Source organism: Sander vitreus, chromosome 3 (genome assembly GCF_031162955.1).
Source record: "Sander vitreus isolate 19-12246 chromosome 3, sanVit1, whole genome shotgun sequence".
Taxonomy (NCBI): Eukaryota; Metazoa; Chordata; class Actinopteri; order Perciformes; family Percidae; genus Sander; species Sander vitreus.
The window spans coordinates 18828356-18950251 of NC_135857.1; the positions used below are offsets into that span (position 1 = coordinate 18828356).

At 40.2% G+C, this 121896-nt stretch overlaps 3 protein-coding genes across 4 annotated transcripts; all 3 read right to left on the minus strand.

Moving 5' to 3' along the window:
• Positions 1-19000: 19000 nt before the first annotated feature.
• On the minus strand, positions 19001-27339 carry rab38a (RAB38a, member RAS oncogene family). The gene is made up of 3 exons (XM_078244012.1): positions 27022-27339; positions 23555-23835; positions 19001-20029 (listed from the first exon to the last, which is right to left on the minus strand). Exons 1-3 carry the CDS (start codon positions 27221-27223, stop codon positions 19874-19876), a joined length of 639 nt encoding a protein of 212 aa, XP_078100138.1. The 5' UTR covers positions 27224-27339; the 3' UTR covers positions 19001-19873.
• Positions 27340-27907: 568 nt separating this feature from the next.
• Positions 27908-39119, minus strand: ctsc (cathepsin C). 2 transcript variants are annotated; one of them, XM_078246353.1, is made up of 9 exons: positions 39087-39119; positions 38447-38606; positions 37374-37519; positions 36528-36682; positions 33161-33316; positions 32175-32293; positions 30753-30884; positions 30104-30336; positions 27908-28778 (listed from the first exon to the last, which is right to left on the minus strand). In XM_078246353.1, the coding sequence occupies exons 1-9, from the start codon at positions 39102-39104 to the stop codon at positions 28512-28514; spliced, it is 1386 nt and encodes a 461-aa protein (XP_078102479.1). In that variant the 5' UTR covers positions 39105-39119; the 3' UTR covers positions 27908-28511. The 2 variants fall into 2 exon arrangements, with proteins under 2 accessions (XP_078102479.1, XP_078102480.1); XM_078246354.1 differs by lacking the exon at positions 39087-39119 and adding an exon at positions 38694-39026.
• Positions 39120-55794: 16675 nt separating this feature from the next.
• Positions 55795-120170, minus strand: grm5b (glutamate receptor, metabotropic 5b). Its single transcript, XM_078244025.1, has 17 exons — positions 120018-120170; positions 119213-119647; positions 118904-119018; positions 110638-110712; positions 109986-110160; positions 74395-74630; positions 73349-73470; positions 72517-72641; positions 72225-72393; positions 70394-70520; positions 66239-66356; positions 65825-66011; positions 63922-64080; positions 63472-63597; positions 61875-62057; positions 60877-61043; positions 55795-56881 (listed from the first exon to the last, which is right to left on the minus strand). The coding sequence occupies exons 1-17, from the start codon at positions 120168-120170 to the stop codon at positions 55795-55797; spliced, it is 3759 nt and encodes a 1252-aa protein (XP_078100151.1).
• Between the last annotated feature and the right edge of the window lie 1726 nt (positions 120171-121896).

Consider the following 121896-nt stretch of genomic DNA (forward strand, 5'->3'; position numbering starts at 1 on the left):
TGCTGATGTCATTCTCCTGTCTCCCCTCCATATTACTGGAGACACATAAGCACTTATGATCCACTTGTGATAGCTGCACATTAAGTTATCCTTCTCTGCCTTTAAAATGCATTTACGTGTGGGCTTCTTGACCAATTAAATGCAACTAGCTTCATAAGGGGGGACATATTTTAGTATTTCTAAGGCCCTGCCTTTCACTCACTTTTAATAGACCTGCATGACTCACAAACCTTCACAGACACAAAATGGCAACTGATGCAACTGGGGTAGTGTCTGTTGTATTTACACTATATCTGATAGTCCAGGGGTCCGTTTCAGGAAGGAGGTTTAACAAACTCTGAGTCTAACCCTGATCTCTGAGTTGATTTACCCTGAGATGGGAAACTGAGTTTTCGGTTCCAGAACAGCTGATTTGAGTTGGTTCAATCAACTCAGAGTAGGTTGACTAAGAGTTAAGCGCGTGCACCACCACTATAAAAAGGCAGCATGAATGGAGCCATGATACTACGATTCACCATGGTAACAACCACAAACAAACTGGTCGGCAGAAATACTCATGCGCACATACAGCGAGTTTGAACATGTATTTCGTTAAAAAAAAGCAACATAGCGGCTGAGAGAATTGGTGTGGGAGAACATTGCTGTTCGAGTCAATGCATAAGCATTGACAGTGTATTAATTTCATATTTAATCACAGGTAACCTATAATATTACTGGTGAAAACTGGAATGGTATTACACCTATAATTTCATTTAGGTGCAATCCTGCGGGTGAAAAAATAAGCTACTACTAATCCCATTCTGAGCCTGCAGCACCATGATCATTAACAGAAATATAATTTATAATCATTTAATTCTTTTTAATGGCTATCACTGGTTTGTGTCCAGGGAACACTACAAAAACGTTTAAAAAACGTTTCAGAGCGAGTCTCACTCTTCTGACAGCTCTGTATACAGTGGCTTTACTAATATTCTCCGCATCACCAATGTTGTAAAGAAAACTACCGTTTGCAAAAAACGTAATACGACACAAAGAATCTGCTGGTAAAAGCATGTCCACGATGGTGGATGTTAGTGAAATGAGGACGAATAAGGTATATGATCGACTGTGAAAAAAATACCTCTCAAATCGGTTATGTGGAAATGAAAATACATCTAATCGGGACTCAATATCATCTCCCGACGTAAACTCTGTGAAGTAATACAACTTTTTCATCAACGGGATAGTCGACAAAAGGACATGCAATGTTTGACAAAAAAAACGTTTTATAATCTGCCATAAACCAATACGTTTTTTATTCATGCAGATAACAAACCCGACCAGGTTAGGTTCACAGACTCAGTTACCATAGTAACTGACTCTGAGGTTAAGTTACCTCTCTTTCTGAAACGGGCTGGAGTTACCCCCCCCCCTCTCAGGTTTGATTAACCTCCCTTTCTGAAACAGACAACCCAGAGTTTCCCTCATCTCAGGGTTAACAAACTCAGAGTTTTCACTAAACCTGCTTTCTGAAACAGACCCCAGGTCTATACAATTTGTTTAGCAACTTTCAGAAATACAGCATCACAGTGTCTGCTACCAGAAATGCATAGATGATGAAATCATTTAGCATCAGACATTTTCATTTTGTTTATTGAATAGTACATTTCTTCTGTCCTTTAAGGCTGCCCCATCTTTCCTTTTTTATTTCAATGATGTGTATATATGGGTATTGATTTGTATGTGCTTTTGTTTCCACTGTCAAAGCACTTTGTAAACTATTGTTTTTAAAAGGTGCTATACAAATAAAGTTATTATTTTTATGCTTAAATGCTCATTACTTCTAAAATTGAGCCTGGGTCCTGGCGGGCAGCCTCCCTGCTGTCTGGACTGAGTCACCACCAGAGGGTGATCAGTGGGCAGCGCTGCACATTTTTTACAATGATCCATGCTGATGTCTAAAACATATGCCTTCAGGTCTCGTTTAACAACTACAGAGTTAATCAGCAGCCCAAGGACTTCTGGCACTAATTGCACTTATAAACCACCATGTGTCAGAACAATAGATGTGTTCTGGACTGGCTGCTACCTCTGGCTCCCCCCCCCCCTACCCCCAGAGAAATGATGCACCAAATTCCCTCAGCCACTTCATATTGTCAGGTTCAACATTACGTTGTGCTTTTTTACGTAAGGCTGCACTGCCCTGTTCACTGTAGAAACTGCCCTCATCCTTCACCTCACAAATGTTAAGCAAATATTATCTCTTCTCTCTGTGCAAGAATAGTTCTGGATGAAACTGGGGGATTTAGGGAGTCTTTGTAGGATCCTGCAGAGCAAGCAGGTAGTGTGAACATTAGTTCATCACTAGTATGTTCTCCACATGAGGATTTACAATGATTAAAATCACACAGCCGAGTCTGAGAGAAATTATTGTAACAGGAGAAGTATATAGACACAGACATGCAGTTGAATAGAAAACCACACGCACACACACAAGTGCACTCATACATTTGAAGGGATAATCTTGAGGAATACACAATGACTCATACATGCATGATCACCCATACACACAGAGGTGGGTGATCAGTCTTATTTTACAGCAACGTATTGGGAGCAGTCTGCAAATATCAATGGGAAATTTAAATGTCAGACAAAGCTTCAATGTCAGTATAACTGAAATGTCAAGAAAATCTACATTTACTCTCGCTCCCCAGGTCGGTCCACAGAGATACACACAAAGACACACACTGCTAGACCTATTAACAGAAACACCATGCCAGTGCTTCTCTACATTTCCATTTATTTTCACTTCTCGTCTCTCTTCACATTTCTCTTGTTTCCTACTTTATAGTAAGGACAAAGACAGCGATGTCAGTCGATCAGTCATCTATCTCTCCAACACTTCAGTGCATGACAAGGTATCTCATTATTCTGACTTCTGTTTTGTCAAATAATTGTTTGGTCTGTAAAATGTCAGAAAATAGAGAAAAATGCCTGTCATAATTCCCTTGAAGCCAAGTTGAACCCAAATATATTCAGATGACATGATATAAAACCGAGTAAAGCAGCAAATCCTCACATTCCAGAAATGAAACCATAGACTACTTAGCATGTTTGCTTGAAAAAGGATTTTACAATTAGTCAATTAATTCAATCAATCAATTATCAAAACCAGTTGCCATTCAATTGTCTGTCCATCAATAATCCATTAGTTTCGGCTCTAAACTCAGAATTTTGGCCACATTTTCATTAAATTCGAAATTCATAGACCCCAGAAGATGATTTCTAATTTTTTTGGTAACTTTTGGTTACATTTGGCATCACTATCAGTCCAAAGTTTTAGGGAAATTTAAAGAGCATACTTGGAAGATCAACATTATACTTTGTGAGTTTTGCTCTAGTTGAACACTCAAGTCCAATTGTCAAGCTTGGACGCATGATCATTTATAATCTAACAGGCAGATTGAAATGGAATTTGCCTGAGTACATTCATGATCCTAAATTATTTAATTTCAATGGTAACAAGGCCACCCTTCACACTTTCCGACATAATACTGGCAATGGTTTTAAATGTTCAAATTGGCAGTATAATGTTCATAAGTCTAAGTATTGTATTGCTGGGTGTAATGCAGCCTAGGGGTTTCCATTTGTCTTCCACTTCTCTATATACTCTTCCATCCTCAGCTTTAGCTTCCTCGTTCATTTTGCACCTTACCCAATCTCTTCTTATAGGCCGCTCTCCTCTCCTTTAGCATCACCTCCCATTACCCACAACCTCTCATTCCACATTTGTAATCCCCACATGTACTCATCTCCTCTCCCTTTCACCTTACCCTTATTCCCCGTCATCCTCTCCATCCCCTCCTCCTATTGAGTGCTGCTAAGGCCGTAATCTGTCTTCCAGTGTTCACCGCTGACTGGGTCAGCTGTGATTGAAAGATAGTTGTGTATCTGTGACTGAGAGATAGTTGTGTATGTGCATGCGTGCGTACATGTGTGTGTGCGTGCGTGCATGCATGCATGCTTGGTGCATGCGTGTGTGAGAGATTGAGTGTGAGAGAGATGGAAAAGCATCTGAACATAGGAAAGACATCTCTGGCCCTCATTTAAATTAAGCTAAGATGTTCTCTTCTCTTCTTGTTATGCTCCATGTTTCTGTCAAACAGGCACACACTCACAGTCAAACACACATGCTCTCTCTCGTTTCAATAACCATACAAGGGTTGTATGCATTATGCATGAATGTGGATGAGGGTAAGAAATGGACAGGTTTTTTGTGTGTGTGTGTGTGTGTGTGTGTGTGTGTGTGTGTGTGTGTGTGTGTGTGTGTGTGTGTGTGTGTGTGTGTGTGTGTGTGTGTGTGTGTGTGTGTGTGAATGTGTGCTGAGCAGTGCAGTGTGACCTATTGGTTGCAGACTCCCAGTCTAAATCCCCTTATAGACAGGTATGTGGCTTAGATCAGTTCCTGAGATATTTAATAGATGCGTGCTCAAGCACAACTGTGGTTCACTCTTCATGTCTATGTGCACATATAGATCTGTGTCTGGATGATAAATCTGTGTCTGTGTTTGTTGCACTGAACAACAACTTTACAGCAGGAGAGCTCATTTAAGTCAAGCAGACAAAGGTATTCTAAGCATATTAAACAAATGTTTATACCACCAAAGTAGAGCCCAACCGATAAGGGATTTTTAAGGCCGATATTGATACAAATATTCAGTGATTTAAAAATCCGATATTCCGATATATTGGCCGATATATATAAAAAAACATCCAGAAACACGTAACAAAACATAAACACATTTCCCTAACATATATATAATTCCCCAACAAATAAAATGTATAAAAATACAAACTTAACCCTTGTGTTGTCTTCCCTTCAACCTTTCCAACGTTTTTGACACCTTTTTTCACAATTTGTTTTTGCTTTTTCCAACGTTTTTTCTTCTACACATTTTCAGCGCTTATTTCTACGTTTATTTTCTGATATAAAACAAAAATTTAAAACGGGTCAGTGTGACCCAAAGTCAACACAAGGGTTAAGATATGAAACTTAAAGGGTTAAACACAAGTGTTGCCAACAGGGACATTGTAGAGTGCCCTCTGCCCCCCACAGATTTCCGATCATGGTCAGAAAACACGGGAGACACTTTGTTTCTACCACTATGCCTCTAGCGCCGGTACACCCATGCCTTGCTTTTCTCCTGAAGAGACTGACGCAGACACCAACGCCCAAGTATAAACGTCAGTCCACTTACGTAGGCTACGGTGAAAGCTCTGCATAGAGCCTCCACAGAAGCATAAATCCTGCTTAACGCCAACTGTCATGCTCTAGATGTTATGAAGAGATGAATGAGCGTTTGCTTACTTGCCAAACTTTTTGGGGGGGATTTACGCAATAATTTATGGCTGCCACACTATTCAAGCCATTGCCAAATGAGTTGATACAAATTCAATTAAGACTACCAGCTACACAAAATGCTCTCTGTATTTCTTAGTACGGCTATGTTTAGAAACTGGTGTCTTTCCCGCACAGAAAATTGAGTGAAGATAATTACCTCTTCTTGTTTTTTTAATCCTCCATGTCCTCCTTGATTGCTAGCAACTGTGTGGAGGGGGGCGGCGCAATCACGGAAGGCTTGTGTCATGTGGATGCACTAACAGTTTTATTGTCATTACTTAGAATTCCTCATGGGGAAGACAGAAACTACACACTATATCTTTAATTATTAGGTTACAGGTTATATTTAGTTAATGTTACACTGGGTTTGAGAGTCTAGGGGATGTGATGACTTACAGTAGTTTATATGCTGAATTCCTTATACAGTCTATGCAGTGTTCTGAGCAGCCTGGATGACACGCAGCAGGTGATACAACACTCAATATAACCATGAGAGACTTGAGACTTGACTTGGACTCAATCTCAGAGACTTGTGAGTATCTCTGCTCAAACCTTAAGACAGCACCATACAGGCGCTCATATCCAGTTAGCAAGTTTAATTCATACAGCCTACATGCATGATACAACAGACTACTAATACAATTAAGTTTCTCAGGAGAGTCTCACTAAAAGTAACCAGAAACGAGGACAACCCATGCAATTTCACAAAAATGGCCAACAATGAATAAAAAAGGCTGTGCATATTGGAATGATAAAGTATGTAATGTGTAGGTGAATGGCCAAAGTGGGGATGACCCCGCTTATCAGCAGTTCAGGAGAGTGATGGCAGTGGGAAAGAAGCTGTTCTTGTGTCTGGTTGTTTTTGTGTGCAGGGATCTGTAGCGCCTGCCAGAGGGGAGGAGGCAGGAGGATGGCAGCAGTGTAGAAGATGGCCAATAGCCCTTGTGGTAGGCCATGCTTCCGCAGTTGCCGTAAGAAGTACATCCTCTGCTGAGGCTTTTTAAGGATGTTAGACTCCCACTTCAGGTCCTGGGAAATGATGGAGCCCAGAAACTTGAATGAGTCCACCTTTGACACTGGGCTGTTAGGATATTGTGAGGGGGGGGCACTGTGGGGTCCTCCACGTCTGCTGCAGTCAGTGCGGGGAAGTTTTTCTGGTAGGCCGCTAGAGTAGAAGTCAAAATGAAGCAAAGTTACAAGTCAAATTAAAACCTCTTATCAGCCAAGCTAAGCATAATAATGATGTGAACAATAAAATAACACCTGCCTGTTATAACTCTGCAGATTGTCAGGTCCTGGAAGTCCTTCTTTGTCTTTCTGCCCTGCAGGCTATACGTTTTTAGAATGTCATTGGTTGCCACTCGTCGTAGCATGCAACGGATGGCAGTCCCTCCGGGCGAACCTCCAAGGGTTGTCAGGAAAAGTTGCTGTAAAACATAGAAATACAAATTACACATGTAGAACAAAGTGGAGAGCTTGTACAATATAATTTTGTAAGATAAGTCAGTTCAGTTATAATGATATTTGAATTTATGCAATTATATAGTGTTATCTTAGGGCAGGGTAGGGCCACTTAATTACCATTTTGTTCCTCCTCTCCTGTTGACCGAGACTCCTGTCTAACTCCTGCAGCTCAGTGACTGTCGAGCAGGGCGACAGCAACACGTCATCGACTGGAGCAGAGGGAGGTGACTGGGAGCTCCTTAAGAGCATGAGCAGCTCATCCATCTTTTCCTCAAATGTGTCCATCCGCTGTGCCATGCGGGTAATGGATGTCCTCATGGCTATGGAATAATGAATGGTTTTAGTTGTTATACATAATATACTTTCATATGTGAACAACTTAAGTGAGTCTTCTTGCCTCTCTGTGTGATGAGTCACCTCCCTCTGTGTGATGAGTTCTGCTGTTTACAACAACAAAAAAGTTAAGTTACTCTCAAGTTACTTGTCATGAAATTGTATTTAATTGGAAATGGAAAAATCAAAGCCACTGTACCTTCAACCGGGTCCCAAGATGAAGTGACAGGCAGAGCTTGCGTTACAATAGACCCATCCAGCTCTGGGCGACCGGCTGGTTTCCTGTGTGGTGTTGACTCATCTAAAAAGAAAGTAGATATGAATATTGGTCAGTTCATTTATGGTAGGTTTCTTGCACATGCCATTGCAAAAGATGAACCTATGCTGTTACATTAGACAATCGCTAAAAAAAAATAAAAAAAACACTTACATGCAGGTGGTGGAGGCAGTGATGTCTGCTGACCTGAAAAAGGGCAGGAAGAGACAAACACATCAGAACAGTCATGTGATATGCACCAGGTTGAATTTCAGTAGTTCCATGGTAGGAAATATGACTCTGGTTTCTTAAATGCATGCATACATGTTAACTTACGGACAGGGCTTCCAGACACACACTCCGTCCTGAAATGCTTTCTTGCTTGTGGAATGGATTCATCTGAAATAAAAGACCATACAATTTGTACTGATTGCAAAAAGAATATTGAAGTGTAAATAATAATAATACATAGTCTGTACTTAAGGTCTTACCATGATTATCTAAATAAACGCTGGATGTATTTAGACAACCAAGGAGGTGTAATCATTATGTCGTGCTAGGTTAGCCTGCAGTTTTGTGAATAGAGCTTCTCTTAATACATCCATGGCTTTATCTCTCATCCACGTTACAGGCTTTACAGCATACAGCCCTCGGATGTATCCTAAGATAAGTGTTAAACCCTAAGTCCGACTGAGTTCAGCTCGACTCACTGTATAATGCTGTATAATAACCATGAGGGAACGTTCCCTAAACGTTAGTTTTTGGTCTGGTTCGAACTAACCTTTAGGGAACCAGAAACTAACGTTTCCCAACGTTCCCTAAACGTTCTGTGTTAGTGGGGGAGGCTGCATCCTGTAACGTTAGTGCACAAACAAAAAACTGTTGTTGACGCTCGCTTTTGGAGAGTCTACTCACCTGTTGCACCGAGAAGTCATCCACAATCTGTCATCGTTCATTCTCAAAGCACTGCGTTATGTAGGCTACTGCAACCGATCCACTCAGCCTCTCGATCTTGCGCTCGTTCATTTTACATTTGATATATTACTGTAAAATACATATGTATACATATGTATTTTACAGTCACGCTGTGACAGGGTTCCTGAAAAACAGCAGAAAGACCGTAACCGTGCGCATCTGACTGTAGAAGCCACTATCATTAGCATAGCCACACCCAGCATGCACCTGGTTGATTGTTTGTGTGTTTGATTTGGGTCACTAGGGTTAGCGTCTTTTATGCAATCTTTTTAACCTACAGTATAAGACAAGTTGTAATACTGTTCTGACCACAATCCATAACGGTCATCCTTAATTATATTGCAAATGCACTATTTATTTGGTACTGTTCAGAAACTGCCAACAAAACCACAACCTATTATGTTTTAGTCTTCCCTCCATCCCTCCTGCAGTTATAGTTGAGGCGCTTTTTTGTCGAAAGTGTCTTTCAAAACTCTCAGAATAAATTAAAAACAAAACAGACAGACCAAAGAAAGAATATCAACAAACAACATGACTGTAAAAGACATAAATGTACTGTAATTTGTGTCAAATATTAGCTTCAATCACTGGTGTTAAGTTCATATCTATTTAGTTGCTAGTTAGAACATTAAGCAGAAGATTTCATGATCACTTTTCAGAAACCATTCTCTTTATTCTGTTAGGCTGAGTATTTGCAAGATGTGATGTTATTTTCTTCAAAATAAGCCTTGCAGCTTTAATTCTAAGGGACCCTGAAACTTGACATTTTTGTTTTAGATTAATGAAAAAAAGCTCTGCTGTCAAGTTTGTTCTAACGGTGCTGAGAAAAATGTATTTTATGTCATCTACATTTAGGTAGTTAACCACAGGAGTGATAGCAAAAACCAATAGTCAAAGTTGGCCCAGTAATCAAAGTAAACTGTTTTTAGAAGTGACTGTCATAACATTGATTGTTACTTTAGTATTGATGATCTTAATGCTTTTAGGAATGGTAAAGAGATGCTGGCCTACAGCACAATGACCAATGCCGAGGATCAGTATAATATTGAAGTGTATTCTGTGTTGATATTCAGTCATTTATGCCCATTCCCATATTTTAGGCCACTTGCAGATCCAGAGGAATCATTATATTAGATAATAACTTTTTAACTTTTTACTTTGTAATGTCAGCAGTGGGCATATTCAGCTTCTCATGACAGCAAATCTATTTCACCTCAATAAGCATATGTGTGTAAGTGGGAGTTGGTCTTTAAAGGACAGTTGCAGAAGCAGACAGTGTGCCCATGAAACCGTGCAGCTGGAGTGTCTGCCAGCACCTGGCACTCCATCAAAGACAACAAGACTTGTACGGAAAGAGAAAAAGACATGAAAGCGAGACAGGGGGATGGAGACGAGAGAGGGCTTATCTTATGAGGCATATGGCCTGAATGAGGAGTCAGATGTTTCTGTGTGGATGGGAGAGTGAGCGCACACGCTCTGTGTTGCATCTGCTATTGCAACCCCCTACCCCCCATGGGATGAACAGACAGATGTGTGGAGAAGCCGCACTGGCATGCTGCGACTCTCAGAGCTCACCCAACCTCTCTTTAATGACAGAGTCTATCAGCACTATCTCAGCACTTCTCTTTCACAATTCCTTCAGAGTTTCTCATACTCTGCATCTCATCTCTCACCTCAAACTGATTTTTTTCAGTTGCTCATTTTCTTACTTTTCCTAATGTATGTTAGTGAATACTTATGTGGCCATTACTCATGTACTATGTAGAGTATGTAATCTGTGTTTGTACAAAGTATGTTTTTGTAAGTTTCTATTTGTTTCTGTCGGTAACTGATCAGTTCTCTCAGTGCTAGCCTATTCTCTAAATTTGTCCCATGATCCCTGATTGAATTACTGCATATTTATCAGAGAGTGCTCAATGTAAGATTTTGCAGTTTCCCAAGGTACCTAAACAAACATCAGTGAGATACACAGTGATGCTAAAAATATTTAGTAATGTCAATACAACAGATAAAATACAATAATTTACTTCCATGAGTGCTTCCCCGAGAAGCCACTTTAAGACAAATGTCCAACTTTTTTTAAGGCCATTATCTGTAAAATTTCATGTGGATATAGCATAATTCCAATTACTATGACTGGGTTTGTTTGTAGACATTTTAGGAAAACGCTCATTTGGTTTCTTCCCAAGAGTTAGATGAGAAGAGCAATAACACTTCCATGTTGATGTGTTAAGTATGGAGCCGGTTAGCTCAGCATAAAGGCTGGAAGCAGTAGTATTCTATTTTGTAATAAACCAGTTTATTCAGCTGCTCAGCACTTCTTTACAGTGCAGGTTTCTTTTTCTTCAGATAATTTTTTGGGCATCATAGACTTTAATTTGTACAGGACAGCTGAAGACATGAAGGGGGAGAGAGGGGCAACGACATGTGACAGGTGGAGTCGAACTCGCGGCTGCTGCGTTGAGGAGTACACCTCTATATGTGAGCACACGCTTTACAAGGTGAGCTACCCAGGAGCCCACAGTGCAGGTTTCTTGATGAGCCTAGGTTTTGGTACAGATCAGTACCAAGCAAAGCAGTGTATGTCCATAATATTATAATTCTTTCCAAACTGTTGAGGAAAATAATGAGTGGGGTAAATGAAAAAAACTCTGAGGTGCTTCTTTGACAGGTTTTCATACATCACGTAAGGAATGCAGCATTTCTTTTCTTTTCTTTTATCATCTTTACCGAAAGTACTTTCTATTCAGGAATGTCACAGCCTCAATAGAAGTCAGAAGTCATTATACATTATTTTCTTTTCACAAGTTCTACATTTATCTCTACTATCTCTTTAAGTCTTTCACTTCTGTCTTTTCTCTCATTCCTTTCTGTAAATGTGCAAAGGTGAGTACAGTGTCAGGTCTCAGCTGGTCTCATGTTATTGTCCTGTTATTCCTTCTACCAGGGGTAGAGGCTGTTGCTAATACAGCTATAAATCATGTTACATGTTGCATGTCTGTGTGTGTGTGTGTGTGTGTGTGTGTGTGTGTGTGTGTGTGTGTGTGTGTGTGTGTGTGAGAGAGAGAGAGAGAGAGAGAGAGAGAGAGAGAGACTTGATTAAGAAGCAGAGAGTAAAGGCCAGGGCACAGAGGGATGGTAAAGGTGAGACAAACATTGTCTTGCCTTCAAAAGATTTCGGGATGTAATTGGCGACTGCATAATAACACAATTTACAGTTTAGATACTCAGAAATAAGAATTAAGTGAAACTTGGTGTCCTATTGTCTAGAAAAAAGGAAGGTTTTGGTTAATTTTATAATGTTATGATTATGATGTTTGTCTGATGCAGGTCAACTTCCTTGACATTGCATGTGATGTGTGGCATTGATAATAATTCCCTAATCTGTGTTACTATAGCCAGAAGGGTTACACACTGTTTTTTTTGTCTTGGGCAGAAAAACACATCACATGCATCCACAATCAGACGCCTCTCTGCATTGTTAGTTTGCGAGCTGATATTTTTACTATCAGCATGATGATGATTTATTCAGCTTTGGTACAAACTCTAGCATTGTTGATATACTAGAAATGCCCAAGGGTCACAATCCTGACAGAGTTAGTTGGCCTCTGTGTGTTGATGCTAAAGTGGTAAAGCTGCAAATTAATGGGCCGTGTGTGTACCATGTAAGGCAGAGAGAGGGAGAGGGAGGGAGGTATGGTGAATTACAGCTCCCTATGTAGGGATATCCCACCAGTGAGTCTATGCATGTCATTAGAGCGAAAATCCAAACACATAAAAATAAACACCCTGGCAGCCCTGCTGCAATTTATTACCTTTATTTACTGTATATCTGTTACAGTCATGGAGGAGAGGAGGATTGAGAGAGGGTAGGAGGAGGACTGGGAATTGGAGAATGCAGGGAAATTAGGCAAGGGGCAGAGAGAGAGGGATCTAGAGAAATAGCAGGGGAGAGAGGTAGAAAAGAGAGGAGATGGAGGGAGAAAGAGGAAAGAGGACCGCTTAAAGAAAACAGAACATGGGAACAAGAGAAATAGCTAAAGAAAGACAGAGACAGATGAGAGAAAAGAGAGGTCTGTAGGATTCTGGGACAGCTGAGATCTTGCTGAACAAGACGACATCCTCTGTTGCCATGACAACTGCCTCCATGTGAGCAATCATTCGGTCCCATGCTCGCTCGCCCACACAGAGATGAGGCACACACACAAACACACAAACACACACACACACACACACACACACACACACACACACACTCTTTAACATGTCCTCAAACTCCCACGCTTCCTGGTAACTTACCTCTCATCCGCCCACCTCTCTCCTCTCCATCCTCCCACTCTCCAGCAATCCATCCATCTATGCAGTCTACCTCCCAATACATCAACATCCATGCTGCCACCCTTTTCTATTTTCAAAAAGTAATTTCTTTACATTAGTGATTTCTTTGAATTATTTTTTGCATTCTTTATTTATCTCCTGTTTCACTTGTTAACATGGATGTCTATGTGTTTTGTGTAGCCAGATTAGGTGGGAGTGTGTTTGTTGGTATGCAGTGTTTGTTCAATGCAGCACATGCACTGCAAAATAGCGCTGTAAGGCACCTCAGAGCAGACCACAGCTGTGGAACTGAATCCACAGACACTCACAGTGACTCCAGAGTACAAATCCATGCACGGTTTTGGGATGTGTGTAAATAAACAAAAACACTCATGAACACACACACACACACACACACACACACACACACACACACACACACACACACAGAAAATCAGGATAGAACACATTCAGCACAAGGTCACATTAACATGAATAGTCTGTACACATGCTGTTCTGCACACATCCACTGGAGGAGAGACAGTTGGCACAGAGGGGAAGGGCATTGCTGACCAATATTCAACCTAGCCTTTTCCCTGCCAAGAGAGCCAGAAAACATGCTGCCGCTACACACACACACACACACACACACACACACACACACACACACACACACACACACACACACACACACACACACACACACACACACACACACAGTGGCCTTGGCCAAAAGAATCCCAGGGACAAACAAGATGTAGCAGCAATCAACTTCCTGAGCGAAGAGACACTTGTTATGAAATGGAAACCATTAAATCCATACTGACATAAATTATGCTGACATTTCCTACCTCCTTTTGTCACAATAGAAAGAGGGTTAACTGGACACATTGGGTGTAATTGTATGGTAATGTGACACAAATTGATTCTGCAGAGGGCATTGTGGCATCATGCACATTAGAGCATAGAACCAGTACATGGAAAAACAGCAATTAATGGGACAATAGGGTATAAGATGTGATGTAGTGAAAATCAACAGCCCCATTTGTGACATTTTGCACCAAAGTGTGTCACAATCACTCTCCAAGGTGCTGATCACACAGGGATGCAGAGCTGTTGATGTACTGACAGCAGTCTGGGCAGTTAATTTACTGAATCAAACTGACACGTAAAATGTGTAACATAAAGTAAAATATCCTTCAGGAAGACATGAAGACACAATATACTTATTTTTACACACCAATAGTGCCTGTTGAAATGCAATCAACATGTGCACTGTATTTAAATACTTTATATATAATTTATTTTAATATAAATCATACTATTATTTAGCATTTCTGAAATGAATACAAAATAGTATACCCCAAGGCACAAGATACATCATACACTAGTCATCACTCCACTAGATGCACATTTGGATGGGAAACTAATGGAATGCTCTCACACATGCTTCTTGTTTTCCACATGATTGAAAGCTGGGCCTCTCTCAGCATGCACTAGAGAAACACCCCGAAAAGGTCAACAATCTACAAGGGTGACACAGACTTATACACATATCTGTAGGCAGTCGAGAGTCCCCATTCTACCTGACTTTGATGTCCATGGAGCTTTGGAGGAAACTGGAGTAGCTTGCTATAAGGGGAAACCTTGTGGAAAACAATGCAAACTCAGCACAGTATGTGAGCTTTTCTTGCTGTGAGTTGACAGTGCTTATCACTGAGCCACTGTGTCACGTCACACACAGTCTGTTCAAATAAAAGTCGGTCACTGAGGATCTTTGTGGCAGTGTGGATAATAGACCAAATTTGCGTAAATTGCATACTAAGCTGTCTGTGATGAGTCAATAAAACTAATATTTGTTGTTTGTGTACATTCCAGCATGCCTCTCTAACTGTGTGAACCTGAACATATGCTGTTTTGCTGTATGCTGTTTTATGCATGTAATGTGACTTAATAGGAGTCAGTTTACTGAAAATCATGACCATTTTAAAGTTTGTTGATGAATAAAAGTCAAACTCTAACATAGTTTGAAAGGATGCTATACACAGACAATTCACTGAATTTGTCAGGTATTTTCAGTCTTTTACTGTAACAATAGATTATGGCATTCATCTCCTTTTCCTTTCGTAATGTGTACTGTTAAAACATAAGGAGGCCGTTCTTGAAGCCAAGGAATGGAGTTAAGATCTAAGAGGTGTCTTTTCTCTGAAAGGATCAGAAATGTGTTCATCCAGTGACTTTAAGATGGGTTTTTTTTGTCTGACAGTAATGTTAATTAGGTGGAACTAAGGCTACTCTGCTTGTCATCAACAATAATAGCGTTGCAAAAAAACGAAAGCAGCTAAATCCTGGTGTGACGATAACAAAGTAGTTGAACTTCATCACGTTTAAAAAGGACCTGGCTACACTTTTAGAAGAGAAACCGCCTGTGTTGTCCATCTCTACCTTTGTGCATAAACATCTGAAAGAAATGACTTCTTTGGTTCTTTGTTTACGTAGTCTGGCTTACAGTCTATGGCTTAGACAGGGACACACCTGTAACCTATTTAGTTCTCCCAGCACAGTTTGTTGGTGTGATTTAGACAAAAAGCTTCCGGTGGGCAGTTCTTTGCTGTCTGAACCTTTCCACTCAGTCAGGTGCTGGTCAGGGTACATTATTGTGTATTTTAGCCCAGCTGGCAGTACATTACATCGTAAATAGCCTTTGCTTCTGTATTTTAAGTCCATCAGGGGGTAGACACAAAACAGAAATGATAATTACCTGAAATAGCTCCAGTTGTTATATGTGCACAGTCCTTAACTGGCCCTTTCTTTTTGTGTCGGTGAGTTCAAGGGAAGAAGAACAGCAATATGTCTCAGGATGCTGAGGCAGATAAATGATGGGGGAAGACTGTTACATTGCTATAGACACAGAATTGGAATCACTCTTGGTATCCTCTGTTTTATCTTTGTGCTTCCACAACCATCCTCTCCAAATGCTTGCCTCATTTCATAGTTTGTCTAATTTTAGCATTACCTTTAGATGAATCAGATACTGGTATTACCTGACACAAAAGACTAACAAATAAAGTAAATATCTACTAATTTGCATTGACATTTGAATGACCTTATTAAAACAAACACTCCTTTTATACAACAAGTGTGTAATTGGCATCAAAAATCAAAGGTTGGTAGTGGTGGAAAAAGGTCTAAAAATTATCAAGTCCTACATAACTGTGTCCCTGCTGCAAATGTAAACAAATCCTCAAGTGTAATCAATAGTACATTTGCATGTGCGTGGTGTGTGTGTGTGTGTGTGTGTGGGACCTGGGTTAGGTTCTGAAGTGGATTATCTCTCCGTCCGTGGAGTCAACTAGGTCTTTGATATTCCACATAGCACTCCATTTAAAACGTAACAAAACTTCTGCTGCTGTGGGGTACCACACACACGTAGACGCACATACAGACAAACCCTCACACTATTCGATCAAAGTTGGAGGCGCAGCCGCTATTTTCATTCATCCAAAGTCTCCCCTGGCTCTTGCTATCGATCCCATTTTACCGGGTGTTTCATTCACAGCCAGATTACGCCTGCCACAGCCTCCACTTCCAACACCTCTCTCAGTGTTTATTGATCATATAGTAGCAATTCAACTGAACTCAGTGCCTGTATTTTTACTGTGGCTGTTTTATTGCCACACTCATTACATTTTATTATTTATGCTTAGGCATCAATGCTGCAAACATAAATGCTATTTAATCTTCAAAGGGTCCTTTTTCATTTAAGAACAAGTAGCTGAATTCACAATGGATGCTCGTGCACTTTTTGGACCTCCGGAGGATTTCTTCTTGCACAGAAATCCTTGCAAACTCCAGCTAAAGGTTATTGCAAACATTAATACAATTTACAACACAATAATAATAACAGTACTGACAGGTAAAGTTGTGTGCATTATGTAAAATGTCCACTTGTGAGTGTGTAAGTTAGTGTGTGAGAAAGAGGGAGACAGAAAGCCTTTTAAGTCATCCTGAAATCACGTGCACCTTATTTTCTCCTTATCCTGTATGAGTGAGAAGTCTTGTGATTAAAGTCCCTTGTTATGGTCCCTCTCTCTCTCTCTCTCTCTCTCTCTCTCTCTCTCTCTCTCTCTCTCTCTCTCTCCTTTTTTCTTCTTTCCCTCTAACATGGGAAAGGAATCTAGAAGAACTAAAAAGACAGGGCCTGTAAGTAAAGAGAAACAACTCTATCAGTCTCTCAGCAGCCTGTTGCCTTAGAGACCAGCAGTCTTCTGAACATCTGTGTGTGTGTGTGTGTGTGTGTGTGTGTGTGTGTGTGTGTGTGTGTGTGTGTGTGTGTGTGTGTGTGTGTGTGTGTGTGTGTACAGAGAAGGGGGTTCGGTTTGCTTCTGACACACACCAGAGGAAAATGCCCACATAACGCTGCTCCCTCTGCCCTGTGTTTTTCTCTCACAAATTGTTACATCAATGCTGACAATCAGATCCAATTAATACAAATTAGAGAGTGCCACCTTCTTTCTCCAGTGGGTGCCCTCACCTCTGAACCAATAACAGATTGTGTCTTTGTGTCACTGGGATGAAAAGAAACCAGTGTTAAGCTTTGGCACAAAATGTTATCTTCTGAGGCCATTAATTAGACAGAGTGTCAGGAGAAAGGAGAGGTCTGATGGAGGCAAAAGGCTGAAAAAGGTTGGATAACTGGACAGAATTGTTTTGGTACAAAATCAAGCCACATCGTACTTAAATCTGTGACTGGATTTAAAAAGCATATATGAAATAATCTAATTTATATGGCCCTGATCTTGGGTCGTCTTTATGTGATTGCTTTTTTACATATTAAATTGGTGTTAGTCAATGAAACTAGCTAATTAACAACCGAAAATAGTCTGGCAGTGTAGTCAACCCCCGGTTTACTTATTCTTTGCTTAGCAGCCAAAAGTCGCAAATCAACAAATAAGAACTACTGGAATCTGGACTTTTTCTTTGTAAAAGCGGATTTTCAGCATATTAGCGTTTATTAGAGTGACCGGTAACACATACTGCGAGAAAAACATAATCCTCTTCTAAGAGGAATGGAGGAATGTTTCTCTTCAAGTCTTAAATGCCTTTAAAAAGAGAGCCATTGGAAATAAATTATGTGGTTTAGTGCCAGAAGAAGATATCTGAATTGCATTACATTTGAATTTGCTGTGCTTTGATTAAATCTGTTAATTTGAAACAATATGTTGCTGTCCGATTTTTAGTAGCCACCTTCCAAAACTAATGTACTATTTATCATGTAGATCATGTGCATATCATGTACATAGATCCAGAAATAATGATGTAGCTTTGAGCACAAATCATGTTGTACATTTACTGATTATAACAGTGAATTATTCGGAGAATGGTGCATTAATTAACTACATATTCAAAAGACATCTGACCTGATTGGTTGTGAATCTGCCGGTCGCAAAACGTTTCCTTTTGTGTGTGTTTTTTTAATGTGGATCATAACAAGGCTGAGCATTTTCTTCTTCTTCTTCTTTATAACAGCTAAAAGCTTTTTAGTGATTTAGCTAGAAAAATAATAGTGGGATGTCGATCAAGCGTGTTTTGGTAACAACCCTAAAACAAAATAACTGCCTAGAGATATGAACGCTTTAAAATTGATTTTCATTGGACCAGGGACCCATCTAAATAATATTGTTCTCCGCTGGAGCCCCACCGAAATTTCTGTGTATAGGACACAATATCTGGATTAACTGTCTATGGGGACACAGACATGGTGGAGAGTGAAATCTGCTTTCTTAAAACATATGAAATAATAATGAAATGAATCTACCTTTAAACATAAACACAAAATCCACTGTACATGTATGTTAGGAAAAGTATGTTTTGTGGTATGTCAGTTTAGCTTATACTGCAAAAGAGTGACACTGATGCGGCCCCTCATAGTGAAATGTTGTCCACTTACCCAGGTGTTTTCATTGCTGCCTGATTAGACCTGTCCTGTTAATTTGTTGCACCTGTGAGGGCAGGACTATTTACACCTATACCATTGTTGTTGGTCTAAAGAGCCAGAGTGATTGAAAACACCTGGGTGTGAAGATTATAGCATTAAATCACATCCAGACATAAATCAGTAAAGCTATGGTTTATTCATATGAACATGTTGAGAACTGGATACATCTTTGGTTCTATAATCTGTCTCATTATACTGTATATAATATGTACATGTTATATATATATATATATATATATATATATATATATATATATATATATATAATATTGTCATAGTATTTTGAATATGTTGCCATGGAAATGAGTGGAATTCCACCTCAGTGATGAAAAGTAAGGCCATACATACCTTAAGTGCACTTAAAAATAAAATATGTAGTGAATATTTCTATTGAAGGCATTGAATAAAATAATTTATATTAGAAAAGGCACTTTAATTACATCAATATAATCTGATATACATTATTGGAGTCGCCAGATGTACATGACGGAAGTCAAGAAAAGACAATGACAAAGTAAAATAAATGAAACCAGATTTAAATAAACCATATATCTAATAATGTAGCTGTAGTGTTATCACGACTGAGATTGAATTGCTTTGGTTATCTGGAGGAAAACTATATATAAATGTGCTTTTAATACTGCTTATTAGCCCAGAATGGCATGTGAAAAACTAAAAAGAAATTGAATGAGGAGAAAGAAACAAGCAGAGGCCAAAAAAAGAGTGGGCAAGAGAAGGAAGGAAAAAAAAAAAACACCTGATGTCGTTATTAAATAGAGATCACCTCCATGGACCTTTATACAGAAATACTGTGATTTGCTGCAATCTTTCTGTTCATGTGTTCATTAACTGTGTCTCCATGGTAACTGAAGTGGCAGTGTCAAGGCTTGAAGTCGCCCAGAGGGTGACCTTGTCTTTGACAAGCACACACTGCTGCATCCATCTCTCTTTCTGTCTCCATTTCTTGAGCCAGCTGCCTGTCTGTCATCCACTCACCCTACCCCAGCTACCAGACATGAAAAGAGTTGGCACCTGTACATGCTTCCTAAAGAAAAACAGCCAAAGTTGTTCTCCCTCTGTCTCCTGCTCACAGACAAACTTGACTTTGCGTGTAATGAGATACAAAAGAATATCCAACTGTCAGGGGCTATTACTGGGATCTAAAGCAGGAGGAGCATGTCCCACCTTTGTCCTTCTCTAACTGGGGGGTGATGGTGTCTGGGACTTCTGATTGGAGCATGTCATTCTCACTGGCAATGATGTGTTTAACCAAACAGTTAGCTGCTTCATCGATGTTGATGTTTTCCTGAAAAGAGAAGGAAAAATAGATGGAAAAAAATTGAAAAGATAGAAAGGTGGAGAAGAGAAGAGAGGAGGAGGCAAGAGAAATTGATTAATGCGAGCATTTTGATGAAAGGGAACAAAACAAGTGCAGCAAGAAAAACCTGTGAGAGCAGGTGAGTGAACCAAATGGGCCGTTACTAAACTGAGTGGATGGATGACACACCAGCCAGCAGCCATGATGTGAACACAAATTGAAAAGGGAGTTTTACATACATGTCTTCCCAGCTGCTGCCAGTGGTCTCTGCATGTTGAGGAAGTGACAAATAACAATAGAACCTCATCCCTCCTTTACACACAAACACAATGTGATGAGTGATATAAGTATAGTCAAATGTGTGAAATCTCTGAATTGATGATTTGAATAATAGCATTGGAGTGTAAGAAATACAGAAATTAACCAAAAATAGTTAGATATGTCTAACTATTTTTTTATGTCTACATGTACAATATTAGAAATTATTCTCAAACTGAATATTGGTGCCTTACATGCTCTTGCAGATAATAAAATGAATGTCTCTGTAATAGTGGTTAGACTCTCACAATAGCAAAAAGGCTAGAGTCATAAAAATACTATACAGACTCTCACATAATAGGAATATACATATTCAAACCCAAATTAAATGTTATGATTAATTATTCAAAATGTTATTAATTTTTCAAGGATCTGCATCTAATGAAATCAAACAAAATTCATCAAAAATAATTCATTAGGTACTGAATAATGTGAAAGTGTGTTTTCTGTGCTGAGTAGCTTTAATTTGATGTCAACAGGAAAGAATAAAAGCTATGTCAACAAAATACAGTTACGTAATGTTTTAAATAAACAGTGCTAACAACAAAATGATTTTTGTCTGACAGAAATAAATGCCTGAAGTGCTCATTCTATTTTATTCTATTCACATTGTAAAGTTGAATCATGTTCAACTTTACACAGTATTTTTGCACCAGGGCATTTGTGAATTATTCTGTGTTTATTGATTATGTCATTATGAAAGGTTGTTTTGAGTGAATTTTACCTTAATTGGAAACAGACAGGAAGCAGTGAGATTGATTTACAAACCTATTCTACCCAACAAAATAAAACACAAATGCCAAATGTCCATTGTCGACAGCACCCACAGATTAGACAGCACCCATAAGATTTAGAGCGACTTGGACCAGAGCTTAAGGCTGAGTAAACTAGAGAAATGGCTCACATGAGGAGAGGGCCAGCAGCGAGTATTGATAAGATACACACACATGCACAGAAATTCTTAATATGTGATGCAGTAGCCGTAGAAATACTGAATATTCATAAGATCTTACAGTGTGCTCAGTAGAATGTGACATGCTGCCGTTTGCAGCATGTCACAGACAGTCGTGATCTATCATACTTACTGTTAGATCTGGAACAAACGATTCTTCCAAAGCAAAATAAAACACAACAAAACACCTTCTCTACACTCTGCCAGCTTCACTCTCTTCCCGTGCATTCTTGTGCATGCAGAACGTGTGCAGCATTGTTTAAGATAAACGTTTGAAATAATTCTTCTGACATGTTATTTCGCAGTGAGTATGTCAGATATATTACACTCTATACACTCATTCAGCACAAAAGGAAAATGTATACTTTCTTGTGCAAATGACACTTGAGACATCAAGATGCATATGGCTTAATATTTTGCTATTTGTATTTACGGTTACAAATAGACTCTTGGCAGCTTGTTTTTTTGTTTTTTTTTAAACAAACACAAAACAAAGAGCGGTATGGGCTTCAGACTCAAACAGTAAACATTTTCACATACCAGCTCACATTGTGTGACCATCTACAATTTTTCAAAAATGCCACATTACTGGTGGTGGTGCTTTTAAGGAAACCCTCTCAATTCCTTTACTGGTTTACTTCCTAGATTTCGACAGCTTAAATCCTCAAATAAGTAGGGGGGGCGCCAAGGAAAAAAGGTTGGGAACTACTGGTGTAGATCCATGACATTTTTAAAGGACGTTTTACTTATTTGAGTGTCAATACAATGAATAGTAAAATGAATAATCATTTTCTGTTAATAAAATAACTAAACATTTAGAGGAATGTGCTGCCTTGGTGAGGGCACTCTTTCTAATACTAACTTAACTAAATACTTAATACTTGCTATTATCAGTTTGTTGCAGTTTTGCAGCTCCAATAGCTATAGTGTAAAGTAACAAATAAAAAAATAGAGAGCAAGTTTCACGGCAATTATTTTTACTGTATATGGATAACAGTTTGTCTGTGTGTGTGTGTGTGTGTGTGTGTGTGTGTGTGTGTGTGTGTGTGTGAGTGTGTGTGTGTGTGTGTGTGTGTGTGTAGTGTGTGTGTGTGTGTGTGTGTGTGTGTGTGTGTGTGCGCACGTCCCAGTTTATTTTCCTCTCTCACCATCAAGCTGTGAGATTCCTGATCCACATTAGCTGCTATCAGGGCTTGTGTTGGTGTCTCAGTGGGTTGTGTGTAGGTGGGTGAATCCTGCGCTCATCTCTCAGTCAGGATTTACTCACCACATTCTTTCATTTCTGTCTGCCTCAATAAGTCTTGAATTATAGTGTATTCTAGTTTACTCAAGTTTAAATGTTTCATATTTGTCTTTCATATTTTATCATTCGTTGTGTTTATCTGTGTACTTTGTTGCTCAATTAAATACTGTGTCCAATTCAGACTGTATAGGTTACATGTGGTTAAGACTTAAACTGGCAACATGCATTTATTTTTATGCATACATTTTTTTTTTTTTTTTATAAAGTTCTGTTTATTGGTATTTAACAGACGTTACACAACAAAAACAGATAATTATAGTGTTTTTACCTTTAGATAAAGCCATAAAGGTTAGCTGTTTCTCCATGTTTCCAGTCTTTATGCTAAGCTAAGCTAACCATATCCTGGCTCATGCTTCATATTTTAAAAAAAGAGACATGAGAGTGGTATCAATCTTCTCATCTAACTCTCAACGAGGAAGCGAATGAGCCTATTTCCAAAAAATGTCAAACTATTCCTTTAATCTGTGTCGGTCAGTAGAAAATAGTGGACTGATACATTCCTGCACATCCAGTCTGGATGACAGAGAAGCTGATGCAAGTGCAGCTGACCTAATATAACAAAGTGGGAATGTCTGCTGTGAGACTCAGCTCTGCTCATTGACTGAAGCAAATACTGAGTAGACAGTAGAGAGTCTGTTAAACTCAGCACTTTTAAAGGATTTCTGTGCCTCTGTAGTGGCGTCTCCATCGGGTAATCAGGTGCTGGGTCTGATACAGTCGAGCTGGTAGGGAGTCAGATGCTTCTCAAGGACATTTGAACAGGAAGGACACGCCTGCTTGAACCTCAGAGTTCCTGTTGAAATGCTACTTTTTATATCCACAGCACCACATTGCTAGCTATGTCACTGATTTGTATTTATGTGTGTGTGTGTGTGTGTGTGTGTGTGTGTGTGTGTGTGTGTGTGTGTGTGTGTGTGTGTGTGTGTGTAATCTTTCTCACCTTAGCAGATGTCTCGTACCATCCCACAAAGCCGTTGTCCTGGCAGAACTGCTCCATCTTTATTCCATTATTGGTCAGTACGTCCCGGCCCTGGTCACATTTATTAGCCAAAAGCACAGTGGCTACATGTTTCCCATTGGCAAGTGACAGTTTGGAATCCAAGTCCTCCTTCCATTTGGTGACGGCCTCAAAGGAGGCGGGCCTTGTGACGTCAAACACAATGAAGGCACCCATGGCCTCGCGGTAGTACACACGGGTCATGTTGCCAAACCTCTCCTGACCTAGAAGACACAGATGGACAAGGATGCAGATACACATAAGAAATTCATCTTTTTATTTTGTACCCATTTATAGGGAGATCAGCTACATGCTGGCACCGAAAAAGCGATGCTGTACCACCTCAGCAGCAAACCCACACAGAGGATTTTATCACACTTCTGTCTCATATATACATGTGGTGCATGCAAGTATTCCCAACATACCTCGCCCACTCTCTCAAACACACACACACACACACACACACACACACACACACACACACACACACACACATACACTGATATGCATGTTTTACTGTTACTTACTGTGTGTGTGTGTGTGTGTGTGTGTGTGTGTGTGTGTGTGTGTGTGTGTGTGTGTGTGTGTGGGTGGGTGTGAACTGTAAAAATTGAGGGTAAAATTAATTTGATAAGCTCCGTAGGAATGTTGTATCCACACTATTTTTTCCCATCCATAATGTCTGCCAGAGCACCATCAGCACCAGCCTAACAGTTCAGTTTGCGGGCAAAACCTCAACTGATCCTCCTACAAACAGTTTGCATTGGAGCATTTGCTTTTCACCTGCCATCCTGCACAGGTGGATCAGAGCACCGGGTGAGCTGCACAACAGCTGGGATGAGGTCTCAATCAAGGACATATCAGAAGGGCAGAACATTGTGTTATATTAATACATATCATAGTATAGTATTATCGTATACCAAGTGAAAAATGAAGTTTCCAGCTTTCTGTGTAAGCCAATTCAAACATGTTTTCTGGGCAATGACCAAATAAAAATACAAAAAAAAATGGTTTCAAACTTAAGTATTTCTCTATAACATTAAATATGAATGACTAAATAGGCAAACATTTATGTTAAAGTTCAGACAACCTTGTTATGAGTAACAGTTGTGTGTTCATGTCGGACCCCGGTGCTTTTAGTAAGAAGCTGATTTAAAAAGTAGGTAGTCAGGTAAGGAGTGTCAATGGCTTCATTTACAGGGATTACATGATGTAATTCAGGGGAGATGAAGTAGAGCAGAAGCACACATCTGGAGTTCTACTTGTGCCACAGACCTTCACAGCTCAACATGTATATCTGTGTGATTTCCAAAGGCTGAACAGTAGGAAAGCCCCTCTAATAAGCCCTAAACCAGCCTCACTCACATCTTTATGGTATATGCCCGTGCAGCTAGCCACGTCACCCTGTCAGCCCTGGCCATGAAAGAAATGTCAGTCAAAATAGAACGGTTGAAGTTATAATTTGTCTTGGGAAATGCACAGAAACAGCAAGTGATTTATTACATCTGTGGCATGAGAAAACTTCTATCATCAAACCCCCAAACAAACCCACAGCAGTGCTGGCTAAAGTAAAATGCCAGATGCAAATTAATTATTTTTTAAAACCAGTGTGTTTATTTGACATAATCTTGAACTGTCCCTTCTATGATCCAAACTAAATGGAGAACCCATAATGGCCAGGCTATGCAGAACTAAGATTAACAATGCAGGCTTTCCCACCTCAAGGCTTATAACTTTAGAGCACATACAGTACAGACATATAGCAGTTTCTCTGAAGGAGACACTCATCTATAGTTCACAATAAAAGCTTTCTGTATACAAGAGCCTGGGCCTCAAATCTCCCTCACATGAGTTTAAGACACATGACTGCTTGCGCTTTCTGGAAAGGGCGCACAGGAGGGGAGAGAGCAGCAGGTCAGAGGATTCTTCTAAACCTCAGCCGACACTCATGTGAGATGAGACTGCTGTAGCCTTTAGGTTTGTTATCTTACCCAACAGCATCCCACTCAAAAGCCTTTATTATTACTCTGTACAATATCATTTAAATACTGTATTATGTCAAATAAATTATGTTCAAATACTAATTTCTCCTTTTTTACAGAAGATATTCTCTATTTTATTATCCAATAGACTTCTCCGCTCTCCAGGTGTAAGTGGACGAGTCATATGAACCCCAATAAATGCACACAACATAGTACAAAATGAACTACAGAGTATCAGAGGAATGTCACGCAGTTCAGCATATCGCAGAGAAGAGGTGAGTGGCCAGTGGTGGCAAGACAGAATTACTGTTATATATTGAATAAATGCATCTATGTATGAATGAATGAATTCATTCTTAGCCTTTAAAAAATCATAAAGACAACTTATGCCACCACTATTCTGCCCCACATAATGAAGCAGCTTTAACGACATTTGGTTTATGAAAGGTCACAAATATTTTGTTGATTTAATATCAACAGAATATACAGTATGTAATATGTCCAATATGTGATTTTGGTTTCAGTGAAAGTTTCTCTGTTTCATGACTTCTCTGAATTGAGTGTGTGTTCCTTGTGATTGTAAATAAAGAGAAACATGTAATTGCAGATATGCATTGCCAAGTGATTTGAAATGAGTAATGCCAACAGGTCAGCTGGTACAAGTGAGGAATTTTAACCCTTAATATCAACCTGCTACCAAAATGGTTTAATAACAAATGTGATGAAGTGCTCTCATGCTCATTAATCACTGACCTAAACTATCTGTATATCAAAAATACACAGTTCTCCACATTTGACTTGAAACAACTATATTTTCCGTTTGAGCAGCCAACCTTTAATTTATTATTTGGAAAGTTTTGTATCTAACCTAAAATGGAAAAAAAGTAGGTTTTTATAACGACCACACTGTGATTGTGAAGCAGATTGATTCAATCATGTGACGTTTGAAAAAGAAAAAATGATATAATAAGCATAATTTCCTCCAGGGCTAAAAATAGCTTGGCACTACCGTTAATGAATTTCCAAATGAAGCCTACAGCTAATTCTACTTATGAGACAGTTTTAATAGACCAGGTGCATTTATTTGTCTACCAAAGTATGTTGCCAACAGACAAAAACTATTATCTAAAGAATATTAACCAATAAACTAATATCCGTCTATTTTTGACCAGTGTGTCCTATCATATTGGCTACATCTTTAGAAATCCATACATTCTAATTGTTTCAAAGATACTAAGCAGTTATCCTTATTGGCGGTGGCTCACTTCAGAACATGTGAAAAGTTTGAGTCAAAGGAAATTAAATTAAATAAAAGGAAATGGGAATATCAAACTTATCAAAATTTCCATAACACCCCATATTTGTTTCCCCTCCTGTAAATCTGCTTTAATTCATGTGAGCCGTGCGTAAAAGCTGGACTGTGTGTACCTGCAATGTCCCACAGCTGTAGGCGCACCGTTTCCTGGTCCCAGTTGAGGACTTTGAGTGCGAAGTCCACCCCAATGGTGGCTCGGTAGTTGGGGCTGAAGTTGTGATGGACATACCGCTTGATGATGCTGGTCTTGCCGACCCCGAGGTCCCCTATCACAAGAATCTTATAGAGATGCTCCTTATTGTGGTTGTTCTGCATGGCGACCGAGGAGGGCGAGAGCTGAGCATGAATCCACCGTAATGGAGAGGACCGGGGGATGAAAGGGGAAAGCAGACCACAGGACAGCGCGGAGAGAACTGTAGAGAGTTGGGAATGAGAGAAAGGGGAGGTACACTGGCCCACAGAGGGAAGTAGAGTACAGTCGTCTGGACCTTGTGACTCACGCAGGCGAGCTGCCTGGGAGTGCCACCACGCATTTAAACATCCAAGCGGAGAGAATAAACTAATATTAAGTCAGCAGTGGAAGAATGATTTAGATCACGTGCTTAAGTAAAACATTAGCATGAAATGTAAATACTTCAGTACAATTGCTTAACTACAGTACTCAAGTGCATGTACTTAGTTACTTTCATCACTGTAAGCCATAAAATTAAACTAAGATTTACCCACATAAGGAGCTTGTATGAGAGCCAGTATATCAACCGTTTTGTTTCATCATTCCTTCACCCCCTTATACAGTAAGTTATTGTTTCGCCCTCCTGTTTGCTGGAACCTTGTCATGCATTTTTGTTTATCTGAGTCTTTGCTTTAGATAAAACTGTTGATCCGCCCCAAAGATTAAAAAAAAGAAAAATATTCCAGTAAGATTTAATTCAAATTGTGTTTCATCTTCTAACACACACACACACACACACACACACACACACACACACAAAGAAAACAGACATTTAAAAATGCTTTTAATCTGTCCAATTTAAGAAAAACAGTACAAATCAGAATAAAAGGCACAACGATCAGTAACATCCCTTTATCGATTGATTAAGAATTCCCTTTAAAATGATCTACAGGGAACACAGACAAATTGCCCCACAGAGAAACATGGCAGTCATGGTTTCAATTTGATGCAAGTACAGAAGATATTACAATTATCCACTGTTGCTTCCCTGAGACAAAGAATCAAACAAACACTGACTCCTCCTCATGTGTGTACTGATGCATTTTGAGTCCAAGTTATGTCGGCAGTTACAGCTTGAATTAAAATAGTTTATACGCAGCTAATCAGTGATTGTTTTAATCAGGAAACATTTTTTTAAAACAACGTGGTAGGCTAACATGCTAAATTCATGGCATCATAAGAGCAGAGTAACTGTTTCCCTCAAATTAAAAATCTGCTGAAGTGGTAAGTGTCAATACTTTTAGAAACAAACCATAAAACCAAAGTATTTATGCTTTTCACTAATGTAAGATTATAGTTGCCTACATTTACTACAACAACAGTGCCCGGCTGTTAAAACCACTCATTCCTTTCATCCTGAGTTTACAGCTTCTACAGTTTGGGAATGGGGTTAGCTGCAACTGCAATGCTCTCAATGGCACACTCGTCACTGCCCCGGCGAATTCGGAAGTAGCCATCCTCGCCCCAGCTGGTGCTCCAGCTGTTCTTGACAATCCAGTACTTCTGTCCGGTCATGTGGCAGCGGCCATACCCGACCAACAGCACGGCATGGTTGGTCAGCTCGAAGGGATTGAAGGGGTCTGCAAGGCCTGTGTGGTGGTAGATGCCTTCCTTATAGTGCATGAAGTCAGGGTAGACCTTGGGAAGGAGAGAGATGATTTACTTTACATTTTACACTTTGTACCAAATCCAAGCTATACCTATGAATCAGGAGGCTGTGCTGTGTTGTAAAGGAGAAATTACCAAATACACTTCATTCAGAAAAAAAGGTTACATTTACGAACAAATAAATGAGTCAATTAACGGGAAACACTTTCTCTGTCTGGTAGCATTTTGTGGTTTGAGGTTAACAGGAAAGGTCAATCCTGTACTTCCAGATAATTAGCAAATAGCTTATGTTAAGAGTTGGTGGCATAATACTATATATGGTGAATTAAATTAGATTAGAGTGACAAAACTGCTCCATTTGCAATATGCACAAAAAAGCAAAGTATGAAGGTTTTGCAATACAAAAGAGAAGCAGCCGGATGATATCTTGCAGGGTTTCCCTCAGTGTTTTATAGCAGAAATGGGCCACCTTCCTTGATGCAAAGACCATGTCCATTAACATCGGAAAAATGAATACACTTTTGAAATAAAACTTTGACCATTAAGCCCACAAGTGGTTGAAATTCACTAACCGTAGAAACAGTAGAAGACATGAATATGAAAATGTCTTCTTTAGTGTTAATTCAAAAACACTATGTGAACATGTGAAAGCTTTATATAGGTCTGTTATAGCCTGAATAATGATTGAGTCTTAGATTTATCCTTAAAGCTATAGTGCGTAGTTCCACCCATGAGGAATTCTAAGTAATGACAACAACACTGTCGGCGCGTACACATGATACAAGCCTTCTGTGATCGGCGCACCACCCCCACCCCTCCTCCACACATTTGCTAGTAGCCAAGGAGGACACGGAGAATTAAAAAAACATGATGGACTCTTCAGAAGAGGTAATTATCTTCACTCGAATTTCTGCGCGCGAAAGTCGCCGGACGCCACAATCTTCTGAACATAGCCCTACTGAGAAATACAGAGAGAGTTGTGTGGAGCCGATAGTCTTAATTAGCTTTGTAGCAATTTGGCAATGGCTTGCTTGTAACAGATGTTCATTAATATCAATAAGTTGTGCACTAAAGCTTTAAGATGCTTTTAGAAAACAAGATCTCAAGCAGTAGAAATCTTCCCTAAAATCTCAACTTGTGAAGAGGATTTATTTTGAAATTGGATAAAGTGGCTTCTAGTTTAACTGGACGTCTGCAAGACACAGTGGCTGAATTTGGGCTAAAATAAGCAATTTCTGACAACACAGGTTAAGCTCAACTTAACTGCATTGACAGATCAAAACCCCCAATTGTTTAGTGAACACATACTGTATGCATTGGAATAGCAGTTAGGAAACTGTGAGCATCTGGTTTACCTCAAAGGCGACCCCCATGGGTCCATTCTTGACCAGTTCCAACATCATTGCCATCTCACTGCAGCCCCCATAAAATCCACCAACGTAGTTGTATTCTGCGGTGTAAATGCGGCCACAGTTTTGAGGAACGCCACACGGAGAGTCCTTTGCAATATATGGAAAGCATGACTCATCCACAACGCCGAAATCCTGCACATACTTCCCAATCAGGTATGGGAACCCACCATCGCAACCTTAAAGAGGAGAGATGAAGGTTAAATCTGGTTTGTTCAATAGGTCATTATCAAGAAATATTTTAAGAGGTTTACTCGACTTTTTAACTTGGTGAAATCCCTCTTGTGGTCCAAGATGGGACCACAAGTCTTTTTCCAAGACTCTTCAAAAATAATTAGTGGATATTCACTAATCATTGCAGTTATAGTAACTCAATATACTTTATAAAAAAACCACTCAAGTGTTACTTGTTTTGATAAAGGACGGTGTCCCAGGGTTTTCTACATACAGCAGTACTACACTTTTTCATCATTATCATGTATCGCAATATGACTATTCAACTAAGAACATTCTAACTGCTGCTCGATTCATATTTGCAGTACTTTACTATTTTAATGGAAAATGAAACAAGATTTTAGATGGAGAGTTATTTTACCTTGAGAATATTCAGAACAGGAGACCACTTGTTGCGGGCTGAGGATGGGAGTCTCAGTGTTGTTGGTGAGGATTCGAACACGAGCTTCCAGCATTCCCATGGAGGCAAAAGAGTAGCAGCTTCCGCATGATGCTGAAATGGAACGTCAAAGATTTACATTCACACTGCTATGCAATACAACAGCACTGCAATAAATCATGACTTTGTAAAGCTTGTGATGTTCAGTTTTTCTTGATTGTACAAGTCAACTGGTGTTGTACTAGATAGCATTATATTAAGAGGTACTTCTAGTAATTTTGTCCTAATCTATGTAAATAAAGTAGACAAAACATTGGAAGCACCTTTCAATATAATGAAATATATTGCTGCAACGGCAATAATGTCAACATTTGACATTGTCAACCAAAACTGTCCAAAGATACTGTAGGTACACCTGCACATGCAATCTGCTACAACACCCCTGAAATAAACGAACACCAGGTTCAGGCTTAATAAAATGCTCTGCAGAAACAACTTAGGTCAGAAAATAGAGGCTGTTGGGATTTGCAGGGTGCTTTAATTGTAGTAATGATTCAAGTCAGAGGGACAGTGAGAACAGTTTTCATTTAGGTCTAAGTTTCTTAAGACTAATAAGGTGTACAACTATTTAAATTAAAGGTCGGTGCAAGTGGGAAAACGTTGCTGTCCTAATATTTTATATGTTTCTGAGATGAGAGATGAAATGTTTGTCATGTTGGACCCACAGGACACAAACATTAAAGCTCTCTCACAGGACTTCTGATGAAGCTTTAATCTGCTACAATGCCAGTTACACCTGCATCTTCCCTTAAAAGTCACTGTTGGATTGCATGTGATGTTAAGAAGCAAGCAGACCAATTCATACTCAATCATACCAATTTTTGTGAACTGAAATATAACCTACCAAATCCACCTGACTCGAAACACTGAAGCAAAAATAAGCTCAGCAGCACTGCAAAGTGGCTTAGAGGGCTTCTATTGAAACTCTCCAGCCCTCTCCAGATCCTTAAACCCAGTCCTACAGAGGCCCTCTCAGTCACTCAAACTACTCACCACGAATAATCCCTCCACCCTCACACTAAGCTGTGCAGAAACACAAGAGAAGAGCAGAAAGCAGACCCAGGTGTGCCAAGAGGAAAGTCAAGTAGGTGACAGGCTGCTGTTCAGTGTCTGCCCTTACCGACAGCTGCTCAAGTGTAAAAGTACAGCTTTGTCTGCCTACTGCAAGTCTTCCGATTGATATTGCTTACATTTCTAATATGTGCACACAGATACAGTATAGTACAGTTATCTCTCCATCTTCTCTTTGGTATATGTCTTGAATGAACTACCTTTGCATGTCGGCACACAACAGTAAAAAATACTGAGCTTCAAGGTTTCTGCAGGACAGCAATTGAATTTCACCTTGGTTTCGCACAGGGCTGACGAAGTTAACACCGTCAACGTTCCTCCAGTCCCAGTGCTCAGGTAGAGCTGCCGCCATCTTGGCTAAATCAGCTTTCACAGGCATAGAACGAACACGCCTAGCGTAAAAATAAAGAATCACATGTGAATCACAAGGGAATTTTGTGTTAGATATTTTGCATTGACAAACTGTTTTACAGAAAAACCTATTACTATAGAAATGAAATGCATGGGGTGCCCAGATAGCTCAGTTGGTAGAGCGAGCGCCCATATATCGAGGTTTACTCCTCGACGCAGCGGGCCCGGGGTTTGACTCCGACTTGCGGCCCTTTGCTGCATGTCATTCCCCCTCTCTCTCCCCCCTTTCATGTCTTCATCTGTCCTGTCAAAAATAAAGGCTGAAAATGCCTAAAAGAAAGAAATGAAATGCATGTAGCTCCACCTTAAGTAAGGACAAATCCTTTAGCCAAAGTAATAATTGAAGGTTTTAACCGATGAGTTCAGTTCAAGCAGATGCTAGTTGTGTTGTTTTTACTTCTATTGTTGGTAAAGTACGTGTTTATTTTGCACGGACTGCTAGGTAGTGCAAAAGATAGCTAACTGAATTTGGAGCCTGTCACACGCATTCCAATGAAAGTAAAACAAGAGGCCATGTTATACCATGTAGTATTGAAAAACAATAAAATCCTTATGGGGAAGAGAAGCAACCATCTTGCCATTAGGAGTCATCTGTTTAGGTGTTGTGTGTGATGGAGTACTGGTACTGTGTATAAAAGCAGTTTCATACACCTCCTAACCAAATGAATAGGACAAAGCCCGGCAGGATTCATGGAGAAAAAAAACGTAGTAGTAATAATAGTAATTTTGAGCATACTAGTTATTAATTTAGGAACCCATATTACTAATTTGAGTGCATGTGTTTTTTTTCCTCCACGACACCTGTCAGACATTGTAGTATAGTATGGGAAGTGCAAGTAAATACTCACACAGGGATACGGGAGGCGGGCCCCCCTGCTCGGTAGTGCAGCTCCTTCAGAGTGTACATCTCATGCTCTGGGTAGGGCGCAGCCTTCCACGATTTCTGAACAGAGTTAATGGAATCAATGAAGTCCAGGTTGTGTTTGTAGGGCTTCTGGAGCAGCCTAGAGGGTGAATAAGGAAACGTGTGGTTGTGATTGTTTTTTTAAAGGGGCTCGTCTGCCACACAAACAGAAGAACAAAGACATTGGAAGCAATTGTTGTTCAGTTGAATCATAGTATGTCACCAATGTTAGTTGGTTAACGTGTACAGCTTCGACAAAATAACCACACCTGACAGTAATAAAATTATACTGTAGCAATGCAAAGAAACTCGTAGGTTTAACTTGGATAATAAAGGTATTATATGCATATATATATTTCCAGGTTTTGATACAGATGTCAAATACAGCTTTGAAAGCTAAATTGTTGCCTTGAGTGCTGAAGACTATTCCAATAAGAAACTGCACCTAACAGTTCATGAGGGTATTACAACTCCCAACACAAATGTCCATCCAGACTAAGACAAGGCAGACCTACAGAGACAACACCATCCACTACAGAATCGTGTGCAGAAAAGATCCTACTCCAGTTAATAAAAGTCCAGCCAAGAGACAACAAGTGTAAATGGGTGCAAATATTCACATTTCGTGCTGAAAGAATGTGTTATCTACAGATTAATAATACACAGTTTAAATGTTTCAGTTGCAAGTGTGAGCTTCCTGTATGTGGGGAAAATACGGCATGATATAGTGAAGGTGCGGTTTCCTGAGTTAGGGGCTTTCATACACACTGACCAAGCATCAGTAATAGCACTCTCGACATGCATCCCCAAATGGCTTAAAAGTTGTGTGGAAAAGGGCTCTTTTTCCCCAGTAGAAAGTTGAGCAAAAAAAATGCACTAAATGTTTGTATGGACTTTCATGTAGAAAGAAACAAGTACGGTTAACTTCCAAAGCTTTGCCTTCACAGACAGACCTCAAATTCCACTGATCATCTTTATCAGTGGAGGGACAAACATACTGTAAACATTAAGACACTCTTGCATACTAGGCCTGCACGATATTGGAAAAAACTTACATTGCGATATTTCTTTTCCCTGCGATATATATTGTGATATGAGGATATAAATAGCCCTATTTAGAAATACTAAATCATTCTCTACTGGGGTGATTTTGTAGGGGAGTGCATCTACAAAGAAAATAAAAATGTTTTTGTCTTATGTTAACCAGTCTTTGTTGAACAAAAACCAAAGCAAGTAAGCGCTGTGATTACTCTTCTGAAGTGATTTTGGAGAGGGAAATTAGTTAGAAATACACTGGTTGACTGACATGACACCACTGGATTCATATAATATAAATCCAGGCTAAAATTAATGATATTAATAATGCATGCATGTTGCTTCCTCTAAATTTCAGGTTGTGGTTGACTAGCGGGACCTGCTTTGGTTGTTTTATAAATTGATTAAAATTGATCATGATTGTTGGTCTGCTGTGCATGCAGAGCCTGCATGTCACACTCTTGCAACAAACTGTGTATCCAAGAGCACTTAAATCAGTGTAAGTTACGCAGAAACAGACTGCTGTAGATTAGTGTTACATTTCCAACGTCGCAGCTCTGAACCATAACGTTAGTTGGGACAGAAGCCTTGTTTCTTTAGGCTAACTATGTTAGCTTTAGCCTGGCTGGTAGCAGCTTTCTGCGGTGAAAAATGGCCGGGATATGTCGTGATTACGTTGCATTAATCAGGTGATTTAGTTTGTCTTTGCAGCGAACATAAAACACTGATTATTGTAGCTTCACTACATGGAAAAGCATGTGCATCACTGTCAGCGGCAGCTGCCGCTTACGGTACTTTTCTACACACGGGAGAGCCTCACTTCCCATAACAACCCACCCACCCTTCGGACTAACGTTACGTCACATGACCACCTGTGGGAAGGGTCGGCCGGTAACAATCATGGAAAAGGAGAACGGTGAAAGTTAACTTTTTTTATCAAGCAGCAAAAAAGTTGTAGCGTCAACATCGCAACGTCCTGCGATGTGACTATCGCGCATGCGCACATCGCGATGTAGACGATGAAACAAAATATCGTGCAGCCCTATTGTATACCCTAAAAAAAAAAGACGGGATAATGTGGATACACCTCAATATGCAAATACAGTGGAGCAAAAAAGTATTTAGTCAGCCACCAATTGTGCAAGTTCTCCCACTTAAAAAGATGAGAGAGGCCTGTAATTTGTGTGATCACAGATCACAGTTTGTGAAAACCTTGTGAAGATTTACAGAAAACGTTTGACCTCTGTCATTGCCAACAAAGGGTATATAACAAAGTATTGAGATGAACTTTTGTTATTGACCAAATACTTATTTTCCACCATAATTTGCAAATAAATTCATTAAAAATCCTACAATGTGATTTTTCTGGATTTTTTTTTCTCATTATGTCTCTCATAGTTGAAGTGTATCTATGATGAAAATTACAGGCCTCTCATCTTTTTAAGTGGGAGAACTTGCACAATTGGTGGCTGACTAAATACTTTTTTGCCCCACTGTACTTAGAATAGAATCAATGCTGAAGAGCAAGCTGGGGCAAAGATGAACCCAAAAAACAGACATTTTGACTGTGAATATACAAACCTTTTATATTTTTATGATGTATTTGTGTTTATATAATATATAATTTAATAATTTAAATAATATAATATATACAATATGATAAATTAGCAGTTTTGGTGGGGACCCCAGACAACACAGTGGATCATACACGTGATTAAATCACTTAAAATCACTCAAATTAATCACTCTGGTTCCAAGAGAAACAATATTTTGTTCAGATATATTTTTATGGTTTCAAATTACAATAAACTTGAAACTTCTGAAAACCTGTAACTTCACAATAACCTTGTTTAAATTTAACTGGAACCAAAGAGACCAGGAAGCAGCTTTATGTTGCCAGAAACGTAGTCATCGTACATTTCTTAATCAAGTAATTCATTTCTGTACTGCCTCCTCAGCAACGATGAATGTGTGCGTCAACATTAGATTTATCAGGTGTGAATTCAGATTCCAGGCCCATTTGCAAGGCTTACGGAAGGTGAGTGAGGCTAACTCAGTTCACATCAGGGGAGGAACAAGGGAAGAAATTAAAGTGTAGATTAAAGCCAAGATGTGGAACTGCACAGTACACTGAAAGCAAGGACCATCAACACAGCCTTTGCTGAGAGTCTGTGTGCAAACAGATTTTCCCATGTACCACTGATGTCTAACTTGTTAGCTAGCGTTTCTCTACTTTGCATTTTGTGGGATGTAACAAGCTATCATAATGTACATACCTGCTGCTGAAAACTGGTTTGTAATCTATTTTGGGTGGTACTGAGTTCACTCTCTTCCCCACAAAACAGGCCCAGTTGTGTCCCAGAACATCATGGACCCACCCTGGCAGGGTCTGGTCACAGTAGCTGGTCACCTTAGGGCCATCTTCAGTGTACTGGAAGTGTAGTCAGACAATCAGATTAGGGCAAACCCTCAGGATTTAAAAAAGCAACTGAATTAAGATCACATTAAACCATATAAGGTAAGCTATTTTCAGTACATTATTCAAAAGGAATTACATTAAAACAACAAAATCTCCCCAATCTTCTCACATCGCTACATTAAACTAAATCAAGTCTAGAAAATGGGGAAGTTGAACTAGACATGAATAAATCATAACCTGGTTTTGAAGACAGACAGGCTATGACATTTCCCTAAACTCAGTGTCATGTGAGTGACTAGAAATATCACATGACTAAAACATTAACCTTCAATATAGCCACTTTTAAATGTGCATATTTCCAACTAATTTCAGCCTGCCCTAGGGGTACTGTAGGTACGCATATTTTTTAAATACCATCATATCAGACGAGGGGAGAGGAAATTGAGTGATAGTGAAACTAAACATGTAATGTCAGGGAGTGCTGAATGATGAGATGAACTTTGACAACATAAAGTGAACAGTGCATAAAACAAGCTGAGTTATTATGTTAACAATGGGATAATAACTAGCTTCATGCAAGCATTTTCAATAGATCACAGTGAAAACTTGACCCAGGAAATTAGTGTTTTTTGCAGAATTACAATGACAAGATACTGAAATTATTACTCAAATAAATGAATTGTGCATAATATGCATATTTTACCTTGAAGAAGGCAAACCATTTGTACCCATTAATGACCACTTCAAAGCCCTGGTTGTAGATGAGAGTAAAGAAGCCGATGTGCCCCAGCTCATCTGTGGCTACAGACAGTTTCTCCAGGGTCACCGTCACTGTGCTCTGGCCTGTAGCTGAGGAGGAACATCACAACATTCAATGTAGGCTACAAGAGTTTAACTGCAGGATATGATTCAACTTTTAGATTAATTTCCAATCATTAGTCCTCAACAACAAATATTAACCCAGTGTTCCTACAATATTGAGCATGATTCTATTGCAATCTGATATAATGTTAATATAACGTTCTTGGCTGGCTTTATGCGGGAGTAGTGAGAGCTACTGAAAGTCCAATTCCTCCTTGTATGCTCAAACATATTTGGCTACCAAAATTGATAAAAATTTTTGTTCATACATGAAATAAAGGGTTGACATTATTTATATCCATTTTATTTGTAAGGGGCATGTACAGATATTATTCATAGGCTATTCATTTACATTAACATTATGTCCCAGCCCGTTGGCAAGTCACAATTAAAATGCACACACAGAAAAGACACCATGAGCAGCAGGACATAACACACAATGTCAGCAACAAGAGAATTAATAACTTTCTATGATGCCCATGTCTATAATGCATTAGAAACATACTTAGACACGTGTTATAATCTACTTATACCACCGTATAATCAGTTAAATTAAAAGCAGCCATAAATATTAATAAAGTTTTATAACAATAATCACATTAAAGCATTTTATAATGAGTTAGGTCAGGTATTATAATACTTCATACTTGCTGGTCACTCACTGACATTTGTTTTTGTAAGGATAATATGTGTATTATGTTATTCAAACCAGACTAACGTTACTCAAAGAGGAAGGGATCACGGAATCACCTGCTTTAGTTAACGTCTGTACTGAAAACCTAAATTCAACGGGCCCTAACATGTCACGTGATTTCCAAATTGCGGAACTAGCTACTCAAGAGTAACGTTATCTCCTTCTATCACTTCTGACCAGTCCCATAATGTGAGCAGTTTATAGTGTGGTGGGGGTTTTACCTTCAGTGGAGCAGTTAATGGTATTGTCGTGTCCTCCTTTGGACACCTGAAACACCCATGTCCCCAGTAGCTCCTCATATGTGCAGTTGGCCGGTGTGTCACCCCACGACCCGTCAACCCAAAGCAGCAACAGACACACGAGCACACCGCTCAGCCTCATCTTCAGAGCAGACACAGTTAGTTTACCTTCTACACATACACACACGCACGCACACACACACACACACACACACACTGACAAACACACCTTAATACGCAGCCAGATCTGCGTCTTCTGAGAAAAACAGAAAAGTTTGACCCTCTTTGACCCTTTAACTAGCTACACTGTTACCCGGGCGGTCATATGCCTGCTTTTTATGCAACTGAAACTTTTTACAAAGATTCACATTTCAGCTTCTATAGTCAAGATAAGTCACTGAAGCCCAACAGCACATGTGCGAATAGCTAGTTAGCAGTAACAGCCGGCTAGCTAATGTTATCGGCAGTTAAAGCAGATCTACCTAATTTTTCAGCTCATAAGTATTCATTTAATGACATATATACGAGCTCTCAGCACGCTATACGTAGTTTATCGTGACTTTAACAGTATTCCACTTCTAGTCCGTCCTACAGAGATTTCAGCGAACAAGGAACCACACACCAGTACTTCTCTTGCCATCGACCGTCCTTTGTCTGTCCTTTTTCGTTTTCTCTTTTTGGTTTCATTTTCCTTGGTCATATGACCCGACAGCTGGGGAGTGGACATGCGCAGTAGACGCGAGAAAAGTGAAGCGGGGGCCGCGCCACCCATGGGGCCACAGGGAGCATGCATGGCGGGCAGAGCCATAGAGATAGTAGTAATAATAATAATAATAATAATAATAATAATAATAATAATAATAATAATAATAATAAAATAATAGTCTTTCTCTATCACTCTGATGGCGGGTAGTCGAAAATTCTGAAAAAAAAAAGTAGGTGTTGCTTGGGTAACCTAATGGTAATAATCACATCCATGGTAATCTGTGAGTGATTGACAAAAAACATGTTCATTGACTTTTTTATTTCAGATAATTATAGCTTTAATGATATTTCTAGTTGAATATCAGCAACAATAGAAATAAAATGTAGGCTATTTGTAAGTATCTTGAAGTGACACAATGACTTTTTTTTTTCTTGAAATAAATAGAGATATTTAGCCTATTTTTGACATTTCTAGGCTATTTATTTTATGCTTAAGGTTAGCCTACATTCTGTGTTTTTCGAATTGGTTTTACTTTTGAAGTTTTTTGGTCATACAGCATACTGTAGGCATGTTTCACAACACTCATTTGTCATAGAAAAAGCACAGCCAGGTATAATTTATAGCTATAACATTAACGTGCATGCTATATACATTACGTGCATTCCGTTTAGGTGTGCCAGTTCCAATGCCCACTGACACAGCTTATTTGAGTCCAAAGTGGGACAATTTATGGACTAGCATCCTTCAAAAATCCCCACAATTGAACAAAGAAATTTAGTTTCTGTTATGGTTTTGGTGTTTTGTCTTGTAGTATTGTAGTCTGTTTTTTTGTCATGTCTTGTCTCCTCCTCCAGTGACTCACCCACCTGCCTGCCTACTTCCCGGTCTGCTAACACTGTGGCTACTGGATTTATGTCAGTCACCCAGCCAGCTCCCTTGCCTATTATTCCTAGTGCTGTTGACGTGCAGCCTTCCAGAACCGCTGCTGACGTGCAGCCGTCCAGAGTCTTAGCTGACGTCACAGACGGCCTCCAGAGGGATATCGCCATCGCTGCCGGCCTCCAGAAGGATTCTGCCATCGCCGCTGCCCTCCAGAGGGGTTTCGCCTTCACAGACGGCCTCCAGAGGGATATCGCCTTCGCCGCTGGCCTCCAGAAGGATTCTGCCTTCGCCGCCGCCCTCCAGAGGGGTTTCGCCTTCGCAGACGGCCTCTAGAGAGGCCCCGCCCTCGACCTCCTGCTTGGCCGCCAGAGGGTCTCTACCTTCATCGACGACCGCCTGAGAGTCCTCGACGTCCTGTTTGGCCGCCTGAGGATCTTCGCCATCCTGCTCGACCTCTTCTCATTGGCTGGGGGGCATGTGCGAATCGCAGGTAGTGGGAGGGAGATGGTCAGATTCCACACCTCCTCACATAAATTGCCTGGAGCTGTCCACGGTGCTGAAAGTGTTGAAACACTTTTCTCGGGTAGTGACGGGCAGACATGTAGTAATAAGAACAGACAACATGACAACGGCGGCCCCTGGTGAAGCATTTTTTGAAGGGGGTCAGACGACTCACACCTCAATGGGATTTAACCCTGGTGCTCAGGGCTCTGGGGGGGGTCCTCCTTTCGAGCCTCTGGCACAAATCTCTCTCAGGATGCTGTCACTGAAATCAGCGCTCCTCCTTGCCTTGACGTCGGCTAAGAGGGTGAGTGACTTATGCGCGCTGTCGGTCTCACAGTCCTGCCTTTCTATTAGATGGGACGGGAGCGCGGCAACTTTACAGCCAAATCCATCATTTACGCCAAAAGTTTTAACAAACTCCTTTCAGTCGAGGATTTTTTCCCTTGAGGGTTTCTTCCCTCCACCTCATAACAACAACGCGGAGGAAGTGTCCCAGTATGTTTTATGCACGGCAGACATCAGACGAACACAGCAGTTGTTCGTTCACTACAGAGAACACTCACAAGGTACAGGCTCTTTCGAAACAGCGGCTGTCTCACTGGGTGTGTGAAGCTATCACCCAAGCCTATAGCGCGGAGGGAGCAGAGCCCCCTCAGGGCACCCTGGCACACTCCACGAGAGCGCTGACATCTGCGCAGCGGCGTCCTGGGCATCTCCGTACCTGTTCATCCATTTTTATCTGCGTGATGTGCCAGAGTACTCCATGATTCACTTATCCGCTCATCTTATCCGCACTTGACGGCAGATGATGCGCTGTTATATCTGGTTTGTTGCTTTCTCCATCCTCCAGCACTTGAGTGGCTGTGAGGAATGCATTTTTGCAGTTATTAATTGTGATGTTCATTTTTTTATTATTGTGAAGCACCTTCAAAATCCACGACATGGGCCTTACAATCAGTAACAGGCCAATCATGTAGGTAGGTTTTTAACTAAATAAATATGTTTTTTGATACATTAAAACCTGTTCAGTGTGAGTAGGAAGAGGAACTAGTTCATGTTCTGCTTGTGGAATTTGGTGTCGCAGGTGGCACTGACTACATCAGCTTCGCCCTTCGCGAGGGACAAACCCAATAACAACAGCTCTTAGAGGGCTATGCCTTTACTCATAGAATCTGGAGTTACAATACGTAACTATCGGTCTATGTACAATACTTTTTGTTTAAAATCCCACAATGTAATGCATCCCATATAATCAATACAAAAATGAACATATAGTTCAGGCAGAGCGGTAAGATCACACTACTATTGGCTGATTGGCATTGGCTGTTTGCAGTATGCTTCAATGATTGGCTCATTTACAGCTGTGTGGCTAGAAACATCCAGCCATAATTATGCAGGTGTACAGCCTGGATGTTATAACTTCACTTATTACTGTTGCTCTGATGATCATGCTCATGCCAACAGCATTAGCTGCCACAGCTCCCTCCACCACCCCAATATGACATGGTACTTTATACTGTTAATTTAACTAGGGTTTACATGTCATGTCATGTCAAGAATGTGTTTATTGAGGGGGATTAGCGCTCTGAACATAATCCTCCGATTGTTTGAGTGCTCCCTCAAACAGCAGAGCTTTTTTCAACAAATCTAACTGGAGGCCTTTTACTGTTTGCTGTAAATGGTCAATTTCTTGATGTAAGCGTGCCTGACTGAAATGACATGTTTTGTGTGACATCACACCTATCAGTGATGAGGCAAAACTAACTGACCTCCAAATTAACCTTGTTATGACTGCAAGTGCATTGGGGATTTGAGGTGTTTGAACATGCTGAGCCCCAAAAGTGACCTTTTCCATTAATTTGTGTAAATAGGACAATAATGTCTTGTCAATTTGTTTTTCTTTCTTTGACTTCTGCTGTTTAGTTCTTGTTTGCCACTTTACTATCTTGTTTATAATGTTGTGGTATTTGAATAATACCTGTGGAAGAATTGTTTTCACTTGTTTCCTGAGGAAGGTTGGAGAGTCAATTTGCTTGTGTGTGTGTGTGTGTGTGTGTGTGTGTGTGTGTGTGTGTGTGTGTGCACGCGTCTGTCATTGCATCCTGATCCTGATGTAGTTAAACTGGTAAAAGAGCTTTATTTTTGCCAGCGGGCACTTAAGGAAAGTGCTGGAGGCTTTGATCACCATAGTAACCATGACATAGACTGACTCATCTCCTTGACAGACCATAATAAGCACTCATCTGGAGAAGGGACTGAAGAGGTATTAGTCATGCAGTCTTATTAGAGCCATTACACTGTTTGTGTGAAAGTGTGTCTGGTCTGGTGTGCATTAATGTGGGCCCATGTGCATGTTATTGTGTTTATGTGACTGTGTGTGCCTATGCAAATATGCAAAATAGAGGAGCAGGGAGCGGAGAGATGATGTTATGAATGTTACCAGCCTGAACCCACTGAGCTCCCTTTAAGAGTGACTCATTGAAACTCGTGTTTCAATCTTGATATTGTTCTCGCTTCCACTGGCAGGAAATTAAAACTCAAGTGACTTTCAGTTCTGCTATATTGGCACCCACAGATTTGTTCCCTGCTTGCATGGCCTTCTCTCTCTATCTCCATCACACGTTCTCTTCTTCAGTCATGCCTTTTTGGTTTCTATCCTCTCTACTCGTCACTATGGCTGTTGCTCTCCATACTACAGTCTTGTGTTTAATTTGTTGTGCATGTCTTGCACACACACACACACACACACACACACACACACACACACACACACACACACCAAAAACACAAAGATAATACATTTACAAAAGGCAGCAAAACACATTTGAGAAGCTTGAACCACAGAATATTCAATATGTTTGCTTGAAAAATGACTTAATCGACTAATCAAATACGTGTGTGTGTGTGTGTGTGTGTGTGTGTGTGTGTGTGTGTGTGTGTGTGTGTGTGTGTGAGCAGAAGCATGCCTATTTCCCTTCTTTGTATTCTTTGCACAGTTCCTCCTTCCCTACCACATGAAAAACATTCCCTTCCTTGAAACTAAGAGGCATTGGAGCTTGTATTTGGAGCTTGTAGCTGTATTTTTGTAGAGGTTAAGACTAGACTACATCTATGCAAATTGAAACTCTGAATAAATTACTGAAATTAATTAAGTAATGAGTTCAAAGCTGTAAAATACCTGATGATCATCTGTGACTAAACTGCCTTTAATTTATATATTAACATGCTGTTTGAAAGCCATTAGACTCCTATGTTGCTTATGTTAAGACTTTAGCTGTTTAAGTTCCACTTGATGGGAGAGAACATCTCTTACCAGTACTAACATTATTGCCTTTTCTGTGATTTGTTGCCCACATTGATCAGCTGGGAAAAGGATGCAAGAGCACCATTTCATTAAGTTGGAGGTGTGGGTGGAGCCACTCCATCACAGAGTGGGGTTGGCTACTCCGGCCCTGTGGTGTTAATGTTACATCCTTCACATTTAAATTAAGTCCTCTGGAGTGGCTTCACGGTCAGTTACCTCAGCCATACGCAAACACCTACACACAACAGAGCCATGCACTGTGGATTGAAATGTTTTCACTTTCCTCGTACATATGTACATGCCCACACATATATGCTATGTATATACACGCAGCAAATATATATGTCCATACGCAAGCACAGTCTAACTATCACTGTTAACCACATGCTGCCTTGACACCCCTTGCCCACACACTTTATATATAGGGCCCACCTGACTATGCTGAACCCACAACATGCCATTTACATGGGACCAAACAACACTGATTACAGTAACTGTATGTTGAGGGACGCTGTAAGAGGATTACTCATTGTATCAGTTTTTATTCTATTCTCTTTTTTTTTTTTTTATGCCACTGAAAATGTCATACTGCAAATGTAGGAAGTCAAAAGTACACTCACTGATTTGCTAATAGTACCTCACAGATGAGCGTATAGGGGTATAGGTAAAAATTAGGGGATTTAGGCGCTCTTATGGGTGCTATCACCATATCTAACATCCTCAGATACATTTTAAGGCATCACAAATCAATTCATGTTCCCTTTAATATCAGGTACAATTAGAGTTTTCATTCAATTTGAACATGCCAGCTGAAGCCTTTACGGATGGTACTATTATAATCTTTATGGAAGTTGTATGTGTTTGACCATGGGGCAAATCTGCTTAGAGTAATCATTTTCTTGCCGAGGGTTAGATGAGAGTAATACCACTCTCATGTCTTTAAGTCTGTATGGTGTAATGTCTGTATGAAGCTTCCACAACCAGCCAAATAGCTTAGCTTAGCATAAAGACTGAAAATCAAATATCAAGTCAAATTTGATTATCAAATAATCAAAGAGTCTTGTCATCACCTTGAGAGTAATCAGCGGAGCCTCCAGGAAGTTAACTGCACCCAGCAAAGAATTAGCTTCATGAACACCCCCCCCAGTAAAACCACAATGTGTTCTTTTTATACCTTGGTTTTTGTACGAATTAAACAAACAAGAATCAACGTGTTGATTAGTGAACCAGGCCGGATTTTGTTACCTTCGGACATAGATGGACAGTCTTTGAGCTATAGTCCAAGTCAAGTCACAAGTCTTTGAGCTACGGTTTGTTTAACATTTGTTTGTTGTTCTCTCTCACGTGTGGCCGCATGCAGCAGATACGTTACGTATTACGTGTTACGTAGGTAGGTCATCATAGGTTACGCAGGGAGGGGAATAACATTCAGCTCATCAGACGTTTCCTAAAAATAAGACTGTTTACGCGTCCCGCAACTTGAGTCTGAAATCTTTTGAGGACGAGTCTTAAGTCAAGTCTTAAGTCACTGTGTGTGTAGTCTATATCGACGATGTTTAGTTTCCGGGATTGTTCAGGTTCCACCAGAAATTCCACCGGATGTCCCTCATTTCGGCCGGATGTCTGTCACCTTCCGCTTTCTTTGTGTTGGCATTCTAAACTCTGGTCGATTTATGAGGACTATGGTTAACTGCTCCTCAGATCTCTGCAGGGTTAATCGAGACGGCTAGCTAGAATCTGAGTTTTCTGTTGCACGACTAAAACAACTTTTGAACGTACACCTTCCACCAAAACAAGTTCCTTCCTGAGACGATTTTGCAGAGGCGCCGTTATCGCGTCTGAGTGGTATTGATCTTCTCATCTGACTCTCAGCAAGAAAGCAAATAAGTGTATTCCCCCAACAACTACTACACACTACAAGTAACGTTTCTCTTTGGTTCAAACAGTCAGGGTTGGGTAAAGGATAGGCAAAGTGAGCAGCTGCTAATAGACCCTGCAGCCAACAGACTTCCAAACAAATTCAAAATGTATCTTATACTGTTATTGTAATGTTTTAACATCTTTGCACAAGAAAGAAAGACAATAAATGTTGCTCTAAGCAGATTACTTATTTCTACTAGGTTAATTTATTTCAATGATTTCTTCTCCAGTTTTCACTTCAGCATCAATAACTATTGATTAGTCACTGAAAAGCAAGTTTACTGATACACAACCTAATTAATTGTTTTTCGGCCAATGATATAAGAGTGTAAACTGGGAACAAGTTCAATATAGCAAGTGTAAAAATGCTGATAAAAAACGATACCTATTAGATTCACATAGATTGTCCCACAACAATTAAACTTTGAGATGCAGAGGAGACTATGGCTATCATTGAGTATTAAATCAATACATATTCCTCTAAAGACAAACACACACACATGAGCATCCCAACGGAGACGACCAAAATAAATATTTATGCAGTCACTAAACTAAACCCATTAATGACTGAGCACAGCTAATGATGGTGTCTGTGAACATATTACACGTACTGCCCAAATTGCCTCCATTGTAATAACAAACCAATTTCTACCTGCTTGCCTTTTATTTTTTTCCCCCATCTTTTTCGTACTCCTGCCTTTTCATCCTTTCCATTTTCTTGAATAGCGGGTCATTTGCAACAATTCGTTGATTTCATTTTGGAGAGAGCAATTTCTGCAAGGAGAGGTGGAGAAAGGGGAGGAGGAGGATGGTGACAGAGGGAATAAAATAGGGGGAAGTGGGAAGACCACAAGGAGATGGGGAGAGAGAATGAAAGATGGCAGGGTAATTTCATTGTTTTGACCTGTATGCCTTCAGTTAAATTAAATGTTTTTGGGGGCTGATTCATAGCAACGCTGTCACTGTGACACTGAAGGAGATGGAGGAAGCAAATATCACAGAAGCTGTCAAGGGGCTGTCTAGCAGCTTCCACCGACTGGGTTCAACATGTAGGCCAGAGACTCACAGACTGTTGACTTCATTTATTGTGGCCAATAAAAACGCAAATCCAACGCAGACTGGAAAAAGTACAGAAAGGCGTGAAAAACTTTCTCTTCCTTCAGACCTGAACCGTAAGGTCCATGTTTCAGTTACATAATTATTAATGTTTTGCACAATGGTTGCTGTAACAATTATTTATTTATATGTAATTGAATGATGATGCGGCACAATACTGTATGAATCCATGCATGATACAGAGTATTGATCCGATATCAGTGTTTTTTTCTTACCAAATTCAAAAACTGAAACTGAGTAATATTCTGTATATTTACTATACAATTGCTTATATTACTGTATTCTTTTTAGTCATGTCAAGTAAAAAAACACGGGAGTGAACAGAGATTTGAAATTTATACAAATTTCTTAGACAACAAAAATCCTAGCTATATTTACCTAATCTGCACCATCAGCCATGATGAATTTCCAGTATTAATGTTGCATTGACCACTTTAAATCAATTCATATTCTTATATTCCTGTTTGGTACATACATATTTATAGTCTGGTTTGTATTATAATGGTTGTGACTTTCTTATTAGATACAGTAGGCCCAATGATTGACTAAAAAGATGGAAAAGACAAGGAGGTTAATCATAGTTTTTTTTAATAATGATTTCAATAATGATTCAAAGGTACTTTGTAGTACACTTACACAATGATTTAGCAACGGCATACAAATGAATCAAAACCCTTTGTTTTTTTCTTCCCCACACTATATCCCATCTCCTGTCTGACTGCACAGCACTGCTGTATGGTGGTCACACTGACTGGAGGGTCCCAGAATTGTTGCGTTACATCCCAGTAAGAAAGAAAGATGAAGAGAGTTAATGAATGCCCTGTGACTTCTTTTGTTCAATGTTAAGAAGGCTGCTCTCGCTTTTTATTGGTGCTCGGTGTGTGGGCGTTTTGACTGCAGTGAGTCAAACTATGGTGACTTTTAAAAATCCCTATTAATGCCAAAGTGCAGTGGTAGCACAGTGTTTTTGCAGAAAGAAGTGCTAAGATGCAATTAATGTGCTCCCTTACCCAACACGGTTACTAAATCACAGAGTTACTTCCTGGTATGTGGATTTCCAGCAAGGAGACGCCTTATGCTTGTCTAACTTCTAGTGCTCACTGTCTCTACTTTTACACAGGCTTCTGGAGGCTTGTGGTTCTTCTCCCAATTAATGCTTCTGCACTGAAATATCAATATATTGAATACATTTATGGATAGGTGTAACCACAATTATGCCAGATTTGATGTTTTTTGGAAATTTCATTTAAGATACATAAGTGGATTATTGGCTAGTACTTTAAAGGTATAATACGTAGTCTAGCTTTTGTCGATTGGTGTTTGTGAACACAGCGTTTAAGTTGCCCCCCCTACCCAGGTCAACAAGTGAGAGAGAGAGAGAGAGAGAGCGAGAACGCAGCAGTGGTCGAGCGAGCTAGAGAGGGAATTAAAAGAGGGAGCGGCGAACAAGCCTTGAATCAGAGGAATAAAACATTATTTCCTGATTGTTTTACGGCGGTTACATTCTAAAGCACAAATAAACACACCCACACCTCCGCAGGAACAAGACGCATTGCCGGATTTCGCGTGAATGCAGAGCTTCATTCTGTCTGTGTGTGTCGGATAAACTTGTGCGTCGTATGAGACGCCAAGGGGCCGAACCTGGGAATGAGAACCCAGGGCTAGAGCCCATTAAAATCCCGCACATAGAAAAATAAGAAGCCAAAATAGAGGCAGAGGGGCGAGGTCTCTGCAGATACAGAGACCGCCACACACTTATAGTGGGTCATAAGTGATGATTGAGAGGGATTATTTTGGTATTAGTCTAAACATGATTCTTTAGAAAAATACTGCATATTATACTTTTAATCATACAATATTAAATGTTTTTTTTATTGCTCCAGAACAACTGAAAATGATAAAACACATTCACATAGGATATATATGTAAACCCTTGCCCCAGGCTCTTCTAAAAAGCTCCCTACTCCTTGTTTCTTGTGTCCTCTGATAAACACTGTACAGTATGTTTTAAATGCACAGGGAGCATCCTGTTAACACTGCCCATTTTCTTTCTCTTTACGGTTTTCAATGACCACAGATCAGCCCAGAGATGTGCTTTTACAGGCATTGCCAAGGGCCAATTTGGAGTGAGGAGATAAAGATTCATTAATTGGGAGATGAGAAGAACTATGTTTGGCCAGAACTGCTCTTGTTCTCGCTGCCAGGTCTGTTGGGAGCCTCCAAAAAGCCTGTGAACAAGGCTCCAGTGTCAGTGACAAAACAATGTTGTATCCAGTTAGAATCCTATTGTAGCACGATCTGAGCAATTTATTTAGTTATCAAACCTTTCTGGGAGTAAAACATCTTGCCTAATTATGTTAATCGCTGAGCCTCATCTAAAGCTAATTTGTGGGCAAAAACAGTAATTGAACATAAAATGTTCCTGAAGTAGATGTCTACCCCCCCACCCCCCACCCGTCATCAACCCTCACCATAAAGCCACTTCGAAACATACTGTATTTTCCAAACAACTAGAGCCACAGAGTATATTCTGACATTTCACAAAGCTGAGTGAAAATATTAAATAGAGAATCAAATATCCAAATATAAAACCATCTTCCATTATCACACCAATATAAAGCATCAAATTACATTCTACAGTTCTGAACATCAGAGGAAAAACAAAACAACAAAGCTTTAACAAAGTCATGTTCATTAAAAGTAATCCATTAACGATCAAATGTCCCGGAGGGTGGCTAATCACTACAAGGGTTCCTTTAGAAAATAATTAATTTAAGCCATCTTTATCACATTCACACGATGTTGCCATTGATAAACAGCTTATGAAAAACACATTTAATTTTAATTTTTAATTTTTTCATGTAGATATGACAGTTTAAATGTATGTAGTGTTTATCCATCCCTTGTCAAAAATGCAGTAGCACTTGAAATAAAAGATGAGAGAAAGTTGGCACTGAGTGGAGGAGCTTATGTTAACAACACTGTGATAAAAAACACTGGAGTCTGGGGATATGGTGCAATTCAAGCCTGACTTTTTTTAAATAAATAACTAGTATACAGTTATCAAACATTTTCATTTTAGTAATAGCCATTTTCTGCTTGAAGTGAAAAAAATACTTCTAAATGACAATAGAAATTTATATTACATTCTACATACTCATTATAGGGAAATCAGCTCATTCCACTTCCCTTTAATTGCGTTTAAGGTAACCCATCGTCATTTTCATTTTATCAAAACGAAGCCCAAACTAGGCGCTCCAGTGAGCTCGGTTGAATTACGGTTTTGATAAACCTGGGTTGTAAAGAGGTTTGAACACAACACCTTCATTTATATGCAGATGAGCTGCCTTTGTCGAGAATAAGTTAAATTTGTTCTTGACTCGAATATCAACCTCAGTTTTCCTGAAAAAAAACACCAAACATGTACGTTTGCTTACAAGCTTGTAAAATGTCACAACAACTGAGTCAGTAATTAAACATGATATTCTTGAATATCTCAAGTGAGGAGTAGGAATGTAAACATCACTTCTAGGCAACATTCATCTCCTTATTGATATCTCTAACACTCTACAAAATAGAATCTCATTGAAATTTAAAGCATGGGGTATTAATGTTTGTTTGTGTCCACAGCAGTAATCCAAACAAGATAATATATGAAGAATATAAAAAGCACACAGCATAGACCCAAGTTCTCTGACTTTTCAAAGAAATCACCCACATCAGAGTGTATTTGATACCCTATCATGCCCTGCAATGATACCTCTGTGTTATATGGTATAATATCACAGCTTAGTTTGGTTTATTTCTCTTATAAATAGAAACATGAGTTTGTTTCACTAAATATATTTCACAATTCAGAATTATTTCACAATACTGTAAATTTTGTAACTTGCCTGCTCTGTATGCAAAACAACAATGCCCTAAAGACACACACAGACCTGCTTAACTTTTTCATAAATCCAGAATCCAGATGAATACATTTACAAACTTCTCTTACTTCTAATCAATATAATACAATTAGTATATAATTTCTTATTACGCAACTCCATCTCCTCTGCACTATATAACCTACACCGACTACCTTAAATCATCTTACTCTATTGGCTGAGGAAACAACTGCATATTAAAACACACAAGCTCTTTACTCTGTTATAAAAAGCAACATTCAAATTAGCAGCTTCTGACAAACTTACAAAAATACTGTTGATAATTCTTAAGACATGTAGAAGTCAGCCCCCGGGCCACGAGTTTCATTAAACCGGCTGCAGCAAAAGTGAATTCCTCCAATAAAGAATGTGCTATTTTATAACAGAATTAACATAAATGTGAAGGGATTTACTGCTTGGCAAATAGAGGGAAAAGGGGCTGGTTGATCTCAGCCTCAATGTATACAAGAATGTCAATACCCAGATCTACGCAACACTTCCCTAAAACTTTTGTTCTTACTTCACAAACGCATCTTGTGATTTACTAATTGCATTAACACTGTTAAAAGGTAAGAAACTATTTGTAATATCTACCAAATTACACATTCATCACGACACATTTATAGTTAGGTGAGAGCCTGTGACAGCGGGCTGGAAAAACAAACTTCTCCCAGCCTGCCCTGACAGCGTACACAACCATATGTCTATGTGGTGTTTACACAGTAAACATAGTTCTGTTTTCTGTATCAAATCAAACAAATAGTCAGGCAGGGCAGTGGGAGAAGCTGCTCCATCACATCTCATCAGTACATTCCCAATCTGCCTACAGATGCTGATTTCTGCATCCAAAACTAAATGATATTGCTTCATGAAAATGCAGGAATGAATAACACTGGAGGGAATTATGTGAAACAACCACATGATTACGTATATCTGGCTATGAACCAGGACTGATTTTATATTTTCATTCACATAGTATAAAATAAATGACCTTGTGTGTTTTTTCTCTCCGATCAGCAGATAAACATATCTGGATTAAAAGTATTTTTGAGCGCAGGGATTATCAATCCAATTCTTTAGAGTGCATTTACTAAAATAACAGCATTTTGGTTAGAAATCCTCAGGAGATCATCTTCCTGGTGAGCATAAGATTTTATACTCATCATCATCATCATGTTTTGGCTTGAATATGAGGGGAAATATCTATTACGGAGATCACCCCAGATTATTATGAGTGGTAGCTTTTTGTGATCCTTGAGGTAAAATGTGGAGCGCTGATGTTAGTGCAGAAAGCAAAATGTCATGTCTGCATTAGTATTGCAGCTCGACTTTTAATTTCCATACAGGGACGATTATTAAGCATTTCTCATGGAACATGTTAGAAAGTTAAAATCCCCAGACAACTAAAGAGATTGGATTCAAATGCAAGAGGGCCTGAAATCGTATGCTACAATAGATGACAGATTCATTTCTATCTCCCTGTGGTTCTGTGAGTTTATGTTGAGCTTACAAGTCAATACCTGCATTATTTATTTACACCAAATATACAATTAGGCCATTATTCTTTGCCAATTTTATAAGCCTGCTGTACCCTTACAAGCAAAATCCTTTTTAATGACTACTTGATTTTAATATAAGATGTCACAGAACTGAGCCCTTAAAGAGAATAAAAGACAGCAGTAGATGAAAGCACTGATCCAGTCTTTTTCTGCAGAGGTAGCACACAACTGTCAAGCCTCACCCAGGGGGGCTGAGAACACGCAGCTGAAGTGCTGAAGCAAGCTCCCTGTTCCTCTCTCAGCATGTTTTAAACACGGTCATTGACAGCAGCACACAAAACAGCCTCTCCCCGATAACATCTCAGCAACAACACTGGTTCATTGTCTGACAACAGGTCAGGGCCTTGATTATTAAAATTAGATGAGTAGATGAAGAGGTAATGATACACAGACAGCACTTTGAGACAGTAACCAATTATATAAACAATTAGGATCAACAGTTCTCCTTTCATGCTTTTCTCTGTGTACATTAGAACCCTCTCATAAGAAAAAGTATCAGATGCTGATTGTGTATACCCACTTTTTTTCATTTGGGACCCAAGAAGAAGTTTGTCTTGTTGTAGAGACATGATACTGCAACTACTGTGAGGACACCAGACCAAGTTTGCGTCTTAATTAACTACAAGGTTGGAACTACAAGCCCGGAGGTGAGAAGATAACACTGCAAAAAATAAGACAATTACACCTTCTTTGTTACTAGAAATTACTAAATGTATCACTAATGTCTACGTATCTACCTGCCATCTTCCTTGCGGAATTGTCAACCAGAGATTACAGGAGGAAGAAAGAGATCAACAATCTAAAAGACTGTTTTTAGAAACCCTTCAGATGTGCACCTTGTATACGTATGGATAATATTGCTTTTACACTGGAAAATGTGGAGTATTTATGTAGAAAATATCCAAAACAAAGCTAGTAAGCTATACCCTCCCTAACCCCTTTGGCACAATAATCATATTAATTATTATATTGTTGAATTACAAGACATTTGAATAGCAATGGTCACTCACACATTCAGAGTAATAACACAGTTTCTTAGTCGTAACACATATTGGTACTGTATGATGTTATAACATAGTTCAAAAACATTTTTTTTCTTCTTTTTTTCACCTTTGTTGATATGTAATAAATTTACTTTCATCTGAAACAAAACAGAACTGTCTTTGCATGCCCTTATTATTTACAGAATCCCTTTGTCTGAGTTTGTTCTTGCTGGCTACTGTAGAGCACAAATACTACACTCACAAGGAGAAATCAGACACTGGACTGCATCTGCATCGGTCAGCTGCAGAAAACACGGAGATCATGATGGACCATAATACACAGGCAACACTTTTAAAGTGATGTACTGATTTTGATTTGTTGTGATACCAATTATGTCAGATACACTAATCCATGTCTTTGCTGCATTCCTCGAACAAAATGTCTCAAAATGTTTGTGTTGTGTATCACAACCTTCTGACTGGTTTTTCTTTACTTTGCTGAGAGCTTTCCTCTGTGGAGAAAGCTGTCACAAAGCCAGGGCCCACTTTCTCAAAAGCAGCTTAGTGAATGCATTCATTGGCACATTTTACATCCCAGTACTACTCTGGGTACTCACAATTCTTCAAAAGTGTTGGCACATGTGAATACAATATTTTCCATTTAAAGGCATACATATTCAACCCAAAATGTAAATAGCCAAATTAGATTAGAATAGTTTTGCAGTCGTTTGCAAGTTCTGTTTACCCATATACAGACATTTACAATTAGAATATTAAGATGTATAAACATCTCATATTGATATTGCAATGATATACTACTATTGCCGAATAACTTTTGAAAAAAAATGTGATTACCACTTGGATTGAGTTCGCTCACATTTTTCCCAATCCAGGAATTATGACATTTGGGATTAGTCTCATGAGGCCTTATTTCAAAGCAACAGATTGACATTTTGGCAATTCACTGATTTGCTTTTTTGCTGAGAGTGAGACGAGAAGATCAATTCCACTCTTGTGTCTGTCTATTCAATAGGGACCTCTTTTGTTGTTCTGCCCCTCTTTGTCTGAAAAGAGTGGAGAAGTTCATAAAGATATTTTTACCTGTGCAACAGATGACCCTGGTAAAAGTTCTCCCAGCTTGAATCTATCAATCTGTGCCCACTAACATAAGAGATGATTGTGATAATGATTAATCTGAATTAAAGCACTGTCTTTGAGGAAACAAAGTGACACATTGTATAGAGCAAAAGCCATGAGTGGGATCCAGCTGAGCCTTACATTATGCTTTGTCAAATGTCACACAATAAGCTTTGAGATGTTTGCCAATAATCCACCTGAACACGATTTTAATGACTAAGATGTTTATGGTCAAACAAGGCCTGGTCTTGTCAATCCCTCCTCTCCCTCTTTCTAAGGTCACAGACAGAGAGGTACAAAAGGTTTGGTCCCAACTGCTTTAGGAATCATGTAGAAAATGTACATTCAAACTTCTGAAGAAAACAAACTGGAAGAGTAGAAAATACTGACATACTGGCAGGATCAAAGAAAGCAGCGAGAGAAAGAGGGACTGAGGAAAAGAAAGCTATGTAGAGGGAACAGATTGTAGAGCTGAATGAATAAAAAGATAATTTTGAGTTACATACAGTCTGGTATGTTAGCACAATGCACCTTTTTTCAGAATCATGTTGGATTTTATCACCAAAGAAAAAATCCATAAGCTCTCATGTATTTACAGTGTTTTTTCCCTTTGTATTTTTGTGTGTGCTCACGCCTTTGTGTGTGTGTGTGTGTGTGTGTGTGTGTGTGTGTGTGTGTGTGTGTGTGTGTGTGTGTGTGTGTGTCAAATAAATATGTGCCCTTTGATAGCCTTTGTTGCCTTTGTCAGTACAGGCTTTAGGAGTCTTACCTCATCAATACTCTTCGCTGTCATGTTGCAATTACATCTCATTTACTAAGATACAGCGCACGCGCGCACACACACACACACACACACACACACACACACACACACACTCTAATTAGTTGATAGCCATGTTACCTTAAGGCCACTACCCAAACCTAAATTATACAAAGCTCTAGATCTTCGAGAATGATTTCTGATTTAACAGACACCAAAACAACATAGTGGCCCTTTTTGCAGTTCTTCCTGCCCCACTTGTGAGAAACTGCACTAAGAAAATACAACGTGGGCAAGCTTCTTATACTTGCATCTCACTGCAAACATGTAAACACAAACACAGCAGCAGACTGTCGCAACTTGGTGTCTTCACCAACCAGCCCTCCATGACTCCTTTACTTCAGGTTTTCACTCCTCGTAGGGTGGAATGGATTTCAGCATTTCCATCCTCCCATACTCTTTACTCATTTTGACCGTGCTGTTTATGAGCGCTCCTCTTCACTTCTGTGTTTTCTTTACTTGTCATCTCTGCCTCACAGTGAGGATGAACTCTGGCTGTAGTTTCTGAGTGTCAGGTTGCTGTACCTAGGCGAAGGTGGAGAGGGGGGAGGATGGGATGGGACTGGGGGAAGACACAGATCCATCTCTGAGATAGGTGAGCTACTACTAGATGCCAAGGAATCGCGGAAAGGCGACGGCGGAGTCAAAGCAATAAGTTCCTCTTCCAACTCCCCCCTCAGAGGGGAGTTGGTGAGGCAGGTGATCAGGCCTCCTCGCATGGGGGAGAGCGAGGGGGAGATCTGGGCGTGAGGAGGCGGCAGGGGGTAAGGTGAATGAGGAATAGGGTGTGCAAGACAGCCACTCCGGCCCCCGAAGCTGGACTCGACAGGTGGGAGGGGCTGGACGTCAGCGTAGGTGGTGAGGGTCGGCGGCATCGGGATTTCACGGGGCAACAGATATGGGTCGACGGGGTGAGGAGGAGGAGGCGTGTGTTTGTGTGTGTGTGAGTGCGTTGGAGATGATGACAACATCATGCTGTTGAGCTCGGAGATGTTGGCGGTGAAGCGGTTTACCACGCAGCTGATCTGATCCATCAGTGAACTCTGGGCCTTTCCAGGGTGATCGTCCACAACAACTAAACGACCGTCATTCCCCACAACCAGAGAGCCGCTGCTGGTAGGACCGCAACTGCTGCTGCTGCCGCCACTGCTGCCGCTGCAAACGCTGCTTGGGTAGTTTGGAATACCAGTCATTGGGGGCTCCTCCCCTACACCTGCCCCAAGCCTCTGGCTGACTGTGCTGATTGGTGAGGGCGTCTGCGGCCGGTATGTGATTGAGTAGCGCTCCTCTGCTTCAGAGAGCTCATATAGGGTCTTGTCTGTGCCAGAGTCAGGATGAATGGACAGAGAGGACATGGAGGGGAGGGAGGGCAGAGGGACATGTGGGGGCAGGTCCCCCCCTCCACTGTAACGCTCCTCCAAAGTTTTGGAGAAGGGCTTGATGACGGCAGTCTGATTGTTCTCCTTCTTCTTGATGTGGAAGGACAGCCGTTGCCACAGGTGGTTGCCACGTGAACCGCTGCGCTCAGTCTGCGCCCAAGACACTGATTTACCGTTGGAGCTGCAGAGCAGGAAGGAAGTGGAAGGAAAAGAGAGAAAAGAAGGAAGCTTAAAAGGGCTTGGAGGTAGATATACCATTCATTGATTCTTTTTTTTTGTCAGTTTGATGTGGAAAAATACATTTCTGATTAGAGATTATACAAATGAGAAAGTACACACACTTTTATTCCATAATTCCGTAATCAGTTTTTATTAGTGCAGTCGTTATTAACGGCGTTAACGCAAACCCATTTTAACGGCGTACATTTTTATCGCGAGATTAACGTTCTTTTTGGCCTAGCAAACTGTAGTTTTTTTCACATGCTGTTGCAACAACTAGCTTGTAACATTAGAAAAACTACAACATCACACCGGATCTAGCTAGTCCAGAAACAAAACAACAGGCACGCTGCACACACTTGTTTGGGCTTTCAAACCGGCCAAAGAGTAGTACATACCTGCAAACTAGTCGCTTTTCGGCGAAAATCGCCGTTTTGAATGGGGTTTGAGACCCGGAGCTAATACGGCACCGGTGCCTTAACGACCGTTATCTACCGGACCGAATAGTAACGCAGATTTCGGTGCCTTATTTAGGTGCCATTTAAATGCCTGCGCTTCTCTCTGATGCTGCGAAAACTGACATTAGAGGGAACTGAAACATCGCCGAACGGGACGCTAGTTAACACTACACTTAGCAGCAGGTTACGTTAGCCTACTGTTAGCTAGCAGCTGGAGTAAACACGGTTAAAATGCTGACAGCTAAACGGTGTAAAGTGTGACTGTATTTCACTGGATTCTAACACCAGACTGTAGCTGCCGTTGTCTGAAAAACAGACTCAGACTTGCCAGCCTCGTGGTTCAAAGTTGTTGTAAAATACCCTTTTTCCATCCAGTTTTGTTTTCGCCGTTTTGTGCTCCTTTTTTTTTTTTTTAGATCAACTTTATATTGTTTTATATTTTTGAACAGACAAAATTGAACAAGGTGCTCCTTTTTAAAATATTTAAATATATGAACCGAAAGTGTGTATCTCTCTCTCTCTCTGTCTCTGTTCAGGCACCGTTTTAAAAGTATCGTTGTTTAAGAGCATTAAAATGAGAAAAAATAATTGGACAAAAAGAAATCAAGGGACATTTAGAATAGATAAAAATGTGCGATTAACTGCGAGTTAACTATGACATTAATGCGATTAATCGCAATTAAATATTTTAATCGTTTGACAGCACTAGTTTTTATACAGCAAAAAGGGAATTTTTGATTTTCATGGTTGTGTTTAACGTTGTTGTGTTTAGGTCCAGACTTTAGTTTGACAATGAGCACTGAACATTGTATTCTAAACATTTCTTTCACTTCAACCAATCGCATCCTCTACTTTCTGTCTGGCAGCTAAATGTGGCCATTATAAACATACTGGACATTATTTATACTTTCCTTTAAATAAAATAGTAGTTTTTGTTTTCTACTCAGAGGATTTGTTTTTTGTATCACATTAAATGACAATCCAAATGTAGATCTCTGACTAACAGTATATTATTAGGAACTTGTAGCTTGTAAAATTATACTTTCATACTTCTTTCCCCAATAAATTAATGTATTGTGCTGTTCATTATCATATCAGATCATATTAGCAAATCTAAAAGCACCTGTTAGTAGTCAATTAGCATTATGAGCCAAACACTTAGTTGTACATTTGGCTAAGGGCAAAATTTATTTAATAACTTTACTGCAACAAAACCCAAAATGTCAAAAACAAGGGCTGTCAGCATTAACGCGTTAATCGCGATGCGATTAAGGGCCGAGCATTACGCGTTCATTTTTTTTTAAATCGCATAAATTGCATGCCACCATTTATTAATTTATTTTACACTTCACTCTGCTTTGCGTCGTGCCTAACAACGCCCCTTTGCTGTTCTAAAATCACTAGAATCTAGCTAGGCTACTATTTTGACCCTTTGCCGTTCCTTTACTTATCATCAAGCTGCCACTTCCTCGTAACACATCCTGCTGCTGCAGGCAGCAGGCATGATGGAGAAAGACAGCAGCAACACAGTTCTGAATGGCGCTTTTTATTTTCCAAAACTCCCGGACGGCCCAGTAGACAAGTCGAAAACAATATGCACATTGTGTAAAGCCGAATTAAGATATCACCGAAGCACGTCAAGCTTGAGCTACCACCTACGAGCTAAGCATAGTAGTACAGTTAACGTGACTCAGGTTGATGCTAGCAGGCTCTGGCAAAGCACTACTTGCTGACCTGTGGATGAAACCAAATCCCAAAAAATTACTACAGCTCTTGCAAAATGGTTGGCAACTAACTGCAGACCTGTGGGCATCGTAGAGGACTCGGGTCTTAAAGACGTACTACGGTTGGCATGTTCTGAATTGTGCAATAATGACAGATTCACACATTTTTCTTTTGTTTACAGTAAATAAATAATAAACAAATACAAATCTTTAAGTCAAGTTCATAAAGCAACTTTCTTTGCATTCATTTGATTCCCAATCAAGATACACTGGTAATAATTGCTTTCCATTGTTAATATGTACTTAAAAACAGTTCTGAAATGCAAAATAATAGAATTTTAATCATGTGATAAAACATGCGATTAACTATAGAAATTCAGCGATTAAGAAAAAATGTATCGTTTGACAGCCCTAGCAAAAACATAACACAAACTGTGCCCATATTAGTTCATATGTATTATACTAAAAGAGTAATGTAATTTAATATGCTAACATATATAATTGAGCCTTGACTCAACCACAGAAAATCAGTTGGACTTCATATGCGGAGAACTTTTATTAGAATTAATTTCCTGTTCTATTTTTTGTGCAGGCAATATGTTCTTCATTTGTCTTTGTCAGGTTCTCTCTTCCTCTTTCTCCCTCTATCTTACAATTTTCTCCACTTTTCTCTGCTTCACATCAATCACAGCAGTCAACACCCCCCCCCCCGCCGTGCACGCACACACACACACACACACACACACACACACACACACACACACACACACACACACACACACACACACACACTTCCTTCTCTCATCCTTGTCAGGTTAATTAGTGTGATTTTTTATCTATAGTGGAACTTTTGATTAAACCTCACACCACCGTGGTTGGGGCTGAAAGAACTCAAATCACCCTGGACACACATGCATGCACGCACGCACAAGTCAAATATTTTGTTTTTGTATATATTTTTCCTTTTCCCACCCTGGTCTGCTGGTTTCATGTATGCGTCTGTTTAGACTACACAATGACAACATCTCAAAGGCATCAGCTTCCAGCCCTGCACTGAGGAAATAGACAGCCCTGCCAATTACCACCACCCACAGGGAAGATAGGACCAAAAGAGATGGAGAGGGGAAGAGAGGAATAAAAGGAACGAAGATGGAAGCACTCGTGACATTTCTTATAAGAACGTGATTGAAATCTTGCTAGCCATGCGGGGTGAGCTGAAGTAACATGCTGACAAATGAAAATGTGCTTGTCTTTTTCCTCCCTTTTCATTCTAGGCAAACGGCTGTGCGTCACTCCCTTTGTGTCCTTTGATTGGTTCCCTGTCACTGTAGATGGCCTTAAGCTGGGTGTGAAAGCTATTATGTCTCTCCTTTTCGCACTATTCCTTTAGCCTTATCTTCTCTTTCGTTACCATCACTCCTGCTTTTCATCTCTCTCTGTCCATTCCCTCCATCCTCTCTCTATACTCAGATTTCTCTTTCAATTTTCTCCTTACCCTTCCTTCCTCACTTCACTTCTCCTTATTTGCCATGTCTCCATTAGGCAATTGTCTGCAGTTCATGTTAGGGTCAGAGGAAGAGTCAAGCAGACTCAGGGGAGTTCAGAGAATCAATCTCTCAGAGAGCACACACACAAAATGGTGCCTTGGACTGTAACTGAAGAGTAACCTGGCCAATGAGCCTCCAGTGCACGCACGCACGCACGCACGCACGCACACACACACACACACACACACACACACACACACACACACACATACATACATACATACATACCTGAGTGTCTCTCCAGTAGAGCCTCTGCGTTTCCACAGATTAACCAGACTAGAAGAACGGCTGGCGGCTGAGGATGATTTGCCGTCGCCCACGTGCATGCGCACCACTGTGCTAGTGGTAAAAGCACTGCGCACGTTGCGCTCTGGTTTGGCTAGAATGATGTACACCTGTCATGAAATAAAACATGACATATAAAATTGAAATATAGCAACAAAAAAAAGACCACTTATCCACTAAAAGACGAAAAGACAATTAACAAAAGAAGCAGCAGCTAATTACTTTCATTGATTGCAATTGAAAGCACAAACTTTCTTATTGAAGCTCCACATAAATATCTAGCAACTATTACTGTAGAAGTGGGAGAAAATATATTATGTGATTTTAAGTTATTTCAAGTTCCTAATAATTTAATGAAACACTTAAGCTGAACACTCACTTTCAATTACATAGTATTTACTCTGAGTGTTGCCCGTGCATTACCACTCCAATGACAGGGTTACTGTCAAACTGTCGATATGGCCACAAAAAACAAAATACTTTGGGGGGCTTTATCATCAATTTAAGTATTCAAACACCAAGCCAAATTTCACAAATGCACAACATGAGGACATGTCTCCCAAGCCTTTCGACATCAGAACACCTCAGGGTGTATTATTGAGGTCATAACTTGGACACCCACCACATACAAAAGATGGTGGTAAGTTTACCACATTGTTAAGTTTGTTTCAACAGTGGAAGTTAGCTCGTAATGTAGCATGAAGTGTCATTTCTGTTGCTATGATTACCTGCACTTTAATATACCTTGTTGACTGATTTAGAATTGATCAGAATAATAACCACCACAAGTATGTTTGAAGTTTGGACACCTAACAAGCAATCCGACAAAGGTATTTTCTAAGGCTTAAAGCAGAAGCTTAACGTTTAGGGAGACAAGAAATATATAGATAAAAGCAGTGAAAGAGTGAAATGTAGAAACTGGATTTAAGCTTCAGCCTTACCTTGGGTACAAACATGCAGCACAGCGCCACAGTGGCACTGAGGCTGACACTGAAGCACATGGTGATAATTTTGTAGTTGGAGCCAAAGTAGATGGGTACAAAGGCCAGCCAGATAATACAGGTGGTGTACATGGTAAAGGCAATGTACTTAGCCTCATTGAAATTAGCTGGGACATTGCGGGTCTTGGAGGGAGAGAGAGAGAGAGAGAGAGAGAGAGAGAGAGAGAGAGAGAGAGAGTGCAAGTTTAAGCAAATATCCATACATTTCTTTATCATTGTTGAATTGTTCTGTGGATTCTGCCTTAAATGAGGAAAATAAACAGAAAAAAGGATGGCTGCAGGCAACCGATAATCAGACATTGACTTTTTAGAATGTGTTTGGTTCAATACAATTTCAATAACAGCTGTTGAAAGTAATAGAGCTCCAAACAGTAGTTGAGGAAGGATGAGTCACACAGACACAATATGAAAAGCAATGATTGCTTTTCACATTGTGTCTGTGTGACTTTTCCTCATATATAGCAGCATGAAGACATAAACATGTACTAACAATATTAGACATATGTTGGTATTAGGGCTGTCAATCGATTAAAAAATGTAATCTAATTAATTACATACGCTGTGATTACTTAATCGAAATTAATCGCATACATAATTAACGGTGCCTGAACCGATACTTTTTAAGAAAGTAAAAAAAAGAAAAGAAAAAAAAGGGTACTAAACAACAGTCGGTGACATTAAAGAACGACTTGTTTATTGCTAAGGCCATATGGTCAAAATTAAATGTTTAATAATAATGTATAACAATAACTTATTTCACTAGTAAATTGCTGTTGAACGACAAAAACAACCACCAGATGGTAAAGGACATTTACAATAACTTCAAATGCACCACGAGGCTGTAGTTTACCAGTTTCATTGAACGCACTGTCTGTGTTGTTTCTCTGACGGCAGTTGCAGATTGTTACATACCGGTGTTGAATCCTCTACAGTAAAACACAGTCACACTTTACACCGTTTAGCGTTAGCTGTCAGCATTTTAACCGTGTTTAATCCAGCTACTAGCTAGCGGTAGGCTAACGTTAGCTGCTGTCGAGTATAGTGTTAACTAGCGTCACGTGCAGCAGTGTTTGTGTTTCAGAGCATCAGAGAGAAGCGCAGACATATCAGTGGCACCAGATTTCGGTAGCCAGGGTTGGCAGGAAGAAGATTTAGAAGTAAATGTTCCAATTAATGATCCAGGCAGCACATTCTCGTCTCCCTCCTTCATTTTACAGTCCAATGGTGGCTAGAACGGCTCCGGGTCAAACATCAATATGGAATGGATTCATCTGCGTTATTTTTTTTAACGCGTTATTTTTTTCTCATTATTTTTTTTTTATTTTGACAGCCCTAGTAGGTATGTTATATGTTCCTACAAATAAGAACACATGCCTCCAACAACATGTGTCTTTGGAGCTGTGGATTTGATGCACCCACTAACTGGTGCTTTTGTGACTTCAATTTTGATATTGTCATTTAAATCTGTATGAGAGAACAAAATGCATTTCGGTTTTTACATAGTAATACACAATAGTAACAAACACTTCACTAGTACCTTAAAGGCATAGAAGGTGCAGCTGAGGATGAGCAGGCCATTGTATCCCAGCGGGGCAACCACGCCCAGGTTAGTGGTGTTGCAAATGAGGACGACTTGGCGGATGCTAGGGTAGTCATTGATCACCTATAGAGACAGGGGCAATGATAAAAAGCTTGTCATAGCTTTTGTTACAGGCACCATTTTTTTTTAATGCTTTAGTCAAGATTCTAACAGTATGAGACATGTTAATCTGCTACTAAATCTATTACTGTATGGATCAAATGGTCTTAAAAACATGAGTGATGTAAAAGAAACAGACTCATGGAGATTAAAGGTCTCATTATGAGTTAACTTCTTCTGCTCGTGATTATTTGTTTCACTCTTTCAAATATGTCTGTTAACCTGTTCTTAAGTCTTTCAACGAGCCACTCTACCACTCACAATAAAAGAATCAGACACACAGCTTACCGCAGGTGGCTCCATGAGGAAGAGAGCCACAATGATGCTCAGCTGCAGCAGTATGAGGACGAAGGCAATGATGAGCTGAGCACAGGCAGACATGAAGCGAGGTTTCTTTGTACAGATCTTCTTCTTGCTGCCTGCCAGGATCCGAGCAATGCGGTTTGTCTAAGGTCAGATCGCAAACACCATCAGGACCTTTTAATAAAATATATACTGAACATACTGTATCTACAGTATATTCTGGCCATCTGTATTTCTACATTGTTGCCACTGTTTGTATGCAGACATATTTGTAAGAAATACTTAAAAAATATTGCACACAGGAGTCAAAATTTAGCTCAAGGTAATCTCTTATGGGAAGACTATTGCAGTTACATCTTCACCCCAGACAGGGGTAGGATAGGCCTGTACCCTGCATCTGATTTTATGGTACCCATATCCTCTTGCTCTAACCATTAAGGAATGGAAGGGATAACAATCTGCAGTATCAGGGGACTATAGCCCCTGTTGTTTCTTTCTAATTAGGTCCACAGTTCTGCTTACACCCACAGCTGTATCCCTGGTGCTGACTGACTCTCCAGCATCTGAAGCTTTTCTGTGGCTCTCCTCTACAGACCACTGATGACCAAGGCAGGTTAGCATAGATCTAATGACAGGGGTATTCCAAGTCGGAGGTCATTCCTTTAGCCCTACACCTCTCACAACTGCTGCACATTAGGGCTGCATGATATTTTGTTTAATCGTCCACATTCCGATGTGCGCATGTGCGATAGTCACATCGCAGGACTTGCAATGTTAACGCTACAACCTTTTTGCTGCTTGAAAGAAAAGTAAACTTTCACCGTTCTCCTTTTACATGATTGTTACTGGCCAACCCTTACCCTTTAAGACAGGTAGCCATGTGGGCAACGTCTGTATGGGACGTAACGTTAGTCCGACGGGGTTTATTGTTATGGGAAGTGAGGCTCTTCGTGTGTAGAAAAGCACCGTAGTCGGCAGCTGCAGCAGACACAGTGAAGCGCATGCTTTTCCATGGGTAGTGAACCTACAGTAGTCAGTGTTTTATGTTCGCTGCAAAGACGAAATAAATGACCTGATTAATGCAACGTTATCACGACATCTCCCGGCCATTTTTCACTGCAGAGTTGCCAGAAAGCTGCTAACAGCCAGGCTAAAGCTAATATAGTTAGCCTAAAGAAACAAGGGGTCTGTCCCAACTAACGTTACGGTTCGGAGCCGCGACACTGGAAACGTAACACTAATCTACAGCAGAAGTCTGTGTCTGATATAAAGTAATTTACACTGATTGAAGTGTTTTTAAATACACAGAGTTTGTTGCTAGTACGTGACATGCAGGTCTGCATGCACAGCCAACCACCAATCACAATCAATGTTGATCAATTTATCTAACAAACAAGCAGGCCCCACTAGTCGACCACAACCTGAAATTTAGAGAAAGCAACATGCATGCATTATTACTATCATTGACTTTAGCCTGAATTGATAGTATTACATGAATACAATGGTGTCATGTGAGTCAACCAGTGTATTTAACCATCTACTGTAATTTCCCTCTCCAAAATCACTTCAGAAGAGTAGTCACAGCGCTTACTTGCTTTGGTGTTTGTAAAGCATTAAAGTTCAACAAAGAATGGTATATACATAAGAAAAGTTCCTTTTTTATTTTCTATGTAGATGCACTCCCCTACAAAATCACCCCAGTAATCGAGAATGATTTATTATTTCCAAATAGAGCTATTCATGTCATCTTGTAAAAATTACAGTTTTTTCATATCGCATAATATATCCCAGGCAAAAAAATATCGCAATGTCATTTTTTTCCCAATATCATGCAGCCCTACTGCACACTACATCTCATACTTATTTCACTACTTAACTCAATCCTTACCTTGGTGACAAGCGCAGAGTAGCTCATGGCAGGTGACAGGCCTATTCCTAGTCGTTGGAGGTAGCAGTGGATGACATGGGGTTTGGTTATGAGGCTGAAGGTACACAGGTACCCTAGGCAGATCCCTGCCAGTATTATGTAGCACAGCTCCCTACTGGAAGATTTCACGACTGGGGTGTCCCGGAACCTTAACACATTACACAACAATTATGTATAGAAACATGTAAGTGACACACAGACATGCAGAAATACAGTATATGCAAGAATTTAAACGCACACAGGTAAACAGTGATTAAGAAAAGAGTGGAAAGTGCAAAGTGGGTATGTATAGTGTGTATCTCTGTCTAGTTTAGCATTGTTTGCATTATTCTTCTCAGTTCATATATTTTCTGAGACAGATGAGAGATTCATTACCTGATGAAGACTGCAGTGACAAAGAGCGTGAACATTAGACCGAGGCAGGCAAAGACCACAGCAGCAATGGGTTCAGGGTCTCCCCACCGCAGGTACTCCACTGGGATTAGGTCACAGCCTGGGGATAGAGGTATGTGGAGATGCAGTTCTTGAAACAAAATTACAAAAATACTTTTTTATTTGATGTGTGTGAAGCTCAGCAACTAGATAATATAGAGGGAGCCATACTTTTGTCTTTATTTATTATCTATATCTACCCTTTTACTACAGCGCTTCTTACGGTGACCGACAACCTGTACAGGTCAGGGTTCAACGCATGCATGTTGGACCCACAGGTATCCAGGTGGGAAAGTCTTAACAAATAAGTGACCAGCATTGCCTACAGCCAAAGCCTGCATCTTGTGAATGAGTATTTAGTTACCATAAATCTGTAATCAATCCATTATCGAAACACAAATATTGTACCCATTATTCAGCATGCCTTCTTCATCATTCACTATTGCTCATTTAGTGAAGATTTTACCTTCTTCAGACTGCATGCCTTTTGACCTTGCAATACATACTTCTCTGTCCACACTTTTTTTTCTTCTTATCCCTCCATCTGCGTCTCTATAAGGCCCTTTCCACACATGCACCACAAACTCGACTGAGCTGAAAGTGTGAAAATTCACAGCAAGCTAGTGGGCAAGTTGATGACGTTTCACGCGACTCGCTCAAAACCGGAAGAAAACAAACATACAAGGGTGAAGGAGGAGGGTAATTTACATGAAGACAGCAAACAAAATGTCTAACTAGAGAGACAACGAGATTCTGGAACATCCGTCGGTAAGGGCCGACACCGAAATCGTCAGACAAATTCAAGAACGACAACAGGCGTCTTCCCTTCTTCTCGTTCTCCTGTAATTCAATCTTTGTATCTCTTTCCTGTCACTCTTTTTTTCTTTGTAATGCCTCATTCATCACTCTACCCCTAATATACACCGATATAAAATATACACCTTTATCTCTCTTCATCGTCATGCTTCCAACCTTTCACCCTAATTCTCTTCCTCCCTCCATCTGTCTGTCTTTCTGCTAGACAAGGGGATGAAGTTTCATTAATTAAAGGGACAGTTCTAATTATAAACTTAACACTTGCTGAAATTGTCTGTCTGGTTGGTCTAGACGTACTGTAGCAGCAGGGACACACTTAGTCTCTTTCTGTCCTTATGCATCTTCACTTTTTAATCCTCTTTCTTTCTTCCTTCCTTCCTTCTTTCCTGCCCTTACCATGTCTCCCTCTCACAGACAAGCACAAACACACACACACACACACAAGCATGCATGCACACACACATGTTCGTACAATACTGCAAATCGCAGAGAGAGAGGAAGAGTCATTAAAAAAGACTTAAGTAATTTAATGACTTTGTCTTTAACAGGGTCAATGAAGTTCATCAAATCAGTGAAGTGGTTATGTCAGGGGTATAAACAGCGGCATAATTGCTGAATGGGAGCCAGTGGGACGGAAACAAACAGAAAATAGGCTCACTTGCGGGCTGATATCACTGAAAACCTTTATCGCCAATTCATATAAAACTGGATCAAATCTATGTAAATCATAATCTAAAACACTGTGAGGTATTGAACATAATGACGTGTGTGTTAAACAGTATGTGTAAAACATAATAATAATAATAATACGTCCAATAATGTATTTAAAAACAGAACCATAAATACATAAGTCGAAATGGAGCAGCTTCACAACAGAATCACAGATCTGAATCTCGTTTTTGTCCAAATTTTAGGAATAACTTGCGTGTGTAAATGTAATTGTTCAACATCATGGAGGTAGTGCTTTTTTACTACTTAAGCATAGCCCCTCTTTAAGAGACAAGGACTACAGTAACTGTTCTGCCTAACAATGAGGGATGAGGCCCATCCACCCGTAAACATTTAAGGTGGCTGAGAATTTAGTTCAAATTAATCCTGCCCACATAAATCAAGATGTTGGGGCGGAAAATCCCAGATCACTGTTTTCCTCATGGGTTTTCTCAGAGCAGTCGAAAAGCATTGACTTGGTCTGCATTTTAATACTTAAAGGATACTTCACCGATTTAGCATTAAGCTTTGTATCAGCAGAAAACACGGTAGTATTTTTTAATGACTGTGCTTCCCTCCCTCATGTCCCCCTGAGATGAGAGATCTCTGTATTGTGGGTCTGAAAAAATGTATACCGATGACGCAAAAATCGGCGTTTTACGTCATCGGTATACATTTTTCCAGAGGCATTGGACTACAACAGTACTTCCGCATAGCCCATAGGGGGTTGGACTGTCGGCTTTTATCGGAGATTGCCGAGGTAAAAACGAGTGTCAGCCATCTTGAATCATCGCTTAGCTTCTCAGCAGAAACAGATTTACTCATCCCGAAGGAAATTTTAGAACAACAATTATGTGCATTCAAACTACCGCACACATGTACCCAGGGATACATTGCTAGCCGGTAAGGGGACATCCTCAGCGGTGTGCGGAAAGCAGGATGAGGGTAGGAGTTGGAGCTAGGTGGAAAGCTAACGCTAGCCGGCCACCTGTGCCAGGCTTCACCTGCTACGGAGACCAGCACCTCAGCCTGCGGTGCCGCTAGCCGGAATACTTGACAGGCTTCGCCTGCTACGCAGACCAGCACATTTCCTGGCTTTTCTCGGCCTAGAAGGCACCATTTTTTATTTATTTTTTCTCACATTTATACTACATAAGTGACCCAATTTAAAGATATATTCAGCTTTCCAGCAGTGAAATATCCCTTTAATTAGTTCACAGAACCTGCAGGAAATCGTGTTGTGGTTGACCCGAAGACAAACTGATGCATTAAAGGGAGAGGGACCATTTGGAGGGTTCAGTCAATATAAAGTTTTGAGGCAAAATCCTTCAAACACTCAGACTCAAACTGTTGAACTTTGAGGAATCAGTGAAGAGGCTCAAATCCCAAAGCTAATCCTGCTTCTGTCAGAGCCTCTATTCACCTCCATCTCTTTCTCTCTTTCAGACTCACTTTTTCCTTCTCTTTATGTTTCTAAATCACTTTTCTCTTACTCTTTTTCTTGTTTTTGCTCTATTGCGTTGCTAAAAAGTGTTCTATTGCTTTCTATGGTTTTCACACCCACTGTTCTGTACCTCTGTCCCTGCCAGCTGAGACCTTGCGCAATGTCATATTCCTTCTGCCTCTTTATCTCTCTCTCTCTCTTCATCTTTCTCACTCTCTCTTTTGGCCTGAGGGAGATAGATCAAACTGTCTGCTTGAAGAACAGGACAAGCAGTTTGTTTACACCTCATTATTACTGTTCCATATAGCCCCACTGGGGAACATGCAGCACTTATTGTTGAAATGAGTCGCACGCACGCACGCGCGCACACACACACACACACACACACACACACACACACACACACACACACACACACACAGTAATACACCGGTAACCCCGATCACTCTTTCAATTCTTTAGCTCCCCCTTTTTTCACTGTCAACTTTCTCTGTCATTTTCTCACCCGTTTGCTGCCTGTTTTAGTTTAAGGATGCTTCTCTCTCTGGCAGTGAAGCTCAATCTGAATTTTCCGCCGTTCTCCATTCATGTTTTAATCATTGAGCATGGTGAGGAGCTAGCAAGCGGTATAATGAGCAGCTGAAAGCATAACAAGGCAATATTCAACCGCTTCAAACACAATGGAGGAGAAATAAATTAGCATTGCAACTGAAGTGCATTTGCATTGAAAGCTACTCTTGATGCAAAAATTTTTTAAAACATTGGTGACCATGTTGGTAACAAATTAAAGGGATGAGAGTGGAGGGGGGGAGGAGAGATTGAAACGGAGAAATTGTCTCCGTTTCTCTTTCTAATGTACTGTAACTGGTGCAGGACTTCCTGTATAATAATATGCTGGAACCTATACACCCTACACACAAACATGCACACACGTATCAGTGGTCACTGCACGGTTTCCTTCGAGTGGCAGCACTACTACTGCATTGATATTAAAGGATATTCATGCAGGAGCATGTGCAAATACTGTAGCTTTATGTGCTTCAGTATTTTCTTGGCAAAGTGGAAATGTCTCTGAGATTGCACCTACATGTTATAAACATGCAGCCACATACACAAACATAGAGACTGACCTGTGAGGTCATCAGTAGGCCAGGAGCCCAGTTCACAGGCTCGGCAGGTGTACTCGTCGAACACAAACTCATTTTCTTTACAGGGAGTGCACGTCCAACAGCAGCTCACCTCACCTTTACGGATCACCTGTAAGGGACAGAGCGCACAATGTCTGTGTGTACCTACTGTATAAAGTTTCCCATACATAGGTTCTACTTGGGCGCCCCGCCCAGGTAGATTGAGCCACGCCTAGGTAGATAAAATCCGAATTACATAAAAAAAAATTTCAATCAACAATGCATTTTATACAGCGCACACAGACCAGTGGCCGTCAGCCCCTCCCCATCATGAAGTCTTGCGCTGTGTGCATGACAGCGTCAACGCTTCACTTCAGGCTCAGAGCCAGTTAGTAGTAGCCTGCTGCTGGTGGTCTTGCCGTGGGATTAACTGTACTAAGGATCCGTAGAAACGGCGTGGAAACGCCACGGCCACACCGCTGTGAAAGCTCGCTGAACGTCATTCAGTCTGGTTGTTCACCCTCTCCGCGGCAGTCTGCTCCACTCCATATCTTTATAATGGAGCTAACCGGAGCCAACCGCTAATCGTTGCTAACCAAGCCCTCAGTTCTCCGTGCCTGTACTATTAATTGTATTTATAGACTCAAGCTCGAATAAAACCCGTCATTTCATTTTATTAACTCAGCGTTGTTTGAATGACAGAAATCTGCTTAGTCGAGATCTTAATGAGTGCAACACGGACATGTATAACGTTAGTACAAAACAGCGTGCATAGGATCCCCAAAACATGGATTAAAACACTTCAAAAAACGAACAATGATCTAACAAACAAAATGAACAAGAATTTACTCTAGATAATCTTAGTCTTATATGATTTAGCAGGAGTTAGAAGGAGACAGTGTTGAGATTTATAAAAACATAACTTTCTGCATGGATCATAGTATAGTATTAGGTTGTTAATACATATAACATTTGGGCTCCGGGTAATCACGTATTTTATCTGCTGAACCATAACATTTGGCAAACAAACCAGATTTAATTGACAAAGCACATCATGGCTACACTTTCCTTTCATTTGATCTAAATTCCACACGCAATTTGTTGTATTTTAGCAGAATAATGAAAGCAACAGAAAGGCAGAACTGAGTACATTTTAATAGCCTGATCTGTTTATTTATCACAAGTAATATCGTAATCGCGATATTCACCAGCGTTATCGCATATCTTTCTAATATTGTGCAGCCCTAATAACAACTACCTTGTAATTTTGTCAGATGCAGCATAGTATCGCAATATTTTCATCCGTATCTGTGTCATCTTTTAGTCTAATTTGTTTAATATGTAAATAGTTATTTCTTTCTAAATTATCTGTTAATGTTATGTAGTCATTGTTTTCAATAAATAGTTCATAAACCTTCCTTGACTAGTTTATTACTGAACCCAGCCATCACGCGCCATGCCTTCACATCCTGTGCCACCCACCACCACGAGTAAATTCTCAACCAAACACTGGCCTTTGTGTAGTATGCCTGGAACTCACATGCACCAGCCACTGTATTACGTGGAGCCTTTTTTTCCACTCATAATTGTGAGGCCTCATACACCCATCTTGTTTAGAATTGAACTGGCCTATAAGACATTTTAATTCTAAAAGAGGTAGCAAAAATAATGTTTCATTTATTCCACATATGAAAAATTGTCATGTATGGTAAAAACAGTTCAGGTGCTGGATTCACAATATTGACTGTAAAAACCTTTTTAACGTTTACTAACTGCAAAGTAAATACTTGAAAAATGCCCCATGTAACCAAACCAACTGCGTGAGTCATCTTACCTTAATCTGTCCTTTGTCACAGGGTTCACTGCAGACCGACTTGATTATGCCGTCTCTGTTGGGCCAGATTTCATCATCATCTATCTTCAAGCCTCTGTAGTCCCAACTGCCAACATTAATGTAGTCGTAGTAGTCCTTCCCCATCTTTTTGAAGTTCATTATTTCATACCTGTGTATGAAAGGTGCACATACAATATACATCCAACACATGGTCGTGTCATTTGACCACGCAAGCCAAAAGGCCACACAAAAAAATAAATCTGTGACATCTTTCTTGAGTTACAGTGCGTACCTGCCAGGTGAGTCTCCGTTTACATCAAATAAGATTCCCTCCCCTGACACGCCTGTGAAGTTGGTTTTCATCAGGAAGTCCAGCAGTGTGGCACCATCTATAGGTCGCATGGCATCACACAGTCCCTTAAAATACATGAACAATCATGTCATTTCTAACAATCATGTCATAACCCACAGCTTTACAAAGTTTTTGGTTGTGTCAACAAGTACAGTAACTTTGGTATTGGTTGTCACTGGCCATTTATGTTAATACAATTCAAAGAACTGAATGCAATGACATATGAACAGTAAAAATATGAATTTACTATAATTGAGCGGAGTTTTAACTATAGTCAAAACATGATTAATTTGCAGTTGGACTAACATAATATAAAGATAAACTAAGCAATCAAAACACCAGCAGACGAGGTGAATCATCTCTCCAAGTTTCATGAAAAGTGAAATGTGCAGTGTAGCAGGTATTGTTTTTCTATCCCATGACGTCCAATCAATGTTTCACACACAGTGAACAATGCCAAGTTGAATAACCTTATGAAGTTTAGTCAGAATTGAACCCATGTCTGAAATATTACATTACAGTTTACATTCTGCAAGGATGAAATCTAAAGTCATTCCCACAATGTTACAACTAATATGCGCCAAAATCTCTAAAAGTTAAGCAGCAATGATGCATTTACTTTTCTGCCACCATAGAAACAAGGTCAAGTGTAATATGGCAGCAATACCCAGCTGGTACCTTGTTTTTGTCCCACCATTCCCCCTTTCCACCCCTTCATCTCCTTGCTTTGTCCTAGTATGTCCCTCTATTCATCCATCAGAGCAGTACCTACCTGATAGCCTGGGCAGAGTGCCCGTTGCATGTTATGCAGGCCATATGCCATTGAGTAGATGGCATTAATGACAAACCCCATCTTAGTGTCCTGTGCATATTGCTGCCGAAGGGACTCTCGCTCTGCAGTGGTGGGTGGATAGAGTTTGGGGGGGTGGGAGAAGAAAGGCAGGTATATCAGAGAAACCATTAATTTTCATTTCTAGTTTTTATTAAACACAGTGTGCTTTTTTTCCTGACATCAGAGACTACTCTCTTTCCTCTTATTATCATTGGCCACTTCCCACCTCCACGTCTCATTTCTGTCTGCCTCTTTCTGTGTCCTGTTCATTACTATTTTATGTCCCATTTCATTAGAATACATGAGACATGACTCCCTTTGATATTCTCACTTCACAGACACTGTTTTGCCTATGAATGGAGGGAGTGAAACAGAGAGAAAGATGGGGGAGACGAATAGAAAGAAATAAAGGGAAGGTGCACTCACAGCCACAAGGGATATCTGCAGAGAAACCGGTGCTTGTGTGTGTGTGTGTGTGTGTGTGTGTGTGTGTGTGTGTGTGTGTGTGTGTGTGTGTGTGTGTGTGTGTGTGTGTGTGTCTGTTATTTGCATTAATAGTGGCCATTATGAAAGCCTTTCAATAAAAATGCAGATCAGATATCTGCAGATAAACCGGTGCTTGTGTGTGTGTTTGTGTGTGTGTGTGTGTGTGTGTGTGTGTGTGTGTGTGTGTGTGTGTGTGTGTGTGTGTGTGTGCATGTGTTATTTGCATTAATAGTGGCCATTATGAAAGCCTGTCAATAAAAATGCAGATTCTGACTACAGCCATGTTAAACTAAAACAATGCAGCCTCTCTCTTTCGTCACACCCCAGATGGTTGTTGTACAGAACTTGTACTGCTATACTTGTACAGAAGTACAGTACAGCTGTAACTCAGAAACCCTGTGTTGTCTCTGGCCATATTCACTGCTACAGGTGTTCAAGAAGTACATTTCAGGTCTTATCCTTATAATTGTCCTTGTATGTTTATTTGTGTCTATACTCACTGCTACAGGTGCGGTTGTATTTGCTGCTCTCCTGTGGGTGACCTTTAAGACGACAGTGGAAACGATGCTGCCAGAACTCTGGAAACCAGGGGTTCCTGAGGTTGTTTTCAGGACGAAGTTTAAGGTAGTACTCATCAAACCATTTCACATCAGCCGACTGGAGCTTGATGGTAATACCACCCGCCGCTTCCCTAACATAGCCATCTGTTACATCATACCGGTCCGCCCATCCATCACTGCAAAGAAACACAAGGAAAGACAAGTTAACTACAAAAGTTAATCAATGTATCTGTGAGAATGAAAATACTGCCCCACTGTTTCACAATCAAAACAAAATTTGCATTGTTTCCTCTGACTGGCCCTCATTTATGAAACGTGCATACGACCTTAAACAGGCGTACGCCGATTCCTACGCAAAGCAAGGCATTTATCAATTTAAACGTGAGTGTAGGCTGCGATAAAATCTCACGTCTGGTCTGAACTTGTGTACGCAAGTTTTCGAGTCAGTGTGGACTTGCGGTGCAGCATATAATCAGTTTAACTGGAGAAGGAGAAGTCATCAGTTGATCACTTATCAGCAATGGCAGATCTTGCTCTTTTTTCTTTTTTCACTGTACACTGTACAGTGCACACATACGCGCACGGGCCACGGTGGAGCGCTCCATCGGATTGATTAAGGGCAGATGGCTCTGTCTTGCATCATCGGGGGGGGGCCTACTATACACGGCAGAAAAAGTCTGCAACATTGTTTTAGCCTGTGGGGTTCTGCACAACATCGCGCAGGAAAACAGGGTGCCATAAATGTAGTGATGGAGCCAGATGACCCAATGCCTAGAGAGCAGCGTCCAGCACAGCCCCAACTGGGGGCTATACGAAGGAGACAGGATATTATTCCTCACTTTTAAAAGGTATAGTGTTGTTTGGCAATGATACTCAATACAGGAAACATGACAATGCACAACATTTTGATTTATTCTTCAGGTTTTCGTTTCTCTTTTAAAGTGTTGTTAATGGCCATAGTGAACGATTTATTTCTGCCATTGACCGAGTTATTTCGGCTCGTTTTTCCAGCGCCTTTGCTATAAGGAGACAGGGTCGGGGTGGTGGTCCTGCACGGGGGGCGGAGGACTCTCCCTCACAACTGTTGCCTGGCTCTGATTCATGAAAAAAACACGAGTAAAATAAAAGACACTGCATAAACTCCGCTACTGTGTGTTTATTTAAATATAGGTACACCATGTAGGCCTAAGAGATTGCAATATAAGCCTGTATATTACTATTTGGACTAAGAGCATACATGTGTCAAGGATGTATAAATTAAATAAACTTCAGCTGGAGTCTGATTTACCACGGCAACACTGTTGACTGCATCAGTGATCTCTTTCCATTCCGCATTCTTTCTACAGCCTTTAATAACAGTTTTCAGGCTGCCAAATAGTACACGTTAGTGCAAGTGAACCTGAGATATCAGGGTTTCAATCTCCACCTCTGAAAAGTGCCGCTTCTCAGCCGGATTACTAGGGGTGTGCAAAAAAAATCGATTCACATTCGTTTCGCAATTCAAGCTCTACCAATTCAAAGCTCTAGAATTCCAAAAATCGATTCATTTTTTTTAATTTTATTTTTCTGTAAAAAAAAATTTTAAAAATCGTTTTGTAATGACGTGTATACTATTGTCCTGAAATGAGTTTAGCTGCTCGCCATTCCCATAGATGGCGCTGTGTCGAATTCACAGTGACACCTGGGCACTCTTGTTATAATCAAAAGAAGAACGAGTGCAGCAGAAGTAGTTTAGTCGGCGCAAACAATGGCAAACCTCACAGAAATAATTACGGACGAACAACAACCTAAAGTACCTAACATGCCAGTCAACCAACGCACTCTTTCAATGCTCTAAACTCCCACAGAACTCGGAACAAAAAGCTCTTTTTATTTAACAGTTTTATTTTATACTTGAATTAAATGTATTTGAAAGCTGGCCAAAGCTTGGCACTTTGCAGTTTTTAGTTGCAAAAGTTTTTATTTTTGTATGAAGACATATAAAGTAATATCAAAATTAATTAGTCATTTCTTTTCTTTTAAATTGTATGTCTACTGCAATCACATGGGAAAAGTAACTACATTTAAATACTGTGAATCGATTTTTTTTATATCGAAAATCAATTTTGAATCAAATCTTGAGCCTAAAAATCGATATTGAATCGAATCGTGACATTTTCTGAATCGTGCACCCCTACGGATTACGTCTCGCCATGTCGTAAATTGTAGGGGCGACGTCTCAAAATCGAGACTATATAGGGGCGTGATCCAGCCGCAGCATTTATCAATGTACGACCATTCTTACGCCCTGATTGGTGTGATACGAACGTTTCATGAATCACACGTGAAGCCTGACGTAAGATGATTTCTGCGCTCATATCTGCGCTGGTTTCTACGTTAGGTTGATAAATGAGGGCCACTATGTGGTGGAAATCATTTGATCAATGCACAAGCAATTTAGAGAACTTAATTGGACATTTTATGCTTTTCAGACGTCTTTGGTAGAACACTGAGGTGAAACTATTTGTGCAAATTGTCATAGGGATTTTTGGTACTACTATCATAATTGAAGGTTGAAATAATGGGGGTTACTCAATGACAGTTTGGACTGTTCGAATAAGCCTCCCAGTAGCCAACTCTTACACCTTATCTGGTCTCCATTACTGTCTTTAGAGTCCCTGTTTCTATGAGAGAGCCTCTAATATCTAAAAGGAACCCTCTGGCAGGTGAGCTTTACAGTATGTGGACCTTTTAAAGGGTCAGCCCCTATAGGATTTAATAGTGCTAGTTGAAATAATCAACCTGATTAGCTGAGCGTGTAGAGTACATGGAAATCATAATGTGACGAGATACAAAGATGAGTGTGTCAGCCTCTAGAGCCCATTAGAGAGATAAGCCTGTTATTTGATGATTTTACATTTTGGGGTTAAAGGTGCAGTAGGTAAGACTTATAAAACTAACTTTCTGTCATATTTGCTGAAACTGACCCTATGTTCAAGTAGAATTACATGAAGCAGGTAATTAAAAAAAAAACAATCTGGCTCCTCTGGCACCACCTACAGCCTGTAATCCACCGCTCCCTGTTCAGATGCACCAGTCAGGGCCACGGGGGGTGTCTAACTGTGTGTCAATCACTGCTCAGGCACACGCATTCTTTCTCCCTTGTGGGGGGAGGGGCTTAGGAGAATGTTTTGGGCTTTAGCAGAAAGGGGGAGGGACTGAGAAGTTGTCGATGTTTCAAAAGTCCTGGATCTTCACAATCTTACCTACAGCACCTTTAAGAGGTGATGGCAACAATATGTCACCATAACAAATAAAACCTATTTTACTCAACACACACACACACACACACACACACACACACACACACACACACACACACACACACACTAAGACCTCAAAGGAGGAAGGGACAAACAAATGGAGTGAGCAGCAGAAAGACAAGGAAGAGCGAGGACAGAAAAGCAGAAATAGCAAATCAGGTAAAAAACTGTAATAAAGAAGGCACAAACAGAATGATTAGCAGGGAGAAAATGTGGGAAGGAGCTCTTACATCATTATGGGCAGTGTCCAAAACTCATCATATCGCTAACAAATATAAACATTACGCACAGACGCACAGACGCGCGCACACACACACACACACACACACACACACGGTTGCCTGAAACTGCAGTGACCAGGACATCAAATGAGGACATCCAATTCGCCAAACTCTTTCAGAAAAGCTAACTTTGAGTGAGGGAGGATTTGGGTTTACTGCTCCTCAAGGAAGCACAGATGGCACAGTGAGTGTGTGTGTGTGTGTGTGTGTGTGTGTGTGTGTGTGTGTGTGTGTGTGTGTGTGTGTGAGGGAGAGATAAAGAGAGGAAGTGAAAGAGAGAGAAGTGGATGTTCAAATCTTCTCTCCTTCTTTCACAACTTCAGTGCCAACATGGCCTCAAGCAGGACGGTCATCCTCAGTTCTTCCAGTGGAAATTCTCTTTTCACTTTTCTTTTTCTCTGAGCCTTTAGAGAACAATACTCATTCTCTCCTACAGCAGGCCTTCCAGCTTCACTCTGATTGGAGACCCAAAGTGTTTGTGTGAGTGAGTGTGTGCATGTGTGTGTGTAAACTGCCTTCTCCATCTGCCACCATTTGTGTCTCTCTGTCGCTCTTTTTCTTCATTCTTTCTTTCTTTCTTTCTTTCTTTCTTTCTTTCTTTCTCCTTGTCACACTCTGCCTCTAAGCAGTGGTCATAAATCACGGTGGAAGTATTTCTAGTAGGGCTGTCAGCGTTAACGCGTTAATCATGATGAGATTAAGGGCAGACGTGATTAATTGTTTTTAATCGCATTAATCGTATGCCGGCATTTATTAATTTATTTTACACTTCACTCGGCTTTGCGTCGTGCCTAACAGGCTACTATTTTGACCCTTTGCAGCACCGTTACTTATCATCAAGCTGCCATTCTTCCTCGTAACACATCCTGCTGTTGCAGGCTGCAGGCATGATGGAGAAAGACAGCAGCAATGAAATTCTGAATGATGCTTTTTATTTTCCAAAACTCCTGGATGGCTCGTAGACAAGTCAAAACCATATGCACGTTGTGTAAAGCTGAATTAAAATATCACCGAAGCACGTCAAGCTTGAGCTACCACCTACGGAGCTAAGCATAGTAGTACAGTTAACGTGATGCTACCAGCTAGCATGCTACCCGCTCAGGAGAGTGGTACTTGCTGATCTGTGGATGAAACCAAATCCCAAAAAATTACTACAGCTCTTGCGAAACGGGTGGCAACCGGGGAGGATCTACCGGGGTGGCACAAAAGAAAGCCTTGCCATCCCTGCTGCCACCCCAGTTGGCAGCAACGAATTAAAAGTTATGGCCAATTTGACAATTTACGAGTGTGAATCTCCAATGTCCGACTGCAGTGAATGCAGCACGAGATGACGCCAGAGCGGCAAGAGCCTGATTTGTTTGGAAAACTGAGTGGTGCAAAGCGAGGGAGCCAGTAGTCGTGAGGAAAGGAGACACAGGAGGAAAGAGGTCAAAACGGATTAACGATCTATCAAGAAATGAAATTATAACGAAAGCACAGTGCTAGCATAGTTGCGATGCTGATTTTGAGATGATAAAAATCAGGTTGAAGAAAGTTATTTTGCTAACTATACATATAATGTTTCTTAGGTCTGACGTTTGTTCTGTGTAAAGTAGGCTACAAAAGCTAATATTGATTCAACGTCTGTCAAGGAAAACATTGTAAAATTACTTTTAATCTTACAGAAATGAAAAGGAAAGATAGCATATGTAGTTTTTTCTCACCAAAGAGAAAGGCAAGAGAAATAGAAAATGAACAACTGAGCAAGGTAGACGGAAAAGATGAGGTGGAAGGAGAGAGAAAAGAGGTGGAAGGAGAGAGAGAAGACGAGGTGGAGAGAAATAGGCAACAGAAACGTGACAGAGATAGAATACAAGGCCAAGGCGACCAGGGACAGGAGGAGGTGGGAGAACACCACAGCGGTGAAGATATGGAGGGAGAGCATCACCAAGATGAGGAGGGAGAAAGCAAGAGACAAGATAACGTGCAGGGCTCAGACAGTGAAAGGGAAAGCAGAGTGCCTGGGCCATCACCAACGATCTCCAGTCGAGCTGGTCCACATGGTATGGAAATTGTTGCTGCATATATACTAAGTTACATATGAATAAGAACAACAAATGACAAAGATGGACATTTTTATAAAATTTAAGAGACATTACTTAGACATCAAATAAATATAAAAATTCATGTTTCCTTAAATATGAATAATTAGGGAAATGTGTCAGTGTGAAAGTGTGATGAGATGGGGAGATGAGTTTTTATATTTTGTGTAGAATGTATTTTAGATCTATTGCTCAGATTAAATAAAAAAAATAAACAAATTAACCTAAAAATACTCTCCCAGGCTAAAATGTTAGTGTGTGTTAACACAGTCTGATGGTTATTACTAATCAATGACAGTTCCTAATCTTGTACGAATGCTACCTGCAACGCTGCCTCTCTGACACAGTCCAAAACTGTTTACTTCCCCTCTCACACATCTGCCACTCATCACCTGTGTCTTACCTTAATGCCTTTCCTGTGATAAGGCCCCTTACTTCTATCATACTTCTATCTCCTATTAAGTGAGATCACATTGTATGGTCACTTATTCCTAATATGAACTGTTTCAAATGAAACCTCAAATGCAAGATATTGATTGCATGAGATTAAGTTTGTCTGTATGAGTTTGTAAATGGCAGCCTGTGCCCTTTTGTAGTGTGTACATACTATTTCTCATCAAACTGTGATAAAATTCAGTATATATACACGTCTGCCATATGTTGCCACCCCTCAAAAATTCCTGCCCCCCTCTCGCCACCCCATGAATATTTTTCTAGATCCGCCCCTGGGTGGCAACTAACTGCAGACCTGTCAGCATCGTAGAGGACCCGGGTCTTAGACGTACTATGGTTGACCTGTCTCGTTGGGACAGTAGTTTTCACGGATACACAGCCTGTTATGACACGGAGAAAGCAGCCACAGTGGAACTGCTGCAAGGTGCTGCAAACGCTGTCTCATTAACCGGTGATCACTGGACGTCAGTGAGTAATCAACATTATTTAGGAGTTACTAAACACTATATTGACTCTAGTAAGGATAGGGATTTTTAGTTTTTTAGTTACGTACTTGGAGGAATTGTGCAATAATGACAGATTCACACGTTTTTCTTTTGTTTACTGTAAATAAATACAAAGTTTATAAAGTACTTTCTTTGCATTCATTTGATTCCCAATCAAAAAACACTGGTAAAAATTGCTTTCGATTGTTAATATGTACTTAAAAACTGTTCTGAAATGCAAAATAATAGAATTTTAATCATGTGATAAAATATGCGATTAATCGCGATTAACTATAGAACTTCAGCGATTAATCGCGATTAAAAAAAAAAGAATCGTTTGACAGCCCTAATTTCTAGACGTCCATCCATTACATCATAGACCATGCCTGTAACCATCCAAATAAATGTGTGCAAGTTTGTGATGTGTCATATTTGTATGGTGGGATAGGGTTGGGGGTGAGCAGCGGTTCTGTCGCCAACGGTTGTTGTCATAGATGAGTGTAGAAACGCTACTTTAGTGGACACAGACTTGTTAAGAAGTGTGTTTATGGATTTCTTGTGGTTATATGGACTTGAAATATGTTTCAGAAAAAAACTACATGTATGAAAAATTTAAAATGAACTCCAAACAAAGCCTGAAATAACCAGTTATGGTTTATGTCAGTGGTTCCCAACATGGGGTGGGGGCACAAGATAAATCTGAGGGGACAATTAACAGGATAGAAAGCAGAGAAAAAACATTTGCTTCACAGAATAATATTTCTCTTTCCAGACATTCCTCATCATTGCCTTTTTATTTTCAATCTGTCTAATTTTACTTATCTGGGCCTTTAAAAATGTCTCAATCACTTATCGGTTGACTGGTGATAACCCATAGACATATGCAACCACTACCCTCTCTGTAAAATGAGTCTTAATGATAAAAGTCATACGGAGGACACTGTCCCATGCAGAGCAACAAAGTGCTATCATTGCACCGCATGTCCTCACAATGGATCAATCAGTAGCTCCCCTGAGCAAAGAATCAGTAGGATTCGAGGTATTCACGGGGAATTTGCTCCGAGTCTTTGTTTAACACAATCTTGTATTGACATTATACTGCAAGACAAAGTAGGTAAAAGAGTGAGAAATAAAGAAAGTGAGAAAGGGAGAAAAGAGTAGAAATAAAGACAAAATCAAAGAGATTGACGAGTGATCACATTGGTCAGCGCTTTCTAATCCTGTTGATAGATTTTTTTTCCCCTCTTACATACAGTTACAGTTTTCTCTCCACAACTGTCTCTTTCGCCGTCTCTCATTAACACCTTCATCTTTCCCCTTCGCTCTGTTTTTCTACCTTCCTCTTCTTCACCATCCCCAAACTCTGTCACATTCCACTGCATCCATCTGTCAATGTGTCCTATCTTTTACTGTTTTTCTCATTTTATTTATTGTGCATGCAACAGATACACACATCTATGATACCTCAAACACATGTTTGCATGTTGTGTCTCTATCGTGCTGCATTTGCTGTGTGGTGAAGAGCACTCCATGCTTCAATTGGTCAAAGTAGTCAAGCACGTGGCGGAACACGTCGTGGATAGCAAAAGAAATCTCACATGCTAGTCTTTCTGTCGCCCCAGATGTGGTGTCGGTTGTCCTCCACTATGACACACTACACAGGATAAAACGATCAGTTCAACGCCTTCACGCCTGTTCAAAGTGTCAGTCAGATGAGCTGATGTGATTGGCGATTATTGACACTAGCCCCAACACAGCCACTAATAATATATGATAATTGATTCCACCCAGTCCCACCCCATTTTGAAGATATGCCTCAAATCACAAAAATACCTAAGGTGCGCTGGTGAGCCCTCTGCATAGCCATGTGCATAGCCATGTGCATTTGAGGGAGCTTTGCAGTTGTTGCCCTTAGGGTCTTGTGTGCTGTACAGACTTTAAACCAAATGCAACAAACATACACAAACTACACACAGGTGTTTTACTGATCAACATTTACAGTATGTAACTGTGTGGGCGATGTTGCCGCAAGGAGAGGGCTTTAGAAGTCTTAGGGTAAAGGTATACATTTATGAGAGTGCAAAGGTGTGTGTGTGTGTGTGTGTGTGTGTGTGTGTGTGTGTGTGTGTGTGTAATCATAATCAATAATAGGCTAATCAATCACTCACTCTATTCTTAAACAATATAACTGTTCTTAATGACATCCTGGTTCTCTCTCTCTCTCTGTCTCTCTCGCTCTCTCTCTCTCTGTCTCTACATGTCTAAGAGCCCAAGGCCGTTGTCATGGTTTCCACCCCACACTCTACATGCTGTCTGTACTGTGTGTCTCACTAGAGCACACTGGATTTTAAGTGTATGCATACACAGACACACACCTACACATGCTCTCTCTCTCTCTCACACACATACACACACACACACACACACACATTGTGTTTCACTATCTTTGTGGGGACCCGTCATTGACATAATGCTTTCCCTAGCCCCTTACCCTAACCTTAACCATCACAACTAAATGCCTAACCTTAACCCTTACCCTAACCTAATTCTAACCCTAATCCTAAAACCAAGTCTTAACCCTCAAACAGCCCTTTAAAGTTGTGGGGTCCAGCATTTTGGCCCCACAAAGTTGTCCGGACCCCACAAGTATACTGTATTCCCGGTTTTTGGACCCCACGAATATAGTTAGTATATAGAATAGAATATAGTAACAAGAACACACACACACTTTTCTTTTCACTATTCAATTAACATTAGACGGCCTGTCTCTACCAATATTGGAAATGCTATTTGCATAATAGTACAGTATGCCAGTGTTGTAGGTCAACGCAGTACCTTAAGCAGAACTTTTACAAACCAATTCTACATACTGAGGCCTGGGGCCATTGCCTTTCCATTCTGTTCATTCAAAGTATAAATGGAAACTGGAACTCATTTGCGAGTGATTATTAATTTTCACTTGGTTCTTTCTTGGTTGTGAAATCCATCTCAAGCCAGAAGTTTTTGACTCTTTGAATTCCAGCAAAGGTCAGCCAGAGGGATTTGTTACAGGAATACTAAAAGTGACCGACAGTGCAACCAGCTATAATCACAACTGAGCAAAGATGCAATACAAACACATGTCAAAAGACATCACAGAGCTGAAAAGTAGATCACATTATTAATGGCTTATGTGAGCAGTACAAGAAGCAGAATGCTATGGCAGACCTTTTTCAGCATCTCTCTTTCCAAGAAAGTTGCATTTAGATTAAAGTAGATTTTGACTCAATATGACCGCTAGAGTGGGTTTTCAACAAAAGCAGTCAATGGACGAGTTCCCCGACAGACTGTTGCTGTGACGACAAGCAGCAAATCCGTGTGTTACAGCTCAGACAATTTACCAGGAACTCAATTTTCTCAGATTATCTCCCAGACTCCTTTCCATTGTGTCTCTATGGAGCAACACAACTTAGATGAACAAAAATGTAAGTTAGTAACCTTTTTAACTTTCTCTCTCTCGCTTCAGCACCTAGAGCGAATTATACTATTTGTCTCTGTCTGTTCCATTGATCACTTGCATTCATGTTGCATCTAAATATTGCTGTGCATTGTAAAATGCAACTGACTAGAAATCATGACCATGCATACATGTATGTGCTTTGGAAACTGTTTCTTGTGGCAAAGTAGGGTGGTCGGAGATTGTTAGTCTGACCAAATTCACAAGTCTTCTTAAATCCATTTGGGCCATTCTTATCTTTTTTATTATTCTTTATTTACTTATCTTAGTTTTATGGAGATCAGAATCTGCATCAAAGTCAAAATGATTTGCTTATTAATTTAAGAGAGTTTATAAAACAACAAAAAACACTGAAAACAGTTATGCCCAAGTAGTAAGTATAGGGGATTTGCCACTGTGACCATTGAGTCAAAAAAGGTGATCATGGTTAAGGTCACAGTTAAAAGTATGGTGACTGTATCAAAGCGTGAGCTCTGTATTGTAAACAGAACCAATTAAAGAGGTGAATGTATGATTATATCCCCACAATGAAACAAGGCCATCCCTGTTGAGCATTTCACCTGCATTAAAGTGAGTTGATAATATCTGATCGGTGAATGAGCCACAGTGTTTTAGGGATCCACAGCATAAAGTAAATGTTAATTTGTGTTATTGTTTCCCTTTGACCTCAGTCGTGCGGTGTTTGGTCACGATACAGTTTTATGAGAGAGTAGAGAGTGGAGGCATGCATTTGAATTACAGCGTTGTTATATCGGGGTACAAATTTGGATTGTTCTCTAATCACTGTAGTAAGATTGGTTAAGCCCAGGAAAATAAGGTCACAGATTTTGTATTGGCGAAATATCTGAATCTGATCTGAAGCTGTGTTGCCAATAGGTCACTTTAGTAATTAATGTCTGAGTTCAATAATATTATGCCACCCGACCCCAACCCACCCACTCTCTAGCTGCCATGGCAACCTGGCAGAGATTGTAGATGAGCATCTGCTGCTTACAACCATACATACACAAACACACCAGCAGTCCACCAACCTAACCTGACAACATTAATTAGCTGGACGGACAACACGAGTAGGAAAGAGAACATAGAGCACACACAGACAGTAACAATCTGACAGAGCGTAAAAATAAAATAAATAAAATGCAAGCTGCTCTGCATGTTGATGGACATCCAAAATGTAAGTGTCGACAGCACAACAGCTGTACATGGACAAGCCCTGCTGCCAAAATTCCAACCCAGAAAACAAACAAATATAGCAGAACAAACACAGATGTTGATTTCATTCAAAATGCCGCTGTTCATAAGCCAACATTTAAGTCAAGATAGTTGAAGGCTCCCAAAGCACCACGACATAGCAACAACTGTCACTTTGTGTCAGCACACAAAGTAATAGGCATCAGACTATTTAAACCAAATTGGATAAAACATGCAAAACACTGGTTGGGTGTGCTTTTTGCTAATCACTGTTGTTGAAGGAGAGAGAGCTCACAAGTTGGGATATAAAAGTCAGATCAGTCAGCTTCTCCTCACTGATGGATGGCGAAAAAGATCGGTTCAGTGCCCTGGATTTTAATGATGTAGTGAATAGTTTTGCTCAGAGGGAAAAAACAAACAGTTGATCTAAGCTAAGACAGCTCACAAAGTTGCATGCTATGATGCAATAATGTACGTTATAGTTGTTGAGGCTCTTTGATAAATGGCTTTTGGATTTGGAAGAGGGAGAGGCCTCAAAAGTGTGATGAAAAAGCACAATATTAGTATAGTATACTGTGATTTCCAGGCTACTTGACACACCCCTTGTTAAAGTCAAGCTTTATTTTTTTTTATTGTCTATGTAGCGCATAGACAAGTAATAGAAGTGACATAGAGAGGCGTAGAAAAATGCAATAATCCATTAATTCACACGAGAGATTTAGAGTGAGGCTTTAGGAAACAAACCAGAAAGTATCAGCCAGTCTTCAGCCACGACACCTCATCTATAAACCGTCTCAGCCAAATGATGTGTGTGTGTGTGTGTGTGTGTGTGTGTGTGTGTGTGTGTGTGTGTGTGTGTGTGTGTGTGAGAGATGGATGCAAGGCCTGTGTGTACCCAACTGTGTAATTATGTGAGTGATCGGACCACTTTATACGCCCGTCATTCATTAATACGCCCACACGCAGCAGAACACCCCATGCCTGCTTACCTTGACAGCAGGTCCACTTTACTCATCTATCGGTGCCACACTTCATTACCCTCTGTCTCTATTTTTTCTGACAATCTCTCACCTCTCATCTTTTTCCAGTTTCTCGTTTCTCCCTAGATCTCTTTTCCCCCCCTATCTCCCTATCTCCCGGTTTCTCTCATGCTGATTTACTCCTTTCCCACACTTTTCTTGTTCTATTACTGCTCCTGGGTGTGGTTGCTGTGCATTCTCTATCCATTTATTTATCCATCTTTCTATTTATCATTGGCCCATCTGTGTCATTTTTTAATCTTAATCAATTACTGACTGCATCTTTCAAATTGTTGTTTCCTTCTTCCATTGTATTCTTTCTCTCTGTTGCTTGCATTTGCTATTTATTTTCCAGAGTATTATTTAATCTTTGAGAGAACCATAATTATATTGGCATTGACATCACTGAAATTCAGTTACCTAACTGCCTGGAAAAAAAGGAAAATAAATCAAGGAATGTCTGAATATTTTGCATGCGTGTGTCTGTCTGTGTCAGTTTCAACAAAATAAGCATTAAATCCTTCATCTTAAAAAATATAAATTACCACAATTGGAAACCCCAATCTCAACCCTTTCCATAGCCTCAAACTCTAAAGTGACCCTTTTTCAAACTGAAGATCAACAAAATGCACTAACATTAGAAATGCCCTCACTTCCTCAACTGTCTGTCACACTTCCCCTCATTCTCACACTCACCCACACACACACACACACACTTTGTCTAGACTAGTTTAGGCATACAGAATGTATTTCAGATTTTGGCAACTTTGCTGATTTCCCCTGGGCTTCAGCCAACAGACGCTAATTTTCATATGTGACAGGGGGACAGAAACAAAACTGTCAAGGAAGAAGAGAGAGAAGACAGAGACACAAAAAAAGTTTGAGAGACAAAAATATTCAAAAGGGACTGAAGGGAGAGAAACAAACAGGCTGGCAAAGAGGGGAGGACGAGAAGAGAAGACCGAAAGTAGACCATTCACGGAGCCAAAGCTGGATTACTGTTTTTCACCCTTTTTATTATAAACACATAGCAAAAAGTGATGGTCAGACAACCCATTCGATTCACTCTCATTCATTCTGGACTGACTCATTGAAGCTCAGGAAAGGTCACTTGTAGAGGGAGGAGAAAGAAGTGATGGAAACAAAAAGCTCTTTCCTAATGGAGAAAAATGACAGCTCAAATCTGTTACAGCAATATTTTTTTTCTCCATATGACAGTTTAATTTTTTAGCATGCCAACTTCAGGTATGTGTATTGACTAGGGCTGCACGGTATTTTGTTTAATCGTCTACATCACGATGTGAGCATGCGCGATAGTCACATCGGACGTTGCGATGTTAACACAAACTTTTTTGCTGCTTGATAGAAAAGTAAACTTTCACCGTTCTCCTTTTACATGATTGTTACCAGCGACCCTTCCCTGTCTTTAACACTTCCATGTTTAAGACAGGTAGCCACGTGGGCAGCGTGTGTATGGGACATAACGTTAGTCCGACGGGGTTTATCATTATGGGAAGTGAGGCTCTCCGTGTGTAGAAAAGTACCGAAAGCGGCAGCTGCTGCTGACACAGTGATGTACATACTTTCCATGGATAGTGAAGCTATAGTAGTCCATGTTTTATGTTCCCTGCAAAGACGAACTAAATCATGTGATTAATGCAACGTTATCACGACATCTCCCGGCCTTTTTTCACCGCATAAAGCTGCTAACAGCCAGGCTAAAGCTAATATAGTTAGCCTACAGAAACAATGTTACAGTATTTTTACGGTAAGGTCTGCATGCACAGCCAACCACCAATCACAATCAATGTTGATCAATTTATCTAACAAACAAGCAGGCCCCACTAGTCGACCACAACCTGAAATTTAGAGGAAGCAAAATGCATGCATTATTACTATCATTGACTTTAGCCTGAATTGATAGTATTACATGAATACAATGGTGTCATGTGAGTCAACCAGTATATTTAACTATCTAATTTCCCTCTCCAAAATCACTTCAGAAGAGTAGTCACAGCGCTTACTTGCTTTGGTGTTTGTAAAGCATTAAAGTTCAACAAAGAATGGTATTAATACATAAGAAAAGTTCCTTTTTCATTTTTATTTTCTTTGTAGATGCACTCCCCTACAAAACCACCCCAGTAATCGAGAATGATTTATTATTTCCAAATAGAGCTATTCATGTCATTTTATTTTTTTATATCGCATAATATAGCGCATGAAAAAAAAAAATATCGCTCGCTAATGTTTTTTCCAATATCATGCAGGTCTAGTATTGACCTTCAGGCCCTGTTTGAACTCACTCCATCACTGTTTTTCATTGAGAAAATGTCCATGGAAATGATGTCAAAAGCAATGGGGAAAAATTGTTTTGTAACAGTAGTTGTCGCAAAAACATCACAACACAAGACTTTTTTGTATATATGATCAAATGCAGTGGTGGAAGCAACACGTTCAGTTTGTTTTCATTACTGGACAAATTCACTTCCAATCAATGGAAATGTGGAGTAGATAAAGATAGAAAGAAGGGAGGTAGGAGACCAGATACAAGTAATAAGCTTAGCTTAGACAAAACGAGGAAAGACAAAGATAGAGGGATAAAAAAAACTATTTCACCAGGGGAAAGAAAACGACTATATTCCATTTCCTTCCTAAGGCATGTCACAATGTCTCCTACTATTAAGTGTATATATTTTGATCAGTGTGTCCTTCCCACTACAGTCCCCAGTGGAAACTGAAGCACAAAACCTGCCATGCTCTACCTGCTAAAGCATAATTGGATAAATTGTATCTCTTGTGCGTAAAAAGCATGGCATTGAACTCCCATTGAAATACTTTTACACTTCCATTTGTATTTCCATTTGAATTACAGCAACATCACCCCTCTTCACTTACGAGCAGAGGTACTGAGGAAATATAAATAAAAGAGAGAAAGCAGTGACATTAGGAGGAGTAAAGAGGTAGATAAAAAGTGAAAATAACTTGAGATGGTAGGGAAGAGAATGAAATAGAAGATGGGTACAAGAGCAGAAAGATGGATTAGTGCAGATAACAGACATTATTCCCCTCCAGCTGGGGTCTTTTTCTGGACGCACTCAGCTGTGAGAGTACACACACAGATATTTAGGAGACGCACAAATACATACACATACATTGGTTTGGGGGTGGTATATTGGTCAAACAAACACAGGACTTTCAACCAGGAGACCGGGGTTGGAGACCCTTTAAAAAAATAAAAGTAAACAGCAAGTTTTTTTTGTTTTTTTTTACTTTACAGAAAAAACTGAACTACTTTGCGTTCTGCGTCACGTGCGTAACCAGAAGTTGTATTAGAGGGTTGGAATTAACAACATACATGGCTTGGTTGAATACTTGATTCTGATTGGTCAATCACGGCATTTTGCGGTCTGCTAATTCTGTATAACAGACCATTGCTAAGCAGAGCAGACTGTTGCCATGTATATCAGAGCGTGCCATGGTCGCAGTCCTGATCACTCTGGAGGACATCCATCAATCCGCAGAATTTATCAGCTGTGGCAGCCTATGAACGCTACGCAGTAACTTCAGCGGTAGGGACAATAGTTAACGCTACATTGCAACATTGTGTTTACAGGTGTGTCAAATGCAGCGCCTGTGCAAGAAGAAAACGAGATAAATGAGGACAGAAACGTCAACATAAATATTTCCAAAGAAGTCCCATTCACCTGGTCTCACTTCACCATTAACGGAAATGTTAATTTTAATGTGAATTATAAGTTTACGTTGCTATGGACGCAGTGTTCCAACCATAGAGACCGAACAGACTATTTTCTTTAGCGGAAGCAATATAATCATTTTGAAATCAATAAAATCCTTTTGAAATTAATATTTTGTGTCAAATTATTGATAGCATTAAGGTCCTGCATCAACCTGTCGGAATTGTATTTCTTGTAATGACCGGCTCCCTCTACATTATCCCTAACATATCGTCGTATGGTTTGGCGGTCTTGTTGAATGTTCGAGGTGAAGAAGGGAGTTGAGCAGTGGAGAAAGAAACACAAGGAGAGAGATATAGAGGAATGATGTCAGGGGGGAAAGAGTTAGAGAGAGACAGAGGCTGTGTATTCTGCCTATTCCTCCTGGTCTGGCCTCATCACTTTTTATTGCTTCATACATAAAAGTGTATCTCTCATATCCAGCACAGCGGACACTGTAATATCACCTACTGAGGTAATACACCTCTCTCTCTCTCGCTCTCTCTACTTTATCACCATGATGGCCTTTTAGTCTCTCACTCCCAGATTCTCTCTCCATCTCTGCTTTTCCAACCCTCTCTCTATCATTTTCCTTTCCTCTTAGCAGTCCTCCAATTTCTAAGACCACAGTGTCAAATTCAAGTCATTGGACTGACTTTCAATGGCAACGTGCCAGCCTGGGACCAGCCTGTAAGGTGAGTTTGAAGTTAAGTAGTGCCATTATTGTGCAAAGCCATTTCCATTTAAAATGAGCCAAATGAATCAACAGTTAAAAGGAGGGGTCAGGATTTTTTAATTTCTTAATTCACATGTACATTAACAGAGAATTTGTCCCTCAAGAGGTTCGGAGAAGTCATGGGTTGCCGTAATTATTCATCATGTCCTATCCTAATATTGTGCTAGTGACACTTAAGCAACACTTATAATAAAACACACATTACATCTTTTAACATTAAGTTAAGTCGATTCACAGGCCATCAACATTTAAGACAACAATGCAAGTATATTTATCCAAACACACACTTCTCTCTACACACACACAGCCATTAATGGAAAATCTTGTGTGAGTTAATGATGGGCCGGTGGCTTAAAAGCAGCAGTCAGAGCTATTCCCTGCTTTACACGATGGCAATAATTATACTGGTTGGGCTGCGCTGCACACACACACACACACACACACACACACACACACACACACACACACACACACACACACACACACACACACACCCCTGTCTGTTTGACAGCATGAATTAGCAAAGAGAGGTGCAGCTAATGCCCGGTAACGAGACATCCAGCTTATCGCCCACCCCATCGTGGGTGTGTGTGTGTCAGAGAAAGAGAGATGGAGTACTAGACAGATCTGCATATACAGTAAATTAGATACATGTTAATCTGGACTATGATAACACTCTCTCTCTCTCTCTGAGCAGGAGTAAAAATAAAAAAGAAATGCTGATTGTCCTCTGTGTGTCCTAATTAACATGTTAGCATACTCTGACTAGCAATGTTTTTGCAGTGGCAGCGGATCTCTTTGGCCAGACTGTCTCTGGAGCTTGTGCGTGCTTAAGGATTTGTTTTTCCTTAAACTTATCAATGTCAGCAATGGATTTGGTAGTTCGCACATAAAAGCTTTTGTATTTGCAGCAGCATCTGATATATTTTTTGGCAGTAGCTAGGATTACACCGTCTCTGTGCTACTTAGATTTGTGGAGCAGGAAGCTATTGATCACCAATGTTTACGGTTTTTGGAGCAGATTCATATATTTTCATATCGCACCAATATGTGGCCATTTGTAATATATATCCAGACATTATGACTTTTGCTACATTGTTATTTAACTTTGCCTCTGAGCAGTCACCTGTGACATAAGTGTTGCCATGTATGTGAATGTCCATCTTGATTTTTGATTTTATTAGGATCCCCATTAGCTGATGCAGAACATCAGCTACTCTTCCTGGGGGTGAATTGAAATAATCTGCTCCAGGCTCCAATCGATAAAACTGACCTTAATAAATGTAGTAAAGGATTTGAGTTAAGTATTTAGAAACTGTTCTTATTGAAGTAGGGGGACACAGATGGGGCCATGTGTATGGTACACAAGTAAACATCCTGATCTTTCTCTCGCAAACTTTCTCTCTGTCACACACTCTCTCACTCTCTATAATTTTCTTGCTCTCTGTCTCCTGTGTTGCTATGGTAACAAGCTGTGCGGGGGCTGTGATACGGCACACATCACACCCGTCTCACTGAGCTCACTGGAAGAGAGGGAAAGTGAGGGAGACAGAGACAAATGGGTGACAGGGTTTGGTGTGTGCATTGAGTTTCCGTTGTCCAGTAATTACCGGTCATTGACCGAAAAAAAAATGATGAGAACCGAAAATTTGAATTGTCTCCAGTCAGAGTTACCGGTGGAAATAATTCTCTCTGCACAATTTCAATTGTGTTCAAATAGGCTACATTGATTTTCATATCTTACGTTCTATTAAAACAATGAACAATCATGTTGGTTTTTTTATTTTAAAAAATGACTGTAGACTGCGAGTATGCGATAAAGGAAAATACTACATGTCGCATTCTTGCTCTGATTGAATGCAGGAGTAGACTAGGTCTACCGTAGATTTACAAACTACAAACGGTGACAAGTAAGCGGGAAAGTCGAAGCCCAAGCCATGGCGAAACGATTACAATAAAAACGATTACAAATTACTTTATAAAACCAAGCAGTGGACGGTCTAACAAAAATTAAACTAATAAATTGCCAGAGAGGACGTAGTCAGCACCAGCTACAGCACTCTCAATGTCACAAACGCACATCGAGATACCATCCCTATGATGACAGCTCTCCGCGGTTAGAGATGCTTGACTTTCTCAACAGCCTGCGAGGTGCTTATTATGGATTACGGTGAAATCTATCCAGAGTGGGTCAAACTGGCCAAGGTAGCCTGGGTAATTTCCCATCTCCAGTGTGCCAGCAGAGAGAGGCTCCTCCCTGCAGAACCGCATTAAAAACAGCGCAGCAAAGTCGGCAGAGGCTTATGCACATCGGGAGTTGCAGAAAGACATTTGTCACACTTGTTTACAATTATTATGATTGTGATTTTGATTTGAGTACTGTAGTTTGTGTAGTTTTATTTCATCTGCCTAGCAAATGGAAAATAGGTCTATTTTAATTCAGCTCGCAAGTTGAAACAAAATTTTGATGTTGAATAGCTAGTTAAATAAGAATAATTAAAAACATAGATGTATTGGCCTGCACAGAATTGAGAGGACATCTGCAGTCTTAAAGTTCTAACCTTAGTATCTATGTCATTAGTATAAAACGGTTGCAAAGGTAATCAAAAGTGAACCTTCACGGCGTAATCTGGTACTTGCTTGGGCTGATGCTACTGTAAACCTGGCCACTACCTGCAGATTGCAGTCTGTCAAAAGCTTGCTGGTGTTATAGATAATTACATATCAAAGCCAATCACATTGTCTTAAGTGTCATAGTCACCCAACAAAGGCGTAATTGTTGATTATAAAGTAATAGCTCATTAGTCATGAGTCCTACATGTTAAGTATTGTCTTCAATAAAGAGTGTAAACTGTCAACTTCCTAAATAGAAAGATAAGTAATTTAGATACTTTAGCAGCAGTAGTACCGCCAGTCAGTTAATTTTCTGATAGGGCAATCAAACTCCCAATCCAAGGATACAGTCACTGAAAGCTCATTGATTTAGTTAGCCAACAACGTTCCCTACAGGATTTGAATTGGCAGGGCATGGACCTCTGTTTCACCTCCCCCTCTTCTTTCTTGTATTTAAGGTATTGTCTCATTGGTAAATCAATGTTGAGCCACTCTACAATTGCAGAGTAGAGACCAAATAAAATGATATCGTCATTGCTTGCTTATGACCTAAAAGGCCAAGGAGCTTTTGGCTAGAAAGACCATCATTATGTTTAAAGTACAAAAAAAGACAGCTTAATTGCGTGGCAGTCTAGGAGCCTATACAACCTTTTTGAACCATATCTGTTGTAAAAGGTACACTTATGTGTTTAGTTTGCTTTGTATATGATCCAACAATGTGTCTTTGGGTTAATATGATTGTGGCTGATTTCACACAGATCTTATACTTTTTGAACAAGCTACTTTGGTACAACACAATACTGGATGTTTTGTATATATGTGTACTGTATGGGGAGAAACTATAATGACTAAGCTTCCTGAATGCCTACATGCTTGTTCTGCCAAAAACATCCACAATTTTTCTCTGTATTTCTCTGTCCTTTGGAACTGAACAATGAATTGTCAGAAGCCAGTGTAAGTCAGTCAATTTCCTCAATATATTTGTGAGAGTCAGCCAAGGCAACCCATTTTCAGTTAATATTTCATTTAATTTGATGACCCATTTCTTGCTGTAAACCATTAACATATTAGGCAACTGAACAAACTGCCTAATGCGATGAATGGATAGAAGCCTCTGTGTTACCTAGCAGAAGAGCATAATTCTTAAAAACTAAAGACAAAGTATAACAGTAAATGAAATACTGAGGATCAGTTGCAGTGTTTCTCTCTGCCTGTGTCATGTAATCCCATTTCTTCAATTGTTCCCATTTTTCTGTGCCATTTACACAAAAGCAAAAAATAAAATATGGTGTCTGACAAAACACTCAGCAGCTTAAAGTTGTCCATATTCTCAGAGGCATCACAGTTGATATTTCTCTTAATTACCTTTGCCTGGTACAGAGTCAGAGCTAAATTAAGGGGCCAATTAATTTCCAGTCCAGCCTTTCAAACTTTCAAATGTCTGATGGATGACAAGCAAGTGTATATCGAAGAAGCTAGAATGAGGTGCTGCCGATGGAAATAAATTAGGCAGACAGAGGAAGTCAAGTCTGGAAATGGACAGAGTTGGAGGTTATTTGTGTCCTGATGAAATCTATGTTGTCATTACTTTATGTCAACTCCATACCAGCGTAAGAAAAAGTACAGTTAAATGAATGTTCAAACATTTAGCATATAAAACAAAAGGGGGAACCATTTAGATTCCTGTGGGGATTACTATAACGACGACTATAAAAAGGATTAGTTTTGGTGTGTGTGTGTGTGTGTGTGTGTGTGTGTGTGTGTGTGTGTGTGTGTGTGTGTGTGTGTGTGTGTGTGTCCCACAGTGTACATAATGCCGAAATGAGAGCTTACAACAGACTAACCGTGCAAACAATGTGTACCAACACATATTCATTAACACACAAATCCAGACAAGGACAGATATATATTTACTCTGGTTAACCTTCTGTCTACCTCTCTTCCCTAATATCACTGTCTCTCTGTCTCTTATGTCTGCCTGTCTTCCTCTCCTAACCTCTCTAATTCCCAGCACTTTTCCCGTCGGCATGCTGTAAGAGGATAAGGCCATTCCCTGGGAGAGCAATAAAAGGATGAATATGTGTTTGTAGGTGTGTTGTGTGTCAGCCCATGCCTAAGTGTGTGTGTGTACATGCGCACATGCATTTTTTGCATGTTGCACATGTTGGTAAGCCAACTGAATACAGGTGTGTTTATGTGTATAGTTGTGTATGTGTGAGTGTTCGTGTCAAAGTGTGTTTGTGTGTCTACATTATGTTGGCTGACCGTGTGTGTGTGAGGTCTGCCCTACATATGGAAAACCTCTTAATTCCCTGCAAAGAGACCGAGTCGGAATACCATTAGAAATTCTTGTGTATTCTTCTTTTGTTTTTGAATCCTCCTCCCTAAGCAGAGGGCCCACTAACAGTCATTACTATAATCAGCCTGTCTCTTTCAGTGGGAACAGAAAGAAAAAAGATGATGGGGATGTACAGCATCCAGAAAGGAACTTCTTTATTCCTTAAATATGCTGTTTCAACCAGAAATACTGTACATTAAACCACGTAAGCACCACCATTGAAATGTCACTTCTGTGGAATGGTAAAGATGTTCTTTAAGCTGTGGCCTTACCAAACCCTCCAAACCACAAGGAAAAACTACACCTAACAGTGTGACCACTCAATGTTCCTCCATAAAAACATCAAGTGTTGTAAAATACATGATTTGAATTTAAAATTAGTTATATTTGGCATAAACGTAATCATGATTCTAGCTGTTTAATTAATGAGTGGGAAGACAGGCGAAAAATAATAAAAGAGTAAGAACCTAAAAAATAAAAACTATAAAAAAAATAACCTACACCCAATTGGCCCACTGGCACACGGCCAATGCAGCATTAGATTCACCACAAGTTAGTGGTGCTGTGTGATGTAATGCTATTTCAGTGGCTTCAACATCCCATTAAAAATAATGCACAGCTAAAATCCTGCTGCAGGCACTGACCTAGAGGGAATGGATACAATAACAGCAGTTCATCACTATTGCGTGAGATTGGAAAATACTGTATATAATAGCAGGTGCTACCGAAGTGTTAATTCCTGGTCCAACCATATATACACATAAAAACACTACACCAATGCTACACCATCAGACACAAACAAAGTTTTTCTTGTTTTAGTTTTTTTGTCATTTGTATTCTATTCATGTATCTAGTGAATACATCAGTACTGTACTTCAAATTAAAGAATTATTTACCCCAGTGTTTTTAAGCCACTCTGCAGGCTCTCATCCTGATGGCCTAAAGATGAAAGATGAAAGAAGCTGTCTAGTGTAAATATGCCTGCACTCAAAGCCAGTCTAGCAACAGGACAGCTGTTGTCCTGGATATATCTAATAAACATTCATGAGCAGACAAGTTAAAACATAGAGACCATAAAGGAAATAATGCTTTCGTGATTTCCATTCTGGTCGAGGGAAAAAATACGCAGGAAGAGAGAGAAGTAAAGTGTAAACAAGACAGGAGCAGCCGAAGAAAGAGAAGGAGACATAGGGGCAAAAGATAGAGACAGATACTGACGGAGAGACTGAGAAAGAGACGGAAAAGCCTGCGAGTTGAATAAAGAATTCTTTGATATTAGATAGTTTCAGTTCAGCAGCCTTTTGATCGGCTGTCTTAAAAGGACTTCACCCAAGCTGACAACGGAAAAAGAAAGTCAAGGTAGATTTTCATTGGGGTTTAAAATGTGAAGACATAAACCTGCAGGTTTATTTGATATGTGGTTGACACTTTTGACACCAAGTAAGAAAGAGATCAAAGGAACTTTGCCTCAGGAATTCCTTCCTTTGTCGAATTCTGAGAAATATGGCTTGATGTTGTACAACAGAAGAATGTCAATATTAATGACAAAAACAAGAATCTCTGGATGAGCCGCAGCCGAGCCATTAGATAAAGTTGTGGGGAAAAAATACTGGGAAACAAGCAATCGGCCCTTTCTAAACCGGCACGCACTGAACTAGAAACACAAATAACTAAAAATCAGGCCTTGGAAAAGGGCCATACTCAACAGTATGTCTGTGGTTCACTTCATCTAGATTTATTATTCTAAAAAATAAAAATATCACTGTTTATCTAATATTTCGTCAACAAACACCATTTCCTATAAGCCCTAGACCATCATAAATATCACAGCTCAACAGACAAATTAGGTCAGAGTCAAGGGGTCGCGGCTAGTTTACACATCTGTAATAACAGCAGGACAAGGGACAGCAAATACTGGACAGCAAAGATTATAGCTACAAAATTGGAAAAAGAAGAGACTGATGTAAGCACCCGCTTTCTGTACGCTAACAAAGTCATATGAGAGATTGTATTGAGCTACAGAAGCTAGTGAAATAGAGGCCATCCCAGACATGACATCAGGAATTTGGACGACTATTGATCAGCCATCAGTATTTTGTGCAAAATCAGACCAGTGGAATCTGAGAATTCGCCAAAGTTTTCACATTTGAAAGACAGATGGACATAGGCTCATATACATCTTTTTTAGGGAAAGGTAAGTGTGGGGTGGATTAGTGATTATGCATCCAAAAATCCAAACATTCCCAGATAAAAAGACAAAGATTTGTTCAGTCCCAAAGCTAGATGCCCCGGTTTAGACTATTGGGAACTAGAAATAAGATCTGAGTTATTAGCACAGATTTCCAATGTTACGTGTTAAAACCCAGTTTAAACACATTTGCAATGTTTACCCACATGAACGGGAACAGACACACACCTGCATGCATGCAGTGTCGCACATTGTATATCTACAGTAAGATGCACAAACTAATAAACACTGACAATGTATAATCACACACAAATTCACACACACATGTACTGATACACATGAAAAACAAATGTCTCTTTATCGCCTGTCTCCATCCATCACTCTTTCAAACATATTCCCTTGTGTTTAATTAACAGCAGTCTTTTATTGCAAAGCTATGAAAAGAATTCATTATCCATAATTTCACAGATTAAATGAAACGAAGCAGCTCTTGTTTTAATCAAGGGTAAGTTAACATGATACTAGCAATCATTACACAGCTCAAGACTCAATACACAACAGACTGGAACAGACCTTGTTTGTGTGTGCATGTACAGTATGTGTGAGTGTGTGTATCAGCACCTCTGTATGTTAATGTGTGCCTGTGTAAATGTGTTTGCATACATCCCAAACCCAGCGGCAATGCATAAATTATACTCCTACTGTGAGCAAGTTGCTTTTTTATGTCGGACACAAAATCTTTTATTTGCCATATTTTTGAAGGACACACACACACACACACACACACACACACACACACACACACACAAACACAGTCTTCTCTGCTCTAAACTGCTAATCTCTCTTCTCTTCAATCATCTTCTCCCTTCCTTCCCATTCCTCGCCTTTCTGCATCTTTCCTTCCCCCTCCTCGCTCGGTTTGCCTGCTCTGCCCTCACCATGTCTTTGATCTGCTCTCACTAACATGCAAGTGTACAATCCACTGAAGATCAATTTTAAGGCAGCTTTGAGACATCTCCGATGTTTTGCCATAAGATGCCATTTAAAGGAGAATTCCGGCCATTTTTTACGTTAATCTTGATCGCTATAAATATGCAAGTACAGTCGATAGAAAGAAAAAAAATGAGCTGAATTGGTGCGGTCAACACGGAGTAGCTGCAGCTACGTCTACAAGCTTCCACTGAGCTAAAACGGCAGTTGTCGGGGCAAGTTTTAGAGTGCCTTTGTGCCTCTTAACAGACACAAAATGCAAGTAAAATGTCTATGCAACATGAACATGTCCCTTACGTGACAACAAGATGCGTCTTCAACTCAGACATTGTTTAAATTCACCTACCCTGTCTCTATCCTGCTGGTAGCTAGCTCGCCCTGCTAGCTGCTAGCTGCCGTCCGTGATAAGTATGTTCAGCCATTAGCTGCAGCAACTCCAGTTTGCTAGGACCGATTCAGGTCGGGTTTTTCTCATCGAAAGTACTCGCATATTTATAGCGATCAAGATTAATGTAACATTTAAAAACCACAAGGAAGTGTGACCTTAACAGACAGCTGTGTTGTGTAGTGGGAAACTCCAGGGGTCTGACATCTGCTAAACGATCAGTTTAGGGTCTCAGTTCGCATATATCACATTCTGACAAAAACGCGTGCGTGAGAGATGATGAGATAAAGTCACAAATGAGAGAAAAAGATGAGAGAAATGTGACAAAACAAGAGAGGCATGGAAGATGAGGACAGTGGGGTCGTAGAATATGAGCACAGAAATGTTCAGGCTCTGATCTGAATTTCACTGAAATGGCCATTGGCATTATAAATAAGCCCCTCTTCTAACAGTGCTGAATGTAGTTATTGTCACTTTCCTTATGACTGTTATAGTTATAAAAAAAAACTACAGTACACATTTCCTGACAGTAACACACACACACACACACACACATAGTATTAATATAGTTGCACCCACGCATGCACATAGCCATGCATGCGCATGCGCCACATATCACCCCAACTGCTAGGCTGGATTCATCCAAATATGGCAGAGGATATTTCCATGGCAACAGCAGACAGAAGGGCTGCATACTTGTGCTGTGTGATCTCCAGAGATAGTCTGCTTTTTGACTTTTGATCCAAACTATTCTCCTTTAATTCATTCAACAGTATGGTCCATATCTTCAGCACAGTACAACTATCTGCCTGTGGTTACATATTGGCTGCCATGGAAATGCAACTACACTGCTTGAACTGTAAGATTGCAAACTTATATACATTGGTTTTAACCTATGATGTGGTTATATAATTTGTATTTGTACTTTTAAACAATGTTTTTGCTGTTTTTAATCAACTTAGGTCTCATTGAGGACATGCACAGCACAGATAGTATTTCCCTGAAATCTGTTGCTGCAAAACAGCTGCAAATAAGAAAATACAGCCATTTATAAATGGCACTGATGGAGTGGACACACAGTAACAGGTAAAAGGCAGACAGTGCTTGAGAGGGAAACATATTTCAAACTGAAATGACTGACCATAAAATACAGAGATGTTGTTGCTGTGTAGTCAACCCTATGATAAGTCTTAGCTATTATCACTGGCTGCCCTGCATGGTCTGGATGGAAATTTATTGCGAGGAGGGACAGTGCTTCAGTGCATTTTGGGTGAGCATGTGCTTAAATACCATCTTAAACTCCTGCTGCCTGCCTTACCCAATAAACCATACATCTATACATTCAGTCCATAAACTAACACATCTGTAGATTGGTCTGGTACAGTGTATAAACATACACACACACATACACATACTGCAAACTTTCTGTAATATGTCATTTAGAAGATTTGTGAAGCTGTTTTAGACAAACAATAATTCAAACAGCATTTGCCCATATTTGCTACAGGGCCGTGTCAAAGATGCATTATCAAAGGAAATGTGTGTTCAATACAATATGTATTTCGCAGGGTGGGTTTTATGGAAAAAAACTAATGACATGTGAATTTGTGCTCGTAAGAGTGTGTACGTGTAGATGTGTAAGAGTGTGTGTGTGTGTGTGTGTGTGTGTGTGTGTGTGTGTGTGTGTGTGTGTGTGTGTGTGTCCCATGTGGCTAGATATTTATCTCTGCCCAGCTATTCATTAATTGGTCTGCAGCCTGCTGGCACCATGAGGAATTATAGGACAGAAGATATCAATACAAATCAAAATGTGTGTGTGTGTGTGTGTGTGTGTGTGTGTGTGTGTGTGTGTGTGTGTGTGTGTGTGTGTGTGTGTGTTAACATGGGTTTTTAGGATTATTTCTAGAAGAACATCAAACATCTAAAACCAGAAACAGTGAAACTGAGCCTGTTGAAGCTTTTTAAAATTGAAAAAATGTTAAGAGCAATTTAATGTAAATATTCAGCAATGGCAGTATTCCTGATGTCACCCTAAAGCCTTCACTGCACTAAATAACCTTAGGTTTATATTATGCTAATGTTAATTACGTTAATGTTATTATCCCAGTACACAAAGCCTGTAAAAATACATTTACTGAAAAAACATGTTAAAGTGATCAGTTCATCAAATGTGCAATGTCACTGTAATGTTTATATCGAAATTTAAAAATGGCAAATGCAGTGCAGATCCTTTGTCATGTAGGAGGAGCGTAACCTTGAAGTGGCACGACTTAGATTTAGAAGAAAGAGTTTAAGGAAGGAACGAAGTTGCTACCAAAGTCTACAACAATGATACTTATCTTTACACTTATCAGGAGCAGGGTACTAAAGCCGTGTCAGAGAGGTCCCATTCAGACCAACAGTAGAAGTGGATTGTGTTTTGTCAGTGCGTAATTTTAAAAAGGGGTACAGTATAACTGTTTCTGAGTTCACTATGAGAGGGTGGAGGATGTATCAAGCTCAAAGAAATTCACTAACCATCTGAGTATTCATCACACAGTGATGAAAAAAAGCCACAAGATCCATATCACACATCACATCCAGGCAATGTTAGAGGCGGTACTACAGACAGACAGGTTTCAGTGAGAATCAAATCAAACCAAGCACGCTGCCCATCTCTAATGCAAATCTGCAAATGCAATCTGAAGATCTTGTAGTAGTCTATTCTATTAATGACCATACTTATCTAAATAATCTTCTGTGTGCCCTTGTGGTAATATAATTATCTTGGTGTTCTGCCCAACTGAGATAATCAGAAGTTCCTTCCACAGACCTCTATTGAGCAGGGCAGCCACCCGTGACCATCTCCAATTTACAACTACAGTCCGTTTTGATTCTGATGCTAACGAAGGCTGATATTTAATTAACCGACCTAATCAAGACAGACTGGCCAGAGACAGAGGACTACAAGATATACTGCAAAAATATCAATTTTAACAAGTCATTAGGGTCTATATTCAGCATTAGAAAACAATTGTCTTGGAAAGCCAAATGGTGTGATCTCTTGATCACTTAGATCAAATAAAGTGGCCATTCAGTTTTAAATTAGGAGGACTGTTCAACTCGTATCAAGATTAGGTGTTGAAATTAATCAAATAATCAATGCATCGTGATGTGGACATGGACGATGCTGCATCGATGCAGTGGCCGACCATAATCGATTATAACGCAATGACGTCGCTCGTTAATTTTCCGGCCACAGCATAAACATTCAAATAAAAAAATAACATTCTCAGTAGCCTAACCCGTTTCTCACACACACACACACACACACACACAGAGACAGGCAGACATCCACACAGACAGACAGACACACAAACAAACAAACACAGACACACACACATGCAAAACGGCTGAGCAGAGACATGGGAGAGTGGAGAGAATCGCAAATCGAGAAGAGGAAAGAAAACACTGAGAAACATCGAGAGACACTAGAATAGTTAGCTTGGAGAAGATCTAAGTGGAATGACGAAGCTGAAGAGGTGGAGCTACACTAAAGGCACTTTTCACAGCAGTGGTTTAGAACAAACGTTGTGCTAAGTGTGCCTGGCTAAAGTTGGCGCTAACGGACTAGCTAAAGTTGGAGCTAACGGACTAGCTAAAGTTGGAACTAAGGGCGGAGAGTTGCTGATTCGGAGGACGCTGATTTTGGACCGGAGAGGACGACAGCGTGTTTCCCTGCTGAAGAGGACTTTGCCGTAGCTGGTGACTGGTTTTCGTTTTCGTGTTTGAGCTGTGTTTCTTGGACTAAGGGACCGTTCCGTATTTATGGAATGGACCACCAGAGGAAAATAGGGGAGGGTCATGTCTTTTTATTCTTTGTTGAGGGGCGGGTCATCCAATTCTTATTAGTCTAGGGGGGAGGGTCACCCAACTTTTGTATTCGTGAGAACAGCAACATTTCAAAGTGGCTTGTTTGGTGCATATTTATCCATGTAATTCAATGTAGCTCTCTCAGTCTCTGCCCCTATCGCTAGCAGATGGGTCCCTCCCTATTTAGTCAGCCAGACAATTTTAACTGTAGCTTTAGAGACTGTGGGATTTCCCAAACTGAATAAATCCCGCTCACACATTTAAACACAAAAGTGCTTTGCTAGCTCCATCGTGTTGTAACTAAGACATCTGATGAAAAAATAATGTTATTCATTAGCATGATTGCCGTACTGTTTAGTTCAAAAACATCCAAAACACCTTACGAAAACATAACGGACCAGACGCAAGCTTTTATTTTGAAAAGTCAAAGCTTGCGGACTGAACCAAGCCGGGAGGGCATGAGACGGGAGGTCTCCAGGCAGAAGCCATACCCGACTCAAATATCCTTTCGGTCCCGGTGATCCGGTGATTGATTGATATATTATATATATATATATAGAGATAGATAGATAGATAGATAGATAGGATAGATAGGATAGATAGGATAGATAGACACATACATATGCATGCATGTATTTGAGAAGGAAGGAGTGGTAGCATGCAAGCTCCCAAATTGACGCTCGTCTGAGAAATGCAGTTTTGGATAATGTTCAGCTTTGGCAGCTTTACCTATATGCTTTTTAAGGTTTAGTCACGTAAGTCATGGCTGTAAAAAAAAAAACAATGGCTATCTGTATGTCTTTGCCAAGTGCAAACCAGTACAGAAAGCATCAATAAATAGTTGGGGAGGGTCATCCCTTTTTTCCATATCATTTTGGAGGGTCATCCAAAATGTATTGCTAATGAAGGGAGGGTCAGGTCTATATCGACTAAAGCTCCCAAAACTCCTCCGGTGGCCCCTGAAATAAATAACCCCTAACAGCTAACTGTAAGTTGGATTTCTGTGTGTTTGCTTCACTGAAGATAACGTCCTGCACGTCCACACAAGCTACCATCAGGCCCGCAACTCTTTTTTTTTTTTCCTCTTGGCACGTGTGTGTGTGTGTGTGTGTGTGTGTGTGTGTGTGTGTGTGTGTGTGTGTGTGTGTGTGCGTGCGTGCGTGTTGTCTGGGGTCAGTTATTCCAATACAGCACAATATATTTGCTGGTTAAAAGTAGGGTGGTATATGACTAATCCAAAATAGGTAAACCTTCGTGGTAGCTACCTTAAAGAAATGAACCCAAACACTTCATCATTCCAGTCTAAAGTTACTTATTGCACTTGGGCATTGCACTTGACAATGCAAGTTTGTCAAGTCAAATATATTATATGGCTTTAATAGAAAAATGTTTTTGATGCATCATGATATCGAATCGAAGACCTGATAATCGTAATCGAATCAGGAGATCAGTGAAGATTCACACCTCTAATCAAGATGGGGTTGTATAATTTAAGGAAACTGCTGGAATCCATTGATTAATTTAATTTTTTTTTTTTGTTAACATGGAATAAACTGCACATTGCCAAATTTCAGAGCCAATGTATCATAATTGGTCTTTTCATCTTATTCATCTTTCTTTTGTATCTATTATTCTATTCTATTATCCTTTTTTCTTCCTAATTGGGAGTGTCCAATTCCCTGTGACTCCCAGTAGTTGCCATTGCTAATTTTACTGGGGAGGAATTGAAGGAACCTATTATGCTTTTCCATATTTTCTGTCATATCTATATGTTACAACGTCAGATTTTACATGTTAAATGTGGCCAGAGCTTCAGATAATGAGGTAAACATATTTCAGAGAAATCCCTGCGAGCAAAAACCTAATTTTTCCCAATGTTCTGAATGCTCCGCTTTGAAAAAATGTTCTACTCTCGGCTCTGTTTCACGTAACACAGAGCCAGGTGGTCCAGGTAGTTTACTGCAGTTTTTAGGCTATTGCTTTGTTTACATAGGACTAGCTACATGCTACATCAGGGAAAGCTGTAATCTTGGCTGCCATTGTTGTTAATTTCTCCACAAATTTTGGGTCATGTTACTGCTGCAACATATATGGTTGGGTAGTATTTAGTTCAGAAGCTTTTATCTGTGATTTTTGACGGTAGAAAGTGCTGCTTTTTCCATTACAATCCACTACTAACTACAAGTAACTGCATGCTAACGCCAGGGAAACCTGCAACCTTGGCTGCTAATGTTAATTTCTCCGAAATTAATTAAACGAAATATATCCGGTTGGGTAGTTTTTGGTTTAGAAGCCTTTATTGGTGATTTTTCATGTTACAAAGTCCTGCTTCGTTGCAGTCAGTCTCAGGCTTGGAGTGCAACAACAGCGGTGATTCCAGAGACTCGCGAACATGCGGAAGCGCACTGGCCAATCAGAGCAGACTGGGCTTTTTTGGGAGGGGGGCTTAAAGAGACAGGCGCTCAAACAGAGGGTGAATACAGGTGCAGCAGCCATGGGCTGTATTGGAAAAAATAAAGTGTTCTTGAACATTAAAGCATGAAAACATGTTCTAGTAGAATCACAAAATACAAGTATGAATCTGAAAACAGTATATAATAGGTCTCCTTTAAGCCTTGGTTATACTCACGCGTGACACCGTGGCGCAAGCTTCCACAGATGGTGTGTGAGCTACGAGCATGTACAGAGGCTAGGGATGTAACGGTATGAAAATTTAACCTGACAGTTATAGTGACTTATCACGGTTTTCGGTATTATCGCGGTATTTTTAAAAGTGTGTTCAATATGTTCAGAAAGCACGGATAGGCCTACACAAGCTGAAATAGTTTCAAAAAGTGTAACAGTGTTTATTATATTACAAGAATATAGGCAATAGGCTTGTACAAACCATTGAAAACTGGCTACTGAAACACTGGCACTCTGTAGGGTGTCCGGTAAGAACTTGAACCAGAGATGTCTGACTTTGAGATCCAGGAAGATTTATTTACAACTCCAACATGAAGTTAACTATGAAGCTGTATTTGACATTACATGTGAAGTTGGATGTCGTTCTGAAATGTAAACAAATAATGCACATCAATAAGCATCTGACTTACTATGAACATTATTTACCAAAACTAAATGTTACAGCCACCAGCATATAACAAGTAACAATACTAAGAATTACATTCATTTCGCTGTAATAATTAACATAAATGTAACATATTGCTCAGTAACACAAACTGAGAATAAGCCACATCTATTACAGCACACATATCCATAACGGAGCAAACATTGTAATACACCTTTAATAGCTAAGCACGTGACTCCACAGCGCTAGTCTGTTTACTGGCGATTGCACCTTGCTAGCAAATTGCCCTAACACAAGCTGAATATCAACATGTGGCTGCACAGGTAATATTCAACAATCTGCACATCTATCAGCTATGCAATAAGAAACACAGCAACAGCAATAGTATCAAGGCGATAATATATCTCTCTCTCTCCAAATAAATGTCATGTCGTAACACAGGCAAAACTTAATCCACATTGTAGCAGTACACTTATTGAAATATGAATAAATGTAGCTTAAACGTTTACATATAACGAGGCAGTAAAACCCGTGACAGTTTAGCAAGCTACAGAATAGTTTTAACTTACGTTCTGTGGAATGATAAAGAAAAAAGTCCATTTACAGCTGCTGTTTTGTCCCCTTCTCCTGTCTGAGCGCGAGTGATTGGCAGGAGATCAAAGCAATGAATCTCATCAATGATTGGTCAATCATCTCAGGAGAGAGAGCAAGTGTTACTATGGCCTTTTTTTACAAGGCTGATAAATGTCCTGAGCGCTGTCATCTCCTCCTTCCGCCATGATTTCAACTTTAAGAAACGCACTGTAGGCTACGCAATGCGCCGCGCGGCAACTTCAGGAGACTCGGATGAAGCTGGGAACACACGGTTTCCACACCGTGGTAATCCACCGTGATAATAATGATATTTTAAATGAAAACTTTGTTACCTTCAACATTTTTACCGTGGTTTACCGTTACACCGGTAATCGCTACATCCCTAACAGAGGCGTTTATGCTCAACACAATGTTCATTGCAGTATTTTTTGAAACGCCAGGGAGCGTACAAACAAAATGAACTGTAAATATGAGAGAGCACTGGTGTGGGCTTCTCCTCAGTTTCGTAGCTTTGAGCCACCATTCAAAACAGATCAAACCCTCTGTATTGTAAATAGTCACAACTTAACCCATGACAGGTTATCAAAGCTATGACTTTAGCTGATCCATCCCTTTGATTCCATGAGGACAGGAGACGTATCTTGGTTTTATGATCTTTTGCTCTCTCCTTCCACATTCTTCTATAATATAATAGCAAGGCAAACCCATATAAAGCTTGTATAAATGTTTAGCATGGTTTAATACTTTACCTCACTCTCAGCAGGATGACAACGATGATGACGTAGTAGATGGAAGATGATGAGTAGGATGAGCGTGATGATAATGAGCATCATGGTGGCGATGACAAAAAAAAAAATGATGCTGGCTACGATTTAGTTACACAGCACAGATCACTGCGGGAAGAGTAGAATTACAGTAGGATTACATTTGTGGCATTTTAATGGTAATTAAATTATAATGTTATAAAGGTTATAATATATTCAAAGTATTTTGTTCTCTGCATATTGGCTAGGATAGTTGCTAAAAATCACACACACAAACAGCCCATTTGGATTCCATCCATCCATCCATCTTCGTCCGCTTATCCGGGGTCGGGTCGCGGGGGTAGCAGCTCCAGCAGGGGACCCCAAACTTCCCTTTCCCGGGCCACATTAACCAGCTCCGACTGGGGGATCCCGAGGCGTTCCCAGGCCAGGTTGGAGATATAATCCCTCCACCTAGTCCTGGGTCTCCCCCGAGGCCTCCTCCCAGCTGGACGTGCCTGGAACGCCTCCCTAGGGAGGCGCCCAGGGGGCATCCTTACCAGATGCCCGAACCACCTCAACTGGCTCCTTTCGACGCGAAGGAGCAGCGGGTCTACTCCGAGCTCCTCACGGATAACTGAGCTTCTCACCCTATCTCTAAGGGAGACGCCAGCTACCCTCCTGAGGAAACCCATTTTGGCCGCTTGTACCCTGGATCTTGTTCTTTCGGTCATGACCCAGCCTTCATGACCATAGGTGAGGGTAGGAACCATTTGGATTGATGGTTATTTTTGCAAGTGAATTGTAGTAGGAATTTATTTAAGTGAGAACAAAGCTTACAGTAATGTGAAAACCACCTCCAAAAAACAGCATGTGTGTTTTTGTGAGTGTATAAAGGGTAATGATGTCTGTTGATGTACGGTTTGGATGTACAGTCGATTTTGGTGTTTAACAACATACATCAGTATTCTTCTCTCTGTTTCTGATACAATGACCACTGCTCCACCATTTTACAAAGGCATGGCAACAATCTACAGTTTTCCATTAACAAGTCACACAGTTCAAAATTGAATGGTCTTTGAAAATTAGAAACAAGAGCTAGAAATGGTCCAGCCACAGAATAAACTTTACTTGTTGCCCAGTGGTAATGTCAAGCCCTGGCTACTACTGTACACAACAGCGTTTCCTGCACCCTTCTGTAGCAAAAGCAGGCCACCTCAACTGAATTAATGACCTGAAATGTCTGAATCTGCCTAACTCAGCTCAGCTAATTACAGTGATTGGTCTATTAGGTTTACCATCATTTGCTTAATGGTAATTAATAACAAAAAACAGTATGTTACAAAATCAGCAAATAAAACTTGCACGTTTTGTCAGTTAGGAAATGTTTGGATGCAAATGGCTAAATCAGTCAATATTATCTGGGAGGGGGGGGGGGGGGGGGTGTAACTGACTAGAGTGAAGTTACCTTGAAGTTTGATAATCACCACATGGATGCACATTTTATGAAAAGAACTTGATTGAAATGAGTTTGAAGTAGATGTTTACCAGCTGGGCTCTCCTTTTTATAATAATAGCTCTGTGTTCATAATCATCAATGGCTCTCATAAGAGGGTTATTTTAGAGAAAAGTGCAGAACCACAGCTTTGCCTCTCCATCTGCCCTCCAAAACATCCAGTGTGTGAAATCCCCAGTGGATCACACAGTTTGAATATAGCTGCCTGGCTATACTGTATAACATGGAATACACTACAAAACAGATTTCATTCCAACTGAATTACTGTTTTTACTGATCCGATCATATTCAATTTCCATAAATTGAGCAAGACTCACAGAAAAAATAGAGGAAATCAAGGACCCATTGACACGTCTCAATCATATTAAAATGTTCCGGGGGAAACCCTGTACTGTATATGTATGACAATATACAACTGCTCAACATAACACAGTAGAAGTGAATTTTGTAGCTCCGCTGACCTGCCGATGAGTAGGAACTCTCCTACCAATGCCTGGCGTCTCATGGCCATGAGGATGTTGCGGACAGTCATGCCTTCACAGAAACAAGCCACCACCCTGGCCTTGGGCAGGTGGCCCCTCAGTCTCTCCAGCAGCCGATCAAAGCTCTGCTCTCCAGCATTGCTCCAGATTTTGCCTAGGGAAAACATGTCAGACAAATACAAACATGGCCTGTGACGGGTGCGATATGCATCTCTGTTGCGTCATGTGTTGTGAAGTGTTGGGTTTCTTTTGGGGTTTTCTTTTGTTACTTCGTTGTGCTTAAGTGTCAACCACCTTACACCCACTGTGTGAAATGGCTCTTTGCAAGGTGATAAAACAACAAAATATATGTTTTGTTTCTTGTTTAGTAGATGTCTGGAAACTGAAACGGCAGGTCAATTCATTTTAACTGCTGACACCATGGTGTCCTTGTTTGTCAACATGTAAAAAGGTAATTAGATGCAAGTGCTGCTAATGGCTTGTGGTTTGTGTGAAAATACTAACAAACCCTTACACAAACTGCACACACACTAAAATCCAATGCAATTTCTTACTCAACTACAACTTTTCTGTAATATTTGGATCAATAATTGCTCAGTTTACTGTGGTTGTCTTGACCAGATTAGCTTACCAGAGTGGGCAATACAGATGCCCTCCTTGGCTGCCATGTCCTTGAACGCTTCCATCCCACTTTCACCATAGTTGCCTGGAAAACCACAGAAAGGGTAAGGGATATTGAATTAATTTAGTCTTGTTTTAAAATTACCCAAACAGCAGAGGAACATGGATGTATAGATGGATGGACATGATTGGAATGAATATTGTCATCAGGGGAGAGGGAGAGGGAGAGGGAGAGAGAGAGAGAGAGAGAGAGAGAGAGAGAGAGAGAGCGCGCTCTCGGTCGCGAGAGAGCGCGCTGGTCAGAAACTGAGAAAGATATTAACGATGTACAGACAGTGATCACAGCCTGGCTATAGAGACTGGCCGACACAAGCAGACCTGTCTGCCTGGAGAAGACTACTGTCTACAGAGAGAGAGGTGGACACTTCCTGCTACAATAGCACATATAAAGATAGTAGAACACAGTTATTTATGAAAATAAAATGTAAACTCACAGATTTTGATACACTCTCTGACCAGACAAAAGTGCAACGTCTACTTGGAGAAAATAGTGTCAGCGCTGTAGAAGCAGCTTGATATGTGAGTGCGTGCCACAACCTAAGAGACAACCAGCACAACAACACGTAACATCTGTCGTTCATCTTCTCACAGCTCACTCTTACCTGCTCATTTACTCCTCTACTTCATGTGTTTTCCATGGGTTTTTTTCCCCTTTCTTACATTTGACACAACGATCTTATATTAATATACTATTGTTGCTTCTTTATTGACCTTAAACAAATTAATTATCGACACACTATTTTTTCTTATTATTTTCTTGTTTTTTCTGTTTGTTTGTCTTTATAAATTTATATATTATAGTTTACTTAGTGTAAACTTGTATATATGTATTTTTTTCTCATCTTATTATTGAACTGTATTTTTCTTGATGCTTTGGCAATATTGTTTTCCTGACATTCATGCCAACAAAGCAATCTGAATTAGAGAGAGCGAGAGACACACACACACACACACACAGGTACAATTACAAACACCTATTTTTACAGTCTATGGAAAACACAGGCCAAACTCATTTCTGGCGAAAGAATGCCAAACTTGATAAGATAACTGACATCCTTTTATTAGTAGTGATGAATATAGCTCATGTAGCAGGTTATAGCAAATGCTCATCTAAAAAAAAGAAGCTTTTGATGAGATGAACAGGTTTTAGCAAGTTGCCTGAACATTAGTCTCGCATTGCCAGACCTTCCTCCATAGAGCTGCAAAGGAGGATCTGATTGGACAGATAGTCTAGCTAGCTGTCTGGATTTACCCTGCAGAGATCTGAGGAGCAGTCAACCACAGTCCTCATAAATCGACCGGAGTTTAAAATGACAACACAAAGAAAGAGGAAGGTACTGGACATCCGGCCGAAATGAAAGACATCCGGCTGAATTTCTGGCGGCACCTGAACAATACCAGAATTGGAACGTTGTGGATATAGACTACCTGAATATTAAAAATATACATTTTGAACATATCATCACAGTTTGATCAGTTACAATTATAGTACCTTTATAGGAGCACATAAGTCGACCCCCTCAATTAACATTATTTACTGGCTTATGCAAACTATAACACATTTTTGAATTCTCGCTAATAGACAATCATTTTTGATGGCAAAGATGACAGTTAAAGACCTGAACCCTTCTGTTTTTCAAAAACATGCCCACTGCAGTAACTCGCCTGCTACTGCACTACTCATTAAAGCTCAAATTTATGTCAGAGAAAGCGTCTCCCCACTGTGCCACCCGTTTCTTTGCCAGAGAAAGTGGGTGACCTGGAATTTATGCTAATAAATGGTTGTACACACTGGCAGAGAATATGATAGGATTCCCTTTATTAATTTCTCTCTCTCCTTTTTTTACCAGTGTTTCTCTTTTCTCACTCAATTAGGTTGTTACCTCTTCTGATGTTTCCTCCTTTTTACATAGTATGTTATCAACAACAGTATGCAGTCTAATAAGATACCATTGATCGGTGCTCTACTTTAATTGATTAGGAAAAAGAAGAAGTGAAAAGGAGAAAAAGTGACAGAAATAGAGTGAGAGAAGGATAGAGGGAAAAGAAGGGAAATCATGGCGGAAAAGGAGAGCACAAAAAGAAAATGAGAAAGAAAGGGAAATGTACACAGAAAGTAGAAGAGGTCCCACAATCCCTGACTGCTGCATCTCAGTTTGTGTGTGTGTGTGTGTGTGTGTGTGTGTGTGTGTGTGTGTGTGTGTGTGTGTGTGTGTGTGTGTGTGTGTGTGTGTGTGTAGTCAGGCAATGATGAGTGTGGTGGAGTGAAGTGTAAAGTCCTGTTATTAGTGTCTCAGTGAGAGGAATGGGAGACAGATGGTACAGACCGTCCTTCCCCTGCACACATTGACACAGACACTCACGCACACACTCATACTGTTACCATCATCAAAATCGATAAAGCTTGTAACCTACTTCACTCTGGTCTCAACAGGGATTTATGTGTCAGACCTCTCTCTCTCTCTCTCTCTCTCTCTCTCACAGTAAGCCTGTCATGTGTTTCTCTATCACTCCGTTTCCACCTCTCAATCTCTCAAACATACATGTACTACTTTACATTACTAGCACGCTCTTACACAAACTTATGCTCCCATCACTCCCAAATAAAAAACCCACCCACACACATTCATCAGTTTTAAATAAACTGAAGACTACAACCAAACGATAGAAGTCTGTCCCCTCTTCCTCACTACTGCCCCCTAAATTAACTTGATTTTACAGGATACTTTCCAGCAAACATTGAAATTCTCTAGGCTAATTCACACATACACATTAAGGCATGCAGACCTATTTGTCGCTTAAAGGAGAATTCAGGCCACAGCTAGCAGGGCGAGCTAGCTACCGGCAAGACAGAGACAGGGTAGGTGAATTTAAACAATGTCTGAGTTGAAAACGCATCTTGTTGTCACGTTAGGGACCTGTTCATGTTGCACAGCCATTTTAATTGCATTTTGTGTCTGTTAAGAGGCACAAAGGCACTCTAAAACTTGCCCCGACAACTGCCATTTTAGCTCAGTGGACGCTCGTAGAGGTAGCTGCAGCAACTCCAGTTTGCTAGGACCGATTCAGGTTAGGTTTTTATCGAAAGTACTCGCATATTTATAGCGATCAAGATTAACGTAAAAATTGGCCGGAATTCTCCTTTAAATTTGACAACTATCGACCTCATATGGCAAGCATTAAACTATGTCATCTATGTCACTAATCGACGGACTGTGTCAATGGACTGTGAATAAATATAATATACATAAATGAAAATTAAATCTCCCCTTTCCAGTTCTTTAAGTTTAGTTCAGCATTTTATACCTGCATTTCCTGCTTACTTCAATTCACCTTGCCCACCTACTCTCTATTGCCTTAACTCATGACTTTCATCCACTCACATAGGCCATACTCCACATCAAGTTCACCTACACACAACTAGTAGCCACTATCTCCTGTGTTGCTCCACTGTGACCATCACATTTTGGAGCAAACACATCACATACAGTACATTTACCTCAAACTTTCTCCTCACATGTGGTCACACTCTGTTTTCTTTATACCCCTTTACCAATTAGTGCTTTTGTCCATTTTACCTCTTACTGTTCTCCTCTACAAAGCTGTGTCTCTTTAATACCTATATCTAAATTTCATTTCAATGATAAATAAAAAAGAACAAAAACAGCTTAAAGAAATATTTTCAGAGAAACATTAAAGATTAATAGGACAAAAGTCCTTCCTCGCTGTGTGCTTCTCACATGTATGCCCATCTACCCTCATATTCTTTAATCTCTCTTCCTCATCTTGTTATTCCATCATGCAATCAAATGCTTGCTCTCCATGGAACTCCTTCACCTCTAGCTACTTGCTTCCTCTACCCCAGCAGCAAATCAGGCAGTAAAATATAAGATACAGACACAGGTGCTTCTGGTGCTTCTGTGTCTTTTCCCCCATTGTTTCCATCCCTTCCCTCTCCCTCTCACCCTTCCTCCATCCTTCTCAATTACCACCTCTTATCAGGTCTATTACATGCAATTACATGTTCCCTCCCTTTCCCCTCTTTCCCTTCCTTGTCCGTTTCCCCTTTTCAACCCTCACTCCCTCCGGTCACAGCTTTACCCAGAGAAAAACAACATGCAGAAAAATGGAAACATTAAGTAAAGGGCATCGTCCTGCCCTTGTATCCTATTCGTCTTCATCACTCTCCCGTTCTTGTTCTCTTTAAGTTCCTCACCAAAGCCCCCACCACCCCATAACACATCTGGAGTGCTACAACAATGTGCAGCTAAATGTCAAACACAGTAATACCCTGTGCCAGACACTCACACAGAGTTAAACAAGGTTACAGAATTACATGGCTAATAGAACACACACATAAACACAAATACATAACAGCATGCATCAGCACACAGATATGCACAGACTCATCTGTATAACGTATTGTATTTGATTAAGTATCAGTCTACATTATTGAGGAATTATTTAGTAATTGTAAAGTTAGTGACAGACATGGTATACCTTGTAATGTCACTTAAAATTAGAGCTGCAATTAATTATTTTGATTACTGATTAATCAGCCAATTATTTTCTCGATGAAGCGTTTAATCGTTTGATCTAAAAAAAATGTTTTTAAGTCCAAATACTGCTGGAAGCAATAAATGTTTGTCCTTTTTAAAACTATCAATTATCAGAATAGTTACAAATATAAAATAGATCAAAAACTCAGTTGAGTGATGCAAATCTATTCTGTAGCTTGCAGATGGCAAGCAAATATTTAGCCTGCACTAATTTAGTCTAGTAAGACATGAACAGCCTCACTGAAGCTTCATATAAGTTCTTAGAGTTTGCAGTGACAATTACAAATTAGTTTATTCTAACATAATGTATCTCTGTACAATATCTTTTTTTCTTTCTAGCCCTGTGAGTCATCCCGCAGGCCTCTAATGTCAGTTAGTAGTTCAGTTCAAACCACTAATTGAGTGTTATTAGGTGAGAACAAACTCACAGACCTAAAAGGGGTCACTACCCATTAGAACTTTTAGACAAAAACAGCGGTTGGCTATATTTTGATGAATTTCAGATGATATGTGCATGCCGGTTATCCCATTTTTTGCACATGAATTAGCCCCAGGCTACAGACAGGATGCATGCATGTGCTAATATTCCTGTACAAGTGCAGGCAATTACATGTCTGGTATAATAAACAATTGCCCTGCACATATATCTTCCAGTTAATGATTTATCATGGCAACAGCTCAGACATTTTTTCCCGTTCATTACCTGACTATTATCTGTGAGAATAGGAAATCTCTATTTAATACTCCCTCTTAGATATCATGGATAGTAAACCATCTATGTATCTATCTTAACAGAAGCCATTAAATGGATTCCCAGAACATGAGTTTTGCAATCTGAGCCTGAGCCAATTTGAGTAGATGTAGTCCTGTGACCCAGGCTCATTAAAACACAGAATAGCTCGTTATATGGGGACCCACCAGAAACTGGCCCATGACCCACTTTGTATGTTTACCCTTAGGCAACAGTGCCAGAGAAAACGGTAAAAACGTGAGCATATTCAGTCATTCTCCTCTTCATTATATCTTTCTCTACATTGCCCTCCCCAACCCATCCCAGTTTCATCAGAGAGAGAGAGAGAGAGAGAGAGAGAGAGAGGAAAAAGAAAGAGAGAGAAAACAGAGAGGAGGGGAGAGGAGTCAATAAAGACAAATAGGAGAATGATCTGAGAGAACGTGAGAAAGACAATCAAGGGAGCAAGAGTAAAGAGGAAGAGGAAGAGTTGGAGAGAAGGTTGACATCTTGATTTATTGAGTGATCCATTTCTGAGCGTGCTTGGGTGACATGTCAAATTTCATGTCAATAAAACCCATTGAGCTGAATTGAGCGACAGAGGGGAATGAGAGGGAGTCGGAGAAAGAGTGAAACAGTGGAGGATGATAATGATTCTCTTCAGAGGAATACTAAATGAACACTGAAACCCAATTGCAACCATGTGTGTGAATTACTAAGTTTGTTTTATGACCGACTGACAACAGACTGTGATCAATATTGTACAGAATATGCACACATTTTATCTATACAGTCAAGTGCATATATATGAGCAATAATGGAAGTGGATGACGGAGGATTAAAGAAGAATGCTGACAAAGGAAAATACCTCCCATCCCTTCACAGTGCAGAGTACAGCAGTTGAGCACCTTCAGCTACAGGCTGGTCTCCCCAAGGTAGCCTACAAAGACTTAATTCTAGGAACTGTTAGACTTCACAACTTCTCCTCTGTCTGTTTTAGCATAGGCGTCAGTGTTTCTGCTGAAGTTCCTCCTATGACTGAGTCCCACAGATTTTAGAAATCAGCTCAACGAAAATGATATATATAGTAGTAATACATATAGTATTTTGTTATATGCCTGTACACAAGTTTACGTAATTGACCTTTCAATTCCCTTTATACGGTTTAAAACACATTATATGTAACACAGTTCATCTGAGTTGCTATGTTGCACTTCCTAATGCCTATCCATCCATCTATATCGATCTTTTGGGTCTGATTTCTTTATGTATCAGCCTTTAGCTCAATAAAATAAAAAAATAATGCGAAAATGACAAAGGGAACAGAGGACCTGACCAAAGAGACTTCTTTGCATTACCAATGGAACAGAAACCGTTTTAAAATCCCCACATCATATGCATTCATTCGGGCATGTATGATTACATACCATCTCCCAATGAGAAAGTAATACTCACTGTATTCCCATCTCCAATTATATTATGTAATTACGTCAACGTAATTACCGTGCTGATATTACATGTATTATTCAGTTTCTTGCATATCTGTTTCTATCATCTCTTGCCTCCAGATGCAAAATGTTAATGCAGAGAATTAATGAGTCTTCATAAACTCCAGCAGCTCGATTACGCTCTCTCAACACACACACACACACACACACCTCTGTCTTCTGTGGTTTTCTGGCACTATTATCGTTGTTTTCCCCATTCTCTCTTTCTCCTTTGTCCCTCATCCCTCATTTTTCTTCTTCCTTTTTTCCTTAATTAACCCTTCATTTCCTCACTTCCTCCTGCGTTTTCCTCACTGCCCTCCCCTCCCTCTACCCCTTCTCCCTTCTTTCCTCCAATGTCCTCCCTATCCCTTGCCTCTCTTCCTTATCTCTCGCTCTCTCTTTTCCATCCGGCATTCCGTCTTGACGCTGCCACCCTCCCTCTCTCCGTGTTTGAGAAAGCAGCATTGAACCTTGAGAACCAGTTCCAAGGTCAAACCCACTTTTGTCTGAAAAAATACAAAGACCAATACTTTTCTGACAAATACACACATTTGCACACACAACCACAAGCACTCTTTTAAAGACAAATGCCTTTACACACACGTGTGTGTGTGTATGTATATGCGTGCTACACCAAGGTCTCCAAATAAAAAATATATCCTCCTCCACCACTGCATTACCGACACACAATAACAGACAAACTTATCACACTCACACACACACACACACACACACACACACGCATGGGTGTGTGTGTGTGTGTGTGTGTGTGTTGCTCTTTATCCCACAGGTCCAGGTTCAACAAGCCTTCTCTCAGTGGACACATACAGACAGACACAGTTACTCCATTGTCCTCCAGTTCCTGTAGCTGTCACACTATCTCCCACCAGTAAACCAACTGACTCAACTCACTACCACCTTCAGTGTGAGTGAGTGAATAAGTGAGCAAGTGAGTTTGTTCAGTACATCGCCATGCCTATATCAAATACCTAAAATTCAATCATGTTTTCCTTTCACTTTGAATTTGTTTCTGTCTATGGCACACATTCCTTCTCCAGGTCTCCATATGTTTCTCACTAGTCATTCATCATTGAGGATTTATGCATACATTTTGTGAAGATTCGTTATACTTTGAGGTCAATCACATCCGACACCATCATCACAAAAGTTCCTTTTTGTGAAGCATAACAAAATGTCTTCACAATTGAACATTTGAAAGCAATCAATGACTTTCTATTTGGACTACTGTTCAATTGATTTTAAGTCACTCTGGATAAGATCCATGTAAATGAATGTAATGAGGAGTCAAGAATGCAGTATAAAGAGGCAGTTAGAGAGAGGAGGAGAACAAGAAAAAGGAAAATTCAAGAGTCTGTGTGTGTCTGAACTTGGAAGAGGAGTTTAAAAGCCAGAGACATTGTGTGTGGGTGGTTGTACCTTCAGTGTGTATAGCAGACACGTAGCTCCAGTTGTACCTCTTGACAATGTCCACCATAGCTCTTGCCTGTTGGGCATCTGAAGGCACCACCCGCATAAAATACTTATAAAGGCTCTGAAACAATGGAAATAAAATTAATGACAAGAAGAGTTATTCAGGAGCATAGTAGAACAAGTACTGTGTAATTCTACATAGTCAAATTAAAGTTCCATTAAAAGTAGCAGTGATACATTCTCTCTCTAATATTCACGGGCCTACATCTGTACAACTTCAATGACAAACATTTGTCTACAGGTACATGGTCTCACCTTATCGCTGAGGTCCATACTAGTGGCAGAGTAGGCAATCTGTGGTATGTTGAACAGCTGTAGAAGGTTCTGGACCTGAATGGCCACTGAGCTTGACCCTGGTCCAATTAAACCCACAATGGGTTTCTTCCCCTGCATTGGAGTGGCAGAGGGGTCTGCACACTTCATCGTCGCTCCTCCGCCTCCTCCTCCCCAGGAGCCTCCTCCACCCCACTCCTCTGCGTCATCAGAAGAGACTAGCGAATCCCGTATGAACTCTATGCTCTGCTCCAGAGCCACAGCCGAGTGCCAACAGGAGTCCCGGATCTCACAGCCCAGGGAGATGTTGGGAAGGATGTGAGGGTCAGCGTTGATGCGGTCCAGTGTGTGCATCATGGCCTCCACCCTCTGGATACCATACTGCTCTCGCACCGCACCACACTTGCGCTCATGTACCTGTGCAGACAGGGTGGAAGAAAAAAATCAAATAAAGTAAAATCTAACTGGCATTTAGATAATAATGTTGTTGAATGTTGTCACTACTAATGGTGTCATTGATTATTCAGACACATTTAAATTTGTTTAGCAGACTGGAGGAACAGTAAGACACATTTTTAGGCTTGTAAACACATGGGTGCTTTACTGTTGGACTAATATTAGTTTCATATTTACATGACTGCCATGTTTAGGAGTTTTTCCTGTTTGCAATTATCCATAATGAAATGGAAAAAACCTTAAATGTCAGTGGGTGGCTACACGTTCCTGGGGGAACTACGACACACAAATCATCCTGCAGACATACACAGCTGCAAAAACACAAAATTACCTTGTCAGCAGGAGGCTGATGATGGACGGAGAACAACGCTCCAATGATAATGTCTCCAGGTATGTGTGCTACAACCCGCCGTTCGGACTGGGCAGAGTCAGCTTGATAAGATCCCACCCAAATGGAGAGAACTAGCAGCAGCCAAAGCATCATCTTGGTCCGTTGAGGTAACAAAGGAGAAGCAGATCTCAAATTTGTTGTGGAGAGCCGTCACAGGAAACCACTTGTCTGAGAAACACTTTTCTTGGCCATGGCAAGAGCTTGTGGCACAGAGGAGTTATTGAGAATGGATAATTTCAATATATTCCTTTCTTCTGGTCTTTCTTTCCCTCAGATTTCAAGGTTGGACCATCACTGCAACAGCCAAGACAGGTGCAGCAGTGTGACCTGGGAAATTCAAAAGAAAATCTGGGCTAAGTCTCACTGGCTGAAACAACTTCAGGCTCCCCCAATTATAAGGTAGAGTTGGTATCCATGGTAACAGGTGACAGACAGACATGTTCACATAAACCTGTGAGCAGAAAAGATTCTGTTAGAATTTGAACATCTTAGTGGGTGCCGGATTTCACAGCCACGCTGGCCACACATGCTTGTTTGCAGTTTGATCCATTTCCTTCTATAATAATCACAGTCTGCAGACACAATCTCCTATCTTTACTTAAGCTTGACAGACCCTTAACATTCTTTTTCACATATGCATTTAGAATCTTCAAATAATAATTTCCTCTATAACCCATTACCATTCACACCTTGCCGTTTTAGTTACTACTAGCAGAGATAACTGGATAAAATGAAGCCTGAGTATCATTCACACTCACTTGACAGTGTTTGCGTGCGCCCAGTTCACAGCAAATGTTAATCTCAGCATACTTGATGTTTAATTTACATAGGGATGCAAACTGCGCAAATTAAATCTACATAATGACCATTGCATTGGCCATTATAGTGACCAACATAATGAGCTATTACTGTCTGTTCTTAATGAAGCTTAATGTGATGACTACAGAATCAGCTCTAGACCAGTGCTCTTCATTTATTTATGGAGGCTTTACAAACTCTGGCCCAGCCTTACGGCCTTGCCCTGTTCTCCCTGGTTCACAGCTCTAAATCACCGTGACGGACCAGCAGAGTCACCATAGTCACTCACCACTGTGTCAACATTATATCAATAACACAATCGCAACATCGGATCACACCTTACCGCTGCTGTGAAGAATCTTTGGTTGCCTGACAAGTTTTATCCAGCAATCACTTGTGTAACTAGGAAAAAAAGTACTACTACTGCTACTAAAGACTATTGCATTTGCCATATTATATTAAAATGATAGAATGCATCCATTTAATGTACAGACAGAGGTTAACACTGAAGAAAATGTGGTCAAGGGGATGATTAAAACAGACATACAGGACACATCCAGCTACAAGAAATACACCACGCACACAGTGTTTAAAAGTCAGCTATAGAGGGGGGACATTAGTTTCCTCCCCCAAGTAAACTTTAAAGTAGCCATCCCTCTGCATTAATGGGCATGTCTTATAAATTGCTTAACCTCAGAGCTACACAAATACTTTACTTCACTGCAATGGAACAATTTAATTGACCATAAACAGGAGGGAAGCTGGGACAGTTTAGACAGTAGAGGATGGCATTCGCTGCTTATGCATTACAGGATCAAGGTCGCGACAGGGATGTTGGTGGTTAGCTGAATTGGGAAAGGAGGGCGAGAGAGAAGGGGGAGAGAGAAATGAACGTGGAGTGTAGGGAAATATAGAAATAGAGGATGAGGAAGAGAAGGAAACAGAGCGCATTAGAAGGAGAGAAGAGGAAAGAGGGAATAGTGGGGAAAGAAAGAGAAAGGGGAAGTGCAAGGAGATAGAG

Coding starts and splice junctions, on each gene's coding strand:
- rab38a (XM_078244012.1), bottom strand. CDS start 27,223: ATGCAGAACAACCACAATAAGGAGCATCTCTATAAGATTCTTGTGATA. Junction 23,836..27,021: donor ACAGCTGTGGGACATTGCAG/GTACACACAGTC, acceptor TGTGTCTTCTAG/GTCAGGAGAGGTTTGGCAAC. Junction 20,030..23,554: donor GGTACGAGACATCTGCTAAG/GTGAGAAAGATT, acceptor TTCTCTTTTCAG/GAAAACATCAACATCGATGA.
- grm5b (XM_078244025.1), bottom strand. CDS start 120,170: ATGATGCTTTGGCTGCTGCTAGTTCTCTCCATTTGGGTGGGATCTTAT. Junction 119,019..119,212: donor GTATGGACCTCAGCGATAAG/GTGAGACCATGT, acceptor CCATTGTTTCAG/AGCCTTTATAAGTATTTTAT. Junction 74,631..109,985: donor GAGTTCCTACTCATCGGCAG/GTCAGCGGAGCT, acceptor GTTTCTTTGCAG/TGATGGATGGGCGGACCGGT.
- ctsc (XM_078246353.1), bottom strand. Junction 36,683..37,373: donor AATGGTTTGCCTTCTTCAAG/GTAAAATATGCA, acceptor CTACACTTCCAG/TACACTGAAGATGGCCCTAA. Junction 30,337..30,752: donor CTGTTCTGAATATTCTCAAG/GTAAAATAACTC, acceptor CTCCTCTTTAAG/GTTGCGATGGTGGGTTCCCA.